Source organism: Mixophyes fleayi, chromosome 7, assembly GCF_038048845.1.
Source record: "Mixophyes fleayi isolate aMixFle1 chromosome 7, aMixFle1.hap1, whole genome shotgun sequence".
Lineage (NCBI taxonomy): Eukaryota > Metazoa > Chordata > Amphibia > Anura > Limnodynastidae > Mixophyes > Mixophyes fleayi.
In genome coordinates, this window is record NC_134408.1 from 111,035,405 (window position 1) to 111,179,583 (window position 144,179).

Below are 144,179 nucleotides of genomic sequence, written 5' to 3' on the forward strand. Positions count from 1 at the left end.
ATGCAGACCCCAGATTTGTGGTGATGACACAATGAAGACCCCAATAGTTTATTTACTGTTTGTGCTATCATGCACTGTCCCTCTAAAATGAGCACATTTTCTGTGCCTAGAAGATAACGTACTCACTAGATAGCTCTCAGAACTGTCTCCTGTTCTCATGGAGTCTGGGAGTTTGGGGGATAATATCTTGAGACTGAGAGTTAGGGGGTCAAATTTGTGAGACTCTTCATTTTTTATGAGTTACCAGCCCTGCACAAGTCTTAGCAAGCCCTGGCATCTAGGTAGCATGCTGGTGGACTTACCTTGTGGCAGCTCAACATTAGGCCCAGTGGACTCATATCAGAGCCAAACGGCATGAACAAAAGGAGGATACCGGAAAGTACCTCCAAGCCATCTTGTAAGCATTCTCTTACTAGCTATACTCAAACTTGAACTCTACAACTAATGCATTATCATAACTGTACCACCTCAATTTATTGTACAGTAGTGCCACCTTGTGGTAATAATGGGATATCTCTGCATACTTGTTGCACTACAAGCAGCATCGTGCAGTCCTGTAAAAAAAATAATTGGGCCACTAAGTTATAAAAAAAATAATTCCCCCCCGTAAGTTAACTAATAATATTTTTTGCTCCTCTAACCTAGTTATAAGGAGCACTCTCATAATTCATACTGTATTGTGCCTCCTGTTATGTTAAGAATCATCAAATATCATGCTGTTGGAGCCATCTAGCCACTCAGAAGCAGGTCTAAAAATGCAGCAGTACTTCTGCTGAATTTCTGGCGATTTTGTGGAGCGTTTGACTAAACTGCCGGTGGAATAAGTATTTAGAAACCGTCACACATCGTAGGAGATTGAATTTTGGACTCTCAAAATCGCAGGTTAATACATATGGTGTCTTGACACATAAGATCTCCGGCGAACTTGAGCAATCTGCAGCGATTTCAAATAGCTGAAAAACTTCGCACTTTGATACATTTACCCCTTGATGTTTTTGTTCCTTATTTACTATCTCTATATAATAAGTGTAAGGACTGCTAGTATGAGCACCATGGAGAGTTGTGGTAGTGAAACAGAATGTCTTTATTATGAACACAGAACACACAGATATTAAATATGTCTAGTTAATGGTTAACAGTATGCATAGACCATAGTAACAGTAGGTACCAGGCATAGCTTCCGAGTCTCCAGCCTCTGCCTCCTGTTCCGAGTCTTCAGCCTCTGCTTCTTTTTCCAAGTCTTCAGCTTCTGCCTCTTGTTTCGAGCATCCAGCCTCAGCCTCCGGTCTCGAGTCTCCAGCCTGTCTCCAGTTCCAAGCCTGCCAGCCTCTGTCTCCAGTTCCAAGCTGCCAGCCTCTGACTCTAGTTCCAAGCTGCCAGCTTGACTCTAGTTCTAAGCTGCCAGCCTCTGTCTCCAATCCTAAGTCGCTGGCTTCTGTCTCCATTCCCGATTCACCGGTTACTGTCTCTGTTCCAGAGACATTATCTACTTCTGAAGGGACATTGCCCATGCAGCCTGCTCCAGAGGGGGCACTGCCCATTTAGCTTTTTTTAAAGGAGGCTCTTCATCTACAGCCCGCTCCATCGAGGGCCCTGCCCTCCAGTCCGCTCCAGAACTGTTGTTGATGGTTCAGCCCGAGTTGCCGACTAGTCCCATTCAGCCCGAGTTGCCGACTAGTCCGGTTGAGCCTGAGTTGCCACTGAGTGCTGTCCGCTCTGAGGCTTCTCATTGTGCTGCCCAGTCCGGGCCTCCAGCCACGTCATCCGCCCAGCCCGGGCCCCCAGCCAACTCATCCGCCCTGTCCAGGCCTCCAGCCAACTCGTCCGCCCAGTCCAGGCCTCCTGTCAAGTTGTCCGCGCAGTCCGGGTATACACTAAACAAAGGTAAGGGCCAGTCAGCTGTTTGGGTAGGGGTTTGCTCTGTTTTGCCCCCACAGTCGCTGAGAGGCAGATCATGTTACCATCAGTGTTCTAGGTAAATAGTCCCTGTTGTTGGTGTTTATTTGTCTTTATTTGGTGTCTGTTCCCTACAGGGCATTGACGGTCAGCGGTCTCCGATAACTGGACTTGAGTACAGCAAGATGGTGATGAATCCCTACAAGGACAATTGGTACAAGTCTTCAAGGGTTATTGATACAACCTCACATGGAACCCTTTTGCAGATGCCCCAGTGGTTGCCTCGTGACCAGGTAAGATCTGTGCGTATTGTAATTTTCCGCCGTCTTTGGAACAATATTTAAGATCCTACAGCTCTGAATTACATGACAATTGGGTAGAATACCTGCCATGGGCGGAATTTGCCTACAATAATTCACCACACTCTTCCTCTGGTTATGCCCCATTTTTCTGAATTTATGAAAGACATCCCAAATCTGTTTCATTTTCCGATATCATCACATCCACCCACCCTGAGATCGGCACATTGCTCTTTCTCTGAAAAGAATATGGAAAAAAATAAACTTCTCATTGAAGCAAGCTGCATCTCGAGCCATTTTATTTAAGGATCACTTCAGACGTCCTTGTAAATTCAAGGAAGGGGACAGAGTATGGGTCTCCACTAAGAACATCAAGCTCTGTCAGCCTTCTTTTAAGTCCGGTCCCAGATTCATTGGTCCATTTAAAATCATCAAGAAAATTAATTCAGTTGCTTTTCAGTTGGAACTGCCCAACTCATTGAGTTGGGCATACATTTTTGAAGCCAGCTCATACATCCCGGATGTTTCCCAGGAAACAGCCAAGTAAACCTGCTCCAGTGATAGTGGATGGTCACACAGAATATGTGATCATGAAGATTCTTAAAGTCCAAAAGGGGTACAATGCCAACTCCACTACTTGGTCCACTGGAAAGGGTATGGTCCTGAACAAAGATCTTGGTCTTCTGCCGGGGACTTGCATGCCAATGACTTAAGGAAATCTTTTCATCAGAAGTTTCCTGATAAGCCTAAATTAAGGGGCTCCTTAACCCCTCGTCAAGGGGGGGGGGGGATGTTAGAAAAAGCAGATAATTGCTGTTTTCTGTCTGCTGCAGTGTTGTTTTCAGCCTGGGTGTGATAAATTGAACTCCTCTCACCTGCAGCTCAATCTGACACCTGCCCTGATTGGCTACTCCTTCTTTAAATATCTGTCAGTTTCACGGAACCTTTGCCGGTTATAGCATTCTGTTCCTGGTCGCTGATCTGCTCCTGTGTAGTGTGGTGATTCCAGGATTGATTTTCTGACTGTGTTTTATTGCTGGTGGCCCTGACCTTTTGCTTGTGACTGGGATATCCTTACTTTCTGCCATCCCTGACCCTTGCCTGAACCTTATCTCGCTGCCTGCTTCTGACCTCGGACCTCGACTTGTTCCTAACTACAGTTATCTCCTGTCATCACCTCCTATCCCACGCTGTGGTGATATTCATAAGCTTGCACTACGCTGAGTTTAAGACTTGGGGGCATCCGAGTACCTGTGAGTGCTATGAGCTCTACGGGAAAGGCGGCTGCTATAGGTGAAGACCTCTAGACCCTGTTCTGTAAGCTTATGATAATCAGCCGTTAGCCGTAACATTCAGCCGTTAGCCGCAACACTGGTGTTACATAATAACAATATCAAACTAAACAGCAAGTTCTTAGATAACAATCTTGACTAATGATACAAAATATAAACATAAAGACAGGATTCAGCACGGAACAGGATCGCGGAAATGCTTGCGTGTGAACGATGTAACAAGCAGGGTCTGAATGAAACAGGTTGCTATTTAAGGCAGCTGGCACCAGTGAGCAACAGGTAAAGACTAAATCCTAGATGACACATAAGGCATGTGACTGTAATCACTGCAAAAAACACAGCAGACTTATCTGCAGAACAGCAGCATTAAAAAAGAAACACCAAAAACACTACTTAGAAAAGCAGTTACCTGCTGTTCCTAATACAAAATATTACTTTCCCAGAAAACAAGAATAATGTTAAAAATATGAATAAGTGGTTATTGTTATTTAATCTTTTCACTTTACTAACTAGCACTTAACCCAAGACAGGCTTAGTTGGTGAATAGAGAATGGAAATTTCGCCAATTGACTGTTAGAAAAATTGTAGTGGTCAATAATTTCCAGCAGTAAGCAGTTCTGTATGAGTCGATTCTGGCTTTACCCTTGATACTATAACAAGTTCAGGTAGTGGGCAGTTGTATATTAATCTGTCTGAGATGCTCAAAGGACCAGACAAAATATAAATTCCTAGCTGCAAGAAGCAAGTTCTTGTTATGCACATTGAAAGGTTAAAAAAACATGCATGCAATAGTATTAGTATTTTTTTATTTATAAGGCACCACATGGCTTCCACAGCGCCGCACTAGTGGGTTAGAATATACCGCAAAATTACATAAGTATATCATACTTGACAACTCTCTGGGAATGTCCAGGAGACTCCCAAACTCTACGTAGGTCTCAGGCAATTCTCACGCATCCTGCCCACTTCCTGGTGAAGTGGGCAGGGTGTGAGCCTCAATGACGCGATTTGTGGAGATCCGCGTCATTTTGTCCCTGCCCCTCGTGACAAAATGTTGATTTCATCCGCCCTCCCACCACACACCCCTTCCAGGAGCTCCCGGAGATAAAAAAAAATAAAAGTTGGCAAGTATATAAGAACAATGTGCCTGAGTCATTAAGAAGAGCAAAGCAAAAAAAAGAGTAACTTTGCATAATAAACTAATTTGCACCCCTTGCATTGTAACATTGTTTGTCCAGTATCAAATGTACTCCTTTTTTGCCTTGCTCTCCTTAATGACTCAGGCCCAATGAGTATAGATAAGTAGAATAATAAATACATGGATGCAATTAACAGAAATCGCATACAATAAATGGTGTACAAAAAACAATTCAGCAGAAGACAAAACAGGGATAGGGAGGAGGACAGAGAGTGGGCAGACATGAGTCACAGAGTACAGACACTAAACATAGGGTAGTGGCACATACTATATTTTTAGATGTGTTTTTTTTATATTAAATGAGATTCTATAGAATCTATTTATTTTAAATAGACTGTTTATGGATTATTTTTTGAAGGGAAAGTTTCAGAGCGCTACATTTGTGTTGGTTTTGTCTTCTTTGAGTTTTAGGTGATCTATGACATATCACCGTATATGTGGCAGCCTTAGCTTTCCCTTTATTTATTGATATATTTATGTTTATTCATCTATACATGTATTACATCATATATACTTTGTATTCTCTCTATTCTTAGATAGATTTTTCTGCTTCTTTTTGAGCCTAGTGAATTTATTTTTTACATGTGTTTGCAATCACATAGGGGCTATTTTATGGTGTGGGGTGCCAAGTATTCTGACCAAGATACTATTTAGTCCTTCTCTGTTGGTGGAGTTTTGGATTTAATTTGTGTTATCCAAATGTGTTCTTATACAATGGTTTATTAGTTTTGCATGTAATTTGTAACCCATTTACTCTAACAATAATCTAAAAAAGTTTGGCACACAACGTATCAATAAATAATGTACCATTAGTATATTATTGCTTGTTATTTACTTTTTTCACATATATTTGGAGAGCAAAGATCACCAGAACCAAATACAGATACATTTTGGATTTATATTGCAGTACATTTTTCGTCTTTTGATTTTAGTAGATTTAGTACATGCACTGCTGGACTTCTGATACACCATGGGGTAAATGTATCAAGCTGAGAGTTTTCCGGCGAGTTTGAAAATCCAATCAGATTCTAGCTATGATTTATTTAGTACATTCTACAAAATGACAGGTAGAATCTGATTGGTTGCTATAGGCAACATCTCCACTTTTCAAACCCGCCGGAAAACTCTCAGCTTGATACATTTATCCCCATGTCTAACTCCATTCCTGGCCAATTTATGCCCCTGGTAGCTGTGTTTTTCTATGGGTGGTACACATCTATCACAGTTGGGTATATGATGAATAAACCTAACCTGTGGAGAAAAAGACAAGAAAGTAAAGACTCTAAAGTTCTCAGGGAATATGTGCCAGGGCCTAAGCGGAAGCCTCATCATGGTTTAGCCCATTCTTTTTTGTCTCTGGAGGTGATGGGAGAAGAAGATGGAGTTGGTTTGTTAACAATGATATGTTTTTGTAGACGGCCCAGTCTTTGTTATAGCGGATGATTTCTAAAGATTTAGGGGTTTATTTACTAAACTGCAAGTTTGGAAAAGTGGAGATGTGGCCTATAGCAACCAATCTAACCCTTCAAACTGGGGAAGTTAGGAGATATTCATATATTTCCAGGTCTCATATGTGTCTAAAGGTCAGTAAGATTCCAAGGATTCTGGAAAGTGGATCTGTTTGATATCAGTATATAAACTAACGATGAGCATTGGAACAGGGTGTTTCGCAGAGGTGCAAAGCTCCAGAGATATAGTATTCCTATTCTGCTTTATCTTTACCATTCTGCGGAATGGGCAATTTACTCCATATTTGTACATTTTACAGAATTCATAGTATAACTGAGTCATGATGACGATTATCAATTCATATTGCTGAGGGGTGGTTGGGGTACCTCTGGGAACAATTAAGGTAAAAAACTGCTTGCAAAACATGCAACATTTCTCAGTCAGTTGTAAAAATGTCACAATTTCTAGTATACACATATGTGTTTTATGTTGTCCTTCTTTACTGCTTTAAATGTCGTATGTTAAAATCCTGTTCCCCAGGGAAAAATCTGAACCATTATTCTCCTCACACTCTTCTACTCTCAGGGCTAGATTTACTAAACTGTGGGTTTGAAAAAGTGGAGATGTTGCCTATAGCAACCAATCAGATTCTAGCTGTCATCTTGTAGAATGTTCTAATGACAGCTAGAATCTGATTGGTTGCTATAGGCAACAGCTCCACTTTTTCAAACCTGCAGTTTAGTAAATATACTCCCACATCTCATTTTAAGGGTACATGTGATTGACCGTGGAAGATCTTGAGATTATAGTATAGCATAAAGTACATTTCAAAGTGCTGACATTATTTTTTAGTGTGAAAAAGTAACAGTACAATACCACCTCTCTTTGGAACAGAAAGGAGATTTGGTTAAGATAATATGTAAAGGATAGTCATGGTTGCCAACAGACTACTGTCTTAAGATTTCTACAATTACTAAATTATTTTTTAATATACCTTCCCATTCCTCTATCTCTCCTTTTTCCAGCCATGCCACACCACTAGCACAAAAATTCCAATTGCCAATGGCTATTTTAATAATGGTTTCTGATAATGCTTCTGCCATGCAGGAGGCACACACACTATCCCCACCAGCAGCTAAAATTTGTATTCTACTAGTTTACGTATCAATTGTTCCCCACACCATTCAGACTGTAAGGATAGCTTTACTTTTTGTTACGTCATTGTACATAATTTGTTTGTATAATTTATAGCTCTGCATAATATGTAAGCATTTTGTAAATGAAAGATAATAATAATAATTACAGAGAATATTAACATGTGAGTGCCCAGGAGCCTCCATAGGTGAAAATGTTTCCTCAAGATCAGGAGCATGAGGGTATTCAGCAGATTAGAAGAGTTGATATTATTATCTGAGCTTCTATATTCCTTTAAAAATAAATGTAGAAGCACTGAATGGCTAAGGTAAAATAGTTACTTAGAATTTGAAAGTCCAAGTGACCTCAGATGAGCCGAGATGCACTTTAATATGACAAAGCCTGTAGTTGTCATAACTTTGTGCATGTATTTTGTACACACAATACTGACATTGTTATAATTATCCCTATATACCTACCAGCCACATTAAAACCACCTCTCACCCATCGAGGTATGTACTCCACAAGACCTGTGGTATTTAGCACCAAGATGTTAGCAGCAGGTCCTTTAAGTCCTGTCAGTTGCAAGGTGGGACCTCCATGGACTCGCGTGCCCATTGTACGCGCTTTCGGTGGACAGGGGTCCGCATGAGCACTCTGACTGTTCTGCAACTATGCAGCCCCATACGAGCAAGCTGCAATGCATTGTGTGTTCTGACATGTTTCTATCATAGCCAGCATTAACTTTTTCAGCAACTTGTGCTTCTTTAGCTCTTCTGTGCGATTGGTCCAGACGGGATAGCCTTCACTCCCCACGGCCATCAATGAGCCTTGAGCGCCTATGACATTGTCGCCGGTTCACTGGTTGTCCTTCCTTGGACCACTTTTGGTAGGTACTAGTCACTGCATACTGGGAATACCCCACAAGACCTTAGATGCTCTTAACCAGTCCTCTAGCCATCACAATTTGACCCTTGTCAAAGTCGCTCAGTTCCTTATGCTTGTCCATTTTTCCTGCTTTCAACACATTAACTTCAAGAACTGACTGTTCACTTGCTGCCTAATATGTCCCTTGACAGATGTCATTGTAGCAAGATAATCAATGTTATTCACTTTACTTGTCAGTGGTTTTAATGTCGTGGCTATTCAGCCTATTATTTTAGTGAGAGCAATTATATTTTATGAATACATTCATCAAGAATACTACAGTATATTCACTAAGGAATTACACTGTTTCCTGAAAGGTTTATGTACAAGATCACATCTTTGTGTACTGGCAGGGCCATCTTAACAACATCATGGGCCCCCGGGCAAAGCAGGGCACCGGGGCCCCTAGATATAAATATAGATATATAGATGTATACAGATATAGATATAGAAAAAGATGTACTTGCTCAGTGACCCTTGTAGGTTTTTTTTGCAGGTTTTTTTCTTTTGCAGGATTATTTATTCTCATTAAGAGCCGTGCCTATGGGGCCCCCTTGCCCGTGGGGCCCCCGGGCAGCTGCCCATCGTGCCCAATGAAAAAGATGGCCCTGTGTACTGGACTTTGTGGTATAGTGAAGCACCAGAGCCAACACCTTTTTATTTGTTGTTTAGCTCCAGGATTCTGTATTGTGTGCGTTGGTTGTCAGGACCATTCCTGTCGGCAGAAGCTTAATCTGCTAGCTTTGGGGGCCCCGTTCCACTTTCGGGCCCTCCTGGTACTTCCAGGTCATGGTGCCCTGGGTGTTTTGCCCATCTGCTTATTTTCTAGAGATGGCTCGGTACTCTCCCGCCCATTTGGATTCGAAATCGAAGCAAAACGTCATTGTGACGTCGTCGGATCTCAGAGCTCGGTTCTCGCGATATTTCAAATGCATAAATAACCGCCTCCACAGCAATCCATTTGACAGAGGAAGAGAGCAGGGTCAGGTCACAGGCTGTATTAGAGTAGGGACAGAGCAATTATTGTATACCTTATTCTTTCAATTATTATTGAAATTCTGCTAGCAATTCTTTTAGCAATTGTTAGAGCAGGAAAAGAGGAGGATAGAGGAGGCATTTTTTTTAATATTTTGCACTACAAGTGCTTTGGGGTGTCTCATAATTCCCAGTGTGAAACAATAATTTTTCTGGCTGCAAAAAGTCATATTTGGCAGCACTATCTATTAAATATTTTGCACTACAAGTGCTTTGGGGTGTCCCATATTCCCCAGTTTGAAACAATATTTTTTCTGGCTGCAAAAAGTCTTATCTAGCAGCACTATCTATTGAATATTTTGCACTACAAGTGCTTTGGGGTGTCCCATATTCCCCAGTGTGAAACAATAATTTTTCTGGCTGCAAAAAGTCTTATCTAGCAGCACTATCTATTGAATATTTTGCACTACAAGTGCTTTGGGCTCATTAAAATGGATTCAAAGCAGTCCACATATGAGCAGGATCAGCAAGCAGGTGCTGGCACCAGTCCTGATGGTAGTGTTCCCAGTATGTCATCTGGTAAAGCCAATGTAAAAGTACATAGTCTTTTTAAATCAGGCCAAAAAACACACACAAAAAAAATAAGTATAAGTGTCGGGTGCAATCTACCCCCAAATAGGAAAGGGACTTGGGGCATTTCTACATCACGTACAGTCTTGAAAGGCTGCTGTTTTGTCAATTTCACGATAAGGGTAGGGTGTCGTACACAGACTGCCATCAAACTGCCTTTGTCCATTTCTATTTCTATTCTACAGTCTATAACGGCTGAATTTTTTCTATTTCAATAAAAGTGGAAGGGGGGTCTGATACAGACTGCCACCAAACTGCCTTTGTCCATTTATATTTATATTCTACAGTCTATAACGGCTGATTTTTTTCTATTTCAATAAAAGTGGAGGGGGGTCTGATACAGACAGAAACCAAACTGCCTTTGTCCATTTTTATTTTATATTGTTCAGTCTATGCAGGCTGCTTTTTTTCTATTTAACTACAAGTGGAGGGGAGGGGGGTCATAGACAGCCACCAAACTACCTTTGTCCATTTCATTTTATATTGTTCAGTCTATGCAGGCTGCTTTTTTTCTATTTAACTACAAGTGGAGGGGGGGCTCACAGACAGCCACCAAACTACTTATGTCCATTTCGTTTTATATTGTTCAGTCTATGCAGGCTGCTTTTTTCTATTTAACTACAGGTGGAGGGGGGCTCATAGACAGCCACCAAACTACCTTTGTCCATTTCAATTTATATTGTTCAGTCTATGCAGGCTGCTTTTTTTCTATTTAACTACAAGTGGAGGGAGGGGGGGGGTCATAGACAGCCACCAATCTACCTATGTCCATTTCGTTTTATATTGTTTAGTCTATGCAGGCTGCTTTTTTTCTATTTAACTACAGGTGGAGGAGGGGCTCATAGACTGCCACCAAACTACCTTTGTCCATTTCATTTAATATTGTTCAGTCTATGCAGGCTGCTTTTTTTCTATTTAACTACAAGTGGAGGGGGGGCTGATGCAGACAGAAACCAAACTGCCTTTGTCCATTTCTATTTATATTCTACAGTCTATAACGGCTGAATAGTTATCTATTTTACTAGTAGTGGAGAGGGGGTCTGATACAGACTGCCACCAAACTGCCTTTGTCCATTTCTATTTAACGTACAGTCAATGCAGGCTGATTTGTTTCTATTTAAGTACAAGTGGAGGCTGTAATATACACCCAAAGACGATGGCTACATTGCCAATAGTCAAAGATGGAAGGGAAGACAACCAGGTTTGTCTGTATAATTTGCAGGCAAGTGTTAGAATTAAGGACTGCCTACCAGGGATTAAACTGTTTTTTTATTAATGTATTAGCTTTAGAATTACCTCACTTATCCAAGAAACTTGTGGAGCACCAAATTAGGTTATTTTAGACCAAAAAAATGCTATTTTTTACAAAAATAGCAAAACAAAACCAAAACCAAAACACGCACGGGCGGTTTTGCCAAAACCAAAACACGAAGGTAATCCAGATCCAAAACCAAAACCAAAACAAGGGGGTCAGTGACCATCTCTATTATTTTCCACCGACCTTATATGTAGTGCCGAAGATCAATGGGAGTCTTGGTCCCAATCTCGGGCTTACTTCACTCCTGGCCAAGTGTGCTTTGTGTGGGCACATACCATAGAATATCCAACCTTTAGCTCTGCATTTAGCTACAGGGGCTAGCTCGAAACATCTGAGGTATGCGGTACATACCCTCATCCAGTGACCTAGCACCAAGCTCGGAACGCTGGAGCACACAAGCCAAAAGTCAAGGTTCCCTTTACTCGGAACCTGGTTTAAGCTGTGGAGTTTTTACTCTAGTCGTGGCCGAGGCAACCTTGCATCAGGCGCTTCTGGAACCCACGACAGCACACCTTGGTAACTAAAAAAAATTCTGGATAGTCTGTTTGAGAACCGTAAGTGAGGTGCTGAGATTGGTTCCAGCCATCCCATCTGTGCCTAGTAGAACATGCTGTTCCACTTGGCCCTGAAATGCAGCTTCAGGAATGGCTGTCCACTGCCTACATTTACACCATTACCACCTGAAACCTGCACCGACGTTGGAAGGTCTATCAGCTGATTCGTGACTGCTATGTAACGATCTATGCCTCTTAATTGTCCATATCTCTGCACCATCTAGATCTCCACTCCATCAAGGCCTCTGAACAATCCTGGCCTCTTGGCTTCCATCACCACTTCAACCCACCATCCTGCAACTTGGACTTCCTATCCTCCTGCAGCTTGAATTGTTCAGTCACCTTCTCCTCTGCTACCTGCCTGGCTCCCTAAAATTAATATCTTAATTGTCTCTCTTTATACACTCCCTCTAGAATATAAGTTTTCACAGACAGGGCCCTTTATCTTGTCACAGGATTCTCCACTCTCTGTCTTCCTCTTTTGTCTTTGTCATGTCTTATGCTGAATTTCTTCTGTATGCTACACAGTTTGTTCTGTTAATTGCATCCATGCATTTATTATTCTGCTAACTGTACCCTTGTACGTGTGGACAATCAGCCTCCATACACTTTATCTTCGAGAATCCTGGGTACTCAGCATCGGACGTTTGTTATTGAGTATACAGCAAGTATTGATAAATTACTATCTATTGAGTTTCTCACTACTGGTCTGATCGTAGCCTAGGACATGTGAAGGATTTTATCCATGGATCCATTCAACTGACTGTACTCCTGACCACATATGAACAGTTGTATTTTGCCATATATGTGACTCCTAACATCCCTCTACCTGGTTACTTGCAGTTTTATTACAATTGCTTATTTTCAGCTGGTACCTTGGATTACGGACTATTACCATCAAAGACACTTATCTGTGAGTTTCATAGTGACTGGGATTTCCTCTTTTATTTCTATTTTTTAGTGCATTTTTTTGACTAGGAAGGTTTTATTGCAACCCCCTTTTATTAGTGTACTTTATGGTCATTATGAACTTGGTTTCAATTGTATTATTATTATATATGTTTTTGTGTTGTGTATATCATCATTAAATATATTCTTATTTTATTTATTGTATGTCATAGACTTATGCCTAACTAAGTTCCACCATTATCTTGATATCATCATTATATCACACTAAGATGGTTCTAGCTTTTCAGCGTCTTCTTCATTATTATGGTTAGTGCACCAATTATATTAGCACTAGGTTCACTTCTGGTATGAGTGCAGTAATTTGTGTATTTATATCTGTACCCTTGTACCTGTTAATATGCATACTGTTTTCATGTTGTCTTATTTGTATTGATTAGGTCAGGCTCTACAGATTGGCGCGATACAATTAAACATTAATGATTTTGATGATGAGAATGAAGCTGTGTTTATGGTGGGGTAATCTTTTCATAATCACTTCAGGAAAGACATTACAGCAAGCCTGCCGTCAAAACACCCTATAAACAACAGTTTGCTCTCAGCTTGAATACAAATATAAATAAAGTGCCAGCAATCTCAGAAATTCATGGATGGAAATATTCACATATAATTGTGCAAATTGTAAAGAATACTGATGTCCCACAGCAAGGGCCGATGTCAAGATCACAAATCCCCTCTGGACGGAGCTGGCACATGCACCGATCCCCCATACTCGCACACCTGGGGGTAAATGTATCAAAGCTGAGAGTTTTCCGGCAGGATTGAAAAACCAATCAGATTCTCGCTATCATTTATTTAGTACATTCTACAAAATGATAGCTAGAATCTGATTGGTTGCTATAGGCAACATCTCCACTTTTCAAACCTGCCGGAAAACTCTCAGCTTGATACATTTACCCGCTGGTCTAATTCCAGCTTTGTTCACACAATATAAGGGGACATCAGGGGCAAACGCAGGATTTGTAGAGGGGGGTTTCCACACCACGCCGCCAGTGGGCGTGACCAACATGCATGGGGGAGTTGATATAATTTTAGACAGTGTTTGGCTCCTCTCCAACTCTTCCTATCCCTATAATATGCATGGGCAATGCTGCGTGCACTACTGTTAGCTGCACGCAGCTCTCCCTTTTTAAGCAGAGCTGCGTGAAGCAGGGGCAGGGTCCAGCCACCTCAATTATACAGTGCCCCAGGCTTGGAGGGGGGTTTACAGGTACTAGGAACCCCCCCCCCCCCCCCTCGGTTTGCCTATGGACATATTGCTGTGGTTAACGTGGTCCACCGCCCCAGCCTACAGCACATTTACTTATAAATACATGCACCTATTTCTTATATCTCAACTGTCCAGATTTAGGTGGGGAAGTCCCAACTCTAATGGACTGTCTTGCCACCAGAACTTGTGTATTTCTGGTGGCAAGGCAGCGGTGAATGAGTGCTGCTCTGTAAATCTGGGCTGATTTTAAGTAAGGAAGCCGCATGCTTATTTAAAAATTTAGACAATGGTGGTAAGCAGGGTGTTGGTAGCCCGGAAGACCCATCTGGCAGGGCTGTAACTAGGGCTATGCTACAGGGGCGACCGCCCAGGGCGCAACGCTGAAGGGGGGGGCGTGATTTAGGAATATTTTAGGTTCATTTGGTTAAAATTGAGGGCTAGAGGGGCAGCATTTGTCTTTCTCGCCCCAGGCGCTAGAATTCTAAGTTACGGCTTTGCCATCTGGTATTTGCCAGAACTACCAGTCCACCCCTGAGTATAGCAAGTTACAATGAGAATTGCATACAATATGCATTTAAAACAGTTTTGTCAGCAACATAAGTCTACAAAACCCATCGTTATACACACAACGTTCCTAGGACACATTCTCAAGCTCCAGGGTTATCTCTGTAAACAATGAACATATTTTTATTATCTGCTATGCGTCCTTGAACACATTTATCTCTAGCAGAATAAAATGTGCGTCACTCACGGACACAGCGAGACTCCATAACTAGTATCTGAAGAGAGCGCAGGCCATGGCCCCGCCCACAGCACAGATTGAGCCGAGCTGTCAGGGTCAGACCCACCCCTCGTTTGCTAACTCCGCCTTTCTGATATAAAACCTATACTAGCCCGTTCCCAATAGGTATCTCCTTCCGACAGTAGGCTCCGCCCGTTGGGTTAGTAGGACCTGTCTGATTCCCACCACGTGTTGGTGTTGTTCCCGTGTAAGCAGACATGGCAGAGATAGGTAAGATGCGTTACTTTCCCTATGGTCTTATCAAGGTTTCCGGCTCATTTTTCATCCATCAGTGCCTGTTATTCTGTTTTGGCTCCTCTTTCTGATCTGTTTCATGTTATTCCACTAGTCCGCTTCCTGCGACACAGTCCATCGCATTTCCTCTCCAAACTAGTCACATTCTATCAGCCTCTCGATATACACAATCTGCCCTCACTGCTTTCAGAGCCTACATTCCCCCATGTCTGCCTGTCGCGTGAAATCTCTTACTTGCTATAACTGTTTCTGCAATGTGCCTCTTCCCAGCCAGTGTTGCATGGGACAAAAGACGCCCTTAATTTAATAAAATGCATGTTTTATTACACTTATAGAGTAGGGGCGCATTGCATTGATGTGTACATGCAGTATGTATTGATTCTATTATGGCTTCCACATTTTGGTATTTCCTATTTTACTTTGCTTTAGCCTTTCTCTAAACTCTATATTATAACTATCTTCATAAGATCTCCAAATATACCTACAGAAAAAGCATTAATTTTTCTGCATTGGATCATATGAAGCTGTATATTTCCTCTTGTGACACTGCCCTGTCTATAGCATGTGCATGTTGAGTGTAAAATTGAGACCCATGACTTTTGGGTGCAAATTAATTATACTGTACCATGTGACCCTGCACAGATAGATCTTTGTGCTTTCACATGCTTCCTGGGCCTGGTTAAACATAATTCACAATAGTAATCATTCTTTATGCCATACAAAATTGTAGTGTTTCCTATGGGAGGTATAGGAGTCACTGGTATATGTAACACACTTATATTTTCTGAAAAGCTCTGTATAATATGTTGGTGTAATAAAATATAGTAATTGTTGCAAGTTAACCCTAAGATGCATTGTATATTATGAAGCTGAATCTGTGCATGGGCAAATAAACTCCCACCTGAAATTCATGAGGCTAAAATATAGGACTGTAATGTAGAAACACCTGAGGTAGGCTGGGTACTCTACAGAAAATTTCTCCTGATGTGATATAGTTAATGATTTTACCAATTACTAGGGGGGAATCAGCATGTCGATTGACCTTCAGATCTGTGCTCTTCATCTGTTACAACCATCAGTTGAAAAGATTGGCTGCACACCATAGAGATCTATGGACACTGCTGGTCCTTAGTGTATACACACTGCAGAATTGGAATCACAGTTCCATCCTTGAGGGAGATTTTTCGTTCGGTTTAAAAAGCAGAAGATACAATGTGCTTTGGAATGATAATTGCTCATTGTTGGAGCATATATACTAATGTGATATCAGTCTGAACAGTCATTTATCATGTGATTGGCTTGATAATCGGTTGAAAAACCTGTAGTGTGTACTCCTCCTAAGTCAGGGACAACAATCCTATAGAAAGCAACATCAATCACATAGGTGTGGCTTGTGTGTTAATTAAGATTACTCCAGCGCGTGGTCTGGGTATGATTGCATATAAAAATGTCTGACTGTTCTGGTTCGTATGGCAGCAAGAGGAGACCTCTGATTTTGAAAGAGGGGTGATTGTGCCATCTGTAAAGTAATCCTGAATATAGGCGTTAAATAAATACGAATTACGTGTAACCATCGAAGATGCTTATTGTGGCCCATTAGAAGCTAGTTATTGGATATTCAAATTTCAAATACATATGATCCACTTTCTGTATTTAGATCATCCAGAAATTAGACAAAATTACTGAATGATAGACCTTAAACGGGGGGGAGTGAAGTGTGATATATTGGCAATTATTGCATCTTTAAGACTTTGTTTTCCAGCTCTCTTCAGTGTTTCTGATAAGAGTGGACTTGTGGAGTTTGCCCAGCGGTTGAGTGCTCTCGGCCTTTCCTTGGTGGCCTCTGGTGGAACTGCAAAATGCCTACGTGATGCTGGACTCACTGTCAGGTATAGAGAAGTTCTAATAAGAGATGTATTTTTATTATCTAAGAAATTATCCCCTCTTTCTCCGCTAGAAGTATTCATACAATATAGCTACTGAGGAATGCACAATGCAATAAAAAAAAAAAAAATCACTTAACTGCCTGAAACTGTTAGTTAAAGGTGCTGATCCATCACTGTTAATATATTCCTCATCTGTGCATGTTGCTCCTGGTTGCCAGGAGAAACTGTAGACTGGGTTTGTGTACCCTAGTAGGACTGTCTCATTGTGAGCTTGGACTATCCATAAACTAATCCTGCTGTGATAAAGGGGCTGAACACAATTTAAACTACCTCTTTTCTGGTCTATGGCTGTTTCTGGCAGCGGAGAGTCATCCACTAATCCTGATAGATCAGCATCTGTTTCTGAATTTTTGCTCCATGCTGGTAATGGATTATCATTTTACTGTGTGCCCTATTCCATAACTAGATAGTAGGTTCTTAATATTACAGATGGACCAACACTTACTAATACACTGATCAGCTTGTTAAAGCTGTTGGGGTAACTGACTTCTCAAGGAGACCTGGGGGTAAATGTATCAAGCTGCGAGTTTTCGTTGGGTTTGAAAAGTGGAGATGTTGCCTATAGCAACCAGATAGTCGTCATTTATTTAGTACATTCTACAAAATGATAGCTAGAATCTCCTTGCTATAGGCAACATCTCCACTTTTCAAATCTGACCCCCTCCCCACTGGAGTAACAAGTCCCGGGGTTATCTCCCTGTGTGAGTATAGTTTTTATTTACAGGGTAGTTAGATTACTGCATTTCTCACGAAGTCCTTTCCCTCTGTTTTCTCATTTAGAGATGTGTCTGAGCTTACTGGCTTTCCAGAGATGCTGGGTGGACGTGTGAAAACCCTACACCCTGCTGTACATGCTGGTGAGCCCAGGGGTGGTTTTTTTTTTTTTTTTTTTGGGGGTGGCGGGTTACTCCTTATAGTGGGGGGGATTACGATTTTTTTTTTCTTTAGATCTTGGTTACTGTGTGCTTTGCATTAGGTAATGATCACTTATTAACCTCATTCATGTTTATATTATGGTATATTTCACCAATATATGTGGCTTAACAGAACTGTAAAAGTCCATCTGCACGCCCCCCTGCCTGATCAAATCCTGTACACAAAGTAGTACATTATACCACACTACCAACTATGTCACTGCTGGCCATGTGGTTTGTTCTGGTGAGCTCATGATAAGGCAGAGGGGCAGCACTCAGCCATCTGAATTTAGACACTTGTTCACGTTACGTTAGTTCTGTAGTTGGAGGAGCTAGGGGAGCGATCCACAGTGAATATTTACATACCTGCCTTGCTCACATTAACTCCAATGTACTTACTGATGACCCCACTCTCAAACTGTAAGTTGTCAACATTACAGAATTCAAGACTTCTCCCGAGCTGCCCCCCTGCACTGGAATGACCTCCCACGCTCCGTCCGTTTGTCCCCTAACCTGTGCTCTTTCAAACGGGCACTCAAAACTCATCTCTTCCTCAAAGCTTACCAGCCTTCCACCTAAACCTCTCTCCACCCTCACTCTCTTCACTTCGCTCCTCCTCAGTAGTGGGGAGCACTTGCTCCCCTCCTCCGACTCCCTTTGTGCCTGCCGTCTGTCTACCCTCCCTATAGGATGTAAGCTCGTATGAGCAGGGCCCTCCTCCCTCCTGTCTCGCTACCTTATCTTCTGCTCCACTTCAATATATTTGCCTTGCCTGGAGCCTCTGAAGTCTTGGTACTACTCGTTTATTGTTTTGTACTGTTATTCCCTGTACGGTCCATTGTTTGTACTGTGTACAGCGCTACAGAAACCTTGTGGCGCCTTATAAATAAACAATAATAATAAAACTAAAGAGTGCCTTCATTCAAATGCCATAGGAGCCTGTGGATATGATCCTTGGTTTCAGTCTAGAGTACTGAAAAGAGAATGATTTTTCTGTAAAGGCAAGTATCGCATAGACCACTAAACAAATTCTTAACTAATTTGTGGTGTTGGCTGGACTGCATTATATGTTGCCCCTTAAGTTATTTGTAATCAATAGTAATTTCATAGTCAGGAATATGTGGACAGGTTTTCTATACTTTTTATTTGGACACTTGGATACAACTGTGTGATGCAATTCTTCTTGCATGACTGGCTTCATGTTTGGCAGTTCACAAGAAGTTGCCTGGTGCTCCTCTATTTTATAACTGTGCATATAAGTACCAGGGCTCTTTACAATCGCTGTAGTAAATGTAATTTATTTTTATTTTTTATTTTTTTTATTGCATCTTTATTTTTCTTGCTGTTTGTTGCAGAACTTCTTACAGCAGAGTAAGTAAACTTGACTGTACTTGTTTCTGATCTGCTTTTCTCAGGTATCTTGGCACGGAGCACCCCTGAAGACAAAGCGGATCTTACTAAATTAGGTTTCAGCTATGTCAGGTATTCCAGGGATTTTAATATGGGGGGGGGGGGGGGTATAAATTGAGTGCGTACATTGTAGGAGTCTAAAGTGCATAAAAACCTGCATGACTGATTGCATTTGTTTTTGATAATGCTGCTGGCGTGATTGTACATTATTTGTAGTAATATACTTACTGTGACTTCTTACAGGGTGCTTGTCTGTAACCTGTATCCTTTTGTAAAGACCGTGTCTGCAGCTGGTGTCACAGTAGAGGAAGCTGTTGAGCAGATCGATATTGGTAAATGTCTCTTGTCTTTGGTGTGGAACCTCACTACCTGTTGTCTCTCCTGCACACTGCTTATTGTTTTGCAACTCTTGCATTTTCATTGTTTAATATGAGAACACATAACAGTATATGTTCATATCCTTTATGGGGGAACAGCAGGATACTTAAGAAGGTCTCATACTATCCTCATGCATTTGCTGGGCCTCCTAAATTACTTGGCTGTCTCACCGTTCAGGAGTTAATCCAACCCTTTTTTAGTGGGGAGAATATTAAATGGACATCTCAACATGCATATAAACATGTAGCATTTACTATGTGACATTTGTATAGGTTTTTAATCTATATTTCTGCACGTCTGCATAATATTTGCTATTTTCTAGGTGTATGTATATATTTTGAGTATTCGGGTGTGAACATTGATATCCTGTCAACTTTACTGCGATTAACTTTAAACTTTAGAATCCTTACAGTATAAACTGCATGGCTCCTAATTGGCTATAGATGATCACAGTAACTAAGCACACACACATGTTCTTAAGACAACAGTTTGGCTACAATCCTTTTCTCCTACTTACTGCTCCCTATAATCCACCTGCTCCTCACCAATTTCTCCAGTGCCTTTCATAGCTGATTTTTATATTTCTAATGTAGTTTTACAGTATGCACTGTGGCATGTTTTTGTTTTCTTTCCCTTCCATTTTCCTTCCCTGAATTCCTGCAAAGGCTGTCTAGATTAGGCTTTTCCATTCCAGGGTGCAGGCATACCAGGCTCTCAGAAATCCATATCCAGGACATGTAGTGCTAGGTCCCAAGCCTTGGTTGTTTATGGTCATATCTGTGCTGAAAGCCAGACTACATTATCTATGGGACAATTAAAATCTCCCTTCCGTGCTATCTGCTACGCTCCACAGTCCTGGATGTGGAGCGAGGAAATTCCTGAGTGGTCTCGTCCCCTGTGGTAGGCACACTTCCTGTCTACCTGTACTGTGCTCTTAACATTCTTCTTTTTTTTTTTTTCATATTCAATTGTGCACTTACTGTTACTACAGTAATAGTGCGCATATTTACCATTGGTATGGTAATCTATAATGCTGGTTTCTGCTCAGGAAGCCATGAGCAGAAATCTGGGTTAAAATTGCCATATAAGCAGTAATATAATTAACGCCTTTATTACCCATTCTCAAAAAAACAATCTTGCCCCACCTCACTTGCTATCTATCACCCCTTCTCTCTTCTCCCCTTTGCCCCTAAAATACTCGAGAGGATAGTCTGCAACCGCCTCACTAGGCACCTCTGGGACAGCTCCCTCCTTGACCCTCTCCAATGTGGGTTCTGCCCACTCCACTCCACTGTAACCGCCCTGGCCAAAGTTACTAATGACATCATCTTGGCTAAATCTAAGGGCTACTTCTCCCTGCTCATCCTTCTGTACCTCTCCTCTGCCTTCGAAACCGTCGACCACCCCCTTTCTTTCTATTCGCTTCTGTGGCTTGGTCCTTGTTTTTTTGGTGTACTTCCTACCTTGACAATCACTTTCTCTGTATCCATTTCTGGTTCATCTTGTGGTGCCCTATAAATAAAGACTAATAATAACGTTGCGTTGAATGTGGCTGAATTGAATTCCCTCCACAGAGATTGTGACCTGGACAGAAAGACAAGATGTCTTGGGAGGTTACTTGCACATAACATTAGGTCACGTGTATAACTTTGTTCTCTTGTTGTAATCCTGTTTTATTTGGGATCTTTCCTTTCCCTCTGCATCTGCTTGCTAATTATCTCCTGACAAGTTATGAAGTCTAGCTGCTGTTATGTGCAATGTTCAGTTATATCACAACTTGCCCATCTTGTGCTTCAGGCGGTGTAACACTACTGCGTGCAGCTGCCAAGAACCATGCCCGTGTCACTGTCCTCTGTGACCCCAGTGATTACAACAGTATTGCAGAAGAAATGGAAAAATGTGAACAGAAGGACACGACACTGGAAAGACGCTGCCAGCTGGCCCTGAAGGTGTGTAGATTTGGGGGGGGCTCAATGGGGAACATGACTGTATTGTACAAATCTTTAGAAGCATTTGTCTGTCAATCAAACACAATTACTGTTTGTGCTAATCTTCCACAGGCGTTTACACACACTGCACAATACGATGATGCCATCTCTGATTACTTCCGCAAGCAGTATAGTAAAGGGGGTTCCCAGCTTCCGTTGCGGTATGGAATAAATCCTCATCAGATTCCTGCTCAGATCTACACTCGTGGTGCACAGCTTCCTCTCACTGGTAGGGTAGTGTTTTCTCTTAAATGCTGTGTAATATCCTAACCAAGGGACAGGGATCAGTGTTTGATTATTGATCAACCTGTAGAGTTCCTTTCCAGAATGGTGTAATGAATGCAGAGAAAGGGATTAATACTCCCTAAGAAGAAATGGACTTTACACATACTGGAACATGCACACTGAAATTTTAGTAGTATTTTCACACCCTTTTTACCATTATACATTTTATGTTAAGACACCTCTGCATTTGCTGTGATTCCTAATGGGGATCAGTGATCCAGTTCTGAAAAAACAAACAAAATTATGGTTCGTAGCAATTAAAGTTGACCACACACATATTATTTTGTTTGTTTCTGAAAGCATCTTTGCATTTCCATTCAATTGCACCAAATATACATCGGATGCATATATTCAGATCCTAAAATTTCTTAATGGCTTTCTATATAATGTAATGCCTTTCTTCCTTGCTGCTCAAGCAGCAACGAAGGAAGCTATTAAACTTGAAGGATCAGTTTCCTCATATTTGACTTTCATGTGAAGTACAATCAATTTTATAACTGTCTCTTCAGCCTGAAATTGGTCTTCTAGATCTTCACAAAGATTATGGTCTACATGATGATGCTTCTTCCTCATCAGGGTTTAATGATTGTCTGTTACCTGGAGACCTTTGTGAAAGCCCATTTCAGTTCTTTTAACATTTCAAGCAGACCATCCGGACCTTGGCATTTCATGGCTGGATCATTAACACAAAGTTCTACCGAGTGCCATAGACTTCCATGGTGTTTCAGTGGGTACTCTTCGATATTGCGCGCCAGTGGGTGTTTCTTGCTAAGGCTAAGTTCTCTGTCCAAATTTCCGACCAATTCTCGCATTGCCATTTGGAACTGCATGAGTGGGATGGGGACTGTGGTCTCAAGAGGCAGTCCTTTTTATGTGCAGTTTCAAATGCACTCCATCCAAAAATACACTACTACATTTGGGGAATAGGATATTTATCTGGGTCTGAGCAACTGAACTTCTGTCTGGACCCTGAACCCCTTCTCAGGGGGTTCAGGGTCCAGACAGGCCATGTAGTGGCATAAATGTACCACCAATGAAGGGGCTTCCCGCAAATTTAATGCTGCTATGGAAGCTGTTTGGATTCTGCATTTGACATGGTACTTTCAGACCATCTCGACAATCTACATCCATGGAGTAGATCAGTAGACCATTAGGAGACTTTGGTTGTCGGCACATAGACTGTGACTATTAGTTTCTTCTTCCCGTGGTGTTGCTGCATCTCATTGACGGGCGAGTTAAGGGGCGGACTAACATAGGCTGTGTACAGTAAGGGCACCCGGTGGACACTCCAATGCTGCTGATTCAACTCCTGGGTTTCTCATAAGTACGCTTGGTTTCTGCCATATCATTTGCACCAGCAACAAAGCAGGTGTAGGTGATGACTGATGTGGCATAGTCAATGCTGAGAACACAGCAGGTATGTTTTTAATGTTCATCTGCTGAAGGAGGTGACATTGTTGCGTTTTAATATGTATATGGGGATACCCTTTTCCTACTATGCCATTGTGCTTAGAGTAAAATTATACTGAAATAAGAGTGGAGTCCAGACAAAAATGAATGTTAAAACTTCCATGTCATTAACAGAATATATTTGAAAAAGGAGAGGTTATGCCCAATGCAAAAAAGTATAATTCCTAATACTTTGCTTACAGTTAAATACCAACGTCTTCTGCAAAAATAGATCTATAAGTAAGGAGTACTAAACTATGCTGCTTATGAAGTGTAATTCGTACATAAGTTGACCAGAGGTTGGCACTGTTCACTAGGCACAATATTTTTTCATCTTCTCACAGTAGTACAGAGCTTTCTGTGTATATATGTATACTGGATCTATAATCTCGCTCACCACCTGACAAGCAGTGACAAAACAATATTGGGTAATAGAGGTGGCCCTGTGTGCCCAATTGTAAAGAACTATGGAATTTGCAGGCACTGTATAAATGATCAATATATATTTTCAAGAAAGTAGTTGTGTGCGCTAGTACTATTACTTTTAGCCATGTATTTTATTTCCAGAAAAATGTGAAATGCATTTTATGAATGTTTCCAGGTCTAGTTTATTTGCAATGTTAAATTATATTCTGTTTGGTAACCTAAACATCAGCATGACACATTGTCATTTGTATTGTCTTCTCTGCAGTGCTGAATGGATCCCCTGGGTTTATTAACCTGTGTGATGCATTGAACGCCTGGCAGCTGGTGAGGGAGCTGAAAAATGCACTAGGGCTCCCCGCAGCCACCTCCTTCAAGCATGTGAGCCCTGCAGGTAAAAGCATTAAAATCCATGGCCTAATTACTTTTATAGTTTCTTGTGTGCTTGGTTGTAGAGTCTCAACGTCAACTGCAACTTTTGATGCCAAATTAATTGGGGTGGGTTTTGTTTTTTTGTCCAATAGACCAATCAGAATTTCAAAATATCCAAAGTGCAAGAATCATGTAATAAATATTGTTCTTGCCCATATTTCTTGTTACTGACATTGTAACCTAATTTGCCACCACCAGGTGCTGCTGTGGGTGTTCCACTCTCAGAAGAAGAGGCTCAGGTGTGCATGGTGCGGGATCTTTACACAACACTCTCCCCGTTGGCAACGGCTTATGCCAGAGCTAGAGGTAATGCCTCTTTTCTGTGACTTTCTATAGAGCACAGCTTTAAAAATTCTCATGGTTTGGTAGTATGAGAACCTGTGTTCTTCCTAGGTGCTGACAGAATGTCGTCTTTTGGTGACTTCATTGCCATTTCTGACGTGTGTGATGTTCCCACAGCAAAAATAATATCTCGAGAGGTATGGGGAAATACCAGGGAGAGTAAGGTTTCTTAGATAAGTGGGGGGAGGGGGGGGGGGGGGTACTGAACTCATGGTCTATATAACTTATAATTGACCCATACCTTCTATACTCTGCTAGGTGTCTGATGGTATTGTGGCTCCAGGGTATGAGGAAGAGGCCCTTAAAATCCTGTCCAAGAAAAAGAATGGAGTTTATTGTGTCTTGCAGGTGATTTATAATTCTAGGTGCTTGAACAGTGTCTTACAACAGTCGTTTAATCCACATACACACCTAACACAAAGTGGAACCTCTCCTTTCGCAGCAAGGAAGATTCCTCCTTCAGTATTCTGAGACACACCTCTCCTAATAGGGTTAAGCTCCACCCACAAGCAGGAGAGCACTTGTAAGAAAGCTCTTCCTCTTCTGTCACTAGCTTGGCGCCAGTAGGGTTAGCTGTACAATATATATCTAAATGATCCTTTCCTTTATGCTATGATACATGATACCCCTTATGCAATCAGGCCTCTACAAAGTTTGCCCCAGCATGCACAATCTTTCAAGATTGTGGTTTTGTTTGGTTTGTTTTTTTTTTTTTTTTCCCCCGTCTCCCCTTAACTTGGCCTGTGTAGGCGCAGTACTAATTGCTGTGTACTTTCAGATGGACCCAACTTACGAGCCAGAAGGCAGTGAAATTCGGAGCATTTTTGGCCTATACCTGGAGCAGAAAAGAAATGATGCCGTTATAGATGGCGCTCTTTTCAACAACTTGGTGACTGCTAAGAAAGAGGTACACCCTTATTGCTTCTCAAATGTCCATTGTCAATGTTCAGCTCTGGAATAACAACTATGTATTGTCTCCTTTCCAGCTCCCTGAGTCTGCTGTCAGAGACTTGACCGTAGCCACCATTGCACTGAAGTATACCCAGTCTAATTCTGTGTGCTATGCTAAGGATGGACAGGTACATAAGCGGATGTGGGAATTCATATTGGGAGATTTTAAGATTACAGCTGCTAGTCTGTAAGCATAATGTACAGATCACCTTTTTATCTGATGACTGGGAAATGGGTGAGATCAAAGTGCGATCAGGAGAGCAGTATAATGGAACCTGTACCCTGCTGTTCTGTGCCAGGCTGCAAAATGTATTTCTTCAGCAGATGACAGATTATGTTGCACCCAAAATAAACAGGTCATTGAGGAAAAAAAACTAACCTCATTATATCCTCCATGCTCCCACACATAGCTTTTCTTGTCCTTACTTTTATTTTAGTCTCTTTTGGGGGTTCTTTTTGTACCACTTAGTGTAAAAACTACTTCCAGATCGCACAGTTTAAATGCAATGAGCACTTATAAGGCTGTTTTTGTTATTTTCTGGTGGAATGGACTGCCCCTAACTATTATTACGGGAAGTAAATGTAAGAGTGGATGGTAATCACATAATGGACCAATGATGCTAATATGCATAAACTCCAGTAATAGTCTGTATAATAGGATTCTGATGTCACTTCAGTGTTTTATTAGGAAAACCTGAGTATTATAAGGAATAAACCAACCCTCCTGTAAAGTATTGCAGATGTTATAGGTTACCTTGGTCATCTGTGACCTGTGGAAAAGCACTCTGAGGCCTAGTGCCTGTTATATGGTCACATTCTTCAGTGGTTTATAATATATCCCTGTCAAGTCCTGCTCACTCCTAGAATAAAGCATATATAGGCTGTTGCTTTAGCTTTATAAATTAGTTAACATGCAGTTTGTTTTTGGTTGTGTTTGTTTTTCTTCCCACAATTATATTTCATGTTTAGATGACAAAAAAAATCCAAGCAAAGCAGCATATTTGTTTTGGGGGTGTTTGTAATGTCTTGTACAAAAGAACCCCTTGGCAGGGTTTCCCAAACCCAGTCCTCAGGGCTCCCTAACAGTGCAGGTTTTCCATATCTCCTGGCTGGAGCACAGTTGTAGTCATTACTGACTGACACATTGTAACAGATCCACAGGTGGTCCTAATTATGTAACATGTGATCTGGAAAACCTGCACTGTTGGGGAGCGCTGAGAACTGAGTTTGGGAAACCCTGCCTTAAGGTAACTTTGTATATAGTAACATTTAAATTAACGTTCTTTGACAGGTGGTTGGAATAGGTGCTGGCCAGCAATCCCGCATACACTGCACTCGGCTGGCTGGCGACAAAGCTGATAATTGGTGGCTGCGGCACCACCCACGCGTTCTTGGCATGAAGTTTAAGGCTGGTATTAAGAGAGCGGAGATCTCAAATGCCATTGATCAATATGTGAGCGGCACCTTAGAAAAGGTATAAACGGCTGAATTATGTGAACAAAGCCTGTCTGTGCCAGAACATTTGAATATATTGTCTCACTTTCTGTAAAATCCATTTGTATAATTACAAGTTTTACTTTCTTCTGTGGCCTCAGGAGGAGCTAGCACAGTGGAAGTCACTGTTTGAGCAGCCCCCAGAACTTCTGACCCCTGAAGAGAAGCAAAAGTGGATCTCTACTCTTAGCGGTGTCTGTCTGAGCTCCGATGCCTTTTTCCCATTCAGAGATAACGTGGAGCGGGCACGTAAGGTGAGATCACTGGCAGGTGTGACTGGCCGTCTCGGGTTTATTAGTTCACTTAATAGTCCAATAAACCTAAGCTAGAAGTTGGCCTTTTATAAAGCGCAATGCTCATTTGCAAATGCTCAAATTGTGTTTTGTGATGACAGGCTTAATTATGCAGAAATACACAGGGGGGCTGTTAAGTTAGCAGCAAAAAATATGTGGGGGCATATTCAATTGACGGCGGCATCGCCGAAAATCCCGCGCTCAAAATATATTACCGTTAATACGGTAATATCTCGCTGGATTTCAGCTCGCAGCTCCCTGACGTAGCCAGGGATCAGAACCAAAAAGCAGACACAGGATAATGCAGCACAGGCACCAGCACACTACTCCTAGAAGCAACACACAATCACTTTCAAAAGAGGAGTGTTAGGGCAGGCTTTAAATAGTGCAGCCAACCACTCGGGATAATATGGGTAACGCCTGCAGTCACTTGTGTAATAAAGACCTGAATGAAGCTAAACACTTTTTCTTAAAAAAAAAAAAAAAAAAAAAAAAAAAAAAAATATGTATGTTTCCACCATAACCATTATGAGGTGAATCCACAGAACTAGGCGCTAGATTGACTTTCTTGGGTCTGTTTCAGGGATCCTGAAGATGAGCCTCTTTGAGGTGTGCTTTTGTGAACAGGTAGACACACTAGTAAGAGAATATGAGAAACGAACCAATAGAATGATTTTGCACTTCTCTTTATCAGGCAGGCAGAGTCTTTTGCGGTTGATCCGCAATTTTATACTTTTCCACACATTCTCTCCCCTTTATTTCGCTAGCTTTTTCTGGATTGGAGATACTCTATATTTTCATTCTGAAATAATAAAGGTTATACTTTTTTAATGATTTGTGACTCGCATCTCTTGAGTGCTCCCCTATACACTTCTCTCTGTTATCATATTCTCTGATAATTTAAGTGTGAGGGTGCACCTTAGGCAATAATATAAGTTGTATATTCCCTGAGTGGCAAGAAATTGGCCAAATATAGGGATGTCAAATGTGTTTGCTTGGTGTGGTGGTTCTTTGTCTAGATCCACTAGTAAGCCATGCAGGTGCACATGTGTTTGCAGTTCACAAATGGGACTTATGAATACTACAAATAAAAGTACAAGTTCTCATAACTTGCAATATTTGTGTACTTGCAGTTCATGCTACTGTCAGCCATTTTCTTGGAGCAAGGGGGAGGGTGTGTATGGCTCCTACTCATTGGATAATTAAGTTGACTTTAAAATAGTAGCCCTTTGATCATAATGAAGACCGTACTGTCATTATACTTAGACTTGAATGCTAACTGGACCTTGGGCACCAGGCTGCATTGATCTGCATAGTATTAGAACTTATTACTGTGAGTGCTGACCCAGAAGTCCTGGTAGTCCATAAGGTCACCACATTTTCCTGTGGGGAGGGATGTACCACAAGCTGTCAGTCTTTGTTGTGAGGTTGATTTTGGTGACAATTTTGTGCCTAATGGTCTTCATTTCTCGCTTACAGAGTGGGGTTCAGTTCATTGCTGCTCCGTCTGGGTCTACAGCTGACAAGATAGTGATTGAGGCATGTGACGAGCTGGACATTGTGTTGTCGCACACCAACCTGCGACTCTTCCACCACTAACATTCCAAGATCGTGTGGCGTCTACTAGAACTTTGTGCTGTTACAATAAAATTCTTTGTTGCATTTGAATTTTCCATTTGATTTATTTTAATCTGTTTATCTTAAACACTAAAAAAAAATATTATAAGGGCTACAATGGGTGTATAAAATTCATGCTTGCTTGCTTCACTGACAGTAATGTAAAAGAGGGTGTGATTTCTTTCACATCTGGTGTTGCATATGAGGACATAATGAACAATAGTGTAATCCTCAATTCCTAAAACTTTATAATCTGTCATTATTCAGCAAAAGAAGCCAATGAAGCAGTGTGTTGAAACATGGGTTTTTCCTTTATTAGCTTGTAAAAAAACAATTAACAGTAACGTTTACAGTTTGTTTTTTTTTTTGTTTTCTTTTGGAATTTCAGTTTTAAATTGTAAGGAGTGGAGCAAAATACCTCAAATACAACAAACACTGCTGCAGTTCACTGTTATTTGAGGACAGTTTATGCACAGCTGTTTACAAAAAAAATGTATCTTTATTTTCACACTTTGTTCAAGAGACAACAATGTAGAACATGAGCAATGAGTAATCATAGCTATTTTTAAATTGTAGGTTTGCTTGGGATCATTATCCTGTTGCATGAGCCAGATTTACTACAGATATACAATGGAGAAATGGAAGTGGCTCAATCCATGTCATTGGACTTAACTTTAAACAGTTAAAGTCCCTACCTATATTGAGTCTTGAACGCATGTATTTATATTGAGTGCTAATTTAGTATAAGGGCCAGCACTCCCTGTTGGCTACTGTTCCTATGCATGCCTCTCAAACTGAGCAACTTACATTTCTGTACAATCATTTTATTAGTTCACAAAATTCTACAATAAAGCCAAAGGAGGGGTAGTGCTAATGAGGTCAATTTATTAACTGCAGTGTGTACCACTTAAAAATAATTACATATGCAAAATAAACATTCTCAAATATAAACCTAAAGAAAACAATTAAATACCATATGTAAATATTTAATGTCTGCAGAATCTCAACCAATATAAGAGCATGTAAAATTATCATCTTGCAAAGGTTTAATAAATGAGCAACACAAAATATGCATCAAACAAAACCTAAACCCCTTCAGTAACTGTCTTTTCAAACCTACAGCTTAAAAAAACAAAAACAAATTCCATCTCCACTTTATACTACTATTCCATGATAAAATGTCTCAGCTTGACACAATGTAGTGGAGATAGGCAGTTGAAGATACTTCCAAGATAAATGAACACACTACAATTAGTCTATAAAAGGCATTAGTATATAAAACTCATGCAGTTTGAGGAACTACCACTAGATGGTAGCGGTGTTGGAGTCTGACCTATTGTCAGCTCAGTCTGGAAGTTTGCAGGGTGATACAGCCTGGTTGGTTACAAACACTGATTAGGGTAGTTATAGGGTGCAGGATCCAGGCTTAAGGAGATATATAATGGATTTAATTATTCTCTAAACCATTGGGAGCCCCTGAGATGTATATAGGGGGACAGTAAGGTAGCAGAATGGCAGTGAGAGAATGAAATGGAATGTTACTGCTCTTAAGACATCTGCGGACAGTGGCGGACTGGTCAGGGTGTCAGCTTGCCCAATGGCAAGTGGGCCCCCTTAAACATTAGACAATATGTTAAAAATGTTAATGACCTTTTAGTAGCTTGAAAATATAGTAGAAGTTCCAATATTACTGTATGCAACTAATATTTATGTTTTATTACTATTTTAATAAAATCATTTTTCAAGGATACTTTATATTTAAAAATATAATAAATAACGCTGAAAAAATAATTCCAATTCGAATTATGTGAGGCATACGTTATAGGCTCGTATCTTTCCTAATGCGACCGCGCAGTGAAGCTTAGCAGGAAATCCCAGCCTGGGATCGTGATGTGCAGCCGGAGTCAACTTTGTATCAAGTTATTGCAAAGACAGCAAATATTTTTCATTGCATCGCCCTCAGTTTGAGAGTGCTTTGTCAGGTCTTCACCTCGTGCTTGCTGTGTTTTGTGTGTTTTATAAAAGGTATGTATTTAATATTTTTTTTTATATACTGTGGCCCTATGCCCTTTAATTAAAATATAATGTATTTTCTTTCATTGTATAAAATTAGTACAAAAATACAAGGTAGTAAATATATTTAAGCTGCAGTCTCTAATAATATATACGCATAACACAAGTTCTATAAATAATTATACCTTTTATTTACTTTACCGTTAACATTACTGTGATAAAATTGTTAGTAATAGATGCATCTATAAAACATATTTCCATTGATGTGTTCTTGCGGTGAGGTCCATTATGTTTTTCTATTGTACGGTAGAAATTTGTTACAATACGCTACAACAGTTTACAAACAAAATGCAGACTTCAGCAACACACTAATAATTTATCAAATGCAAACGTACAAATAGCCAACTTATGGAAAATGCTGGATTCACCATTTAATTGTAGATGTTCAGTTTTCCCAACAAGGAGTATTTTTAATTAAGTTTTAATTTCCCTTACCAGCATGGAAAAGACCAAGCATGGTTGCAGTCTTGAGCGCTTTGGTAATCTGTGAATAGAAGGAAGGTCAGCGTGAGGTGGTTTGCAGTGAGTTTTTAATCTTGGATAAAAGATGTTGGAGAGCACTAAATACTTTTGTAGTGAAAGCATAATTTAATGGGGAAACAAGCGTGATCCCAGTAGGAGAAAGGCAGATAATGATCAAGAGGAGAGCGGATATTCTTGCAGCAGTTATTTTGAAAAGGTTGTAGGGGACAAAGATGTCATTGCAGAATGATAGAGGTTGCAGCAGCTTTCTTGGGAACTGATAATGGTATTTGATACCAACACAAAGCACAAATACAATTTGAAATAGATGCATTTGGTGAAACTGGTGAGGAATGAGCTCAGTGGGGATGCTAGGGAATAAATTGTCTGGAGTGGTCATGCAAAGCAACTGATGGTGGCCAGAGGGGTCTTGTGAGACAAAGAATGGTGAGGGGCGGCTGGATGGGGCATGCGAGGCAAAGGATGGTGGGTAGGGGGGATACAAGTCACCAGCTTTTCTCAAACATGCCTCCCCTTGCCCACTAGCTTTCTATCACATGCCAAACCGTGATAACTAGCCTGCCTATCATGCCACCCCATGCCCACCAACTTTGTGCTCAAATGCCCATCGGTTGCAAACAGTTTTTCTATCACATACCCCCTACTGCCCACAATTTTTTCCCCTTGCCCACCTGTTTTTTTTCTCCTATGCATCCTGCTGGCCAACAGCCTTTTCCTCGTGTCTCCTGCTGCCCTCCAGCATTTTTCATGCATGCCAACCCCTGTCCACAAGGTTTTCCCACACCATCCCCTCCTCATCAGATTATTCCCCACATGTCCCTCTTTTCACCAGTGTGACCCACATTAACCCTTCTTCTTAACAAACTCTCCTCCTGTACCTTTATCTACACACAAAGATTTCCAGTAGCTCAATTGCACTATATACTGTGTGAATGCAGCAGTCACATGACCTTGTGATGTCATCATGACTTCAGACTTTATCTGAAGGGGTGTGTTTGTTTTGTCCATGTTTGAGTGGGTTTCCCCCCACAGTCCAAAACATACTGGTAGGCAAACTATCTTCTAACGAATGTAACCCTAGTGTGGAATGTGGGTGTTCAGGTGATAGGGAATATAGAGATTGTAAACACAAAAGGGGTAGGGTCTGAAGTGAATGATTAAATATTTTCTGTAAAACTTAGTTGTGCTTAACTTTTACATGGTCCCACTGTCCAGCAATTAGAATTGTTTTGGATATAAAATGAATCGGCTGCAGGAGCTTTTCAGAGCGAGTTTCCATGTCAGCCAATTGCAGGGCACTAAAGGGAACCTTTTGGAGACTGAGCAGATGCAATAGCTTATATAATGAAATTGTCAATTTTGCACATAATGACAAATATTTTAACTCCTGTCATGGAAAGGGACATTTACTCCTAAAATGTGACATACGCTTTACAGGTTCCAGTATAAAAGGGAACAGTATGCACAAAATAATTTACCTGAAACTATAAAACAAAGACCCTTATGCTCATAATACTTACAGGGCTGAAGGGCATCTGCGAAATTGTGAAGATGATCACAACTCAAATTAAAATTTTTGTGATACAAATTCCATATGCCATTATAAAATAGAATTATAGTGTTTCACAACAAAGAAAAAAATATAATCCACTAGGCGCAGCGGTTCCCAAAGTGTGCGCCGCGGCGGTGCCGCGGGAAAGTCAGAAAAAAACCAAAACATAAACTCACCAACTATAGTGACAAGCTGCGTGAGAGAGAGGGAGAATGCTGGATCCCGGCGCCGCGCGGATTGGTGAGTTTATGTTTTGTTTTGTTTTTTTCTGACTTTCCCGCGGCAGAGGGGACAGAGTGAGAGGGAGTGTGGCAGATGGAGAGGATGGGGACAGAGGGCATAGAAGGGGGACAGCGTGACAGAGGGCAGAGGAGAGGGGGCAGCGTGACAGAGGGCAGAGGAGAGGGGGCAGTGTGACAGAGGGCAGAGGAGAGGGGGCAGTGTGACAGAGGGCAGAAGAGAGGGGACAGCGTGACAAAGGGCAGAGTGTCTGGATGTAGTGGGGGCATTTTTGCATACAACTAAATAAGTATTTCTGTCCTGACCTAAATACTTATTACATTTTTTGACCCAACTACTTCTAAAACAGGACTGCTCAGTAATTATTTTGGAGAGGTGCCTTGAAAAAATTATGGAGACTCTAAGGGTGCTGCGAACTGCAAAAGTTTGGGAACCACTGCACTAGGGTGTAAAAAAAATCCTTTTTTATATCTGATATTTTTGTACACATATTTAGAGTATGAAGCAAATCAGTCCTGCAAAAGTTCTGACCAAACCGGTTTAATTATACATGGCCAAAAGTATGTGAACCCCACTTTTAATTAGTATGTACAGCCACACCAATTGCTAAAAATCAACCATATAGCCATGCAATCTCCATAGTTAAACATTAGCAGTAGAATGTGTAGCACTGAAGAGCTGAGACTTTCAATCTGGCAGTTCCATTGGATGTCACCTTTATAACAAGTTAGTTCATCGAATTTCTGTCCTACTTCAACTGACCGCCAAGTGAAAATGCTGTTACTGCGAAGTGGAAACGTCAAGGTGCAACAACAGCTCAGATGCAAAGTAATAAGCCATATAAGCTCATAGACCTGAACTGCCGAGTGCAGAAGCGCGTAATATAGTCTTCTTGGCTGCAGCACTCACTACAAACTTCCAAACCGCCTCTGGAAGCAATGCCAGTATAAGAACTCAACTGCTTCATGGATTGTGGTGCCATGGTTGAGCAGTGGCACACAAGCCTCAGATCAGCATATGCAATGCCAAACGTCGACGAGAGTGGCGTAAAGCATACTGGAGCAGTGGAAACACAATCTCAGGTGTGATGAAACAGACATGCTTCACTGACACCCATCACAAATGGCTTTCTGCTAAAAGAAAAAAATTAGACAAATCCAAGCAGAAAATGTTCTTCAGCAAACATGCCCATTATGTGAAGCAGACACGTCTGGGAGTTTTTTGGCATACCTGGCATATATGCCAGGCCATATATACCTGGCAGGGCAGCACAGTGGCCTAGTGGTTAACACTTCTGCCTCACAGCGCTGGGGTCATGAGTTCAATTCCCGACCATGGCCTTATCTGTGTGGAGTTTGTATGTTCTCCCTGTGTTTGTGTGAGTTTCCTCCGGGTGCTCCGGTTTCCTCCCACACTCCAAAAACATACTGGTAGGTTAATTGGCTTCTATCAAAATTGACCCTAGTGTCTGTGTGTGAGTTTGTGTCTATATTAGGGAATTTAGACTGTAAGCTCCAATGGGGCAGGGACTGGTGTGAATGGGTTCTCTGTACAGCGCTGCGGAATTAGTGGCGCTATATAAATAAATATTGATGATATATGGAAGGTGCAAATACTGCTGTTCCTGTAATTTTAGGTCCCATCGGAGTGGAGCACTTCCTACTGCCTAATATTGCTGGGGTCATTCATGACTTCTACTGGGAGGTATATACATCTCGGGTACATTATACTGAGAGGGACCTGTCTCATTACTTAGACACAATCTATCTTCCTACTCTTATAGCTCACAGCAGATTGTTCTTGGATTCTGTTTATACTGGAAGAAGTTGCCTTAATTTCCTTTCTTAATGGAAAAGCCCTGGGTGTGGACAGCCTTCCCATTAGACTTTACAAATAAAATACTCTTTGTTATGGTCCTTAAGTTATTTGAAACCTTTAATGCTCTATTTGACTCTGGAGTTTTTTTTGTCCGACTCCATGGCTGAGGCACCGATCGTGGTCCTACTGAAACCTGGTAAGGACCCACTATATCCAGATTCGTATAGGCCTGTATCTCTCCTCTCCACTGATAAGATGTTAGATAAATTATTAGCATTTAGACTTAAAGTAATTTTGGACTTGATTAATCAGCTTAAAACTGACTTTATGTCTGTAAAGACCACATCTAAATTTATTTACTCTCATGCAGGTGACTGATTTGAGTGTACAGGAATCGGCGATAGTTACCCTTGATGTCGCTATGGCATTTGATTGTGTTGATTGGTCATATTTATGGGAGGTAATGAACAGATTTGGAATGGGTTGTGTCTATGTAAAGTGGGCTAAGCTCCTCTTTTATAACCCGGTTGCACAAGTGTCAATGGGTACGTGACCAGTCAGTTCAAAGTAGGAAGAGCCACTCAGCAAGGATGTCCTCTCTTCTTTACTTGCTTTGGTCATCGAGCCCCTTACATGTTTAATCCATAACACTCCCACCATTCGAGGGCCTAAGGACTACTATTAGGGAGGACAAAGTGGCCAATTTTATGGATTAATATGCTGCTTTTTCCATGTGACACAAGGTGCTCAAGTTGTGAATGTATTTGGCTCCTATTCAGGTTCAAAGATCAACTGGGACAAATAAATTATATTTCCATTAGGGTGTTCCTGCCCAAAATTTCCCTATAGTAGGTTCCCCCTGAAATGGACCTCCCGCTTGAAATATCTGGGTATATGGATCTCCAATGATGTATGGGATAATGTGCACCTGAACATTCAGCCTCAAATTGACTTTCTGAATTCTAAAATTCACATGTGGCAGAAACTACATCTTCCAGTGTTGGGGAGGATAAATCTTCTAAAAATGATCCTACAGCCCAGATTCCTTTATGTTTTGCAACAGGTGCCAGCTTTCCTGCCCGCCTCTCTGTTTTGCAAAATTGATCAGTTAATTTCCTCTGGTTTGGGGCGGAAGCAGGGAAAACTAAACTTGAGTGCTTAAGTCTAGGAACGCAGGTGGCTTTGCCTTTTAAAACCTTAGGTTGTATTGCTATGCCTCCCAAATAGCTCATTTAAAATTCTGAATATCAGACGCAGATTACTATGATTTCAATTGGGAATTGCTGAGGCAGGAAGCCAGCTGTCACACTCCTTTAGATTTTACCGTCTGGTGTTTGCCCTAACAAACGGCTCCCCTGCACTTACAAGCTGTAAAGATATGGAATGCTGCCCAGGTTGTGCGGGAGTGGATCCCGGTCCTCTCCTTTGAGGTCTTTCTAAATTTGCTAAACTGAAATCTTTGACTAGTCATATCTTGACTACGAACGTCCAGTCTGCTATAGGACAAATATGTTGCTAGGGTCCTCAAATCATTTGTCCAACTTACAGCAGAATTTGCAATTCAACACTATGTTTTACTGTTATTTACAATGTTAACATGCCTTAATGGCTCAATTTAAGCGAGCAATCCCTTTCCTTTAGGAAGCCCCTGTGGAATCCCTGCTCCAGCTCTTAGGTTACACAAAGCTCACTTCCTTTACCCATTTGTATTTACCAAGTGACTATGCTACTAATCACCTTGTACAATTATGTAACAAGTGGGAGTTGGATCTCAACCCTCTCCTCAACCTAAACTGCCAATTTGATGTTCCAGATCTATATTTTGCACAGAGCATACCTTACTTCTTGTAGATTGGCTAAACTACAAAGTGATCAGACAACTCACCTGCCAAAATGCTGTGACCTATGTGCCAATTTCTGGAATCTCATGGCAGTGCCCAGTAGTTGAAGTGGAAATTTAGAAGTGGCAGTATGAAAAATGTAATGGGGCTGTAAGTGAATGGAGATTTATAGGATTACAATGAAGGCAGCAGGAGAAGCGGCGGTACCACCGTATACACCCTTACTTCAACCACTGGCTGGTGGTGCCCTTGAATTAAGCACTTTTGGTCCAGAGTTATAAACAAGACTGATGTACGGGTACAGTTATTCTCACCTGGCAGCTGCCTTTTTTTGTTTGCGGTTGGATGATGTTAACATGAATACATTTATTGAATATTGTCTCTTTAACTAAGTTCTGTATAGCTAGAGTGATGTTGGCCTCTGCTAGCGCTCATGTTCAGGATTGTATTACTGTACATGGTGGGTTATGAAAGATTTGTCTATACTTTTAGGACCTGCTCCTTGAAGTATGAACGCATATGAGGCTGAGGGCTGGTCTCCTCTTTTATCTTACCCTCTGTGACTAATCCTTCTCTACTGGATTAGATCCGTGGGCACCCTTACTCCTGTTTTTGTTTCTTCTTGCTTGCATTATCTCCTTGACATGGTTTACATTTCCTGCTTTTTATTATTACATATGTTTCTTTTATTAGTATACTGTATACATGAATGTACTCGTGTTGTATTTGCTTGATACCTTTGAAACAAAGATCTCCTACAACTGTATTCTGCATAAAATGTGATGCTTGTTTCCAGCAGTTGCTGTTTTAACCGATTTTGTTATAAAACAAAAACAAACCAATCCCTTTACAATCCAGTGGGATGTTTTTGGTTTCTTTTTACGAGCTTTACTTTTCTTGTTCCTTACTGGCAGAATCAGGCTTTGTTCTTCAATTGTACAACACTGGATCATTAATATATGCCAATAATCAGTAATCATTGCTGTTATTTACATTAATATATTCACAGTTGTGTAACTGGATGCATATGAATTTTATGTTCTATATAATGTTTAATTAATGTATTTTACCAAGCCATGTTTGTGACGTTTCGGCAGGATAGGCAACGGTACTTTAGAGTTTCTAGGACTGAGTCAGAATACATTTAAATATCAGACACGTGCACCTATATTTAAGATCTTTTTATTAAAAGAGTTATCTTTCCACAGTAGTAAAAGCTTTGGCACATACAGTAAAAAAAAAACTAAACAAAAACCAACCATAATTACATCAGATTCAACTGCCATCACTTTCTAGATTTAAGAATTATTTTCCATAGTAAAGTAGAAGGAATCCACTGAAGATGCAGCGGACATTGATAAATAACAATGAAGGAAGGTCAGGTATTAGTAAGGATTGTGCGGGGGAAAGGAATTAAAATTGTGCATATGGTAAAAAGACATCAGTGTCGGAAGCAGCAAGTTTGGCGCTGCGCTGGTAACATAAAAGCAGTATTGGTCCCATCGGCTTGTGGCGTCCTTAACCCGCTGATGCCAAAGTCCCCTGCAGTTTATCAACTACTGCAATACACTGCAATACACTGCAAGATTCCCTAGACTCAGAAGGGCACTTTCACACAGGATTGTTTACCTTTAAGGATATAAAAAGGCAACATACTGCCTAGTATTAAAAACAAATTAAAATAAAACTAATTTCCCTTTTGTTTCCCAGATCAATTTAAGCAAAAAACAAAAAAAACATTACAATCATTGAATACTGAATGGCATGAAGTACTTCAGATGAGTTTCGAAGCGGTTTGTATTATCTGCCAGTCAGAGGTGGCATCCATGCTCCTCCTATCCCAATTTGCTGCTCCACTAGTGCAGCTTAATGCACACTTTGCCTGTGTGACAAGACTAATTAGCTGTTGATCCTTTTAGAATGTTCTGCATCTGCTTGAAGGCCCAGTGGAAGGAAGCACTCAATGGGACATTTCACATTCTAGATAGGAAGAGATTTTTTTTTTAAGCAAATATCTAACCATATGCTTGAAAATCAGTGCATAGTGTACATTGAGGTTTTAAAGGAACCTCTTATTAAGTGGAGCTTGGAAGTCATCAGAAATGAATGCAAGAACATATATACTGGATAATTTGTAAAATATAGTCAGTCAGTTACATAAGCACAATGCTAGATAGAGAGCTCAGTGTGTGTTTGACAAACATATAGGTTACAGTATAGTACAATCTCCCATCTGCTGTAAAATTGCTAACCAGTCTCTAGGTACTAGTGTACAGAAAAAGGAGACTGCAAATTAGCAAGTACGAAGTCACCTTACTGCAATCTGCTATTTATGGAATAGAAGGCATGCCTCAAAATTAAGCAGGGACACAATTTGAGTTGAAGTGAAGTGGACAGTAACTGAAAATAAAAGTAAAGGAGGAGGGGATAGGTACATTTATACTCTGAAAGTCATACTTGTCATCTGCATTTAAAATTTGTATAAACTTTTTTTTTTGTGTTTTTTTAAATCCACTCTTACTCAGTGGAGTTCGTTGGCAATGCCATCTTGCGTTGCCCTAATAAAGTAGTTTTGCCAGTGTATAGCAAGACCTTATCAATAGACCCAATGGTCTTATGGAAAGACTTCCAATACAAAAAAACACTGATTATTAAGGTCTATACTACTCCAGCAATACTTACGTAGTTTGAATGGAATGTTTTTGTGATCTCTGACACTGTGTGCCCGGCAGCATCAGGAGTAACTGCAGCACCTGGTCTTCGGCAGTTGTCGCAACGCCATCCCTGTCAGAACAAGCAAAAAAAATAAGTGTATTTTTAAAAGAATTGTGAATCATCCCTTTTCTAGCAGGTTCTCCTTATGACAAGTCAAGATGAGTCGCTTGCGGCTTATTTACAATGTTGGCCACCATACGATTCTCATAACAGAAAAAAAAAACAAAAAAAAAACTTTACTTCCATTTAAACACCCCGAGGCCCAATGTGAACATTAGGTTTCAATCTTAGTCATGCTGGCATACTCGAGCCTGTATCTTGGCCAACTGGCCCTATTTTACACCCTTTGCTGGATAGAAAATATTAATGCCGCATTTTAATATTTGTTGAAAGGCAAATCACTCACCTGTTGTCCTCCATAGCAGGTACATGAGCAGATAGCCCCCAGGTATTCCTTCTGCCACTGCTCCCCAACATTATACATTTTCCCTTCATCGTAGCAAGTAGCTTCATCTGTAAAAGTGATATGTACTTTAAGATATTAAGTAATCCTGCTACAAAAAGGAGTCGCTAATCTGACAGTCTACACCCCAGATGAACTCATAGAACACAGCTATTTTTATTGCACCCCTCTTAACTGGGCACAGAAGATCTCAAATACACTTACGAGGTTCACATGTTGACTTTCCACTGCCATGGCAGGTACAGCTCATCATCTGTCCATTATCTCCCTGGCGGTCCCATTTATCACCAATCCTGTGGTTAACTCCTTTGTCAAAGCACCATTCTATATAAACCAATGGGAGCAGATTAAGATATAATGTGGCTAACAAATCATGTTTCATCAGCCAGATGGTAAAGATAGATCTGACAGAATACAGTTACAGAGTAGATACATATACTTGGGTGTATGAAATCAACCCTCTCTAAAAGGCACCTCTACGTTAAGATTATATATGCATTATTAGATATAGAATCCTCTAACAAACTAGTAATTTGCAGGGAGTCCACACAGAGGAATCCGCACTTAAGACAAAAAAAAAAAAAAAAAAGTTTGCACTGTAAGCTTGGTTAAGCCACATCTCTATGATCTCCGATTTTCACAGCAGGAAGACTAAATTTACACCTCTGTAAATGGCTACTTGAAGCTAAATAATCACAGTGCTATGTACATTACTGCATGGTATTATGAAAGAAGAAAAAGAAAAAAGGAGGAAGGTTCATACTCACTTGATGAGTCACATTTAAAGTGTCCACTTCCATACCCCAGACACTTGCACAAAAGTTTAAGTCCAGACTCTGACATACGTTCCCACTCCTGACCGATTGTGTAATATGCCCCAATGAATGGGTCATAACACGCATCCTCAACAGGTTGTAGCACTCCATCAGGGACACCTGATCAAGAAAAGAACATTCAGTCAGCAGGAGACAATCTAGCTAATTAACATTTGTGATCTAACAAATTCTTATTAAAAACAAAACAAAAAGCAATTAATACCCCCCCTCAATTTAAGAATCATTAATCTCTTACCAGCATTGCCAACTGTCACCAATTCCTCCAAGATCTTGTGCCTATTTAGTCCTTTCAGTGCCTCCACAATAATATTATATGTTGCTCCACGGGTGAGACCATTCAGTGTGGCACTGGTAGAGGTACCAGGAACCTTAAACTGCAAATACATGTGAAACATTTACAGGTATGTCAAAGGGTCACATGAGAACTTGCCGTTGAATATGATATCAAAGTATGAATTGTGAATGTTGACCTAGGCAGCTAATTCAGTCATGAGAAGTCTATGGTTTAATCTGCCACTTGGACTGGACTGGGCTGTAGAAGCAGCGTTGCATCAACACTACCAATATTTCTTGGAGATATAATATTTTACAAAAATAACCTATGACCTAACTCCTAATTAGGGCTGTGAAAAAAATAAAATAAAAAGACCACCAATTATGAGAAAGGAGGATTCTTCAAATTTTTAGTGCCCAATTCCTAGGGGGTGGAGTTTTATCCAGTGTCCCCTATTCACTGAAGGCGAAGAAATTTGATTCAGAAAATCTCTCCTGGTCATGTAGGTCCACAAGTAAAAGATTTTTCCATGCCCAGTATTGGTTTATGTAGCATTAGTGACCAACAGCAACACAGAAAGTAACAGATCAGGACTATTTACTCTAAAAAGTGCATTTCAATAACCAACAGCAAATCAATTATGTTACATACAAACATAAGAACTTTACCTCTAGAGGGGCTTCATCATGACCCACAGGATGGCATGAGATAACGTATTCAGTGGTCTCCAGTAAGGGTCTCCAGGAAATTGTAGTTTGTGATGCCACCTCCTGTATTATAGTATCATTCTGTTGAGGACCAAAGCTATGAGGGTGATGTCCATTAAAGTCTTCTCTGTGCACCGGGCGTCTTGCATCTACCACTACTGGTCTTCTTGGCACAGGAGTGGTGGACACAATAGGACTTCTAGAGCCATATTCCTCAATGATTTGCCATTCTTGGTCAGTACTGGTTTGTCCTACAGAGCCTGGAAGTTTGATACCATTACCATTGTCTAACGTTGTCTGTGAGATGAAGGGTGGTTTCTCTATCTCGGAGGGTACATCAAGAATTTCGGGGCCTTGGTCAGGGTGAGGGAGGGTTACCAGAAGGGGAACCTCATCTGGCCAAAGTGTTAGGAGCGATAAAAGCAAAGCATTAGTTAAAGCAGGCAGCAGCAGTGATTCGTTGTATGCAAACAGTAGGTACTCTGGGCTTTCAAAAAAATAAAAAAAAATAAAAAATTCCCCTGGGAAAATCCATGTGTAAAGTTGAAGCTTTTAGTTATATTTATTGTAAAGTCATTGAAGCAAGGCTGATGGAGTCACAGCTGGTCATGTATTCTGTATTTCACAACTTTACACATGGATATTTTAACGATCAGGACAAAATTGTATAATATCAAACATTTTTTTTTCCAGGTGAGACATCAGCTCAGCCATAAAACGTACCCAAAGTGAAGGTAGACAGAACGAATATCAAAGCACTTCGAGGCTCTAGTGACTTCACTATGGCACAGGCTGCAAACTCATTAATAGTGATGCAGCCCATGAGTATAGGCAATAATTTCATACTTTGAATATGTAAGCCCATAATGGTTTTCAACACTAAACTTAAAAGTGAAAATCATAGTCAAAATGTAAGTTGCTTCATTATAAAAGTATTTTAGTATTCAGCAATGTGTTTCATTTCAAATAATTGGATACAAATTAACTTTTTTTTAAATCATGTGATTTCTGTTTTGTTGGAAGGAAATTCTTCATGAGATGTGTACAGGTAGTTCGTAGTACAATACATTCATGCTGAGATCGCAGAGTGCAATTTCCTTTCTTGCCGATTTTGAAACAAACATTTATGTTTATATTTTTAAAGCTATACCAAGTTATATAAACATTCACAAGTATAGCAAAAGCTACTCCTGTTGAAGCAAAATATTTTAACTGTACTTTTTCCTTTAAGTATAGATAAGCCATAATTATGTCAAATTAAGTGTCAGGACACAACACAGATTAGGTGTTTTACAATCAAATCGGATCAGCCCATCAGTTACGAAATTAATCATAAGCTGCAGTTAGGAGATGCGTTGCAGTACTTCAAAAGATATTGGTCAAAACTGCTGCTTTATAAAGTGATGACAGCAAAACATTTTCTTGTTTTAAATAAAGTAAATACACACACAAAAAAAATCCTGGCCTCTGACCATATAACTTAATACCTGTCCTTTTCCGTCCAATCAGAGGCTCACTCTTCTGGTTATTCCTCACAGCAATCACGTGAATTATGTACTCTACACCTGGCTCCAGATCTGTGATGAGGGGAAAAAACAAACAAAAAACACCTCAGTTATTGTAAGCATGTGGCATGTTGGGGAATGGGGGAGCAAGAAAAATGCTGCACTGACCAGGGAGTGATCAGCATGCTAGTGCCAACTGGCTGGATCCCTCCCAGGCAAATGAGTAGTAGGGTGAAATGGTCCAAGTTAAAAATGTATTCCATCCTTTAGACACCTAGAGAATGGTCAGTATCAATGTCCCCCATTTTACAGTTCACAATATGAACAGGAGTAAATTGCGTTGTGCTCCTTTTATTTTTCTGGGGATTCACCAGACCTTTACTGCTAAAGAGGTGTCAAAAATGAATTGGAATTTTCATTGCACACAATGGACCAGCAATGTTATATATAGCCAGCTGGAAATAAATGGCTTCCAATAAGGACCTCAGGGAAGTCGTAACAATGGCTGCACTTCAGTCCCATGCAGGGAGAAGCATAACATTGCTTGAAGGTCTATGCAATGTGTGTTCGCTAGCAATCATACAGCAGACACACTCACTAGTGATAGTGGCTTCAGTGGTCCCTGCTGGAAGGCGAATCAAAGGTTCTTTAGGTACTCCTCCAACTCTCTCATACTTAATGATGTATCCTGTAATACGGGAGCGAGGAGGCTGCCAGGAGAAGAGCAGGGAGTTGGGTGTACTGGTCAGGAAACGCAGGTTAGAAGGACTGTCCACAGCTGGAAAAGGAGACACAAAAACATACCGGATTCACATTTTAAACAAGCAAAGATAAAATTAATGAGCCCAATTAACAAAGCATATCCACCTTCATGTAGATGTCAGTAGAACCCATGCTCATGATATATTTACCTGTGGATACATCAACAGAAATAGGAGAGCTGCGCGAGTTGTCATTGATAGTGTACAGAGACACCTTGTAGTCTGTTCCAGGCTGAAGCCCTAAAAACACAATACAGAGAACTGTAGGCAAAGGAGGGACTATAGTAGACCCTGTAATACATTTCTAAGCACATCGCGGATTAATAGATGCAGCATAACTTTCATTCAAGCGTACAATTCTACCTGTGATTGTGAAAACTCTCAAATCGGGTTTAATCACTCTCTGGATGGGAGTCTGACCCCCAGTGGGAACAGCTTCAATTAGGAAGCCAGTGATTGTTTCAGTTTTTGTACGCCAGGTAATAGTAACGGTGGTTTCTGTAACATCTGTAACACGTGGACGGCGAGGGGGACTAACATCTAGGAACAGATAAAAGATGCTAGTTAGTCAATCATTGAATCAATTATGAAAATAAATAAATATAAAAAGATGGAAGTCCTTTTGATACAGTGCCATTTGAAGGCTCTTCCCAGTCACGTCAGATCTTGCTACTGGTCTGTTACTTACTCTCCTGGGTAGAAATAATGCCATACAGTGGTAGACTTGTCAGGCCATCCTTCACAGCATACACATTCACTTCATACTTGGTGGCAACCTGTTAAAAGGAATCAGATATTGCATTGTGAAATATATTTTTATTTGGCTGACCTAGATCAAATGTACCCACAACTGCTACATCTATATATATATGTAGGAGCAGAGTACTGCCCATGTTAAAGTGGCTGATCAAAGAATACTACAGAGACCATGGAAAGGGGCAGATTTCTTACCAGAACTAGAAGAGGGGACATGAAAAAAGGGATTCACGGGTTCCACTAGTGTGGGAGCCATGCACATGTAAGAATAGGAATTCTTACTTTTAGAAGAAAAAGTCTGTCAAATTGTTCAGTATACAGAATTGCTGAACAGTCTCCAAAGAGCCATGTCCAAGTATAAGTTGCCTGTTTTCCTGAGCAATATGTTTTTTGGCTTGACAAAGTTTTTATTAAGTTATTTAAAACCAGAGCACCAAGACTGGCATTGAGCAAGAAATTTGTATGCCTACTCGGATTATTATAATGAAAAATGTGACATCCCTGATTAATGCTGTTTTGTATAGAATGGCTGGAGGAGCAGATCATGGATTTCCAACTGCATTGATGGGGAAGTATAAGAGGGTAAGGATCCATGTTAGCCTGCACAATGCCAAGTCTTCAGAAACGTACCAAACTACTTCACTGAATGCTTTTTCCGTATTAGTTACCAGTAATTCAGCCTTGACATGTTCATCATTGATGTGAAAAATGTGATCCCTTTTCTATTCCCCAGTGTATGTTAAATATAGTGGTTGTTCAAAAGGTGTTAATTGGTTCGGTTTTGCAGCCGTGATGGGGTTGGTGGATATGTAGCCTACAGCACACACGCACTTGTACCCCTTTTAGAATAAGGAAATGACATAAAAGAATGACCATGGCAAAATATTGTAAAGCTTTTTCTGTTAAAAAAAAAAAAAAAAAAGACTTAAAAAGCAAAACAGGTTCTCTTCAAAACAATTTGCATACAGTGTTCGGTTGATTTAAAAAAGTTATAACTATACTTCCTGCTCACAGCTAGTACTCACCATCAGTCCAGTAATGGTGGTGGCAGTCATACCAGGTGGTAGATCGATCTCTTTCATGGGCCCAGTATTCTCCTTGGGGTTCACACGCACGCGGTACCCAGTGAGTTGGACATTAGGTGCATGCCAGCTTAGTGTAAGTCCACTTGGAGTCACTTGTGAGATCTGAAGATTTGTTGGAGCAGGAATTGCTGCAAGATTCAAAACCCATGCATTAAACATAGAATGCAGAGCTAAAAAGACAAAACTATTCTAAATGTGGAACTTGGGGACATGCATTACAGAAAAATAACATGCAGTGCAATTCTAAGTGTAACAGAACTCACATTACTAAAAGGGATTTATTATAAAACATTTGTCCTGTGCCAAAACAAAAAATGGGGATGACTATAGGGCACCACTAGTGAAAGGCATTTTATGTACACTTTCCACAGATGGTTAAAAGAAGAACAGACACACAGAACGTGCCATGCGCCCCAGATACCTGTACTGTGGACTCCAATCAGGGGCTTGCTCTCCATGTCATCGTGCAATGCCACAATGCTCACAGTGTACTCTGTGCCCGGCCTGAGGCCATGCAATTCTGCATTGTCATCATCTCCCTCTGGGGCAGGAAACAACTCTCTGATTCCATCCTCAGGGCTTGAGTAGGTCACTCTGTAACCAGTAACCTGCCCCTCTGGGATGTCCCAAGCCAGTCTAATTGAATCAACACCCACATCTGGGAATGTCAGTCCTTTGGGTCGGTCAATGTCTGTTAGGCAAATTAACCATGAAAGCAGTTAGCAGCAAAGACAAGCAGCAGAGAAGGCAGCAGGGGAGTCAAACGTGTAACACGTTCACTAACAGGAGTCGTGTGCAGTGCTTTGCTCACCCTCCTAACAGTGAACAGGTTATCCCTTGCTTAGGCATCTTAAAAGCAGCAGTTAGAGCAAAACAGCAAACCGCAAAAATTGCATTTATCCCCTCCAATTCTGACCCCACAGCACAAGACTATATCAGTCTTCTATACTTTCTGCTGTAAAGGAGATGGAAGACATCAAGAAAAGGAAGGGTTAAACATAATTTGAGTGCCACCAAATCAAATCAAAAGGCTGTTTAAATCAAGCAAACTAAACGTTAGAAACAATGGCTAAATATTTGTTGCAAGCGCCCTAGAAGAACAGGCTTGAACTTTCCAAACTGGATGAGGATCTTTGAGCATCATTAAAGATGTGATTCAGCAACAGATTTCTTGGTCAGCAATATCCAGTTGATTAAATACAGAGCAGCAAACTGCACCCATTACATGAATACATTATAGTTAATTTGTTCATTGCTGCTGTAATATTGATGCAATTAGATGTCATATTCAATGAAGCACACAGACAATTAGTTTGTAAAAAAGCAATAGCTACTACTAAGCCGAGCTTGGACTACAGTATTACAAATTTAGATATTAGCACAGTGACAGTTTAGAAGGACGCTCAATGTATTGAGACTTGGTACTGTACACAAGCTGTCATGGCTGTAGAACCATAAGCATTAGCAAGGGCATTGTTCTATTGATTAAGGCAAGCTTAAAATATATACCACAAGACTGTAAGCATCCCTAGCTGAGGGAGGAGTGGCGATGCATATTTCAGAAGACTGCTTTATTAAGCCCTGTAAGAGACTCTGTCATTTATGCCAACTGAATTGAGATATTTGGAGGTAGAGTTCTCATCCTAAAGGACTTAAAGAAAAAAAACCAAAAAAAAAAACACAGCCCCAGCAGGGAATACGTACTGGTGACAGCAGTTTCAACAAGTGGCTTGCTCTCTCCATTTGCACCCTGTGCATACACGCTCACCACATACTCAATGGTTGGTTGAAGCCCCACAATGGTCATCTCTGTTTGGTCTGTGAAAGAACAGAGCAAGTCAGTATTAGGACTCATAAAACAGTGGTACACTATAGTATTTCTTGTTTTTAAAGAGCATTGTAAGCATAAAATGCAAAAAATAACTTGTTTCAGAAACACTACTGGATGACAAAAAAATAAAAAAACAAAATACAAAAATAAACACCAACACCCCACCAAAAATGACAGTGGGTATGCCAGCACTGGAAAACGGTTATACATTTATAAATTAAGAGTGCATGCAAGTTTTTGCAGACATTAAAAAACTTACCTGAAGGTACAACATTGGAAATGGTTTCTCCATAACCACTTTTGGGCACACTGGTGACCCTATAGCCAGTGACATGGCCTGGAGATGGAGTCCACTTGACATGGATGCTTTGATCCTGGACATCGGTCACTTTCATCTCAGTAGGTTGGAGTACACCTGTAGAATAAGTGCAGCCACATTTAGAACATAGCAGCCAGGATGATGCTCAAGTTCTCCAAGGTAAATGTTTAATTGCATTGTACATTGAACTGGGGTTCACTTAGTCTACCTGTGGCATAAATGATAGAGACTGGTTTGCTGGTGGCAGGACTGTCTCCACGGCTAGTGACCGCATATACAGTAATGGTGTAGTTAATGCCTGGTTTTAGGTCCTTGATAGTTGCAGTGTTGTAACCCCCACCGACTGTAAACTCTTCAACTGGACCGTTGCCTTCTGCATAGATGACAGATGAACAGGAGTTTGAGATATAGAAATTATATATAATATATATATATATATATATATATATATATATATATATATATATATATATATATATATATATATATATATATATATATATATATATATATATATATATATATACATACATACACACACACACACACACACACACACACATACACACACACATATATATACATATACATACACACACACCAAATGTTTATTTTGCTTTAATTTATTTCATTTATTTTTTTTTTAAGACCTAATGTTAGCCTACCAGTCTCAGTAGAAGTGATTCTATAGTAGCGCACGTTGACTGCAGGTGCATCCCAGGTAATTGTAATTGAAGTTGGTGATGTAGATGATGCATGTAGATCAGTTGGTACATCAGACACTAAAATACAAAAATAATTACATTTATGGAATGTTAGAGGGGAGTGGAGAAAGCAGCAAAACAAGCCTCAACAAAAGTATATTAGGTCATGCCTACCTGTAGCTTGCTGGCCTACAAGTGGTAAGCTCTCCTGAGGACCACTGACAGCAATGATGTGCACGACATATTCAGAGCCAGGAGTGAGGTTAGTAAGGGTGATAGAGTTTCGCGATGGGGGAATTTTCTCCTCTCTGGGTCGTCCAGCTCCACTCTCCAGCTGGTACCGAACTTTATAACCAGTGATGGTTGCACGGGGTGCAATCCAGTGTACAGTGAAGGAGTTAGCTGTGATTTCAGAAAAGTCAATTCCAGTTGGGGAGTCCAAGCCTATTTTAGGAGTAGAGATACCACACACAGTTGTTTATTTGGTTATTATAATAAAGCATAACACCACATCAACAGTATCAGTATGCTCCCATTGGGAATGAGATACATTATCTTTGAAAGCAATACTGATGGTTTAATGCTCCAGTTCACATGCAACCATTGATACAGGTAATGGTTTAGTGTTCGCTGATCTTCTGGATAACTATGCAAGCAAATGTGCTTCAGGAGCTTGTAAAATAACAGGCTCCCTGGTTGTGAACTTTATGAAACACCCAAGAATTACTTAGTGTCAAGACAAAATGGGTACAGAGAAACATTGCATTTGTGGATTTAAAGAATAGAAAGAAACCTTTGTATAAAGTCAGATTGTATAGTAATTTTTGTTCCTTAGTAAAGGTTGAAGACTATAAATAGTGAAACATTCTGGGCAGAAAAATAAACCAAGTAGTATCTAAAGAAATTCAGACGATAACGCACATTGCGATCATTTTAGGAAAATGGTTATGCAATACACTGGAATGTTTGTCCAGATTCAAGTAAACACCAACAACCTGGAACCTTTTTATTTCTATAAACAAATAAAATATAGATCGGGGCTTAAACTAACTAGACTTCTGGTTGAAATGCAGGAATCTACCGCTCCCGGGAATAAAACTCCCGGTTAGGAGCCAACATCAGTTACATGTGCTTTCTACTGTTCAAAGGAGGTCGACCGGCCAACTAGATCAGTGCATATTTCAAACAGAGGCCGTAGTTACCACATCAAAGCAATTCCTAGGGCATGTGGGCAGATTAACCCTGGATACAAATTCTAAACCCAGAAAATTCCTTTAACATCCTGCTGAAATGTTTCAGTCTTTCAAATAAAACATCCATTTTTAGAATTCAGTTTCCATTTAGGGCTCCAATGTGCATTTACTTATAGCTTAAAAGAGGGACATGGAGGGATATTGATATTACATTATTTTAGTAATTATTGGATTTGGTGTTCTACTACTGAGTGTTCATCTAGGAATTAGCATATGTTTTGACAATTTAATGATTCAGAACATAAATGGTATTTTTGTTCCAATAACCTCCACATAAAAAAAAAAAAAAAAAAAAAAAAGTATAAAGAAAAAAAATTAAACTGACCACTCTAAAATCCTTTATTTTAAACATTGGCCCTGCTACAAAAACTTTACAGCAAAATTATCATCCATATTTTGTCCAGAAACAGGAATTGCCTAATGCAAGAAGATCAGAATACTCACTAGTTCTTTGTACATCGGTAAGTTCAGCGCTCTCCCTTTCTTCATAAACAGAGTAAACATTAACCCGATACGCCGTAAATGGCAAAAGATCTACAAACAGAAAGGGATAGGTTTACATGCATCAATATTAACATTTAGAATGAACAGCACTGGAGAGGGACTGTAAACACCACTTCAGGCAGGAACTGATGTGATTGCACATTCTAGTTCCTCTACCACACACATACTATGGTTCATTTCATCAGAAGTCAATTATCCAGCCAGTCATTTTTGACCAGTGGGAGGATGGTGCCTTGGTCAAAGCAGACCCCATGGCCACAGCACTGAGGCAGCAATTTCAAGATTAACTTGAAACTAATGATACACATTGGTAAATCTGAGGTGGTTTCAAGATTAGGGGTGGGGGCGAAAAAAACAAGCGCACTAGTATTGAAAGTGTAGAGGCAATTAAACAGGTTTGTTTTTTTTGCCCTGCCTCTACTTGTCAACCCCATATATTGTAATGACAGGATTGGCCACAGATTTTAAACTTGCTAAATATAAAAAGGTTAACGCAAGAAATTATAAATTAAATAAACCCAGTAACTTTCAGTTGCAATCTTACTTGTTAGGACAACCATGTTGTCTGTTGGAGAGATTGTTAGTTCAGTAACATCATCTGGCTTCTTCACGGGGAAATAGCGCACAAGGAAGCTGGACAGTTCCATAGACGTTGGGGGAGCCCAAGTGACGCGCATGCTGTCTGGACCAACATTGGTGAATCTCAAGTTTGTTGGGGGTGGAACAGCTAGAACAGGCAGCATTGAAATATAAGGTTATGCAATAAGTTAATATTCCAGACAATATCCATGCACAGGACAATACATGCTTTTACAGTAATCCCAGTAGTCAAATACTGACACAGCAGTTGGAAAGTGGAAAACAGTGCTACATAAAGTCATTACATTGGCGTGCAAACATTTTTGTTCGATTAAATATTAAACGATAACTTGAATTTGGATTGCCGAGAAGGAGGCCAACAGAGGGTGAACTATTCTGTGGCACCCTACTTTTTTGAGCACATCTAATCTCTTAATGAGTATTTAATGGTTTAATTATTGTACAACCACTTTTTCAACCAGCATTCATAAATCTATTGAAAAATAAGGAGGTGAAAGTGGTTTTGTGATGCTGGACTAAATGCACAAAGTATTCAGTCTATAAATATAATCCTGCATGGCGCTTTGGGCTGTAGATATAGAACGACTATAAACATTACTCTAAGAAATGGAGCAATGGGATCTCATTATTGAACTCACAGTTAACAGACTGAGAAGCCCTTAGGTGTTGCAATGTGAGGATAAAAATGCATCAGCCAAGCAGAGATTTACAACTCATTCCCATACTAATTGTAAGTCCTGTTTCTCTTAAATGATTTACATTTCAATTAAAAAACAGGAAATGCAATTTCAAAAGACTGTTAAAACTTAAAGTTCAATTTTTATTTTTTTTAAATAAACTGCATATCATGGAGTTTGCATGTAGAGTAAAATATCCAATTAAAATACATTTTCCAGCAGATTGATATCCATCCAATATATGTTGCAGATCGCATTATTCCAAAGAGTCGCATGCACTGCAGAGGACGGACTGCACTGCAAATGCTTCACCAGCAGTAAATAGACAATAATGCAATATAGAAATATGACTAATTTGTAGAACATCTGGATTAGATAGCAGCCAACTAGTTTTCAAAATAAGGGCTCTGGCATTCATTTTAGAACATTAATCTGATCCAATTATTTTATTTTATTGCTTAGATATACATGTGCAATACTTTTACAGTGTAAAAGCATCCTTAAACTAGTAGTACAATAAAACAGCTTGTGCAGTCATTTACTTACAAGCTAATTTGCAATACTATGCTCTGCTTGCTATAGTGAAAGCTAATCTTCTACAGAGTCCCATGACACGCAAGGCTGCGCCCCACATCGGAGTCTACCCAGCTGGTGAACACATACAGCAGAGTCCTGCCTCTACGAAGGGTCAAGGATTGTACAATCACCCGTCTGTTGCACGATTGTAGTCGGGGCGCTCTCTCCGCCGTTAATGAGCGTTATCACGCTGATCTCATAGTCAATGCCGGGCTCCAGTCCAGAGACCCTGTAATACCCCTGTGAGGGGTGCACAAACTCCTCGTAGACGGGGACAGACTCTCCTGCAGCCACCACCGTGATTCGGTAGCCAATAATAGTGGAGGAATTAAGGGGTGTCCACCTCAGATCAATGCTTGAATCGGTTACATCGACAAACTTTAGGTCAGTGAGCTGGGGGATCTCTGGCAGGGCGACGCAGGGAAGCAAAAAAGGGTTGAGGCAGGGGAGGAAGCAAAGCATGTCAGTCAAAGTTTGCATAAATTACAGGTAATTACTAGAAAGCAACACAAATTAAAAGCATTTGATACTCAAAGTGTGTCTGATTGAATTAACACAAGAGTGGAATTGATGCTTTACTGCCTAAAGATTTGCAAAGCCTGTTCATTATCTCCATGCAATGAACATATGAAACCAATATGCAATGTAAGCAATTGGTTTTGCAGTGTTTATTCTATATGAACAACGTGCTGCAATTAGACAAGAGTCAGTTTGGCAGGACAGAAGGCTTCTAATGCTAGTTTAAAGTGTGACCATCCCCTACACAGTGAAAGCAGCCTTGTTGTGAAATAAACCAATATTCAGCCTATCCATTAGGAACTAATGATCTAACTGAGGTTTAGATCCTCATCAATACTGGTTCAGTCAACAAAATGCCCAAATCCACTGCAAGTAGGTGGGTGCCAATTTTTTTCAATTGGCAAAAAGATTGCTGAATTTACTAATCCTCTATAAAAGTCTGGTGGGGGTCCCTCTGCTACACACCCTTCTACAGTACTGTGAGGACCCTGGATGAAAATGACCTCTACAAAAGCATGAACCATCCGCTGTACAAGCCACAGAATAGTTGTGAGTCTTAACCACAGCTGCTGCAATGCTTTTGCACTGTGATCACACGATACATAAAATCCCAAGATCAATAGTAACCCCACCAGGACATACAAGTCAAAGACTGTCAGTCATAAAAGGCAGTAGCCTACACAGAGGCTAAAATTCTCCTTTACAGACGTCTCCACAACAGAGGAAGAGTTTAAAGGGGAAATATTCCCAACTGAATAGAGAGTTATAGAAAACTGCAGCTCTGTTTAAAACATCATTGTGGCAAAATTCAAATACCTGTTATGGTGATGTGGTATATGTACCGAAAGGGATTTAAAAGACCATAAATAAAATTTAACATTTCTGCTCACTTAGGAACTCCATGCAACACTTGCAGGTGGATAGAGATTATATATTATAGTATATATCTATCTCTGATTATTCACCTTGTTGAACAGTGACTGTCAAAAGCTGTTCTGCATCTGCCAAGCAAGCTGTGTAGACAACTGATGCAGCAGGTGAAATGCTTTAATATATCAACTAAAGAGTGATTGTTACAAAAATGTCCAGACACACGTTGGCACATTTCAGTTTAGAGAAGTGCAGCAGCAATAAGGCACTTTCGGCAAAGATTAGTAAGGTATAAATCAACCGTTAAAAGGACAATGCTACCTGAACAAACACCCCCCCCTTTCCACGTCTCACCAGCATTCTAATGTTTCTTGATACCCACATTGACCACTGTGGGAAGGGGAGGCCCACACAACACTAGTCAGTTTGCCACTCCTCTACAGAGGCTCAAACAATAGGTTGCATCTACATCTATAACAAGTCAAATGTGTGAAACTATAGTAATTGAATAAAAAAATTGCACCTCCCAATACCCTGGTTCCTACACCCTTCCTCCTACTGTTGTAAAGCTGGTGACACAATCACTACTACAGTCTACAAATACAAAAAAGATTTACAATCACATTTTTATGTCTGATAAGGAGGGCACATTTGCAAAGCTGCTGGTCTCAGAAAGACAACATTTTGTTATGAGAATTTGCTACCGTATCAGTCTTGTATCACTTTGAAAGTGCCAATATATTTGTGGCCAGTTGCAAAGATACAACACATATTAAGCAAACTGACAAAGCATTGGGCAAAAAGCAATTGATGAAATGAAAAAAGCAGCACAAGGAGTTTGTTAATATCTGCAGTGACAGACGAATCAAGACTGAGGCGTTTCTTGTTAGGAGCTGCAGTAAACAAATCCCATCAATCCCAAGGGCTATTTTCTAAGTAAATACAAAAATAAAGTAATTCAGGGCAGTGCATCATTACCTTGAGTAATTATTTTGGATAGAGGTACACTCTCCTCATCTCCTTTAACTGCATACACGCTGATATTATATTCCACACCAGGATTCAGAGTCTCAAAAATGAAGGAAGTCTGACTTGCGTCAACGTCTTCCTCGCCGGGCAATGCGGCCAGTCTGTCTGTGGGTGTGGATGTTATTCTGTAGCCTGTAACACCTGTGGGGGGGGGGGGGGGGGGAAGAGAGAGAAGGGTAAAGACATTTCACACATCAAGTCTCAAACATAAAAATGCAACCTCTAACAGTTACATAACTTGGAGTAATATTTAGCAACAGACTGCCGTCACCAATTAATATTTCCATTTCTATTCCATAGGTCCACAAAAAAAACCCCACAAGTTTCAGGAAAGAATCAATTTATGGAGGCACCACACAGATTCTACAGTGCAGTGCTGACAATATAGAAAAATAGATGCGTACCAGATACATCATACACACTACATATACACACACGAGAACAATTGCATCAGTAGGGATATGATAAAATAGTAACGGCCAGAAGACATTGCAGAATACACCTTTCCCTGGGACAGGAGACAGAAGGAAGAGGGCAGGGACCAAAAAGATAGGATGGGTGATGGGAAACAAGTGGATGGGTCAGGTGGAGCATGAGGGGTTAACTTAGGATGAGCCTGGGTAAGAAAACTGGAAGAGGAGAGTTTTAAGTGAGCACTTGAATGATTGGAGGTTGGTCAGGCAGGGCATGGCGTACTAAAGATGAGGATCAGCGCAGAGGGAGTATAGGGTAGTGACGAGGCGATGTACAAGGTCCTCATTATTTTCAAATACTAATCTGCTATTATAAAATGTGTGTAAATAGAACAGAAGAGCACTTCATAGCCAAAACTAAACCCATTACCTGGAGATGTACTTCTGTCCCAAAAGATTTTCAGAGTGACAGAATCTGGCCTTGTGATCAAGCGCAGGTTGGTTGGAGGGGAGAGAGCTGTAACAAATTAGCAAGATTGTTAAGTCTTTAAAGTGTCAGTATTTGAAGAGATTGTAGAGCAAAGTGCAATAAAGCAAGCAGTGAAAACCAACTTGGAGCAATATGACCAAACATGAAACCAGACCACCAACATGGCCATTTTTCCTTTATTTTGTATGTATAGGTCACCATGAGTAAAACCTGCTTTTTGGCATGTCTAGCAGACTATGGCGAGACAGCCTTAATTGTTACACTATGCAATCAGCCTTACTTTAGCTTCTCAGCCAGGAGCAGTTAACGGTTGTAATTCCCTGTAATAAAGTGTAAGGATGTGGAGGGAACGGTAGAAAAGAACACGCTCATCTATGAAAGCAAACAAAACAAACCACAGTACTAAGCAGAAAGCAGTTCAGGTTTTTACAGGGAATTGTACAGTGTTTACAATACAATTTCCCATCCACAGGCATATATAGACATGGGAAGAGCGTCACAAGCCAATAAACCCTACCAATGTGTTTTTTGGACCATGAGAAGAAACCCTCACATACGCATATAACATACCAACTCCACAGATTGAAATCAAACCCGGGGTTCCAGCACTGGGAGGCAGCAATGCTGACCATTGTGCCACCCTAATCCATGCATTCGTAGCTCAAAACAAAAAGTGAATTAAGGAGCTGGACTGCTAAATATTTTTAGCTTATATTGCCTATTCATGGATTGAACTATGCATGTATTTCTTTTGTATATATTTTTAATTGATGCATTATCTTTAACACCAATAACATTTATGATTTAACAAGTCACTGAAGCTGGCAAGGTCATATACACATTTTTAACCCAATAAGTTATCCTTTTGTGGCTATGCAAGAAGTATGTCAACACTGTTGCTACAGCATTATGCATAACGGGACCAGGTTTCTGACATTTGACATTTGATAGACTGCAAAAGATGTTCTGTCTTAGAGTAGACCAGTGTCCAAAAAATGTCTGGCTACACCCGCTGTACAGCTTAAGCTAAAAAATTTAAATAAAAATAATTAAATATCATTCTTACGTGTTGTAACAGTCTTTGTGATGGGAGTTTCGCTCTCTTCACCATCTTTAATTACAGAGATGCTGTAAGAATACTCCACTCCTGGGGTGAGGCCAGAGATCACAATGCTACCAGATTCAGAGATCACTTCTCTGGGTGCTTCTCCACCTTGACTTGGACGCACATCCAGCTGGGGGGGGGGGGGGGGGGAATAAAAATAAATTAAAAACACTTTTAAACATTAAAGGAATTTTCCTTTACACCTACGATTTTGAAGATAGAACGCAATACTCACCACCCTCCTGGACCAGAAAGCATGAATACAAGAAGCATTGTGTAAGTATTGCAAAGAGCTTACAATAGGTAACATTATGACATTCCAAAATTACTTTTTATGTATGTATATATGGGCTTACAGTAAACTTACGATATTGGTTTCAGAAATACTACACTTTATTTCAGTATACAAGATGTTTAGACACAAGGCACAAACACTTTTTGGGAATCCCTCTTATTGCAGATCTTTACACTTTATAGTGAGCTAGCTCGCATGACATTAGACAGTTAAGCCTTAAACCACCTATCCTGGGCCTCATATGCAGCTTATGAACTTGGACCGGCTCCAAAATGCTATAGAAACATCATAACCTATTTCAAGCAAACACATTATTTACCTTGAATCCAATTCTTGGCACAGGAGTCCATGTTATGACTATGGTGGTCTCTGTAACCTCTGTGTTATAGGGAGGAATTGATCCAACAGGTTCCACTAAAAGAAATATTACATTACATTACATTAATACATATATAAATTGGGCATACAATATGTACGTGAAAAAAAAATAAAAATGAAAATTTTTATATAAATATATATATATATATATATATATATATATATATATATATATATATATATATATATATATATATATATATATATAATTTTTTATTACACACACACACACACACACACACACACACACACACACACTACAAACAGCAATTATTTGCAGCCCTCAATATCTACAGACCGCAAATATTTATGCAATAAACTGTTCTTCTTGCTACAAGAAGGCCAAAACATAAACATCTGTCTGTAAAGACCCTGTATGAAGCACACTGCAGTTTAAGCCAGGATAACTCTAGACTATTTATTACAGCCTGTCCTCAGAAACTTGTTCCAGGAGTATCTGCTCAGAACCGCTCACAGGAGGTTAGTTCAAAAAGACAGCATTTGCCTGAACATACATCCTGCAGACTGCTTGAAGTGGTTATGCAGCCATCGCCAAGTTCACAAAATATTCTGCTATGGTTTTTGCATCCAACAGACCTTGCAACTATGTAACCTGCAAAGCTATTTGAAGTAGTAAAGTGGTGTTTAAATATATACACTCGATCCTTCCAGCTACAAATTAACAAATTAAAGCTGAATAAAGTGTGATGTGTGTTTCTGGTGAGATGACAAGAAAGGACTGGAGAATTCCTAGCTGGACAGTGATACATTCCTAGAATACTGAATGGCTTAACCTATTCAGGGACAATCTAAAATAGCAGTGGTAAGAGATAGGAGGCAAGTAAGCAATTCATAAACTGGGCACTGGCGATGCTGTGTGGTTGCCCTGAAAGATTTTTCTGATTAATGCATACACAGAAAGAATGTGTGAACAAAACATTCCAGTTTCGTTTATGAAGTGTTGTTTGGCTCTTGTGAGTGAACATCATACATTTTCCTGGAACGTTATTGCCATGTCTACAGACTGAAATATACACTTAGAAAAAAACAAATTTGTACAAAATTATTCTGCTTGACCAAAAGAACCACCATTGGTTAGACATGTTCTTCTCTGGTAGGAAAGAGGAAAATTTAAGATCTTTACGTACAGGTTGAAAACACTCCTGTAGATGGGATACTCTGCTGGCCCCCTTTGACGGCCACCAAAGAAACAGTGTATTCGGTGCCAGGCTGTAGGCTCTGAAGTTTATAACTTCTGACAGTGGGACCCACTTGAAACTGGCTAGGCTGCCCTCCACGGGTCTGACCCACAGAGAGAAGATAGCTGTCAATGCGAGAACGGGGAGGAGTCCAGACAATGAGGACTGAAGATTCCGTCAAGTCCTTGAACTTCATGCTAGTTGGAGTGTCCAATTCTAGATGGAGGAAAAAAAAAAAAAAAAAAAAAAAAGTTACACATTTACAGTGTAATATTTTGTCAGGGAGCAAAAAGAAATACTGCATCAAGAACACACTGTTTGAAACAAGTTACAAGGAGCCTAAATGTCTGGAGGCTCAAACACAAATTGTAAATATTCATTCAGAAGAATACACCCTGCTGATAAGAGGAGCAGACATGTTGGGTTTGCAGAGAATCAGTGGTAGAGACTGCAGGCCAGGATGACTGGTTGTGATCAAATACACAGCTCCTGGTTCTCCCAATCAGCCAGGAACTTTACACGGTATCGGAAAAGTCTGTTGGTATTTGTTGTGCAATATTGTGTATAATAGGTTGATGTTTAGGATGTAAATAATATTTTGCACATGTACATTTTGTGCAATGCAGGAAACTGCAAAAAAAAGTAATTTGACAGCTTTTGGTCCTGGTTCCAACAGAAATTTGCCCAGCACCAACTTAGAGAGCTACCAGAGTGGAATTACTGAGAATTGAACTTACTAGTTGGGAACTCGCCCACTAGAGGCTGGCTCTCTTGCCCACGGTTGACTGCAAAGACTTCAAATCTGTAGGTGGTTCCAGGTTGCAGATTAATGACCTCTGCAAAGGTGCTTCTGCTCACTGGCAAATTCTGAACTTCACGGCCTGAAGGTTTCACTGGCGTCACCACAACGCGGTACCCAGAAACCTCACTTGGGGGAGCATTCCACGAGATAGTGATTTTTACATCAGATACCTCAAGCAACTGCAGATCAGTGGGTGATGAAACAGTCACTGCAACAGAAAGAAACACATTAAAATACTTATTACATATATTATACACATCCATACACACACTCATTGTACCTACAATAAAAATGGAAAAATAGGAAGGCTTGTAATCTTGCATTTTGTGCATGCAGGCACCTCAACCCATCAGCATGTTGCAATAGAAGTTCAATCTTAAAATATATTTACAGAACACTGTCTAAACTTATGGGAACTAAAATAGGAAAAAAAAAAAACCTACATTTTTAGACAAGTTAATTAGTCAGTATAATAATCTTTCCATAGCAATAATCCAACCTCTGTTGTCAGCCTCATTGCCAGTTACAAGATCTTTAGTTCTAAACAGTGAGCCAAGACTCAGACAAGCACTCATCTCTTTCCCCCTCGCCAAGAACTAAGATAACCATTCATTTTACAAGGATTTTCCCTCCATTTCACTACAAACTCATATTAAAGTGCAAAAAGTTCTTGCATTTCTCAGCCACCACAAACACATACAGGGACAGGAAGCCAAGGAGAGTTGGGGGCAGGTAGCCAAATGTAATAAGGAATTGAGGTTTCTACGGAGCTGCGCTTCCAGAGTCTGCGTCAGACATTTGAGGAAATTTACACAATAAATGCAGAGACATTCAAATGTAGTGTGCCAGGAAAAACAACCAATCCTTTGTGGGCAAACACCAGTGGGTGGAATATTCTATCCATGGAGGCTACTATCTGTGCATTCAGGATTTAACATTAGACATGAGGAACTCCCTGGTCTTTTACCGGTTTGTGGAGTTCCAGTGGTTTCCTTCTGGATGATAATAGGTGTACTCTCTTGGCTGTCTTCTACGGCATAGATGGTTATGTTATATTCAACACCTGGGTAAAGGTCAGTGAGAGTCACTGAAGTAGCAGTATTTGGCAGGATCAGTTCCGTGCTAGCTCCTTCCACCGTAGGGGAATAAACAATTCTGTAGCCTGTGGAAGATTAAACACAGTCAAAGCTATTCAAAATATTTGTTTCAGAAGAGCAGATGCTTCACTAAAAACATTAAATACACAAGATTATTCTATGACTAGGTTTCCAATTGCCTCACCTGTGATGGGAGCTCGAGGTTTGGTCCAGCTAATCAAAAGGGATGTGTCATCAACGTTTTCTATATTATATTCTGGAGGGGTATCTGGTGCTAGAGAACAAAACAAAAATGAAGTATTAAAAACAGACATTATAGACCCCCCAGCTTCACTTTTGATGCGACAGATTCTGTCTACTAATTAGAACGGTTTTAAAAAGTATTAATCCATGATCCCATCAATTCTCGATCCCTCAGCTATCAGGTAAGCTCTTACATGTACGGTTTTAGCACATAGTAGCCAGCACTATTTGTCACACTTACCAGTTGTCTGAGATGTGGACAATATCAGGCTCTGTTCTCCCTCCTGAGTGATCTCGTATACGTTGATATTGTATTTACGGCCTGGTAGAAGGTCTGGAATGCTGACTGATGTGGCAGTATTGGGAAGTTCTGAACAGGAGAGAAAGTTTGAGTAGACAGTCACAAGAAACCTAATACAAGAAATTAAGATTCCTTGGGTTTTTTTCTTGTAACATCTGACCAGCTTTCACACAAAGAACGTCCTTAACAAAGTCAAGACATGGTATACCAAGATCAAATTAAAAAATAAATAAAAATATAATGATGGATCAAAAACCCCACAGCCAGGTAAAACACTCTGGTTCAATATAAATTCTAAAAATTATAGCAAAGATGTTAGACTTTGACAAGATGTGAATGTATCATTAAACAAAGCCCTTCTGTAAGGCAAATGGAAAGGAGAAAGAACAATGTTAGTACACCTTTACATCTCTCCCACAACTATGAGATTAGCTCTACCAACCAACAGCTATTCACATTATTGGTCTAGCTGCAATACTTGGTCAATACTTGCAAGCACTCACCCAAGTAGCGCTTCTCATCTCCCTCCTCACTAAGCTCATATTCCACACGGAATCCAGAAACTGTGTCAGATGCGGAGACCCAAGACACCACAAAACTGCTAGAGGTGATCTCAGTCACAGACTCTGAAGTGGCCACCAATGGTGGAAGACGAGTAGTCTCTCCAGTCTCTGTGTGAGCTGTAAAAAATAAAATAAAAAAAGTTTGAACAGGAGCTATATGACACACAACCCATGTGAATGTAGTTTGTATTATACATCTATATCAATCATATATTGACACATTACTTAACTGCACCAATATTTATTTATTTTTAGTTGGGAAGAGTGTTCAATATGGAAGCTCTAAGGATAAATAACTCCCTTTACTAGAGCTTACAGTCTAAAAAGTGTGTGTGTGTATGGATGGAACAGTGCAAATGATAAATGTCCATTTGAAAAACCTGGATACCTATAGTCAGCTGTCATTTGCCTTATACAGTGGACTTTAGAAATCGTCTGTGTTGCTATTATTTGGGGTTCCTGTTTGATTCAACTACCCAGTGGCCTTATACATAGGAATAAGATAACTTTACATATAACAAGTGGTTCATGGCTGCCCAAGATCTGTACTTGGATAACTGCAACTAAGAGGCAACATATGAAGTAGTCCATAAAACATAAATCTCTTACCATCATTTGGAAATTGGGGAATTAATAGAATAGCAACTGAAGAGGTTAACTGAATTATTTCACCCACATAACAGCTTCTCTCCAGCCATTCACTAACAGTATTTTTTTTCTTTAAGCTGGCTTAGCCCATTATCTACAAAGCAAACATTTAGACAGACCCTATCTGTGACAGATTTAATGGACCAAAATTCCTTTCCTAAAGCTATAAAATTACTCAACTCTTTGATGGTTGCTTTATGTAGCCAAGTGTCACATAAAATCAGTCTTCAACCCAAGTAACTTCTCACTGACCTACAGACAAAGTTATATCTGTACGCTCTTCAATAAAAAGAGGAGAGCATAAAGATGGCCATACATGCTGTGACTGGATCACTTTAAATAAATTTATATTATAAGTTATTTATAAGGAAATAGCGCAGCTCACTTATTTATAGAATTGCAAATGTACTTATTTTTGATATTGTGGGTATGTTGGTAAAATATCTTATATCTTTTCTAGAGGAAATGCATGATTCCAGAGGTATATATATCTGATACAATAAACCTTTGTGGAGGAAGTCTTGTGTATCGTGATGTGGGGAAATGACTTGTTTTTTTATTTTGTACCTTTCTTTGGGAATGTGTATTCTACAACTGTCTGAAGAAAGGACCTATGTTAATCTCATGTTAATTAGACCTTTTGATGTGTGAGGGTCTAGCACCTGAAGGCACACAAGGTTTAATTAGACTGCTATTAGATTTACAGTGATCCAAAATAAGATGCAGGAAATCACAGCAAGTTATAGGATATAACAGATAAATGTAAATATTGTTAGCTTTGCATTGCATGTAAATCCATATTGGGTAAACAAATTGCATCCAGAGTCTAAAAATAGCTCAGACCTCAGTGGGCAGGCTTACCCTTAGAGGCGGTGTTAAAATCTGTATAAAAAGCACTGTCTTGTATTGACATTGTCCTTGTTCCATCTGACCTGCTCCCTGGTACCTTCAACCAGGATGAGCAAACATTACTTGCTTCAAAGACCTGCTTGGAAAACTGCTCTATCCCTGTGACCTACATATTAGACCCAAAATCTAATCTGTTCCTGGCTGTCTGAGGTTTGGACCCAGCATTCAGTACCACCGCTCTGCCCGCTACCCAGCAGCTCTGGCCCGTGTGATAGGCCAGGAAGGGGGGGGATCCATCCACAGCAACGCTGATCCATAGGAAGAGGTCAGGAGTACCAGCCCAAGTACACCAGTGACGGGGTACACCTGCAGCGTCAGTTACCCAGTAGAAACCCGGTTCTGGATGTTGCTAAGGAGTCCAGTGGTGGCAGCATTTGTAAGCCCCTTCTACTGCCGTGAGAGGGCGCATTTGGGAAAACGAAAGGGAACGGTGGCAAAGTAAGACAAACTGGTTCACAGCAGCAACAGACAGAGTGGCATAGGTAGTCCATCCTGTCACACATGCTCCATGCTCTTAATTCACAGTATGTACGGCCCCAAAATGACACTGAAGTCAAAACAGACAGGATCACTTTTGGGCATGGTGACATATGCAATTGGAAAATGGTTGGCCTGGATTTGATTATTATCTGACAGCACTAATACCACCCCCCACCCCCTCCCCAAAGTTATCTGGAAGAGATACTGCTGCATGGCCCAAGTGCCTACTGGCCAGCTATCATTTTGACCAGTTGCTATATGCATATTTGGTTAGGATAGGAATCCTGTCGCTCAGGTCAAGCTGTCTGTGTGGCACGTTTAAACCATGCAACAAGCAAGATTTGAGAAATTTGCCTGGGGGTTCCATGCAGGTCACATGCATATTGAGGGCTACTACTTAGACATCAATGCCCTATGGTTAACCTACTGTTTCAGTGAGTTTCCAGCCTCCATACTGTAGTCTTACAAAATAAAACACACATACAAGATATAGCATACAGTACTCACTTCCCAATGTGGTGGAGGTAGTAGTAAAATCAAATCGTGTGACCTCCTTTCCACCGTACTGCAGAATGCTGATAAGTTGTCCCTCATAAACCACTCCAGGCTTTAAACCTGAGATTGTATATGAATTCAGGTGCCCTGGAACAGTTGCTTGTTTCCAGTTAACTTGTTTGTTTTTCTGAAGGAATAAAAATAAAAAATAATTAAAAATCTATATAATGTTACAATGGTAAAATAAAACCAACTACATCAGGGTTGTCCAAGAAAAAAAAAAAAAAAACCCTAAAAAAAAAAAACATTTCCAATCCATCCCTTCTTCCAGTGCATCAGCAGAACAGTGCAGACTGATGACTAATTGGGATAGAATGGTAAGAAATAAATATTCAGTATGAGTAGATACCCATTATTTTTCAAGATTTGTTGGTGTTTGTACCAGAACTGCCATTACATTAGATATTAAACTGATATTTAGTAAAGCTTATCCGATATGGGATTGATCATGAGGAAGGCATTCCCCTATGTACATCAGACTTCCCATCATGGAGCCAATTAAAAGGACACATTTGGAAGCCTTTAAATCAGATCTGCCAATATGCATTATTATCTCCAGAACCACACAGAAAACCCACCTCCCCCCTCCATGTCAAAACTAACAGGGACCATTAAAGAGGCCGTGCTGCATAAATTATGGCCAGTTGCCTAGGATATCTGAGGAAAGAGGTCATCTTTTTTGAAGGCTATGATTGGCCTTCCATTGTTGCCTTTTTGCCCTATCAATAATGCTAGCACTATATATATATATATATATATATATATATATATATATATAATATGACTTCAAAAGGAAAAGTACCATAAACATGTAATGTTGTGACAGCAAGATATGCACATATGCCTTTTTTATTTATTACATCAATTTATCTGGCAAGCACATTCCAGGGTCTTTAAAACTGGAGGGGGGGGGGGGAGAGGGGAAGCCCCACACACACACCTTTCTCTGGCACTATAGTGGACATGGTCCACAACACTTTTGGGTGATCTTTACTATAAGTGGATTGTCTGAATTTGTATTTTTAGTGACCTTTAAATACTGGTATAAGATCACTAAAAATGGACGATTACTAACCACTGGCAACACTGGTTGAGAAATAAACGTCTGGCCTAAACAAGCTTTTAAGTAAAGAGTCGCCATGTAATGAGGATATCTTAATCAGTATTATCTACAAATAACATAAGTTAAATGGAATAGGTTAAGATTTCTAAAATTCCTAATGCATGTGCACCTCCTGTTCATGGAAACAAGACCATGTTTATGCAACAGGATTATTAGCACAAAGAAAATGAATACAGAACAAGGACAAGGGACTTACAGGCTTCCAGAGCAAGATGTACTGCTTGATGTGCGATTGCTGAGGAGCAGTCCATTGAATAGGATGAGAGTTTGGATGTTTGGCATTCTCTGTGATAATCACCTGAACAGGTCCAGTTCCAGCTGTTAAAAGAATAAGTCCCCATGAGTTCTTATAAAGATACATTATGTTGTCATATTTACTTGAACTCAAACAGGTTTGTACAACTCTGCCAGCCACGTACTTTATGCTGATTCCATGTCAGAGATACTTATGTTTGGAGTAATGTCAACGCAAATATTCAAGAACTTTTCTGTGACAATTGTCATACAATTAAATATGTAGACGCTACAAATCAAAACGCTTTGTAGGATAATGGCGGTTGTTATAATCTAGGAACATATAGATACCACCTATAAGATAGTTTTTACTGCATCGATGCAGTATCAGCAGTTGCTTTGTACCAAAGTACAATGTAGACAGCTGCCTGATAAGAAGGCTTTGGGAAAAACAAGGAGGCTGGCAGGTTCCACACATACTTAAGACATTGTACTCACTCAAACTGGCCTGAATGGTTTAACAAGTGGACAAGAGTCCCAGGGGTATATTTACTAAACGGCAAGTTTGAAAGAGTGGAGATCAGATTCTAGCTGTCATTTTGTAGAATGCACTAAATAAATGATGCCTATAGCAACCAGATTCTAGTTATCATTTATTTAGTACCTTTTAAAAAATGACAGCTAGAATCTTATTGGTTGCTATAAGCAACATCTTCACTTTTTCAAACCCACAGTTGAGAAAATATACCCCTACCCCCCCCCAGTGTCTTTTAGATGTACAGGGCTGGACCAAGAATGAGCAGAATGACAGATCATTCATAAAATGTCACATCTAGATTACATTACTATCTTACACAACATTCTGTGTTAAAGGTTCCTCAACACATCTCACTCAAATCTGTTTAATAAAGTCATTGAGACGGTCCAGAACACACAGGTTCTGTAATATGGATTATAGGGCAGGAATGCCTAGATACTACATATACAGTAGTTTCTGCTATTCTACCAGATAATTCCCCACCACCATTACATAGCTGTAAGCGGAGTATTAAGCCATGTATGGATACTCTTCAATAACATTCAGCTACATTTGCAGTATATTTGATGAATCTCTACAATATTAAATGATCACTAAATCTTATGTACCCCTGTATTATAAACATACAATTTACTCTAACTGAGTTCATGAGTTTTATATAGGGTTTTAATTGAAAGACTTATAAAAGCAGTATTTCATAAGATAAAATTTACTGCTATTTGATTCTTTTTTTGTTCCTTTTAACCCACCCTCCCTCTAACCTTACTGACTGATGAAAGAACTAATGGATGACTTATTGTATCAGTTGATAAAAAGCACAGCAAACAAGGTGGGCAGCTGTGGTTTGCAAGTTCCTGGAAGCACTGATGATTGCAAAGTTGGTCAATGTGGGACATTAACTTGAGCTTTGCCCTTTAGTTGTAGCATCATATGCAGTTTTAGTTTTGAGTGTTAACTATAGTTCCAGTTTTACGGACTCGTTACACAGAATGAGAAGTCATTTAATAGTATTAAGAGCAGACTATTCTCTTGTAAAAAAAGTATATGAAAATAATATTGCCCCTAGAGAATATTTACCTGGGTAGGACTGAGGCTGGCAGTGCCATTCACCAATTCCTTTGCCATAGCAATAACACTGGTAGCTTACACCATTGGCAGTTTTCTCCCAAGATTCACCAATCTGGTAGAATTTTCTAGATTCGGTCTCTTGGCACTGATCTGAAATATTATAAAAAAGTTAGGCAATTTTTGCAGTTATGTGCATTTTTGTAGCGGATCAGATATTTAGCCTCCATACAGTGAAAGATTCTGAGTCATTACAGAATTTGCCTTAAGCTGTATGCGCAAATAGTGGATTCACATGTTGTACATTAAGATTGGGCTGCATTTAGCCACTTGCTGGCCAGTGCTCAGATCCGACAAGATTTTACAAATAGGGCTAATTGTCCTCCATGAAGAATGCATTATGAGCACTGAGACACTCAGATGCACGAAAGTGGGGGGGGGATGTCCCTTATCATAGTGAACAATTTCCTCTTTTCAACATTAAGGGGTATATTTACTAAACTGGGAGTTTGAAGACATGGAGATGTTACCTATAACAACCAATCAGAATCTAGCTATCATTTATTTAGTACATTCTACAAAATGATAGCTAGCATCTGATTGGTTGCTATAGGCAACATCTCCACTTCTTCAAACCGGCAGTTTAGTAAATAGACCCCAAATCTGTAGATCAAGCCTAGCAAAAGCAAATGCTGAAGCACCATCATGTGTACCTAGCATTAGGATGACATATTAGGTTGTTCGGTTTTGGGATTCATATTACTTACCCCTAAACCATAGCAAAATTACTGTTTGTTATTAGAACTATGGCTCTGTGTCTTGCCTTCTATCTATACTTATGCTAGTTGTTTGCATGTCTCCATGATGTATGGAGACCTAATTGGTGCGAGTTTAACCCTGAAACTTGTAGTTGGATTTCTAAATGCCAATTTACTTGCTGGAAGCAGGCAAATACTTCCTCTACTTCAGAAGATTCCTCTATATGGTCTAGCAGAGCAGATAACAAGCAGCAGTATTTAGTGTTGCTGGTCATTGAGTAGGACTTAAATTGGAATTACAGAACACTTTACAGAAGTCTTAGTGTAGATTGTACATATGCATTGCAGTACAAATCCCACAGATACTGTCTCTAAAGATTGTTTGACTCCACTACAGATCTATACATTTATCTGACAATCAGACATAAAAAGGGTAAATATGATAATTTTCCAGTCAATTGACAATGTGCAGTATTTCTTTAGAAACATAAAAACCTTCATGGACACAGTTTTAGCTGTCTCTTTGTTCTGTGTATGGAGAGACATCAACTCATTGAATGCTAGCCAAGCAAAACAGATTGACATTGACAAGGTTTAGCAAGCTCTGATTGAATAAACAGATCAGACCTTATCACAGTTTACCCTCCATCCACCCCCACAAGAGGGAGACGCCACCAAAATGATTGATCTCCTGACTTTTAGTCAGAATGAAAGCCTATTGTAATTATGCCTCCTGCAGAACGAGACACAGTTTATTAAGTGCCATATATGTATTACAAGAGTGAGCAATAGTTACTTAAAGGCAAAACCAGATTTGATAGCATATATAGAGTTCTGGCAGCCGATAACAGATAAGATACAACTTGTTTTAAACCGAGATGTACCCATGAAATCAGTTTTGTCCATCAAGTTTGACACATGACCTATACTGTCCCAGCTCTGAATGTATATTACATTGGGAAAATTATCCCTTTAAGTTGGAAACTGTCAGCAACCACATGTGCTCTGCTTCTAATGTACGGGGCTCACAACAACTTTGAGAAGATCTGAGAAAGGTGGTATACTGCCACCTGGAATACTGCTTTAACTGTAAAACTAAAATATATATTTTAACACATACATTCCCCACCCCCAATTCATTGAACAAAGGTCACAGGACTTTTAAATTTAATATTTAAAAATAAACAAAAAACCTTAACCCTTTTATAAAGATCCATTAAAGATAGATGTCATTATTGTGCATAACAAACACAATAGAATATCCTCTGTAGAGATTCTGATTAGTGATTTAAAATGCAGATGACAGTTATTAGTTGTCATCCAGCAGAGAAGGATCTGGCACATGACCATGACATGGTCAGGAAGCATTAGAAAACCTGCACAACACTTTACGTACCCACAGCATCGCACTTCCATCTGCCACGCCCCTGGCCAAAACATGTGCAGTTCATCAAGTGTCCTTCCTCATGATATTTGTTGAAAGATTGATTAACATCATAGGTGATGCCATCCACAATGCACTGATCTGTTAGAGAGCGAGGGGGGAAAAAAAAAACCAAAAAACTACATTATATATACACACAGAGGAGGTGGAACTAGCGAGCTGTGGGCCCCACTGCAAGGAGGAGGGAACCAGGGCCTCAGACCCTCTGCTTCTGCCATGTAGTGAGCCCCATTATCTCCATGGGTCCCAATGCACCACACCTGCTGCACCAATGGTAGTTCAAAACTGCACACACCTTCTGCAGTTTAATCCATATCCCCCAACCAAATATTTGCATTTATTTTATTTTTTTTATATTTTTAAGTGGAGCGGAGTAGGAAGAAAATTTCAAAATGTATCATCATCATCTATTTATTTATAAAGCGCCACTAATGCCGCAGCACTGTACAGAGCATTCACTTACATCAGAAGTGCTAACCACTAAGCCACCATGAAGCCCACCTGCCAAGTTCCTTGCAGACCTAGCTAATCACAATATAGATATCAGACACAACAATTTAATAAATTCTAGTTCAGCACATGTCCAGAGTCCTATGACTACATATATCGCTCTACATAAAGACTGGCAGCATTTTGCATAAACAAAGTTTCTAACAGGAGTAAAGTTTAAACAGTCCCTGCCAAACGTTTCAAGTTATTTGAATCTGGAGAGCCAAGATATTCCTCATTCCATTTTGTCAAAGTGTACAAGATGGCCAGGGGAGGGTTGGCACATCTTCGCCTGGGGGGCAAAATTCAACTCAGCAGCCTATTAGGAACATAAAAAAAAACCCCATAAAAACAGGCAGCCCAGTGACTCAGCCCAAGGTAGCCACTGTGGGACCGCCCCCCCCGTCCAGCCCAGCCTGCCCCTGAAGATGGCTGACTCTAGATTCAACATGTTAAGTAGTTACATATGCATCACCAGCAAAGAACTAGGGTTTGTTTTCTCTTTTTTTGAATAATCCGAATATACATGAATTCTCATGACTATTTCAAAACTCACACCCAGAAGGAGACAGTCGACTTCCATTCCCACGGCTTTAGAAAACCCTGCATATGTTCCTATTGAATGCACATCTCAGAACTCATATCTGCCGACAACAGATGCAAAAACCACACAAGTCAGGTCAGTTAAGGAAGCAAACTACAATCTCTGATCCAAATTCTCTTGCACATATTTTTCTCCTTATCAGAATGATCGCTCTGTGGTATGTATATTTATAGTGGCAGTCAACTTGCAATTTCAACAATCCTGCAGGAAACAAACTGGACTGATAGCAAATTCAGCTTACTGAACTGCTGCCCACAGAACTTCAAAGACCAAATAAAGTAAATGTAAACTAAAGCCTTGAACTTTGAACATAAAAAGCACAATATTAAGCCAATATGAAAAAAACAACCCAAAAAAACCTTTACCTTTGAGTTGAGAATAAGCAATGCAGTTCCATTCCCCACGCCCATTGCCAACACAAGTACACCTCATCATGTGACCCTGGTCATGCATTTTGTCCCACTGATCACCAATACGGTACATGACACCCTCATTAGTTGTGCAGATTTCTTCATGAGCTATAGTTGGGGAGTGGGGAAAAAAAAATGGTTTAGGCTACTGGCATATTGGTAGTTAGATACCAGTTAACTGAACTGGAAATATCAGTTATGTGCTATAATCATTTTACTAAATTATAACTGAGATTCAAGTCTGCTACTTCATGTAGAATCCTCTAACATTAAGATAATTGAGAATCATGTAGGAGCACTGTGCACAATAGCCAACATTGGCTCTAAAAGATCACATATGAGTTACAAAATCTTTAGGTCATACTGCAACCAGTTTAAATAAAGGATTGTTATGGCAGTTAGTGCAAGAGTGAAGGAGGAGCACAGCATTAAATTCAAAATTTCTCAAGAGAAGGTTTCAATAGCTTTGCATCAGAAACATGTTGCTTTACAAGTGTTCCTCACCTGCCATGGGGCAGAAGCCAAATTTCTGATCCGCATCATAATTTAAAGTAGTTCCACACCACTTCATGTTGTCACGGCGCCCCTCTGATGTGCAGTCTGTGTAATTTCGGTTATTATACAAAAATGGAAAGTGGCAGAGTGCTCCATTGGAATTACCACCTCTTGTCTGAACCAGGGCTTAATAAGAAAAATAAAAATAATAATTATAAATATAAATATACATACATACACACTAAAGCTCATTGAAAACAGAGGCGTATTATTTGTACAAGCATGGTCCTGCACTTCCAGAAGTGAAGTTGTGGAATTGCCATGGTAAACTGCAAATTAATGCCCCAATTATTAGTCTCTAGTTGTCATAATTGGTTTTCGTGAGCAGCAACTTACCACGCTGTTCTGTGCAGAAAGAATATTTCTTGTCCTGATCATAGTTAGATGTGGTTGCACACCAGAGCTTTCCATCCTGACGACCCTCTGTTGTGCAGGAATAATAAGTCCTTCCATCATGTATGAATGGGATAGCACAGGGTTCTCCATTAGAATTACCTCCATACATTACAATGGCAACTATTTTAAAAAACACGAGAAAAAAAAAAGCAAGAAATTAAGTCCAAATAACAAAGAGCTATATGTAAAGAAATATAAATTATTTATAAGAGAAGCTGTATTTACCACTTTCTTCACAACTGACACCATTGCCAAGACATGTGCAAAGCATCTGCTGATTTCCTTGAGTCTTGAGCCATTTCATGCCCACATAATATAGAGTACCACTGTCAGTGACACAGTGCTCGATATCAGACACAGCTGGGTAGATTTGTATCTGTGCACCAACTTCAATAGACAAGAAAAAACAGATATGATTTAGATTACACATTTTAAGGAGGGCAGGTATACTTTGGATTCAGCAATTAAACTCAAAAGTATATCAAATAAAAAAACAAACAAAAAAAAACCACCACCCATTTTGTGCACTACTATTAAGACAGATATGAAAGAGTGCGGGGCCTCACATAACTCACCTGTACCAGATGCTACTACAGAAGAATGTCTCTCACACTTCCACTCTCCACGACCATTGCCTGTACAAATACACTGCAACAAGTTCCCCCTTGCATCAGTCTTGCTCCAAGTATCTCCAATTCTGTAGGAGGTTCTGGTGTCCTGGTCATTACACCTGTCTGTATGTGAATATAGGACAGAAGTTACCCCATGTCTTGCCAGAAAACTGTCTGCAAACAATGCTACAAGAATGTTTCGGAGCATTCATAGATGATAAAGGTTTGAAAAAAAAACAAAACCAAAAACCACAAAAACAAAAAAAAAAAAAAAAAACACACAAAAGAATTGCTTAAAACGACACTTTTATATGGCAAGATCAGTGGTACCTGCAACGGTCAACACATTCTCCCAACCAATATAACACAAGAATTTCAGTAATAAATATTTTACAAAACGTCTTTAAAGGCAAGCTATACACAGACAACAATAAAAAGGAAAATGGCTTTAATATTGTAGACAGCATTGAAAACTCATATGGCTTATGAGAGGCGCACTTACATCATAGAAAATGTGTCAAGGACGGAAGATATGTCAAGTCTGTGCCGTATAGCAGACATAAATTAACATTTAACGTTTGCCTTGACAGTAATCAGGATGAACGTAATAAGCAGCTGTAGCAAGTATTTACAGTACTGCCAAGGCGGTTTGTTCTACAACATTGGAAAATACTTAGTGCTCATACTAAGGCAGATAAGTCCCTTATGACCATACAGAAGCAGCAGACAGAAGTATACACTAGATTAGAAGGTCAGTTAAATTCAAAATACAGCATTGGCTGGATAAGTTTCTCAATTCAATTTTTGGATTACACTCTGGGGTGCAGGAACGAAAATTTTCATGGGGATGGGGGCAAAAGACCAAGGGCTTGGAGCCCCTTTTTCTTGCATTTGGTATCTAGCTTTATGACAGTTGTAACAGGGACTGTAGCTATACAAAGACTCCCAATCCTATGTTAATTTTTAACAGTGTTTCAGGTGTTGGCCAAAACTTTATTTATGCATTAAATAATATGAATTACCAATTCATACACTAACAGTTAGACAGATAGATAAATTCAATTGTTCATCTTAAACATTTATTTTTCATAGTCATTAACCTAGTTTTTATTCAGATTTTGTTGACAGCCTAATCTCATTTGATTGGGAATATTCTTAAATCTATAGTCACCGCCTCACTGGTTACGGTATGTGCTATAAATTTAAATTGCTATATCTCATGTTTGTTACTGTATTGCACGAAATTCAGGAAAACAGTGAATAGTTGTTCATCATCAATACAGATTATTCATTAAATGCTTATGAATTGCAACAGAGATTTTTAAATAAACAACTCTATCTGTATTAAATCTATACTGAGCAATCTATATAAAATAGATGATAGTTATACTAAGACAATCTATCCTTTAAAAAAAAAAAAAAAAAAAAAGGTTCTTACACCCCCCCGATTACAGTATATATTTTAGGTTGGTTAAAAATGCCATCAAAAGAGCTCCCTCCATTAAAAGTACTTACTTCTAGAAGAGCATGTAATGCGTCCACTGCCTTCTCCCAAACACGTGCAGTCCACCATCATCCACCCCTGGTATGGCTTTTCCCACGTTTGTCCCACCACATAGGAAGTACCAGCTGTATTATCGTAGCATCTCTCCGCTAACCAGATGGAAACAATTTAGAGTTTAATTAATTCTTTCAGTTACATGGGAAGAAATGTTCCTACATAGAGTATCTGAAGCCATTATTACTTTAGTTTGTCTCTGGCTCAATAGTTTTCACTTTTCAGTGTGCTGGAAACAGCTGGTAGGTGTATGATCACCAGTTGGCTGAAAGTGTTGTCAGGAGCCCAAGCTGGTGAACGGTGTTAATTCAATAAACAAAGATGACTAAGAGGTACCTAGATGTTGCATCAGATGGCAAGATTTGTATCCTTATTAAAGGCAACTACCCTATATTTAAAACAGGTTTTCATTAGAAAATCCTTTGAGGTATTCATCTTAAGTTACAAAAATAGGGTAATAAACGGGCAATGTGAAGTGTGTTACAAGATCATGCAGAATGCCAACAGACAGTAGCCACAATATTACAATTGCAAAATGTAAAAATGCTCTCTCCCCCAGTTAGTAGCACCCTATTTGTGTCGCCCCCTTCCCTTTAGGATGTTAGCTCATGAGCAGGGCCCTCTTTCTTTGTGTGCTCCTACTACTGTTCCTTTACCCTCTGTACCTCTTGGCCTGCTTCTCTAGCCCTTTTTTCCCTGTCTTTTTAAGCTGTGCCCTTCTCGCTGATTTCTACCATCCCTTTCACTATCTGTCCCAGATATAATCTGATTTGCTTTACCCTGTCACCTGGGTTTGTATACATTTTTGTATCATGTTGCGTCTTGGTTTTGTTTTCTGTATATGTAATATACGGCGCTGCGGACCCTTTGTGACGCCTTACAAGATAATAAATATTATTATTATTAATAAGAAGGTTTCACAATTATGCTACACTTAAAGGCACACCAAAACTAAGAATCTGTAAAAGCATTGGGAAAAGCAGTTGTAAGTAAAGGTTTACAAGCTATAATCAATCATTTGACAATTGATTTAGACCAGGCATGTTTAACAGTTTTGATGATTGCAATCAACGCTCCCTGCTTCTGACTCTCAGCCACTTTTATCAATACGAGTTAAACTCACTCCAACCATTCTACATTACATTGAAAATACACTTCCTTACATCATTCTGCAGTTAGAATTCTGATAATAGTTGCATGATAAATATTTATTTACAAGAAGCATTTGAAATGTAACAAACTACAAATGCATAATTAAGCAGCGAGTTTTACTCATTGCCAAAGTAACGGAACACTCCTTCAAATGGCATACGAGGCGCTCCTTACACCAAATATGGAGCTAGTGTGCAAGCTACTCAATACAAAACAAGGTGACATTTGGTTTTGACATGCCAGACCTATGCTTAGAGACACAGGGTGAAAGAAAGATACTCTTGGTCAAAAGCAGAAATCCATCTGCCCTTTAAAAAACACTTACCTACAGGCTTACACGTCCACTCTCCTTTACCATTACCAAGGCAAACACATTCCAACATATAGCCACCGGTTTCATGGGGCCTACGCCAAGTGTCTCCAATCTTGTAGGATTGTCCTCCTTCATGACAGCGATCTGTAATGGAGATAAAGTAAGACAAGCACTCCTTGGAAGCTTCCCAATTCTAGTGGGTTCAGACACTATAGCTCTGGTCTTATTTATAAACACTAGGGAGTCTATGCATCATTACAATGTGGTGCCACTAAATATGCATCGCAGCGATATTTAAGCACTGCAGGAACGCATCATGCTGTGGCTACTCTGGGAGTCCCGGCGAAGTGACCCTTCCTCTGCAATCTCATTTTCCCATTTACCAGCCTAGCACTGCTGGTGAAAGGGGGAAGTGCTGTAACAGATTCTTCAAAATGCCTGTGTGTAGAAACCTTTACAGAGTTGTCCAAGCCACCACCCTATATCAGCCCCCTAATTACACAAGACTATCATAGCTTGTACTCAGGCCCGGCACTCCCATTAGGCAAGGTTAGGCACTTGCCTAGGGCACCTGACTCTGGAGGGCGCCACAGATTAAAATTTTCTTTAAAACTTTGCGGCGACCGCTGACCATACCTTTCACGGCCGCCGCACAGCTTCAGATACATCCAGAGGGAGGGGGAGAGGGACTATTGATCATCACCACCGCCGCCTCTCTGCTACGTCTCCTCACCTCCACTCCCTGACATCATCATCACGGCCCGACATTGTCAGTGAGTGGAGGGGAGCAGACGGAGCAGAGAGGAGGCAAGTTAAGCTAAGAAAAGACGGGGGGGGGGGGGGGGGGGGGGTGGCGCGAATTTTGAAAATGTGCCTAGGGCGCCAAGGACCCTAGCACCGGCCCTGCTTGTACTGCAAATTTATTTCGTTTTCTTTATACCATCACAGAGCCAGCTATAAAGAATTGGAACAGCTTTACAGTGGCTGGCTAGCTGGGATTTACTGCAAAGTGAGCCAGTTCTAATCTCATTCAAGTCAACAGTCAGCTAATCTTAATGCAGTTTAAAAACAATTAGTGAGAGTCAGGCCCTAAACAATCCCCATGCAAATTAATGTATGTGTGTATAAACACAGTAACTGAATCTCTAATCAAGCCTGATTTAAAAGGCAAATGGCTACGATTAAACAGCTGTCGGCTGGGGAGTTGCTCTAATTAAACCTATAGCTTGCACCATAGTTAATACATTTTTTTTTTACAAATTGCAAGAGAAAAGTTCCATGAATTGGGCACCAGCAATTTAGGATACAAATGGTCACAATAAAAAAAAAGTGTATTTTATTATACAAAAATAAAGGGTAACTTTTGGATTTTATTTGTAGAAATCTCTCCTCGTTCTTTTTCTTCACACCTCTATGACATGCGGAGATTTCAGGCTGGGCATCACCATGATTCTCATTATACAAGGTTCTGGTGGCACTTTCCTTTGGATTGAATCTCCCCCATAAGTCTTCTGAAATTTTAGTCTAGCAAGTAGTGGTGTTTAAAACCTCTTTACATTGTGGGAGATCATAGATTGTCACGATCAGATTCATTTTTAAGAGAAGTTTAAGACCCAAGTTTCATGGGGACTAAGAGAAAAGTACCCTGTTCATGATATATTTACCTGATAGTGGAATGATTATTCATGAACAGATTACTCCAAGTCTAGATCTGTCAATTCAACAGAGAACCCACCCTCTGCAGACAGGAACATCTGGTTTCACCCCCCTCGAATTGGCACATTTACGCTTTTATGCTCTTGGCTATACAATAGGACCTGATTTACATGCGACACAGGAATGCCTTGATATGCAGTCAGAGGAACAAATGGCCAAATACAGCAAACACATACAATATGAAAATGATTCTGCATAAGCAATCAATGCAGAATATTAGGGGGTCATTACTTGCAATCGTGCAGCTAATCCGTCCTCTTCCAGCTCCAATGCAGGTACAGTCCCAGATCATGCTGTCTTTAGGTCGCTCATAAGTTTCCCCAACACGATATGTGGAGCCAGTGTATTTGTCAAAACAAGTTTCTTCAGCTGTTTAGGAATGAAACGGTCTGTCATTTATGGATGTAAAAATGAAGTGTGTATATCACTTAATGTTTTCAGACGAGGACTAATGCTCAACTCCCTGCCAATGAAGGAACATTCCATTTTGTTAGTGGAAGTACTTACTAGACAGATTCATGATGTCTGTAAAGTATTCAATTTTCATCTAGCATCAATGCCACAATATGGTTCATAAGTACTTTGACAAATTCCTGATATTTGTTGACTATAAAAGGTACATATATATTCTAGATAAGAGCACACAAACCTCTGAGTCCCACCCCCCATTTCAGAACGACTATAAAATACCAGGGGGTAAATGTATCAAGCTGAGAGTTTTCCGGCAGGTTTGAAGAGTGGAGATGTTGCCTATAGCAACCAATCAGATTCTAGCTATAATTTTGAAGAATGTACTAAATAAATGATAGCTAGATTCTGATTGGTTTTTCAAACCCGCCGGAATACTCTCAGCTTGATACATTTACCCCCAGGTATCTCACTAGATAGGGAGGGATTGAATCGACCAGTATATCAGTGTAGTGGACATTCTTTGAATAGTCACCAGGTCTGACATTGTAATAAAAAGGGGCCTCTTTCTGAAAGACTATAAACTCCAGAGAGAACACACGTCCCTGGAAAAATACCCACCTTCTGGTTTACTTTCACAATTGAAGCCTCTACCGCCTCCATAGCAGGTACACACCAATGTGTTGCCCAGGTAAGTCCGTTCCCATTGCTGCCCAATACTGTAAGCCTTTCCATTATCAAAGCAACCTCCTGTTTAAAGCAAATTGTTACATGTGAAAATCAAATAGGATTTCAGTACAATGTCTAAAGGAGCAGCTCAGAAGATCATATCATGTAAGAAACATCATATTGAATACCAATTTATAATTCCAGTGGCATAGCAAAAGAAAGCCTAGGTGTATTATACAGCCTTAGGAGTTCAGCAAGGCAAAATATTATTAAACCTGGTGAAATTTACCATTCATAGACCATGACATTACAGTTGATAAGAAAAATCAGCAGGCCGATCATATTGATAGTCTACACCATTAGCTCACTGACAAATTCTGGGGCACTCAATAAATTGATTTTGACAGGTGATATATTTATTATTAGGAGCACACTGGATTTTCCCATGTGCGATAATATGGAACAGTTATGCTTCTTGGTTTCTCTAATAAAGAACATTTCAGTAGACCCTATTCCTTGGGCCCCAGATGTTAGCAAGATGAATGACTGGGATGTTAACAGAGCTACAATGAATCTTTTTAGACATAGGTATTTACTCTGGCAGTGTATATGTCCCATAACTAGAGCACATCACCTGCATCCAGTTAGCAGACTGAGAACACTTTACAAAAATATTTCAGTGATCTAACAATTATGAAGCTCCAGTGACCAGGTGACCACTAATCATAATCCTGCAAATTATCCAAAACCTTTATCAAGTATCAGCAATGTAATACTTTATCAACACCATTCAAATCAAAGCGTTAAAACGTAGTTTCTGACAGACACAACCAAATTGTGCATGTCTATGGTAAAACCAAAGGAGAGGACCCAAACATTTATTTGGGATAACAGTGCAGTTTACAGTTGGCATTCTATACAGTTGTGTTGACTGTCTTTAAAATCACACTAACCATCACAAATATTAAGTATAAGAAAGCTATTGAAGTATATACACATTGCGCAAGAATTCCACTTTCTAGTGGAAAAGTGTAATATGGCCATACAGACTGTTGTGTGCAGAAGAGCAGTAAGAAGAGGACTGCAGATGGCCCCCCATCAACCTGTGCATGTGGTCATCTTACAAATATCTAAACAAGCCCTAGTGATGCTGAAATGCAGACGTCTTGGCCCAAGGGGTTAAACATACAGATCGCAATCAATTTAGCAACCTATGTGTGTGGCCAAATTGGACCAGATAACAGGATTAATGTCGGACACCAGGGGGTATATTCACTAATCTGTGGGTTTAAAAAGTGGAGATGCTGCCTATAGCAACCAATCAGATTCTAGCTGTCATTTTGCAGAATGTACTAAACAAAAGGATATAGAATCTGAATGGTTGCTATAGGCAACATCTCCACTTTTTCAAACCCGCAGTTTAGTAAATATACCCCCAGGTATATTGAGGATGTCTGACAGCCACTCAACCTTCAGTTTAATCCTCATGGAGATTTACAAACATTACTCAAAAAGCTGCAAATTTAAACTAAAACCAAACAAAGAAGTACATATGCGATTTATTTTTTTTAGCTTTTACTAGACAGATGAAAGCCAATTGTTGATCTGGTTTAGTACATATTTGCACCTTTTGAGCAATGCTAGTAGACAACCTTTACACTTAACATGTAATGTAACATTTAAAAAAAAAAAAAAAACACACAACTTTTCACTAGTACTTATGTGTTGAAACCACCACTGTAAGACTACACTAAAAGATGGGGTCATCATTAGCAACTTTGTGTATAGATAAAAGATTTGGGACACATTCCCATAAGAGTACTGAACAGTATTTGTATTTCCCCAAATCAAATATAGATTGGTACTTTGCACTTTAGTTGCTTATTACTTCAAACACATTAAGAGACTGCTTTGGTGAGGGGGAAGGGAGAACAAAGGGTTTTCTTTGAATTGTAGTGCTTACTTTGTAATTGCATTTAAACCTGGTGTGTAGAGTGACAAAAGGTGCAATAAGTAGCAGACTTTAGCTAGCCTAAGGCTACATGGAGCAAATTGACAAGAGGCTGGACAAAGCAGTTTATGAGGTTTACTGCTGTTGGCATCCACTCATCCTTTGTTAAGTATTACTACCATAAGCAGAACAGAGAAAGGATTTCTAGGCTGTTTTTTTTTTTTCTTACAGCTTTCTGTGAACATTGTTCCCTCTGGAAGCAAATTTCATTCTCGAGGAAACGCATTAGGAGACTGCTAGTTTTACGAGAAAAGGAAGTAAAATGCAAAGTCTATAATTTACACATTTGGCATACCATTAAATATTTCAGAATATATAATCTAGTTTGCCATACGACATGGTTTACGATCAAACATCTTAAATATCTAATGTCTGCCAGAGTATCACATTAGTGCCTGTTATGACAAGAAAACCAGATGGGATGCAACAATAGTTCTGTGTTGGAAAGATAAAAGCTATACATTGGTAGTTAAGGTCTATATATAACCCATAATATTCAGAAGTGACAGAACAAAGACATTTCATAAAGATAACTGTGGTTGGACTAAAAGTAGTAGTTGGCCAATTTACAGAGCATTACCTCCTCCCTTACACATTTACTAAAAGCCCAACAAAATTGATGCAAGATTCCACTAAGGTAGGTGTGAAAACAGCAAAACATTTGTAAATTCCTTAACAGAAACAAATTAATTAAGGAATAAATTATCTGGTTGAGGGATAACCAGTCACAAAGAAGTCACTAAAGTTGGTACTTAACATTCATAAAATCCATGCCAATTAATGTTTGAATGATAACAGCATTAGTCTTACACAGCCCAACATGCAGACTTATGATTTTATATGGACAGGTTAATATTAACAACACATTATTAATACCAGTGTGTTAAAAAGCCTTAACAAACAGATAAGAACCTAGAACAATAGTCTCAAACACACTCAGGGAACATTAAAATAAAATGCACAATAGGTTTCTTTGGAAGTGTGTTTTTTAGTTCAGTACTAAAACATCTGTCCTTACTATAGTTTTGTCTGGAGCAGAGGAAATAATCTTTAGCCGATCAAGAGCCAAACAATGACTAATAAGACCAATGTGTTCCAAACAAAAAAAAAAGTTAATTGGTGATATAATATTAGGACAATAATGGAAGATATTGTACAGACTATATTTTTGTAACCAGGGCACATAGAGAGCCCGGATACACAAATTCCCACCCAGGGGTTATTTACCTATTCAGTGCTGGACAAAACAAAATTACATAGTTAGCGTCAAAGTAGGGAACATCCTATTTGGCATTTCTAGCTCTTAATAACCAGAGGTGCAATGTTACAAGCTTTCATCCCAGAACATGGTTAGAAAAGTCATTAATGCTCAATAGCATAATTTAGAAAACAGGGAGCTCTCATAGGGCACGGCCATTTACAGCAGTCCTACCTTGTTAAGGAGCGGAGATACTGTAAAAAAAAATTGGGATCTAGAAACTCACTGAAAGAGTTTCATGATTCACACAATCCCCCCAATACAGACAAAAGCAGAGATTTCATCCTTACTCTGAGTGGTGTCCGCAGCTGTAATGGGCTGCAGCCCCTCACTGTAACTTTTGGTCTTCTCAGATGGGTCAGCTTGCACCGCTGCGCTCAAGCACAGAGCCAGGAGCAGCCCTGTCAGGGGCCCCCGGGGCATCTTGGCAGAGCTGGGGGGCAGATAATCAATGAATAGAAGCTTCAATATGTTAGCAGCCCCAATTACTGGCGCATTTCCCGAGTAAGTCTGAGTAGCAAAGGTAGAGATGCCAGCGATGGTCCCCAATAGCCAGAGAGGGCGCAGTAAAGCGAATGAAGCGTATAAGACCGCAGCTCCGTGCTGTGCAGTGGATAGAGAGCTCAGTGCGGGCGCGCAGTATATATATACACACACTCAGAAGAGGCTCTTGGGGGCAATATGATTGGCTGTTGCCTGTTCGTGACGTCACGGCAAGGAGGATTTCTCCTCTCCTATATAAGAAGAGGGAGGTGCATAGTGTTTAGTGTCAGGGACACAAGACTAGGGAATGAGTGTGATTAAGCTGTTTGGAGGAACTGTGCGGAGCATCTTCACGCCGTGATTGCTTTACCAGCATTAGGTTTGCAGCGGTTTTAAAAGACAACGTTGATATAGGTCCAGAGAGTTTTGGTAATGTTAGGTAGTTACTTTGTGGAGTTTCTGCATTCCGCATATATCTCATTGCTATTGTATTACCCCCGTATGAGGACTGTCAGCATTATCACTTGGCACTCTCCAGTCTTTCCACATGTGTTTTTCTTCTAAATACTGTCTCTTCTTGAAAGAAAAGTATATACTAAAGGACAGCTGTTACCAACGCACTAGTGCTAACCTTTTGCCCAAATTGAAAGTAGTACTATCATTAAGAGAATGGCGATCAGATGTTTCTTATTAAGAAACCTAATGCAGCTTGAGGCTCGTTTTGTTTGTGTTAGTTTAATGTGCAGTACAGTTGCTTCAAAAGAATGGGGGATTTTGCATACCTAATTTTTACTTGTGTGGGTGAAAACTTGATTAGTGATTATTCAGTGAATATAAATTTAGAAACCATGGGATAGGTAAAGGCTTACCACAACGGTTATGCATGACTCCAAGGTATGTGGGCTCTGCAATAATATTGTTTAATTAAACTAAATCTTTTAGAAGAGACTATATCAATATTTTTTTCAATGGATGCTTATTGTAGCCTGCAGCAATATGTTTCTGATATTTCTGAGGTAGCACCTCAATTTAACAAACCCATCTTTCTCTACATCTTATCACTCAGTGCATACAGGGATTATTGTTCTGTTTGTCATGAATAATTGGGTGTGGTGCTAAAACATGTGCATGTGCCCTTAGCAGTACTCAGGCCATGGATGCCCACTGCAATTAAGCCCCAAAATCAATATAATTGCAATAAATAGCAAGTTGGCTCGCATATACCCCCAAACTCATTATGTCAACATAATTTCATCACTTGTCAAGTTGTTTGTGCTTGAACCATTGAGTTTGAATGGGACAGGTCCATGTCCCCTTCCTGTCCTGTACCTGAACCTTCAGAAGGCCCTTATCATAATCTGGCACTGAGTGGGTAGCTGCATTTCCAATGAAGTTTGCTATCTGTCTAATGTGCCTTAGAAGCTCCAGCTAATATATGTTGAATGTGTTTCAAAATAAAATGCAGATGCTCTAAGAGTTGGGGCAGCATGGTGGCTCAGTGGTAGCACTTCTGCCTCACAGCACTGGGGTCATTAGTTCAATTCCTGACCAGGAGTTTGTATGTTCTCCCCGTGTCTGCGTGGGTTTCCTCCGGGTGCTCCGTTTTCCTTCCACACTCCAAAAACATACTGGTAGGTTAATTGTCTGCTATCAAAATTAACCCCAGTCTCTCTCTGTATGTGTGTATGTTAGGGAATTTAGACTGTAAGCTCCAATGGGGCAGGGATTGATGTGAATGAGTTCTCTATACAGCACTGCAGAATCAGTGGCGCTATATAAATAAATGATGATGATGATGTAGATGTAGAGTATTCCTGCACTGGGACCCTCATGTCTTCTACAGGCAGTGACTTAGTGCTATTTACAGTATCACACATACAAGTCTGGAAAAACACTTTATAAGCACAAAAGTCCTGCCTACAAGAACTGGTACACAGAGGTGCTTTTTATGTTCTTGTAATCTTGTGCAGTGCTAAGATATAAAAATGGCGACCAATGATCCTTATGAATGAAAATTGCATGCCCTCTAGAATATCTTGGACATGAAAACTGCATGCAATTGTGAATGGTTAAGTATTTGTGGAAAGCGCTGCCTAATATATTGGTACTATATATAAATAAAACATAAGTGTTTTGGAATGTAGTTATATGGGTGTCTAACTTGTGTTTGCTTTTTTTTTGTTTTACTATATATTTTCCACATTTTTTTTCCTGGGTAGCTCATGGAGCTCACAACCATCTATAAAAATGTGTAGTGGTATATAAATCAAATTATTTGCCCCTATTAGCTAATATTCAATAAGACTTATCCAAATGGGAACCCTAGTACATCTCCTAGTAGGCAGAATTCAGGTAATCAAGATGAACATTCTTCCCCGCTTACTTTATTTCAGACACTCCTAGTACCAATCCCTCGTAAAACTTTAATAACTCTTCAGTCGATTTGCAACCGCTTTGTATGGCAGGGAAAGAAACCCAGATCAGGGAAGATCTTGTTGGCTAAGCCTAAAGAGGCAGGAGGTCTTGGCTTCCCGTTAATACAAGAATATTATCAGGCCATGCAGTTGAGTAATGTTCTCTCAAGGCACCTCTATCCCAGCCTTAAAGTGGGTGGACATCGAAAATGCTCTGTCTCCAACTGCTCCCGTGCATCACCTGCCATGGCTTCCTAGATCATGCAGACGTGCCTCGTCATACTCCTGCCCCTCTATATCTCTCACACTAAATACATGGGACCTGGCCAACAAAAAAACAGTCTAACTACAAGCTGGGACTTGTAGTTCACAAACATCTGGAGGGCCGCAGGTTGGACAGGCCTTACCCATCTACCCTGACACCTATCTGGACTCATTCACTTTTTCAACCAGGGAGGTCAGCAGCGGTAGCCGTCTGGTGGAGAAGGCACAAAATTGAGCGTTTTTTGCATATTGTGGGGGAAAACGCCCCAGCCTCATACGATGAAATTCAGAATAAATGCCACCCATCCACCTTGGCACATTTTCAATATATACAAATTTGGAACTTCATACAATCACAAGCCAGATCCACCCAACTGCTTAAATTATCCCCATTTGAACGGCATTGTATATACTCTGCTGGACTCACAGGCAACATTTCAGTTATGTACCGAATGCTTACAGCCCTACTAGACCAAACTCCCGAGCCACACGAGGAGGCTTGGCAATGCGACCTGGGGGTTTTGTTGGACAGGGAGGAGTGGTCCATTATATGTACGAGAACAGTGAAGGTTTCCATTAATGCAGGGATACAAGGAAATTGTTATAAAATGTATTCACTTATTCATTCTAGTCCCAGAAAAGTTGCATTGTATGTATCCATCAGTATCTAATCGTTGCTGGTGCTCTGTGGGCCAAGGGTACCTTTTTGCATATTTGGTGGGACTGCTCTGTTATTCAAACCTTTTGGAACCTTACTTTGGCAGTGGTACGCAAGGTAACTGGTATCAGTCTCCAAGGTGCCAGCTCAGATTTTACTGAATCAACCCATCCCTGACATAAGACAGAAAACTGTCTAATTGCACATATCTATCAGGCTTCCAAGCTTCTCATTGCAAGAGCATGGAAGTAACCTTTCGCCCCTTACAAAACAGAGCTGTTTAACTGCATTTGGTTTATCTCTTCTATGGAACATATCTCAGCCCTACTGAATGACAAGGTACCCAAATTTTGAGGTATGGACACCTTGGTTAAATTGGAAACATTCGCCTGTTCCTGGAAATAGTTGATTGAGAAATGTAATCTTCCACCCTCTCCCCCTTCTCCCCCTCTCCCCTCCCTTAAAAAATGACGACAAACTTCTTCTCTATAACTGTTTTTCAAACTTACTTACTTTACTTTTCATTTGGTGTAGTGCTGTTGTAGCAGGTTGTCATAACTGTTATTTGGATTGTCTGTAATAACAGCTACTTGTTACTTACTAGCCTGTAAGTATGTACTCTCATCTGTTTATGTGGTTTCAAAATAAAAAAAAATGCGTAGCGGTAAAGTTCACAATACAAAATTAGAATATTACTGTCTTATTCATCAGCCATGCTTTGAATATGATTTGTTAGTCACATCAGTTGCTGATCTTGATGATGTACACTAGTGTCATAGCATGTCCTACATTTATGACAGTACTACTACATTTCCAGGATACAGTGTGACAGGTGTATAGGAAGGCTCTGTACGTTTCCTTTCACAGATGCAGCTATGAATCTCATTAGTCTTTGCCACGCTGAGTCATAAGCAACATAAAGCTTTCCTGTAAAGAATAATATGGCCATGGAAAGTTTTAGAGTAAAAGCAAATGGGCAGCTGCACAAAATTTACAGGGAAACTTTCTACTCAGAAGAAGCACCAACAACTTTTCAAGAGGAGCAGAACAAAGCATAAATATCATCAACAGTGTAATTTTACAAGAATTACAGTAAAATATGAAAGCGGATCCAGGTAAGAGGTCTCTCTTCATACCCAGACCTAGGACTTGTGCTATGATGTGACTAATGGTCATACATATGGGGGTTTATTTATCAGCACGTGTAGAGCTCTATTGCCTGCAAATGGGTGTTTTCATTTTGGACTCCCTGGCGGAGTATTTTTTTTTTTTTCTTTCTTATCCAGCTGAGTAGGGCAGAGTGTAGTGTAGGTCAGTGTAATGGTGTTTTTTTTTTTTTATACATTATCTGCATACCTGGGCTTGGAGACCGGAACTTGGGGTCGCACAGCAGTTAGGTTGCTACCCAGGGCAGGGGTTAGCTCCCTCTGGCATCTCCCTTTCCCCAGTTGATCAGGGCAGCGGGGCCATGTCTTCCTTCTTTGTTAAAGACCTGTCTGGTGTATCATAGCAGGGGCGCACAGAGGATTTTTCAGGGGGGGTTTCCTCCACCCCTGGAAAAAAAACAAACCCTAGAGAGCTGCCGCGCATACGCGGCAGCTCCGTTTCGGCTGCAGTGTAGTATACAACAGCCACAACGCTGTCAAAGAAGCATCCGCGGCGGTGCTGTATACAATACAGCATCCGCGGCGGTGCTGTATACAATACAGCACCGCCGCGGACGCTTCTTAGACAGCGCCGCGGCTGCTGTATACTACAGTGCCAATATGCAGGGCACTTTTTTAGTTGAGGTGGTGGGGGGGTTTCTGGAGACCCAGAAACCCCCCCTGCGTACGCCACTGCATAGAGAGACGTAAACCTCTGGATTTTACACTGGTGTTAAAGGCACCAAATTTAAATTGCAACTAGATGATCAGGGGCTGAGTTTTTAAAGAGAATGGACCCAGAGCCATGTACAAGTCCGTTCGGCAGAGACAGGCAGGGACAGTGTCCCGCCTGCTGCTCTGATTGTGTTTAAAACACAATCGGAGAAGCCGGGCAGCACACTCTCTGTCTGTCTCTGCCGAACAGACCTGCACATAGTGTGCAGCCGTCGGCAGCAAGCCCCTGCTAGGGGGTGCGATCGCCCCCACCCCCCCCTGGTTCCGCCACTGCTCTGTCTCATGTCTACCAACTCTCAGTCCCTGTTTTGATTTATGCTGTATTGTTTTTGTATGCCATGCAATTTATTCTGCTGCATTGTTCTTATCTGTATATTCGTTTTCTACTATCATTTTGTTGTAACTGAGGCGCGCTCCTGAATGTAGGGGGTGTCCTAGTTCCCAGAAACCTCTGTCCTGTCTGTGGTGCCGTATTCTTACAGTGGCTGGCCCCTCTCCTGGGACCAGCCACTCCTGCTTATAGCTGCTGACAGGGTTGCCAACTCTGAAATGAAAAACAAGCCCAAACAATCCTATAAAGAGCCCAAAAAAATAATTATTTTTTTATTTATGATGCAAATATCAAGATATTAATAGTATTGGGATCTGCAGCAGTTTCTGCACTTATAGTAACTAAAGATGAAGACTCAGGAGTTATAGCTGCACTTTAGGGGTTTGTTTTCTCTGTACACTACAATAAATCCCTAGCTTTACACTATAATTACACACATCATGTTCTGTCTGGTCGCATATATACTCTCAATATCTACTGCATACAACACAGACAGGCTCCCCCAAGAGGAGCCAACGCTGAAGTTTACCTACCAACACCTGAGGTCACGCCCACGTAAGGGACCAGCAGCGTCCTTACACTGACTAAAGCGTTATTATACACAAGACAATAAAGTTTGTTGAAAAAAAAAAAAAAAAATGTTGTGAAGCCCAAAAACCGGTAACCCGCGACCACCAGCAAAACCCTGCAACTCTGGGAAAAAAAACAAGCCCAATTCCGCTTGTTATAAGCGGAATTGGCAACTATGGACAGCTCTCCGCCTTGCAGTGTGGCCCCGCCCCTTCCTTCCACATGGACAGCATGTGTGTGATGCAGGAGAGAACAGGCAGCATCCGAAGACGGTGAGAGAGCGAGTGTGAGTGTGTTTTCATGAAAGTGTACCGGACAATGTCATCATGTATTGTTTAATTATTGGAATAAATTACTGTATATGATGGTTCTGGTACATCTTGGTTTTGTTCCTCAGCTTCAACAACTTGTCACTTAATTATGCTGAAATTGGTTCCATTATCGCAGTATACCTGCATACACAGCAACTCCAAATAAGTACAACTGAGAGAAAAACTTGAGCGTTTTACATTTTTTACACGGATGTAGAACCTACATATAATTTAAAATTACCAAAGTTGCACAATTTTCAGAACTAAGATAACTTCAAACTGGCTATTAAGCCAAACTTTGACCCCCGGTCTGAATTGGCTGGATATATGCAGCTGTCTCTTTCCATTGGGGAGGTTCTATGTCATCAAGTGTGTGATTGTTTAAGTTATACATTTTATTTGGCCACTCCCACAATGGCCAAGCTCCGTGAGACTGTACTTTAAGTGGATTGGAGATAGCTTTGTGAAAATGTTAATATTTTTTTTTTTCTTGAAAAAATATATGGCAATAGGGAATTTTAAAATCAACTGTGTAAATGGTTTTGCTGTGCTATAGATCTTTGATTTTCAGTTTTTCAGGAAGATAAGTAAAGTATTGTGTAAAGAGGGGGAACAGAGGTGTGATGAGGGGGACATGTGTATATGGGTGTGTGTGTGTGCATATATATATGTGAGATTGGTCTACAATCCAAACTTTAACAAAACCTTATATGCCGGATGTGACATCTGTAAATGAAGCTCAGTTTGGAATAAGGACTCGCTATCAATAAATATTTTTTGTGCTGTCAAATGGTTTCACTGACTGGGTACATCCAAATGTTCCGGGCTGTCAGGGACTACAAAGAGGGAATAAACAAATTGTTACCTGTTAATTTTGTTTCCTTGAAGGACTCCATGGCAGCCCTAATATTCGCACGCTTGTTGTGCATTATATTTTTCAGACCAAGCTTGGAAAGTTATTCCAAGAATATGAGGAAGACGAGAATCTCATTCTATAGGCTCAGGCATTTTATTTTGTTGTCTGTGCTCAGCTGAGTGGGGAATTAACCCATTTCTCGCAGGGCTGCCATTGAGTTGTTTGGGAAAATGAAATTAACAGGTAACATAATTTGTTTATTTTCGCCAGTGATAGGGCTTGTTATTACATCACCCATTATTTGAAAAGGGGATACCACCAGTGATGACAATGCCCTCTTCAGGATGGGTTTTGTTCCCAGCACTCCACAGTCAATGCACTAAGGGGGTCAATGATTTTGATATCTGCTAAATCTAAAAGCTAATACTAACTTCATTGACCATCATGACAGTTGTTTCTTGGTTTACTTCCTATCTATCGAATGGCTCAATGAGAGTTTCTACTTCTGGAACATCCTCGCCTCCGCTTCCACTATCTGTTGGGACCCATAAAGCTCTGCTCTTGGCACTTTACTTTTCTCACTGTACACCTATTGGGGAACTAAGTTTCTCATTCGGCCTCCAGTACCAAATCTATATCTCTTACCCTGACCATTTTGTACAAACGCTATATTCCCTAGTTCTTCAAGACACTGTCATGCCTTAGTTCTAATACTACTGTTCAAAAATGCTGCTTCAGTGTTTGGTTCTTTAGTTCCATTTCCTCTTTGCTCGTTCTATCAGTTGAAATACTGCAAGGCTCTGTTTTAGGGTCACCTCTTTTTCATAACAAAAAGACAGTTGTCGGCGCTTATCCTTAACACTGCATATCTGTGTGTATCTAGCAAAATGAAAACATGAGGTATTAGTTCATATTTTGATCAAAACATTTAAGCCTGCATCCCAACATCAAGGGCACCTCATATGCAGATCCTACACTGACCTATATGCTTTAAACACCATTAAAATGCAGTTAAAATCAGATGCACTCACCTCCCAGGTATAGGGGTTTACATCTAGCAAGGGATTGCTTGTGAGCCACACCCAAATGTGCCTTAAATAGGCTTGAAGGACAGCTGCTATGACAATAAGGCAATATTTTGAAACAAAACCAGAGAAAAAACAAGCCTGCGCTCGGTATATCCCACATTATATATGGTACCAGCTGCATGGCAATAAGCCCGCGCTTGATATATCCCATATTGTCTGTGGTACCAGCTGCATGGCAATAAGCCCATGCTTGGTATATCCCATATTGTATAAGGTACCAGCTGCATGGCAATATAAACGCCCATATATGTATACAAAACAAAAATTCAGTTGTCAGCTCTTATCCTTTACACTGCATATCTGTGTGTATCTAGCAAAATGAAAACATGAGGTATTAGTTCATATTTTGATCAAAAAATTCAAGCCTGCATCCCAGCGTCAAGGGCACCTAATTATATCCTACACTGACCTATACCACTTCTCTTGGAAAAGCTAAAAATTAAAATTTTGGATTTCAATACTACCTCTATGCGAATGATACCCATATACATCTATCCTTTAAGTCAGTGTTTCCTAAACCCAGTCCTCAAGTACCCCTAACAGTGCTAGTTTTCCATATCTCTTTGGAGCACGCATGTACTCATTACTGACTGAAATATTTTGAAAGATCCACAGATAGTGCTAATTATTTCACTTGGGACCGCTAACGGCTCACGTCACCGAATGTCTTTCTGCAATTTCATCTTGGATGTTCAGTCAGCGCTCAAACTCAAGTTCTGAGTTAGTAATCTTCCCACTAGTCAACACAAGCTATCTACCTGACATTGCAATTTCTGTTGACGACACAACAAAAAAACCATATCCCTCGTGCTCACTTCCTATTTGTCCCCCTTGACTCGGAACTGTCCTTTGTCCACAACATCCAATCTGTATTCGTGGGCAAAGAGCCCTATTGCTGGAAAAATGTGTGTTTTCGCCGGCGATAGGATTCATTATCATATTGCCCAATATATGAGAAGGGTGTTTCAGGGATAACATTGTTATCACCAGTGATAATCCTGATATGGGTAAGGTTAGCCGGCCATACAGGAAAAAAAAAAACCTCAGACTCCCAATAATGTCCCCTTAATCTTGGTTTAAAACATCAAATATCCTAAAGATATATAGAGGGATGGGTTATAAAAAGGTACACACTGTACTGTACTGTACAGGATGTAACCTGTGAATAAACATGTTGTCTTCCAACATAGATACAGTTTGAAGTGATCCATTACACTCTCCTGCAGAAGGTTCTGCTGTAGAGTAATGTGATTGATTCTCTGTGACCTACCATTCATAGGCATGCTGAAGAGGAGAGAATTTGCTTGAAATAAAGAATATGCATGTAGAAGTGGAACCAGATGAGGCAGAAGACAAGTATGCACATTCATATAGCTAAACAATGTCAGAAATGTTAGAATCGATTTAAAGTTTTGTTCAGTCAGTTGTGTTTGAAATAATCATGGGTAAACATTTGATGAGTCCTAAAAATAATTGTATGTTTTGGTTAGTCTATAATGCATATCAATGTATATGGCAGAAAAGAGTGCCCAGCACTCTAGCACAGACATACTTTGCAGTATACATTTATGTGGATGGGGTGTTGACAGTTAACTGATTAAATTTTAGAATAAGGTAATTCAGGAACATTCTTGAAACTGGTGCAGAGGTAACAGCAATCAAGGAGATTTGTCATTAGTGCAGTTTATAAAATGAGCAAACCACATTTCCTTTTGCACCAATTGCCACAAATGTCTTGAAGAAAACATTTTTCATATATGGTAGTACCCCTAAGTGTTGTCAACCTGTAGAATAGAACAGGTTGATAGCAGTTCTGAGATGCAGGCAGAGTGAAGAGGTAACACAAGTACACAAGCCTATAGGAAAGAGTCTGTTTTATACTCTAGTCACCTAAAAGATACTTGCTTTGAATACTAGTCATCAAAAAAAAGGTAGACTTTGCACACCGGGAACATGTCTGTTTTGTCCTCTAGCTACAAGGAAAGTATCTATTTTAACCAATAGGGAAATGTTAGCTTTAAAAACTAGCCACAATGAAGAAGTCTGATTGTACACTAGCCACCAGGAATGGCTCTGTATGGCATGCTGATAATGATACTAGCCACTATAAATGGGGTCTGTACTGTATACTATCCACATTTAAATGAATCTGAGTTTTATACCAACAACCATGTAAAGGTGTGTTTTGTACACTAACCACATGATACTGGTAACATGAATGAGCTGTATATTGTATGTATTGTGTAGATCACTGTGCTGGTATTATCCAGTATTGTTTTATTAATGTTTGTTCCCAATTGTAAAGCGCTACGGAATTTGCTGGCGCTATATAAATGATGATGATGATGGCACTTTGTGAAGTCACTGTGGGTCACTTAAGGTGTAAAGTTGTAATGGTAATGTAGGGCATACAGTCATGGTAAATGGATCATGGCAGGTGTATTTGCTGTATCTTCACCTTGTACATCAAAACACCTTTTCTCATGTCCAGTTTGTTACAGAAAATCCCAACTCAATTTGAAAAATCTGCTAACATTCTATCTGACAGGTGCAAACTCATGAGCCAAGTGATTTAAACGATCTAAAAGAAATATTACATTTTTAAGTAATTGTAAGTACATTGCTAGTAGTCCCTTGGAATATTCGCTACGTTCTGAAGCTAATGCATCTGCATGAAACCAGTCCTGGCATTATCTGATTGCCTGTAATAGTCTAGAAATACTAATGAGTCATTAAGGAGAACAAAGCAAAAACAAGGGAGTAAGTGTGTTCCTGGACAAACCATGTTGTAATTAGGGATGTGCACCGGCGACTTTTGGTGTCTCGTGTTTTGTGTTTTGGATTCGGATTTTCTTGAGGTTTTGGGTTCGGATTTGCTTCGTAAAACACCTGCCGAAAGGTTTTGGTTCGGATTTAAGGTTTTGGATTCGGATTTTTTTTTAAAAAGCATAAAAAGTTCAAAAATCAAGTTTTTGGGCTTATTTTCACTCCTACGCTATTATTAACCTCAATAACATTCAATAACAATCATTTCCACTAATTTACAGTGTATTCTGAACACCTCACAATATTGTTATTAGTCCAAAACGTTGCAACACGGTATTTTTCTGGACTGCGTAGTGGAGTGGTCCTCACAATATAATAAAAAAACCATCAACTGGTCTGAATCGCACCGAATAATGTACCTGGACTGCATAGAGGAGTGGTCCCCACAATATAATAAGAAAACCATCAACTGGTCTTAATCGCACCAAAAAATGTACCTGGACTGCGTAGAGGAGTGGTCACCACAATATAATTTAAAAACCCTGAACTGGTCTGAATCGCACCAAATAATGTACCTGGACTGCGTAGAGGAGAGGTCACCACAATATAATTTAAAAACCCTGAACTGGTCTGAATCGCACCAAAAAATGTACCTGGACTGCGTAGAGGAGTGGTCACCACAATATAATAAGAAAACCATCAACTGGTCTGAATCGCACCAAAAAATGTACCTGGACTGCGTAGAGGAGTGGTCACCACAATATAATTTAAAAACCCTGAACTGGTATGAATCGCGCCAAAAAATGTACCTGGACTGCGTAGAGGAGTGGTCACCACAATATAATTTAAAAACCCTGAACTGGTCTGAATCGCACCAAAAAATGTACCTGGACTGCGTAGAGGAGTGGTCACCACAATATAATAAGAAAACCATCAACTGGTCTGAATCGCACCAAAAAATGTACCTGGACTGCGTAGAGGAGTGGCCACCACAATATAATTTAAAAACCCTGAACTTGTCTGAATCGCACCAAAAAATGTACCTGGACTGCATAGATGAGTGGTCACCACAATATAATAAGAAAACCATCAACTGGTCTGAATCGCACCAAAAAATGTACCTGGACTGCGTAGTGGAGTGGTCACCACAATATAATAAGAAAACCATCAACTGGTCTGAATCGCACCAAAAAATGTACCTGCACTGCGTAGAGGAGTGGTCACCACAATATAATTTAAAAACCCTGAACTGGTCTGAATCGCACCAAAAAAAGGACCTGGACTGCGTAGATGAGTGGTCACCACAATATAATAAGAAAACCATCAACTGGTCTGAATCGCACCAAAAAATGTACCTGGACTGCGTAGTGGAGTGGTCACCACAATATAATAAGAAAACCATCAACTGGTCTGAATCGCACCAAAAAATGTACCTGCACTGCGTAGAGGAGTGGTCACCACAATATAATTTAAAAACCCTGAACTGGTCTGAATCGCACCAAAAAAAGGACCTGGACTGCGTAGAGGAGTGGTCACAACAATATAATTTAAAAACCCTGAACTGGTATGAATCGCACCAAAAAATGTACCTGGACTGCGTAGAGGAGTGGTCACCACAATATAATTTAAAAACCCTGAACTGGTCTGAATCGCACCAAAAAATGTACCTGGACTGCGTAGAGGAGTGGTCACCACAATATAATAAGAAAACCATCAACTGGTCTGAATCGCACCAAAAAATGTACCTGGACTGCGTAGAGGAGTGGTCACCACAATATAATTTAAAAACCCTGAACTGGTATGAATCGCACCAAAAAATGTACCTGGACTGCGTAGAGGAGTGGTCACCACAATATAATTTAAAAACTCTGAACTGGTCTGAAACGCACCAAAAAATGTACCTGGACTGCGTAGAGGAGTGGTCACCACAATATAATTTAAAAACCATCAACTGGTCTGAATCGCACCAAAAAATGTACCTGGACTGCGTAGTGGAGTGGTCACCACAATATAATAAGAAAACCATCAACTGGTCTGAATCGCACCAAAAAATGTACCTGCACTGCGTAGAGGAGTGGTCACCACAATATAATTTTAAAACCCTGAACTGGTCTGAATCGCACCAAAAAAAGGACCTGGACTGCGTAGAGGAGTGGTCACAACAATATAATTTAAAAACCCTGAACTGGTATGAATCGCACCAAAAAATGTACATGGACTGCGTAGAGGAGTGGTCACCACAATATAATTTAAAAACTCTGAACTGGTCTGAAACGCACCAAAAAATGTACCTGGACTGCGTAGAGGAGTGGTCACCACAATATAATTTAAAAACCCTGAACTGGTCTGAATCGCACCAAAAAATGTACCTGGACTGCGTAGAGGAGTGGTCACCACAATATAATAAGAAAACCATCAACTGGTCTGAATCGCACCAAAAAATGTACCTGGACTGCGTAGAGGAGTGGCCACCACAATATAATTTAAAAACCCTGAACTTGTCTGAATCGCACCAAAAAATGTACCTGGACTGCATAGATGAGTGGTCACCACAATATAATAAGAAAACCATCAACTGGTCTGAATCGCACCAAAAAATGTACCTGGACTGCGTAGTGGAGTGGTCACCACAATATAATAAGAAAACCATCAACTGGTCTGAATCGCACCAAAAAATGTACCTGCACTGCGTAGAGGAGTGGTCACCACAATATAATTTAAAAACCCTGAACTGGTCTGAATCGCACCAAAAAAAGGACCTGGACTGCGTAGAGGAGTGGTCACAACAATATAATTTAAAAACCCTGAACTGGTATGAATCGCACCGAAAAATGTACCTGGACTGCGTAGAGGAGTGGTCACCACAATATAATTTAAAAACCCTGAACTGGTCTGAATCGCACCAAAAAATGTACCTGGACTGCGTAGAGGAGTGGTCACCACAATATAATAAGAAAACCATCAACTGGTCTGAATCGCACCAAAAAATGTACCTGGACTGCGTAGAGGAGTGGTCACCACAATATAATTTAAAAACCCTGAACTGGTATGAATCGCACCAAAAAATGTACCTGGACTGCGTAGAGGAGTGGTCACCACAATATAATTTAAAAACTCTGAACTGGTCTGAAACGCACCAAAAAATGTACCTGGACTGCGTAGAGGAGTGGTCACCACAATATAATTTAAAAACCCTGAACTGGTCTGAATCGCACCAAAAAATGTACCTGGACTGCGTAGAGGAGTGGTCACCACAATATAATTTAAAAACCCTGAACTGGTATGAATCGCACCAAAAAATGTACCTGGACTGCGTAGAAGAGTGGTCACCACAATATAATTTAAAAACCCTGAACTGGTCTGAATCGCACCAAAAAATGTACCTGGACTGCGTAGAGGAGTGGTCACCACAATATAATTTAAAAACCCTGAACTGGTATGAATCGCACCAAAAATTGTACCTGGACTGCGTAGAGGAGTGGTCACCACAATATAATTTAAAAACCCTGAACTGGTCTGAATCGCACCAAAATATGTACCTGGACTGCGTAGAGGAGTGGTCACCACAATATAATAAGAAAACCATCAACTGGTCTGAATCGCACCAAAAAATGTACCTGGACTGCGTAGAGGAGTGGTCACCACAATATAATAAGAAAACCATCAACTGGTCTGAATTGCAGCAAATAATGTACCTGGACTGCGTAGAGGAGTGGTCACCACAATATAATAAGAAAACCATCAACTGGTCTGAATCGCACCAAAAAATGTACCTGGACTGCGTAGAGGAGTGGTCACCACAATATAATTTAAAAACCCTGAACTGGTCTGAATCGCACCAAAAAATGTACCTGGACTGCGTAGAGGAGTGGTCACCACAATATAATAAGAAAACCATCAACTGGTCTGAATCGCACCAAAATATGTACCTGGACTGCGTAGAGGAGTGGTCACCACAATATAATAAGAAAACCATCAACTAGTCTGAATCGCACCAAAAAATGTACCTGGACTGCGTAGAGGAGTGGTCACCACAATATAATTAAAAAACCCTCAACGGATCTGAATTCCTAAAAAAAAGTTTCTTGACTGCGAAATGGGGTGGCCCCGGTACACAATTTTTTACCGGGGCCACAATATAATTAAAAAACCCTCCACGGGTCTGAATTCCACCAAAAAAGTTTATGGACTGCGTAGTGTAGTGTTCCCCACAATATTATTTAAAAATTTTGCAGCAACAGTCAACGTTGTTTAATATCTGATACACCTCTATCTGGACTGCATAGTGGAGTGGCCCCGGTACTTAATTTGGTACCGGGGCCACAATACCTCCTCCAACTTCCAAGTGTACTGTTTATAACATATTAACACTACACTAATTCTAGCACGTCAATACCTCTTGTTTTAAATAATGACAGGGCATTTTACTTTTGGTTTAATTTTTGGAATTTGTTGACATTTTGTTTTACTTTTTGAACATGGCAAACGACTGTTGAATGGTCACATAATGCCAAAAAAAGAGTTGCAAGATGGAATTGTCCTTGGGCCCTCCCACCCACCCTAATGTTGTTGAAATAGGACATGCACACTTTAACAAACCAATCATTTCAGCGACTGGGCCTACCAAACAACTGTGGCTGAAATGATTGGTTTGCTTGGGCCCCCACACCAAAAAAACAATTCATCTCTCCCTGTACAAACTAAACAGGCTCTACTGAGGAAAGATGTCGTCCTCATCCTCAACCTCTGATTCCTCTCCCCCTACAGTGTGTACTTCCTCCTCCTCACACATTATCAATTCGTCCCCGCTGGACTCCAGAACCACAGGTCCCTCTGTACTATCTGGAGGGCAGTGCTGCAGTTCATTGAGGAATTGATTATTCATTTTTATAAACATCATTTTTTCAACGTTGTGAGGAAGCAACCTCCTTCGCCGCTCACTGACCAGGTTCCCCGCTGCACTAAAAACTCTTTCCGAGTACAGACTGGAGGGGTGACAACTCAGGTAAAATAGAGCTAGTTTGTACAGGGGCTTCCAAACTGCCTTTTTTTCCTGCCAGTAACAATATGGACTGTCTGACATGTCTATTTGGATGGTGTCAGCAAAATAATCCTCCACCATTTTTTCAATTGTGACAGCATCCAATGCAGCGACAGTAGACATGTCTGCAATGGTTGCCAGGTCCTTCAGTCCGGACCAGATGTTATCAGCATCCCCGCCAGCGCCTCTTTTAGGAAAACTGAGCTTTTTCCTCGCAGCCATAGATGTGGAAGAAAATGAGGGTGGAGCTGTTGGCATGTCACGGTCCTCTTCAGAGGACAATCTCCTGACCAGCAGGTCTTTGCACCGCTGTAGACTTGTGTCCGCTGGAAACAGAGACACAACATATGCTTTAAACCGAGGATCGAGCACGGTGGCCAGAATGTATTCCTCTGACTTTAAAAGAGTGACCACCCTCGGATCCTGGCAAAGCGTACGAAGGGCTACATCCACAAGAGCTACATGCTTGGTGTAATCGCAATGGTTTACCAGCTCCTCCCTCACTTTCTCCAGCTGCTTCTGCAACAGCCTGATCAGGAGAATCACCTGACTCAAGCTGGCAGTGTCGGAACTGACTTCTCGTGTGGCAAGTTTAAACGGCTGGAGAACCTTGCACAACACGGAAATCAGTCTCCACTGCGCTTGACTGAGGCGCATCCCCACTCCTTTGCCTATGTCGTAGGTGGCTGTGTAGGCCTGAATGGCCTTTTGCTGCTCCTCCATCCTCTGCAGCATATAGAGGGTGGAGTTCCAGCGCGTCACAACCTCTTGTTTGAGGTGATGGCACGGCAGGATCATGGTTTTTTTGATGTGCCTCTAGTCTGCGGTAGGCACTGGCTGAATGCCGAAAGTGTCCAGCAGTTTTGCGCGCCACCGCAAGCATCTCCTGCAGACCCCTGTCACTCTTGAGGTAATGCTGCACCACCAAATTAATGGTGTGGGCAAAACATGGGACGTGCTGGAAATTGCCCATATTTAATGCCCGCACAATGTTACTGGCATTGTCTGACACCACAAATCCCCATGAGAGTCTAAGTGGGGTAAGCCACTGGGAGATAATTTCCCTCAGTTTCTCTAATATGTTGTCAGCGTTGTGCCTCTTATTAAAGCCTGTAATACACAATGTTGCCTGCCTTTGCACTAGCAGCCATTTTGTAGATGCTGCTACTGATGCAGCTGTTGCTGCGGAAGGGGATGCATCTACCCAGTGGGCTGTCACAGTCATATAGTCCTTCGTTTGCCCAGAACCACTTGTCCACATGTCAGTGGTTAAGTGGACAGTGGGTACAACCGCATTTTTTAGAGCACTGAGGACACTTGATCGTACTTCTCTGTACATCTTTGGTATCGCCTGCCTAGTAAAGTGGAATCTCGACGGGATTTGGTACTGGGGACACAATACCTCCATCAACCCTCTAAATCCCACTCCACTGATGGCGTACACCGGGCGCACGTCTAACACCAACATTGCAGTTACAGCCGCAGTTATACGCTTTGCAATAGGGTGACTACTATCGTATTTTGTGGTCATGGCAAACGACTGTTGGACGGTCAATTGTTTTGTGAAAGACTTAGCGGTCTTACGACTTCCCCTCTGGGAAGATGACCGACTAACAGCAGCAGTGGCAGTAGTAGGCGTACCGCTGCAGGATTCCTCAGATGAATCCCGCATTGAAGAGGACTCAGTCTGGCTGCTGACTTGGGCTGCAGGACTGAATCTGATGGAGATTGTGGAGGAAGTTGACGAGGAGGGTGTTGCTGGTGTATATCCAACTGGACCACGGGATTTAGGTGTCCCTGTACCGATGACGGTCCTAGCCCCAGTTCCTGAACTAACCACTGAACTATGAAGGTTATTCAGGTGACGTATAAGGGAGGATGTCCCTAGGTGGGCAAGATCCTTACCCCTGCTTATTTGAGCTTTACATAAGCTACATATGGCCATACATTGGTTGTCCGGATTTGGATAAAAATAACTCCAGACCGAAGAGGTGCATTTTTTGGTCTTCTGACCAGGCATGACGATGGGCATTTTCATCCCATGGACATCAGCTGTTTCCCCCCCTGGTGCCTCATTTACAATAACCACATCACCATCCTCATCATCAAGTTCCTCCACAGCGCCAGCTACATTATCAATAGCCTCCTCCCGAGCCACCTCTTCCCGTACAGTGATGGGAAGTTCAGGCTTGACAACCACCAACACCCTTGGACTCGCCTTGGGGATTTGTGATAATTTCTCTTTAGAAGGCAGAGTTGTTTGCTGTTTTGTTGCTGACAGCATAACTCTCTTCAATTTTTTGTAGGGGGGGGGGAGGAGGAGGAGGGCTAAGATCCTTGGGTGAAGCTGAACCACTAGTCATGAACACGGGCCAGGGCTTAAGCCGTTCTTTGCCACTCCGTGTCGTAAATGGCATATTGGCAACTTTACGTTTCTCCGCAGATGATTTTAAGTTTCTCTTTTTGCTACTTTTACTTAACTTGGGCTTTTTGGATTTTACATGCCCTGTACTAGGAGATTGGGCATCGGGCTTGGAAGACGACGTGGATGGCATTTCATCGTCTATGTCATGACTAGTGGCAGCAGCTTCAGCATTAGGAGGAAGTGGGTCTTGATCTTTCCCTACTTTATCCTCCAAATTTTTGGTCTCCATTATATGTAGCACAAGATACTGCAGAATGTGTGAACTTGGTAATATTGCAGTACCAATGGACTTATACTGCTGGATTGGTTTTGCAAATTTTGTTATAATTACTTTTTTTTTTAGTTTTTTTTTATAACTTTTTTTTTTATTTTTTAAAAACTTGGGAAAAATGGGGAAATAATAACTATGCCCTTAGAAGCACAGAGCACAAGACACAGCACAGGACCCAGCAGCACCACTGAACTAAAAATTGACAGAGCACAGCACACAGCACCACTGGACTGATACTGCAGAACACAGCACAGCACAGCACAGCACAGAACTAAACAGCACAGCACGAGATCTACCAGGACAGAGGACCACCTAACACACCCTCCCTCTACCCTGATCAATGCCCGAGTGAAGATGGCGGCGACTAGCAGGGAATTTATAGGATCCGAGTATCGCGAGATCTGACAGCGGGATTATGACTCAGAGCCTCGGTTTCAAGTTTTCATTTGGCGCCAATACCCGGATCTGTCTCGGATCCGACTCGGAACGGAAACGTTCGGGTGGGCTCGGATTCACGAAATTCGAGTGCGCTCATCTCTAGTTGTAATGCAAGAGGTGCAAATTAGTTTATTGTTTTGTACATAAGTTAATAACTGGCTGTTTTATCATGTAGCACACAAATATGTAATAGCTTTATTTTTACACTGAAATTTAAAGATTATCTTGAACATGCCCTATTCCAACTATAAATCTGTCCCCACATTTTAAATTTACCTCTCCCTCCAATGCAAAATAGTTTTACCCAGGTGCAAAGTTACTCCATTTTATGCTTTACTCTTCTTAATGACTCAGGCCTTATGGGTCCTGGATGTGAGTTATAATTGACTTTCCTGTGTACCCAGAGCCGTAATGAGGGCGGTGCGGCCAGTTAGACCGCCCAGGGCGCAACGCCAAGGGGGCGCCACGGCTGCACGCCATTTGCCCAAACCTTAACCCCCCCCAGGTACCCAGGCGGTGCCACAGGCAGCTGTGCACCTGTTGCACACGTAGAAGCAGCACCTGGTTCCAGACCGCAATACAGGAAGTAAAACAATCACTTCCTGTAGGCTGCAACTCAGCTATGCAGCAGGACCCGCGTTACTGGCAGGGAGGTGTACACTGTACACTGAGAGCGTGCAGGAGGAACAGAGCTACAGCAGAAAACATGGGTACAGTAAGTTCTATAACTGAACTTAATGTATAATAATACTCCAAACTATTAAATCAATTGAAGTTTTTATATCAAGAGTATAGATGTATGTATGTATGTATGCATAACCATTCTTTTTATGTATATTTTATGTTGGGGGTATAGTTAGAGCTCCAAACTCATGTTTTTTTGGTATATGCTTATTTTTGTATAAGTGGTACTCTTGTGTTTTTTGTTTTTTTTTACATAATTTGTATATGTATTTATTGAATAAAATATTTTATTTATTTGATACATATGTGCAGCTTCTGGTTCTGTCCTCTGTATTGAATGAATTGTTTTTAGTTATTATAATTGCTTGATCGGTCTTTAGAGCACTGCCTGTATCTATGCGCATAAATGACACATAATATATATATTAACCTTGCACACTGGCAATGCGATATGTGCCACCGTCAAGGGTGCAAGGTTGGGGTGGCATGCCAGCTCCAGTGTGGGATTAATTTTCTTTGAAAGTTGCTGGTTCTGGTTAATAGGGGCCAGCACTTGCTATGGAGATGTATTCATGGTGGTCTTGTCCGGAACAGCTACCATATTGTACTGGTGTGGTAGTGTCTGATACAGCTGGTGGTTGCTCTGGAGTCCGCTCTCCACCCTCACTTGCACTGTCGCACAGCTGCAAATAGTAATTTTGGTGTTTTCTTTATTCATCACATTATGGAGAAGGTATTTCAGTGGGTGATATATGGTGTCAAGGAGTGGTAGTGGGTGAGGTATGGTGCCAAGGAGTGGTTGGGAGCATATTAGTGGGTAAGGTGTGGTAGCAGGGAGTGCTGGTGAACAAGGGCTATTTCAGTGAGTGAGGGGGGTATGTGTGTGTAAAGCTGCTGGGCAGAGGGTGGTATGTGTCTGTAAAGCTACTGGGCAGGGGGGGTATGTGTGTGTAAAGCTACTGGGCAGGGGGGGGTATGTGAGTGTAAAGCATTTTGGCACAGGGGCACATGTAACTAAAGCTCCTGGGCATTTCTGTAATGACAGTGCTGCAGGGCTCCGTCTCTAGACTACGGGAGCCCTGTAGCACCGAATGATTGTATCCTCTAATGAGGATATATTAAAGTATTCTTTGCCTTGTGCTTTTCACCTCCTAGGCACGCCCCCAATGGCACGCAGCCACACCTCCAATGGTATGGCCACACTCCTTTGGCTGTGCACTGCCGGCACGTGGATTTCCCTTCTAGTCGACTATAGTGGGGCCCCATGAAGATGCTGTACCGAAATTTCTCTTGGCGGTCCTGGCTGCCAGTAACCCAGTGAGTCTCTTTATCCCCCTGTTGCGTGCCCCCACTCTTGCCTATTTCTTGCTTATGTCAAGACTGAACAGGAGCATCCGGCTTCTGCATCACATGGCCTATTTTACACGACACAGGGAGGTCGACCTGCACATATAATCAGAGGGGGAGGAGGAGGGAGTGCAGACTACTCTACACCATGTAGACTCCTTCCTTCCTCTGTGGGTTATGGCCTGGTTTGAAGGTAAGAAATATTTAAGATGCCATTATTCAAATGTATGTAAATTAATAATTTAATTAGTCTAAATAATTTACTAGATTAGATCTGGGTGGCCCTTGTACTCCAAGTGAGTGTGGCAGGTGTAGAGGTATGAGTGGCATACTGGGTTAAGCATTTTAGAGTACATGTGGCCATCAGGGGGGTACAGCCGGTACAGCTGTGAGGGGCCCGGAAAGAGCCCTCCATCTGTTCAGGCCATGTGGTATATCCAGGCCCCTTAGTCTGACGGCCTGTCCCCTCCGCAATGCTCTGTTCACTGATGGGCTGGGAGCTTATGCGCGGCGACGTCATCACTTCACACCGCACTTCTTTTTTATCAGTGAATGGGAGCAGCCGCATCGAATGAACAACAGTTAAATGAATTAGGCATTTATTATGATTTGGAGGTGATTGAGCGGAGCATTTATTCTGAGAGGTCAGAGTGGAGCATTTATTCTGATAGAGGGGGGTAGCAGAGCATTTATTGTAATGAGGGGGGGCATTTACTGTGATGGTGGAGCAGAGTATTTACTGTGTTGAGGGGGGGGGGGGAGTGGAGCACTTACTGTGTTGAGGGGGGGGGGAGTGGAGCACTTACTGTGTTGAGGGGATGGAGAGTGGAGCATTTACTGTGTTGGGGGGAGTGGAGCATTTACTGTGTTGGGGGGGAGTGGAGCACTTACTGTGTTGAGGGGGGGGAGTGGAGCACTTACTGTGTTGAGGGGGGGGAGTGGAGCATTTGCTGTGTTGAGGGGAGGGAGTGGAGCATTTACTGTGTTGAGGGGATGGAGAGTGGAGCATTTACTGTGTTGAGGGGGGGAGTGGAGCATTTACTGTGTTGGAGGGGGGGAAGTGGAGCATTTACTGTGTTGGAGGGGGGGGAGTGGAGCATTTACTGTGTTGAGGGGATGGAGAGTGGAGCATTTACTGTGTTGAGGGGATGGAGAGTGGAGCATTTACTGTGTTGAGGGGGGGGGTGGAGCATTTACTGTGTTGAGGGGGGGGGAGTGGAGCATTTACTGTGAAGATGGAGGGTGGGGGGAGGCATATACTGTGATAATGAAGGGCAGCAATTTCTGTGATGAGGGGGGGAGGGGATGGGGCACAGTTTCTGATGTCAGACCTGCATGTGGGATCTAAGGGTATGTGACGGTCTGAAGCCACCTGATGGTGGTAAGGTAGTTTTGGAGCTGCTTTTATTACTGAAATTAGTACTGTTGGGTCTATATGCTGCCCTTGATGTGTAATTGGTTGCCCATCAGGTACTTAGACTGTACCACATGTAACGTGTGCATGAACCTTCCCACTAGTACAATGTCCCTGGTAATAATTTGCACACTTTGCTAAATATTGTTCTAACAGTAACAGTTTTTGCTTTGAAACCCACTATGAATGCCATATAGAAATTAACTTGATAAAAATGCTGAAAATGTCATAATGAAGGTGTAATAATCTAACAACTGGTATGTACCAGGGGCTGGCTGGCAAATATTAGCCCCTGAGGGCTGAGCCTCGACCTAGCAGCATATTAAGAACATTTTAAAGGAAAAAAATAAATAAAAATAGCCCAATGACTAAGCCCAAGATAGCCACTTTGGGACTGGCCCTGGAGGAGATACCCTCTTACCCCCCAGTCCAATCAGCCCCTGGTCTTTACAGTCATAATATCACTCTACATTGATCACATACTAAATCCATCCTGAATACGAAGGTGTCCCCTATTCATCGCTGCCCCCTTACCCCTTCAGAAAAGACAGTCACATGAATATTTAATATTTTGTTGATTTGATGGCAAATGTATTTGATAAACTCCTCCTCCCCACTCCCTTTCCCTATATTTCTCTATTGTCTTTCATTTATCCTTGGCCTACCACTGATTAAGTTCAGCTTGTTTCATCTTTATTTTATGAGAATACTCTCAGGTTAGCTTTTGCGTCTTGTCTCATTAACAGACCAAGGGGTATATTTACTAAATTGCGGATTTGAAAAAGTGGAGATGTTGCCTATGACATTTAATCAGATTCTAGTTATCATTTATTTACTTTGTTCTACAAAATGACAGCTAGAATCTGATTGGCTGCTATAGGCAACATCTCCACTTTTACAAACCCGCAGTTCAGTAAATATACCCCAAGATATAAAAACTTGCATGTTTTTTTTAGAGTGACTAATTTCATATCCTTCACAAGCCTATTGCACTCTTTTAATGTAAGGATTAATAGATGCATTGTTGTATTATAATACACTAAGAACAAAATGTATAACTTTCTTTCTCATTTCACTTTACAGTTTGTTATTTTCTGTACAATAAAAAGACAAATAAAAAACCAACAATCAATGCTGTGGTAAAAATCTAAAATTGTTATTTGATCATTATAACTGGTATTTATATGAAATAATATTAGATCAGTCCTAAAGTATTAGTTATGGTTAATTGGTAGTCTCTATAATGACGATCAGTCATCGTCTATAACTATTACATCATTATTGGATATAGAGTCTTCATCGTCTATTACTATGACTTCATTATTTACTGTGCAGTCTCTGGATTGTGTAGACTTAGGAAATTCTTTTGTTTTTCTGGTGCCAGTAGTACTGTTGGTTACCTCCATTAGTTTTATGTAAGGAATCAATGTTATATTATGACCATGAATTGCAATTGTCTCTGTTTTCTGTTTTTTTCTTTGGCGTAATGGTATGATTGGACGGATCCTTAGCTCTTCTTTGATGTTAAGGAAAGGTTGTCTCTTTCTGCCTGCAGTGTTGCTGATGATCTTATTTGATTTTAGTTTTACTGTGTCAAAACTTGTACAGGGTCTCTTAGGATGACCAGAGCTGGTGTTTAAATTCATTTGGTAGTTTTGATGATCTAAATTAGGTTCCCACAAACCGACTGCCTCGGACTTCGTATTACTGCATTTAATGTTTCCTCTGCCAGGACTTTGGGGGAGAATATTTTTTTGAGATGATGGGGTTGATTGACTTTTCCTTGTTGGCTTCATAGTTGATGTAGCTCCCTCTGACAGCTCATTTAGTTCTCTTGAATATGTCCTCTTTCTTGTTCTTCTCTTTTTTTCAGCCTTCTCATTTTTTCTTCTGTTGCTCTTTCCCATCAGTCCTCTGTCCTTGAGATTGGGGGATAGGGGTACACTCTGTAAGTCCGCGTTATCGTCCTGTTGATTCTTCTGTTGGTGTTTCTCTGCTGACAACACAATTGGTCTATATGATTCAGATTGGTGTTCTCTCGTCTCAATGGGCTGAGGATATACAGAGAGTAGAAAACCATTATTGATTTTGAATGATGTTGATAATGTCAAACTTGGAAATAACTATTTAAGGCATAAATAAATATGTGGTTCTCCAAATGATGCAGAATTACATGTGTCAGAATGCTGGCAGGTATACATCTACAACACTCAGAGAACCATGAGTTACCCGAGCCCGCTGTAAGGAATAAACTGTTATAAGTTAAAAGCATTTTTTTGTCCTTTCCTCACCTCCAATGGTAACACGTTCTCATCTCGTTCCAGTTCATCAATGAGCGTTTGGAAATCTATATCTCTATTTGGGGACAGAATTGCATCTAAGAATGCTGGTTGGATGATGTCTTCAACCTAGGAACAGATTCATAATCACATTGTAAATGTCAGGATTTAGTAAAATACCGTTCTGATGTCATGCACCTTTGATTGCACCTACTTATACATGTTCTCCTAGGGATTGGGAATACTAGATGGTGGTGACTGCAGGGATGTAAAACTGTGCTCCTTCTGATAGGAGGAGCTGGGGGATTAGGGGTTTCATTTTTCAATATGGACTGGGCATAAGACAGAGCTTAGATCTGCTCACATGCAAAGCAAGATATTTTAACACAGAATAAGATATTTAAAATATGAATAATAAAGAACCAATGCTTCCTTACTGTTATCTCATTTTACTAAGATAGAAATGGGTCTTCAAGGAGATAAACATTGTAAAAGTTGTTCATAGTTACGGATCCAGAAAGGATGGTAGGCAGGACTTCCAGAGTGACATTTATGTATTTCCAGCGTCTGATTTCCCATTAGTGACTGCGATCCTGCAAACAGTAATGTAGAGCGAAGGACCCTTCCCAGAGCGAAGGTGGGCGTGCTCCTTACACACCCCACTGCCAAATAGCCAGATTTCTGCAAACTTAAATTCCTGGATAATATGTGATTAGTACATGAAATTTAGTATGTTTATAAAAGATTATGTATTTTACCAAGAGAAATTAAATACTGATGATCAAGCATATGAAACTACACAATACAGATCAGGTGCCATTAGTGATCTGTATAACAAGTATTTTACCTGTGACAGAAACTCCGGCTGATCACACAGAGTCTCTATGTAATGTAGAAGTTCTGTTTCAGGTGAGTCCTCTGATGCATTGTTCTCTTGGTAGGTGTCCAGTTGTTCTGCAGCTTCAGACTTGGAATTGGTCTCTTCATATATGCCTGCTTCCAATGACTCCACTGTCTCCATATTGATGTCAGTTGGCAGAACAGTCACACTGGCAGAGGAAACAACACAAACTGGCCATAGAACCTCATTGCCCCAAATTTTTGTGGGTGGAACATTAGGGTTAGGAACATTGGAAAACTGTGAGATGATCTTCTGTTTATTGAAGAAAGTCATAGTGACCTTGAAAATAACAATAATTGTGAGTTATTATTTACATCAATATTCATTATAACATAGAAAAAACATTGTTTTTCATACAATATCAGCAATATATACAGTGTCTTTCAAATAAGTTATGGTACAGTCTTTTATCTTTAAACCAACGCATCAAAATGTATTTCCTTAAATTATGGTAGAGACTTTTGGGCATCTTAGTAAAATGCTATGATACAATTTAATTACTCAAAGTATAACATATCTATTGACAACCACCTGTTTTTGTCACTGGTACAATTGAATATGTGGGTTTAGGTACTAATTTGTTTTTTGTTTTCACGACCATGGCCTTATCTGTGAGGAGTTTGTATGTTCTCCCAGTGTTTGCGTGAGTCTCCTCCGGGTGCTCCGGTTTTTTCCCACACTCCAAAAACATACTGGTAGGTTATTTGGCTGATAACAAATTGAACCTAGTCTTTGTGTCTGTTTGTCTGTGTGTGTGTTAGGGAATTTAGACCGTAAGCCCCAATGCGGCATGGACCGATTTGAGTGAGTTCTCTGTACAATGCTGTGGAATTAGTGGCACTATATAAATAAATGGTGATGATGATTGACACCCATCTGTTTTTGTCAGTGTGTTCTGATACTAATTTGTTTTCCAACTTGTCTAATTCTATTATATGTAAACCCAGTTGGCTTGAGCAGTGGATCATATGTGTCTGATTAGTGATTATGGATAAGGTTACAGACAGTGTCTGTGTGTCTGGTCACCTGCATGAAGCTCAGCAGATATGAGGCAGTGTGAATATCACAGGTGGGATGATGTGTTATATTCTGCAGCTCATGTGAAAATAAACAGCCTCAGCTACTGGCATGTGCTGAGACCAGTACATCATTTACTGGTTTATTCCATGGGGGCTTACCTTGCCTATACCAGTGGTTCATTCACGTTTGGTTAATACATTTATAGATCATAGCCTTTTTCACACCAGTAGGAGATCTTTTCTATAGGTCTTATATGTCATATGGGTATGGCAATAAGAGTTAGCATATAGTTATAGGAAGGATTTGGCATGATGAAAATGTGAAGGACATTATTATTATTATTATTATAGACTTATAACTCTGTATATTACTGGTCTGATTGTACAAGCAAAGATGGGAAGACTATTTGTGAGGAAATTATATAGCGCTTATTTATGTATACCTGCAGTCCAGGAAGAGACTTAACCAGAGTAGGATTAAGTATTAAATAAATGAATAAATTATTTATTGGTCCTTTAAGAACACACATAATAAGAATGATTGTGCTAAATGGGGTTACATCAAAAACACCAGAATACTGTAGTTATGGGGGAAAGAATAGAGCAAAAAGTAGTAGACACTATAAAAAAAAAATACTAAAATTAATATTATCAATAATATTAATAATTAGACTTTACATAAACACTTTACCAATGCACCTTATAATGTAGGTTAACCAGAGTTGTACATACAGTACCAGCATTATATGTGTATATTTCAACACAATTTTTGCTCATGTTATTTTTTTTAAAACCAATCCAGTAACCTACCTTTGCTTAAATTATTATAAATATTTTTATTATTTCTCAAATGACCATGTAGTTTAAACTCACAAATCTTAAAATACCTATTAAAACTTACCTGTATTTACACGGATACAAAGGAATCTGTATAAGTATCTACTGGTGTTGTATATTCTGTGTATAAATCAAGTAGGACTGAGCTGTGGACCAAAAATCTGATTACAGATAAGGAGCTGATGTCTCTGCGTCTGATCACTTCCACGATGCTCAACAGCTCTGAGGCAGTTTGAATATCTCAGGTGGGATGATGCGTTATGTTCTACAACACAATTCAAAAATAAACAGCCTCAGCTACTGGCATGTGCCGAGACCAGTACATCAGTTACTGGTCTATTTCCATAGGGTGTTCACTTGCTTATAATATTGAATTATCACAGCCCATAATTTAGATTATAATATTATAAAGCAAAAATTAGGCTTAATAAATATATGAAGGGCATTTGACTTATAACTCGTATTACTAGTCTAATTTTATTTATTTGGCGTAAAAGTAAGACCAACTAAGGCTCTAATTTCTTTCAATTTTCCTGTGTAAATTTGGAACTTCAATACACAGGAAATATTAGCTGCATTGTGAATGTAACACAAAACATATTAATATTATCTATAATACTGAAGGGACATTAACAAATGTAGTAACATCTGTGTATTAATGCTCTATGATTTCATATTTTATTTAATTGAAGGATCAGTAAATATTTTATTCTAATTTTTCCAACCACTGTTCAGATGATAAACTTGAATCGCGTCATTTTAGGTCTGCAAATGCGGGATGCGGGAGACTTGCCAGCTTTCCCGGGAGTCCGTCCCGAATTTTGGGAGTCTCCCGGACATTCCAGGAGAGTTATCACGTATAACTAACGTAAGGCCCTGGTGCTCCATGTTTGGAACAGAGCTACACTATACTGTATGTAATACATAGGTTATACAATAATGGAGCAGAGCTGACCTCCGCCACCTCAAAGGTGATGAAAGATTTTGGTGCAAGGAGATGGGGAGTGAGCAGCACAACACAATGTATATTAATGATTAATCACATACTATGTGGTCACTGCCTACTCTGTCTTTCTCCTCTTGTGGACACGCTCCTGACGGATGGCCATGTAAAGCGATGGCAAATGTGGAAGACAGAGATGAGATGCCATGCACTTTCCTCCATACTTATCTTGTTATGTGACCCTAAAGTGTAGTGTGCACCGCCCATTATACTACATCAGAGGTGTCCTGCAGCTCACTCCTCACTGTCCTCTACTCTGGTCTGTGGTGTGTAGCGCAGAAGAGGGACAGACAATTAGCACTGACATCATGCTCACATGGAGCTACGGCCAAATATGAGAAAATCTATATTAGAGGAGACTATAGAGCTCCTGTAATGCCATTGTGGGAGGGGTATGAGTAGGGGAGGTTTATAACTAAGGCCCATTTGAGTAAGAACACACATAGTAAGAATGATTTTGCTGCAAGAGGTAACAACAAAATACTTTCACATTGTCTCATTTCCCCTAAGAGTTGTGATAGGAACTGTAAGGCAAAAGCAAAATAGTGGATACCATAAAATTTATAAAATATATAAATTACAAATAATACTAATAATGAATTACAGTTTGCATCAAAATTTTACCAATTTATGAGCTTATATATTTCCACTATTATACTGTATTTTTCAATACAATTTCTGAGCATGTAACCTGTCCTTGTTATTATTATACATACTTTAGTGATTTTCAAAGGGACCATAAAGACTGAATTACCGACTGAGACCTGTGTTTATCCTGGTATAATGGGATATGAATAATCATATAATGATTGGCATTCTAACAGGTGATGTTTAGTTTGATTTGTAAACTCAGTTGAATTTTGCTGTGGAAGATTCTATTTTTCTGTTTGTAGACAGGGAGACAGTGTGAGTTTGTATGATTGTGGTGCCCCAAAATCTGAGTACCCTGGGGTGTATCTATATGTTTTTAATTTGTTAATTTAATTTGTTAATTGTTAAAAGTGTTTATAAAGATTTAAAAAAAAAATAAAAAAAAATATTTTCCTGAGGGAGAAGTGACAGTTGGGAGTGGTTGGTGGTTGCTGGGGGTGACAGGAAGGAGGAGTGTGTGGCATAGCAACAAGTCCACTAACTTTGGTAATAACTGTGACTTCCCAGAAGGCAGTGGGAAGAGGAAAGTTCTAGACTTCTGAGGAAGAGAGATCCCTGTGTCTGCATAGACTGAGAGAGAGAAAAATAGGGACAGAATGAAAATTGGACAAAGTGATCTATAAGCAGTATAGAGATCTGTGACATCACACTAAACAGACTGAGCTATGTACTGAGAACAGTGTGAGAGGAGAGAAAATAGAGAGGTTTGTGAATACACACAAAAGAGACTGTGCAATACAAAAGATCATCAGCTTATTTGGCGTGAAAAAGTAATTTATGGGCCCCAACCACGTGCAGCACTTCTACTAAATTCCTGTGCACAGTTCAACCCAGGACTGAGTGTAAATATGGTAACGTTACCAAATGTTTTAGTGGAATATTAATGTTAAGTGATTTACCTGAAAATTGATTTATTATTATTATATGTTAAATGCTATTGTGCTCTATGTTGATCAAATTAGATTTTGTCATTACCATTGAGTTGAAGGGGTCAGTGGCGCGGTGGCCAAATAACCAAATAACCAAAATTATCTTTACCGCATTGTTATTAAACCCAAGTTATTTGACCAATCCTTGTCCCTCTCATTGAAGTATTTATCTCCTGACCACCGGATATCCGAATAAAAAAGAACCTGACTTGTGTCTGGAGGACAAGATAGGCTGCGGGAAGGAAGTCCCATCAAGTACTCGGCCACCACATAACCACCTCCACAAAGCTCAACAGTTTAATAACTAGAAGATCCAGCCTCTGCCTTGTCCATAATACTTTCTCCACCCATTGTTTGTCTTTATAAAAGTTAAATGATGTTCTAGAACAGTGTGAAGAATAAACAGCCGCGTCTGCGGACATGTGCTGAGAGTATTGCATAAATTGGTTTGGATGATAAATCTCATGCAAGATGTATAACTTCCCATACTAGTGTATTGTTCACAAGTATTTCATTATTATGATCTCCACATTGAAGTTCTCAATATTTTTGCAGTTCTTTCTCATCTACATGATCTACCCATGTACATTTATGTTATGTGTATGTATATCTATACATGTATGGAATATATTGTCTCTGGAAAGAAGAGAATATTTTATTCTATATTTATTAAACTTGTTTACAAGGTTTTGTAAGTTAATTTATTAAGTTATAGTTTATTTTACATTTGAAAATGTTATTTATTTTAACTTTTTTAGTTGTGCAAACATAGTCACATATGGATCTTTCCATGTAATTGATTTTAAGGCATGACACACAGACGAGCGAGGGCAGCCGCTATTTGTCAACTGAAGTTTTTGGACACACAAGCAGAGGTGGGCAGATGTAGTGTTGGAGCTCATCCTTGTCACCTAAGCTCTGGGGGCCCGCTGGAGTTGCAGCTTTGACTTAAGGATCCTTTACATCTGGAGAGTAAAAAAAAATATATATATATATTACACACACACACTCACACAATTTGAAAAATATACAAAACCCTTAATTAATATGCAGCACCCCAAAACCTTGTTCACCGCTTTATTAAATATAAAATAATTTCTTCTTTATTGATCCGTCAGGGTCACACCTGCCCCTTTTTTTATTTATTGACCTTTAATTGCACAGTGGACTGCATGTGGGAAGTGTTTTGTCTCATGGCCTTTATAATTTGTTTGGATTTTGATTGGTTATGGGCAGGGGAGGGCTGGCACATTTTAGCCCAGGATGCAAAACTTGACCAAGCAGCCTATTAGGGACATTTTAAAGGAAAAATATGCAGGTGACCCAGCCCAAGATAGCCCACTATGGGACCAGCCTGGGGGGCAGATGCCTCCCTGCCCCCCTGCTCCCCAGCCTAGCCTGCCCCTGGTTATGGGATATGTGAACATAAGATAACATGATTGTAAGGATGATGCTGCCAGCTATACAGAAAATACGTGAGTATACACAAACAGAACTGACATCCCTCCACCAGATAAACCAGTGTGTTAAAAAAAAAGGGCGACAAAATTGATAAAGGGTATGGAGTCATTAAGTTATGAGGAAAGGTTAGCCAGTTTAGGCATGTTTACTTTAGAAAAGAGACGTCTAAGGGGAGATATGATTACTATGTACAAATACATTAGGGGTCAATACAGAGAGCTTTCATGGGAACTTTTTAGCCCAAGGACCATACACAGGACACGTGGTCATCCCCTAAGGTTAGAGGAGAGGAAATTTCACAACCAGCAAAGGAAGGGGTTCTTTACAGTAAGGGCAGTCAAGATATGGAATTCATTGCCAGGGAAGGCTGTGATGGCAGATTCAATAGATATGTTTAAGAAAGGGTTAGACAAATTTTTAGCGGAAAGGTGTATGCAGGGATACGACCGTTAATTTAAAATGAAGGATAGTAGTGGATATAGGGTAAAAATAGGACTGCAATATTGAGTCTGGGGGTATTTTCACAATTGAAACAGATTGGTGGTTGCTTACTCTGGATTAATTTCAAATATAAGTGCAGGATCGCAGGTGTCACTCACCGGAGTGTGAGTGCCTCCACTCTGGTACGTGGTTCTCCATCTTTCCCGCTTACACCTGTGTTGAACCGCAGCCGTCCGCCATCCTGTCGCACTGCGCATGCGCAGGTCCCTTTAACAACTACACCTGACCACTAATGTGATTGATGGATCAATCACCCCTCCCTACTTAAGGCACCTGCAGCCTTAGGTAGTTGCCTGATCTTGAAGTCTCACTCCCAGTGAACTTCTATAGGTGTGCAGTTTCCAAACTGCTTCCAGCTCTACTCCTGTGTGCAGTTTCCAAACTGCTTCCAGCTCTACTCCTGTGTGCAGTTTCCAAACTGCTTCCAGCTCTACTCCTGTGTGCAGTTTCCAAACTGCTTCCAGCTCTACTCCTGTGTGCAGTTTCCAAACTGCTTCCAGCTCTACTCCTGTGTGCAGTTTCCAAACTGCTTCCAGCTCTACTCCTGTGTGCAGTTTCCAAACTGCTTCCAGCTCTACTCCTGTGTGCAGTTTCCAAACTGCTTCCAGCTCTACTCGTGTGTGAAGTTTCCAAACTGCTTCCAGCTCTACTTGTGTGTACAGTTTCCAAACTGCTTCCAGCTATACTCGTGCTTCAGCTTCCACGCTGCTCCCTGCTCAACTCAGCGGCGGTTCCCATACCGCTTCAACGCTTCACTTCTCATCTGATTCCGGATCTACACAACTGGGTATGCTCTACTGACTATTGACTATTGCCTATTGCTCGCATACCAGTTGTATCCATTGTTGTTTGCTGCACAGGGTACAAATACCATATAGACTGTGTTACTGCATTGCTTCATTTAGGACAAGCTTTCACTCAAGCTACGATATCTCCTCACGCTACTACTTAGCGTTATTGTGCATATCTGCTGTGACCAGCTTCTCCTCACTGCAAGGCATCTATTCCATACAGACTATTCATTGTGCCTTCCATCTCTGCCTCACAAGACATTGCTCTACTCGCGCTGTTTCCATACAGCCACAGTTTGCCTTTCAACTTCACTCTCCTGCACCTGGACAAGTCCTCATTCCTTCACACAGCAGTGGTACAACTTGCTGCATGCAGACCACTGACTTCCCTGCTACCTACCCGCACCTGGACAAGTCCTCCTATCACAGCGGTGGTACAACTTGCTATACTCAGACCACTGACTCTCCTATTACCTACCTACACCTGGACCAGACTTCTCACCATAGCGGTGGTACAACTTGCTGAACGCAGACCACCGACTACCCTGCTACCTACCTGCACCAGTACTATTCTTCCCATCACAACAGTGGTACAACTTGCTGTACGCAGACCACTGACTCCTCCTCTACCTACCATCACCTATTCACGTCCACTCCTCGTGTCTACATTATCTTCAGTCTCCAGTTTACAGCTCCAAGTCGCTGACTTTTCCTCCAACCATTGCTGCAAGTCGCTGACTTTCTCAGACCATCTCTACTCTCCTGCTGTTGTGTCGCTCCAATCATTCACCTGCCTGCTTTGAGGTGCGTTCCATAACCCCGCCTCTCTAGCAGAGTTCCATCTGGTGAAACTCGGGTAGCAACTCCTAGTGCCCGTGACAGCAGGAGATCAGAAATGGGTTGAACTTGATGGACTGGTGTCTTTTTTCAACCTCATCAACTATGTTACTATGTTACTATGTAAAAACAATTTAGCTAACCATTGGTTTGTCAAAAGAATTGGTGAGATATAGACCAGAGGTAAAATTTATTAGTACTGTATGGTTTGTACTGAAGTGCAAAGTTATGAAAACACAAAAGAAACTACAAGTATTATAGGCCCAAAAGGAGGCCAACAGTTCACTGTAGTGGTGAGTTCTGTAGATTGTTCTATGCTCTCTATACTCCATCTAGAACTGAACAACAAACTGCATTTGAGGCAACTAAGAAGACCCACCTGAAAATCCAGTACTAAGGACCTGCAAAGCCTGAAGCTCATTTTCAAATGGATACTATGGGAAATGACAATGTGGTTTCCTGGAATTTGTGGCAGCCTAATGAGGTTAAAAAAACTTGTAAGTATAGGACGTGCTCATGCACAATATATCTACTAAGTCAGGGACAGCAGCTGATCAATAGGTGATCCGCTATTTGAGCCAATAAAAAGTATATAATCACAACGATCAATCTCTGAGGGTAAATATATCTAATTATATGATCTCCTATTGGAATATATTTATTTAACTATGTAAACAGGTGTCTGTCTTCATAATGACAATATGCAAATATTGTTATGACATGTGTGAATATCAATATATTTGTTCCAGGTTGAATGTGGTTCTTTCGGTTTCGAAGAGTTAATGACTCATGAATGCAAGATTTATTGTGAAGTTTACCTTTATTTTTACAATGAACATAATATACAAATGAAAGTCAATGAAATACTTAGCTTCTAATGTTGAGTCTCATATGTTCAAGTAACAGTCAATTTACAGGACCCCTCTTTCAAACGAAAGCTGGAAAAACAATGTGTGGAGATGTCTCGGCCCAGCTTTTGATCAGATAAGCATTTTACAATACACACAGAAAAGTATGAATACAACAAAATGGAGCTCAGTGGCCATTTTGATAGGCCTGTCACAATAGTCCAAGTCAAAAGTTCCTTAACTCCGAAAATGTCCTGTGTATAATGTGGTCATAAAGTGCCTTTTAGACAGGTAATTATTTTTATCTTGTGCCTTTAGATGTAGTATCCGCACCCATATGTAAATAAACACAAATGTTTACAGAGGAATTAGGCAAAATCATTTATGGACATGTAGCAGTCAAGAGTAGTATAATACATATGTTGACACATAATGTTTTTATATGTGCTGCTAATCTCCTATATGAAAGCTGGGATTTACCTAGACGGTGGTGAGAGGAATAAGCCAATACATTTTGTAGAAAGTACTAAATGAAAGCTAGAATCTGATTGGTTGCTATAGGCAACATCCCCACTTTTTCAAACCCGCAGCTTAGTAAATATACCCCTAAGACTTCACCAATTTAACAGTGAGCATTTTTGGAGAGGTCTTTATATACACAGAGCATTCAGTACAGATACAGTTGCAGGAAGCCAACAAGTTCAAGTAGGAGAAAAACTTATAATCCACACACAAAAATAAATGGCAGGTAGTTTGAAGAAATGTAGGAAACACAACTACAAGCATTTCCTATACATATTTATTTAGTGATAGGAAGAGTTCTGGAAGATAAAGGGCAGGTAATAGTGTCTGCAATTATACCAAGGAGGAGAATGGCTTTGTTATTAATTTCTAAGGACTCTATAAAGTGGTCATTTTAATTTTTGGTACCAATGTTATTTTCTGAAGATTATTATGAAGTCATTTTGGATGACATGCCCAGAGTTTCCCCCCAGATTCCAATACTGATCAGTCATGCTTCTTTAGAAAAATAAGGTGGCATGTTCAGCAGTCATATAATGACCTGTCAATGTATGTCATCCTAGCAAAAAAGTTTGTTCAAGGGATCATTCAGATTCAGACAGTAAGACTACACCAGTATCTACCAAGCCCAGAGGGAAAGCCACAAGCCACTAGACCAGCCAGTTTCCCTAGTGGAATCTTTACTGTATTCTAGCAATGCAGTGTAATTAGTTTCAAGCCAGCCTGATGCTGTAGGATTGCCAAATGATGCTCATGCCCTAACAACTACAAGTCTAACCACCACAACCACCTAGTGACTTACACCTTCTGGACAGACCCTTTTATTCCTAACTTGATGAACTTCTTATTAATGTTCTGACCAAACAGAGCGTGAAGACCACAGATGGTTGTTCCAGCAAATTAAAGTTCTCTGATCTATCTCTTTAATGCAGGAGGCTCCAGTCGTTCAGGGATGAATGTGGGGAATGTGACCTGGCAAAAGGGACTTATATACAGAGAGGTAAAGCAGGTAGAAGGGATAGGTCTTTCAAGCAACTATTACAGCTGTTGGTTCCATAAGTTTGTCTTGTGCAATTATAGTCAGTTGGCCAAGAAATCACTGCGGGAGATAACAACCATATGAGGAAATGCCTGACACAGAACTTCATCTTGACAGAAAAGAAAGGGATTCTATCGCACTAGTTTATCATCTGAAAATGTAACCCCAATAGATACGTTATCGTATATAAATATCAACCTGGGGGTGCCACCTTAACTTTATATGCTAATATTTTTAGAAGACGAAAGAAAGAAAGTTATATTGTAGGTGCACTGACACTTACTGATGATCGTATAAGATTATAAATGTAAGATATAACTTTTATTAAATATTGGTTAAAATTAAGCGAAATATAGGTTAAAATGAATAAAAATGCTCGCTATCTGTATATATAATCTCTTTTAATATTAGGACTTATGCTGGTAGGAATTATAGTAGCGCTGTGGTAATTATTTTTGCAGATATACCTATTGCTCGTAACCACATCTAGCTAACATATCCCCTAGTATTAAATTAGGCTGTAGTGTTGCCAATCAGTACCGATTTTTTTGATTAATAGGTATGATCTATTAGCCTTTAAAGTAATGAATTACTAGGTAATACGGGGAGTGAATTGCTAACTACCTAAAGAATACCACCGAACTGACTCTGGGTATATCGGGGTATTATAGCAGCTGCCAGAATGAGAGATATCAAGTAGACAGACTGCGAGGACGGCGACGCGCGTTTCGCTAAGGTCTGCTTTTTCCAAGGCAAAAGTGGAAAAAGCTAATAGATCATACCTATTAATCAAAAATTTCGGTACTGATTGGCAACACTACAGCCTAATTTAATACTAGGGGATATGTTAGCTAGATGTGGTTACGAGCAATAGGTATATCTGCAAAAATAATTACAACAGCGCTACTATAATTCCTACCAGCATAAGTCCTAATATTAAAAGAGATTATATATACAGATAGCGAGCATTTTTATTCATTTTAACCTATATTTCGCTTAATTTTAACCAATACTTAATAAAAGTTATATCTTACATTTATAATCTTATACGATCATCAGTAAGTGTCAGTGCACCTACAATATAACTTTCTTTCTTTCTTCTTCTAAAAACAGAACTTCATCTTGCCTGCAGTGTTAGATGGCATCACTAGCTATTCTAAGTCCTGTGATCCTTCACAGCAGCTTTGATTTCTCTCTGTCACATATCACTGGGATGAGGTGGCAGGCACCTACCAGCAGTTGGCGCTGCTGAGCTAGGAGGCGCAGAGTCCAAGCAATCTCTTGGTTTTCACCAGGGACTCCCGCAAAGTATGGGCTCAGCTGCAATGAGCATTCAGGTCGCGGCCTGTCAGTTGCTGGTTAGGTGGGAGCTGAAGAGAGCAGTGAACAACCGGGTCAGTAACAGGTATCAATCAGGATCCAAATCAGCAGGCAAAGGATAGTGAACAAGCCAGGTCGGTAAGAAACTCAGGAACTAAGGAATAGTCAAGCCAAGAAGGAGTCAGGAACCAGGAGACAGGTAAGTATACAGGTGCTGGAGCAGGTAATGGCCTAATATTCTGTCAGCTACATGCTGCTAGATTGATCCTTAAATAGAGGCGAAAGGGGCGGTCTGTGACGTCACTGACCGCTGAAATGCTGGGCAGAAGCATGTCCCGTTGCCTAGCAACAGGCACGCATGTGCACAGGAGCCACCCGGTTGGCAGAATGGGACTGAGACGCAGTTCCCTTCCGCCGGCCAGGTGGCTCTCGGGCAACGAAGTGCAATCATGCAAGGCAGAGGAAGGCGCCCATCCCTGCTGAGAGATAGGCAAGAGAGAACGGTGCCTGACAGTACCCTCTCCTTTCCCTTTAGTCAGGGTTTGTGATGGAAGTCCTCTCTCTTTTTTGAACTTGGCTAACAGGTTGGGAGCATAAATTTTCTTGAGGGCTGACCCAACACCTCTCTTCAGCACCGTAGCCTTTCCAATCAGTCAGATATTGATGATGGCCCTTGAAGATTCGAAAATCCACAATTCGTTTAATCTCATATCACTATTCCCTGTCGGTCTTAACCAGTGCTGGTTTGGATGACTCCATAAAAAACTTGTTCGGGACTAGGGGTTTTAGAAAAGAAACATGAAAAACATTATGAACCATGAGAGAAGAAGGGAGACGTAATTTAAAGGGGACTGGGTTAAATTTTTTGAATGATGGAAAAAATCCCTATGAAGCAGGAAGACAATTTCATTGTCGGGATCCGAAGCCTTAAATTTCGAGTGGATAGCCACACTCTGTTGCCAACTTGTTGCAGGGGAGAAAGTCTGCGGTTGCGATCTGCATTCCTTTTGTATCGTTGAGACGATTCAATCATTTTGCTACTCCCTTGAGACCATACTTGTGAAAAGTCCTGAACTAATGTTTGAACAGCGGGTGAATTCTGCCCAACAGAGGTAGCGACTCCATTTGGATCGGTTGTCAGAGGAGTAACTTCTAAGCAAAAAGCAAACGCTCCAGGTCCTGGTTTATTCCCTTTGGTCTGAGGGTGGTTACCTGAAGTAAATTGGAGAGAAGTACCCAACTCCTTACAGAAGGCTCTCCAGAATTTGGAAATAAATAGAACTCCCCGGTCTGAAATAATGTCACGTGGACAACCATGGAGGCGAAATACTTCTTTGATAAAAATATTGGCTAGAACAGGAGCAGATGGCAGACCATTGAGAGAAATAAAGTATGCCAGTTTGGAAAACCTGTCCACCACTATACAAATGCTGTTAAACCCATGACTGTAAGGTAACACAGAAATAAAATACATGGAGATACTAGTCCATGGTATTTCAGAAACCGGGAGTGGAAGTAGGTGACCTGAAGGCAGTTGTCTGGGAACCTTGTGATGGGAGCAGGTCTCACAGGCTGAGACGTATTGATACACATCACAACGAATGGATGGCCACCAATGTTGTTTGGACAATAGTGTTTCATTGCCTGGCATCGAGACGCGATCATGCAGGGTAGAGGAAGGCATCCGTCCCCGCTGAGAGGTAGGCAAGCGAGGACGATGCCTGACACTCTCAGGTTCTTGCCAGTAGTTGATGAACCTTTCAGCAGGTGGCTGTGGACATAGCCGGTTCAGTGCATGCTTCCAATAAATGAGAGAAGATGCACATTCTCACTGTGGTGAATTATTCCAACCAGTATTCTGAGGCTGTAGCTCTGTCTGAAATCAATGAGGAAAAGTTAGCAGACATCCTATTAGGAGTATGTATATTGGTAGGATTCCTTGCAGATATCCTAACCATTCAAGCAAAACAAAGCATAAAAAAGGAGTAAAATTTACACCTGGGCAAAACCTTGTTGCATTGGAGGGGGAGGTAAATTTAAAATGTGGGGACAGATTTATAGTTGGGGTAGGACATGTCCAAGATCATCTTTAAATTTCAGTGTAATTATAAAGCTAGCAAGTATTTGTGTGCTAGATGAAAAAACAGCCAGTATTTAACTTATGTACAAAATAATAAACTAATTTGCACCCCTTGAATTGTAGCATGGTTTGTCCCAGAGAACATTTACTCCTTTTTTGTCTTAATGACTCAGGCCCGCTATGTGCATTTGTAACTTTGGAGGTGGGAGACTGCGTGCACTACATCCCACACTTGCTGTTTGCCTATCAGTAGCAATCTAATAGTGTCTCTTTTTTTCTATTACTATAAGGTCACAGAGTCTGGGAAGTGTTCCAGGCGTTTGGGAAGGACAGATGGCTATACTGGATGCTTTCATGGTGCATGCAGAGGTTAACCATCAAAAAAGTGCAGACCAAGCAGAAGGCTTGGTATGATCAGTGTGCATCTACAATTTTTGAGGAAGGGAGGGTTTTGATGCTGGTTTTGGTGTCTATACAGTACAAACTCCAGGCTGCCTGGACCGGACAATATATAGTCTTAGTGGCATTCAGGTTGTTCATGTATTGTTATCTGACAACAATGATAGGTGGCAATGTACCATACCGAAGGTATATGAGATCTGTGATGACTTAGTAGCAGTGGTTTGCTGGAGAAGTCATGTGTTGAGGGCAAACAGCTTGGTGCCAGGCAGAGGAAAGATTTAGAATCAGTGCTGTGGTCCTCTGAGGAGATCTTCATTAGATAATCAGAACTTTCTTTGCGTTTTATCATGTATACATCAATGAGGATACGCCAATGAGGCAGCCCACTTACCAGGTATCACCAAAGGGAAGTGTCACATGGCGCTCATTTGGCTTCCATAATCGAAGACTAAGACACTCACCAGTGCCTCATTAACAGACCTCAAACCCTTAGTGTTGATCTGCACATGTGCAGACTGAGTACCTGTCTGTTTCTGGCAAGATTCCTATTGGTTCCTGGTTTTGGCTCTAAACTTGAAAAGGCACTTCCTAACTTTGGTCTGGGCCTGTTGATCAAGTTACCTTTCTGATTAGGTTCCTACCTATTCCGTGAGCCTCCTCCTGGATCGTCGGTGCCTCCGCTGTGATGCTGTTCCACGGGCTATACTGCTCAAGCTGCACCTGTCTCCGCTGTGTTGCTGTTCCAAGGGCTATACACCCCAAGCTGCACCTGTCTCCGCTGTGTTGCTGTTCCACGGGCTATACTGCTCAAGCTGCACCTGTCTTCACTGTGTTGCTGTTCCACGGGCCATGCTGCTCAAGCTGCACCTGTCTCCGCTGTGTTGCTGTTCCACGGGCTATATTGCTCAAGCTGCACCTGTCTCTGCTGTGTGCTGTTCCATGGGCTACACTACTCAAGCTGCACCTGCCTCTGTTGTATTGCCGTTCCACCGGCTGGATCGCTTAAGCTACACTTGTCTTCATTGTGCTGCTACTACACGGGCCGTGGTGCTCAAGTTAAATCTGACCCTACTGTGTTACCGCTCCACGGACTGCACCACTCAAGTTCATCTACTCCGCATTTGTCTCTGTGGCTCAGTGGCATTACAGGTCGTATCATCTAAGCTGCTTGTTCTTACCTACTCCTGCTGGCTGTACTGTTCCTATTCCATCTATGCATATAATGGCATAACAGGGTATTCCACTCTGGCTGCATCTACTGTGATTACCTTATTGGCTGGACTGTTACTTGTACCTCCTATATTGTGCTGCCTTATTGTGGTCTCATATACCTGCTGCATTACCATCTCTACTTTGTTGCTGGACTGTTCATGCTATTGTTATATTTGAAAACACCGATTATACCCCTTATTGTATTCATTGATATTATATTGGCGGTGGCACTGCTCACCATGTTTCTACGTTTCTTGTATCTATATACCAAGACTGTTCTATTGATCATCCAGTCATCATTAAATCGCTGATTGTACTTTTATCCTGCATCTGTTTTCTATCCGCTGTCTGGGTGTAGAACTCATAACATCACCAGTGTGCCTACGTTACACCAGTCACTATCACTCCCCTGGGACCCTGCCCAACACCCCTAGTAGGGACCGCGACCCGCGGGCGAACGCTGCTAAATCCAAGTCACCTTGCGGTGACTGCTGGCGAAGACCATTCGCCCGTTAGACTCCGCGCCCTGCTAGGGGTAACATCTGTTGGGCGGATCCAAGAGTCCAGTATACCAAACCGTGACAGGAAGTATAAACAAGGAGTTATTAAACATGTTGAAACTAGATGTTATTCAGGCAATTTACGGTCCATAGATAGCCTCTGCTGTGTCCCCACGAAAGACAAATCAATCAAAATTTTTTTCGTTGACTACATGGGAGTGTGCCTTCTAACCCAAATCCAGAAAGAGCAAAACAAGTTTTTATTTTAGGGTTAAAAAGGTGGTGATCTAGAGTTTGAGAAGTATTTTAATTTACTAAACTATTTTAAAATTGTGTGTTTCTATTTGTTTTAGACTTTTTGTATATTTGGCAGGGATATATGGATCTATGTTCATTATACTAGGCTCATTGTGGTGACAAGTTGCCACTCAGGGGTCCCGATATTAGTAATTATCCAGTCCTCACAGATCAGTGGGGACATATAGATTACCAGCATCTTTCAGTTCTGGGCTGACAGACTCTGGCAGAGCTCACTGATTTTTGAGGCTGCCCTTAGACATATTTTCTTTTCATTTACAGGAATCCCCTCATATCTCCCCTATAAAGTGACTCTTCTGCTCTGCAAATAATAATTGTGAACTATCATAGTGGTCTATCAGACATAAATTAGGTTAAACAGAGGATGCCACTTCCTGTTCAGATAAGGCAAAGAAGGGAGAAACGTTGCTGTTATTGAAACAGCGCTTATCCTCATCATGATGATTCTCATCCCAAGAACTGTTGTCTCTCACTACTGGATAAGAACCGCTTCTATACGAGACGGGTTTCCCCCGTTCAGCCACACCGCCATAAGCACTGCACCACGGAAACTTCCAATAAACTAGGTTAATGACATCTCTTTCTTTCTAAGGCATCAATTTATATATTCTTTTAATTCTCGTAATATATTTGCATTGTACACAATACCTAGTTATCATTCTCAAACCTGCCTTCTGTAATTCACTTTTTGTATACAGTCATGGCCAAAAGATTTCAGAATGATACAAATATTATTTTTCACAAAGTCTGCTGCCTCAGTTTTTATGATGGCAATTTGCATATACTCCACAATGTCATGAAGAGTGATCAGATGAATGCAATTAATTTCAAAGTCCCCCTTTGCCATGACAATGATCCCAAAAACAATATTTCCACTGCATTTCAGTCCTGTCACAAAAAGACCAGCTGAGATCAGGTCAGTGATTCTCTTGTTAACACAGGTGAGAGGGTTGACTAGGACAAGGCTGGAGATCACTCTGTCATGCTGATTAAGTTAGAATAACAGACTGGAAGCTTTAAAAGGAGGGTGGTGCTTGAAATCATTGTTCTTCCTCTGTTAACCATGGTTACCTGCAAGGAAACACGTGCAGTCATCATTGCTTTGGAAAAAAAAGGCTTCACAGACAAGAATATTGTGGCTAGTAAGATTGCACCTAAATCAACCATTTATTGGATCATCAAGAACTTCATGGAAAGAGGTTCAATAGTTGTGAAGAAGGTTTCAGGGCGCCTGAGTACGTCCAGGAAGCGCCAGGACCGTCTGCACGATCGGAGCACCACCAGTGCAGAGCTTGGTCAGGAATGGCAACAGACAGGTGTGAGTGCATCTGCATGCACAGTGAGGTGAAGACTTTTGGAGGATGTCCTGGTGTCAAGAAGGACAGCACAGAAGCCAGTTCTCTTCAGGAAAACACCAGGGACAGACTTATATTCGGCAAAAGGTACAGGGATTGGACTACTGAGGAATGGGGTAGAGTCATTTTCTCTGATGAATCCCCTTTCAGATTGTTGAGGGCATCTGGAAAAACGCTTGTCCGGAGAAGGAAAGGTGAGTGCTACCATCAGTCCTGTGTCATGCCAACAGTAAAGCACCCTGAGACCATTCATGTTTGGGGTTGCTTCTCAGCCAATGGAGTGGGTTCGCTCACAATTTTGCTTAAGAACACAGCCATGAATAAAGAATGGTACCAAAACATCCTCCAAGAGCAACTTCTCCCAACCATCTAAGAACAGTTTAGTGACGAACAATGCCATTTCCAGCATGACGGACCTTGCCATAATACAAAAGTGATATCTAAGTGGTTTCGGGGAACAGCACATCAGAATTTTGGGTCCATGGCCAGGAAACTCCCCAGACCTTAATCCAATTGTGAATCTTCAAAAGGCTGGTGGACAAACAAAAACCTACGAATTCTGACAAACTCCAAGCATTGATTACGCAAGAATGGGCGGCCATCAGTCAGTATGTGGCCCAGAAGTTGATTGACAGCATGCCAGGGCAAATTGCAGAGGTCTTCAAAAAGAGGGTCAACACTGCAAATACTGACTCTTTGTATAAACTTAATGTAATTGTCAATAAAAACCTTTGACACTTATGAAATGCATGTAATTTTATTTCAGTATACCATAGCAACCTCTGAAGAAAGGGTCTAAAAGCACTGAAGCAACAAACTTTGTGAAAACCAATACTTGTGTCATGCTCAAAACTTTTGGCCATGACTATACATGAAAGGTAAGAAATATAAAGACAAACTAAATTCAACTGTCCCCTTCTCATAATAAATAATTGAGAATAATGAATGGAATACATGTAAAATTGCAATATGTTTAAGTAGGGATCTAATAAAATAAATAAGTCCTCTCTGTTCATGAATAAGATAAAATCTGAATTACAACAATATATTTCCTACAATTCCAGATATGCAGTTTATTTGTTAATCTGCCCTTTTTGCATACATTATTTGGGTACTACAATTAAAGAGTTGAAACAATGGATTTATGAGCATCAGATATTAATTAATCTAAAGTCTAACACGCATACCGTATTTAAACATTTCTTAGACTGCAGACTGTTATAGTTTTTATGCAGACAGCAGGAGGAGGTGCCTAGGAGCTGTTTCCTCCTTCTAAACCACAGAACTGTCAAGTATAGGGGGATTCTGGGCAACTGGAGGAGAGAAAGGGAGAATGTATGAGGTGAAGGAGATGGGGAGACTTTCTGAGGCAGAGATGAGGCAAAGAGGCAGCCAACAAGAGAGACATGGTGTCACGGGCACTAGGAGTCTTTACCCAGGGATCACCAGGTGATAGGCTTACCAGAGCAGTATAGGTGGTAATATGGTACTCTGGTAGCAGGGTGATCACGGAACAGGAAATAGCAGATGATGAGATGCTCAGGAAAGTCTATGACTAGCAGCACTGGCAATATGGAAGTAGTAATACACGAGGAACTGTATGGACAAAGGACACGTGAAGGTAGTCAGTGGTCTGCGGTAGCAAGTTGTACCACTGCTGTAGTGAGGAGGAATGTCCAACAGAAACGAGGAGGTGATGAGAGTCAGCGGTCTGCGGATAGCAAGTTGTACCGCTGTCTGAGTGAAGGAATGGAATCCAAGTGGAAGTATCCGGGGAGTCAGTGGTCTGCGTTAGCAAGTTGTACCACTGCTATGTGAGAGGATACTGGAACGGGTGAAACTGTAAACAGGAGTCAGTGGTCTGCCACTAGCAAGTTGTACCACTGAATATATATGTGAGGAGGTGCACGGGGAGAGACTGCAACACAATATATACACGGGCACCTTGACTTTGATCCACAGTAATATGCACAATATAAATGTATAAATGACTGAACAACACTGCCAATATAGAAAGTCTCTTGAAGTAATCCAGCATGAGATAACACAGTCAATGATGGCAATAGAGTCAGCAGATAGTACACTCCAGAGGAGAACCAACACAGTCCAGCAAGGTATGCAATACACAGCACAGTCAATGGGAAGTATGCATACCGTGGGTCAGGAGAAGGCAGTCAGACAGGAGTGCAGAGATACCTGAAGGGCAGGAAGCCGGCAGGATCCAAAGTCCCTGGATGGGTGAAGCGGTGGTCTAGCAGGTGCAGAGCACAGGTAGGTAGACCAGCAGGGAACACAGGAAGGCGTGGAGAGCGGATCAGCAGTAGATGGATGAGTAGCGCTGAGATGTAACAGCAGCGGGTCTCTGCGGGAACACGGAGGTAGCCAATAGCAACCAGCAGGTGCAGTAACGATGGGACACCGGAGCAGAGTTGAACTGGAACAGTTGGTCACGGAGAGTAGCGGGTAGCAATAGTGGCAGCAGACTCAAGGAAACACGGGAGAGTTGACAAGGGCTGAAGACTGAAGCGCACAGGGGCAGCGGATAGGAATCAGCCAAACAGTCACGATGAAACACAGACGGGTTGCAGGTTGAAGACTGTAGTGCACGGAGGCAGCGGATAGGAATCAGCTAGCAGTCACGATGATGAAACACAGACGAGTTGCAGGTTGAAGACTGTAGTGCACGGAGGCAGCGGATAGGAATCAGCCAAACAGTCACGATGATGAAACACAGACGAGTTGCAGGTTGAAGCCTGTAGTGCACGGAGGCAGCGGATAGGAATCAGCTGGCAGTCACAATCATGAACAGGTGAGTGGATGTGAATGAAAGACTGTAGTGCACGGAGGCAGCGGATAGGCATCAGCTAACAGTCCCAATGATGCATGGTAGAGTTGAAGTGATTAGAAGACTGTAGTGCACGGAGGCAGCGGATAGGAATCAGCTCACAGTCACGATGATACAGTAGATGGTAGAAGTGGTATGGGAACCACAGTAGTAGAAGTGGTTTGGAAACCACAGAGGTAGAAGTGGTTTGGAAACCACAGGAATCAGCTGGGCTGAATAAACGAGGAAACACAGGAACACCTTCAGAGACTCATGGGGAATGAGACTCCAAGATCAGGCCACGTGGTGTTGACCACAGGTGCTTAATATAGGGAGGTTGCCTGATCTGCCAATTTAGTTAAAGGAACATACACTGGAGGTATGGAAAGGGCTGCGCATGCGCAGTCCCTCAGGATGGAGGACGGCCACGGTTCCTAAATGTCCGGGAAGAAGCACTCACAGTCCGGTGAGTGACAGTACCCCCCCTTTTAAAGGTGGGCACAGAACGCCTGGAACCGGGCTTGTCCGGATTTTTGGAATAAAACTTCTTCAGAAGGGCAGGAGCATTAAGATCTTCAGCTTTGATCCATGAACGCTCTTCAGGACCAAAGCCCTTCCAATGAACGAGGAAACGGAGGACTCCTCGCGAAATTTTTGCATCCAATACCTCAGTAATCTCAAAATCCTCCTCCTGATGAACTTGAACTGGCTGCGGTGCTGAGGGAGGAGTCGAGAAACGATTGATGATGAGAGGTTTGAGCAAGGACACATGGAAGGCATTGGAGATCCGAAGATTCTTAGGAAGAAGAAGTTTAACACATACTGGATTGATAACTTGAATGATCCTATATGGACCAATAAAACGAGGGGCGAATTTCATAGATGGAACCTTCAAACGAATATTTTTGGTAGATAACCAGACACGATCTCCAATTTTTAGTGGTGGAATAGCCCGCCTCTTCTTAACTGCGAAAGACTTATATTTGTTAGATGTCTTCTTTAAACAGGTTTTGACCTGAGACCAGATATTTTTGAAGGTCTGACAAGCAGTCTCCACAGCAGGAACTTGGGTGGGCGGGAGGGCAGGAAATTCCGGAAAAGACGGATGGTGACCGTAGACCACAAAGAATGGAGTTTTGGATGATGACTCATGGTACATGTTGTTATGGGCGAATTCAGCCCAAGGGAGCAATTCTACCCAGTTGTCTTGGTTGGCTGAAGAGAACATCCTAATAAAGGTCTCAAGATCTTGATTGACTCGTTCCGTTTGTCCGTTAGATTGCGGATGGTAAGAAGATGAGAGTGCTAATCGTATGCCCAAGGTTTTACAAAGGGCCCGCCAGAATCTGGAAACGAATTGTACTCCTCTATCCGACACAATCTCAGACGGACATCCATGGATGCGGAAGATTTCTTTAATGAAATGTTCAGCCAGAGTAGACGAGGAAGGTAAACCGGACAGAGGGACGAAATGGGCTATCTTCGAAAATCTGTCTACCACTACCCAAATAGTATTGTGATTCTTACTTGGTGGCAAATCAGTAACGAAATCCATACTAATATGGGTCCAAGGCTTGGACGGAATGGGTAGTGGTCGCAGCAACCCTGCTGGAGTTCTGCGGGAGGATTTGAACTGAGAACATAAATCACAGGAAGCAACAAACTCTTTGACGTCTCTCCTCATTGAAGGCCACCAGTAACTACGAGAGAGAATCTCAAAGGTCTTGTGTTCACCGGCGTGTCCAGAAAAACGAGAGGCATGGAACCACGAAAGGATTTTCCTCCTCAGAGTAGGAGGCACAAGGGTCTTCCCAAATGGTAGCATTTTGGTGGATGAAGCAGCCAGAGAAATACATTTGGGGTCTAGAATAGCATGGTTGGGAACCTCTTCTACATCAGAGGACGTCACAAAAGCTCGAGATAGAGCGTCAGCTTTCTTGTTCTTAGCGGCTGGTTTGAAGGTTATAATTAATTCAAAACGGGAAAAGAAAAGAGACCATCTTGCTTGACGAGGGTTCAAGCATTGAGCAGATTGCAAATATGACAAGTTCTTATGATCCGTGAAGATCGTCACCGGATGGCGAGCTCCTTCCAACAAGTATCTCCATTCCTCTAATGCAGCTTTGATGGCCAGCAACTCCTTGTCCCCGATAGTATAATTTTTCTCTGCGGGCAGAAGACCCCGAGAGTAGAAGGCACAAGGATGTAATTTTTGTTGCTCCGAGCGTTGGGAGAGAATAGCTCCTAAGCCCACATTAGAGGCATCTACTTCTAGGAAGAAGGGGAGTGTCACATCAGGCTGTCGCAGAATGGGAGCAGACGAGAAGGACTCTTTGAGGATTTGAAAGGCTTGGAGAGCCTCAGATGACCATTGCTTAGTATTAGCCCCTTTCCGAGTTAGGGCCACAATGGGAGATGCAATGGATGAAAAGTCTTGAATGAAGCGTCTATAGTAATTGGCAAAACCTAAAAAACGCTGGATGGCACGAAGAGTAGTTGGCTGAGGCCAATGTAGTACAGCATTTACTTTGTCTGGATCCATCTTCAGGCCAACTCCGGAAACTATATACCCCAAGAATGGAATCTGGGGTAACTCGAATGAACATTTCTCCAATTTACAGAACAACGAGTTTTTCCGTAGTCTGGAGAGGACCTCTGCCACATGTTGGTGATGAGAAGGCAGGTCCTGTGAGAAGATCAATATGTCGTCCAAGTAGACAACGACACATACATATAATAAGTCCCGAAAGATCTCATTGATGAAACCCTGGAAAACCGCGGGGGCATTACACAGCCCGAAGGGCATTACTAAATATTCGTAATGCCCATCTCTGGTGTTAAACGCGGTCTTCCATTCGTCACCGGAACGGATTCTAATTAAATTGTAGGCACCACGAAGATCCAACTTAGTAAATATCCGAGCTCCCTTGATGCGATCAAATAGCTCAGTGATCAGCGGAATGGGATACCGATTCTTGATAGTAATGGCATTGAGTCCACGAAAATCTATACAAGGGCGTAATGATCCATCCTTCTTTTTGACGAAGAAGAACCCAGCTCCAGCGGGAGAGGTGGAAGGTCGAATGAACCCACGCTGGAGATTCTCCTGTATGTACTCAGATGTGGCTTGAGTTTCAGGTAACGAGAGAGGATAGACCCGACCCCTGGGAGGAGTCTTGCCAGGTAGAAGGTCGATCGGACAATCCCAAGAACGATGAGGAGGAAGACGTTCAGACTGAGCTTTATCAAACACATCGGCATATGAAGCATACTGAGGAGGGAGTCCCGGGGAGGAAGATGAGATGGAAGATTGCTGTACTTTAAGAGGAATAACTTGAGAGAGGCAACGATGGTGACATTCAGACCCCCAAGACGTAACTTGAGGGGTGCGCCAGTCAATCTGGGGAGAGTGACACTGAAGCCATGGAAGGCCTAAGACAATCGGACTTGTCGTAACATCGAAAGCGCAGACTTTAGATTTCATAGACAATGGAGAGGACTCCAGGGACCCTAACTTCACCTCTCCAGAACTAGTTAGGGCCTGGCATTTCCCGATCTCTTAGGGCAAGAGCTGAGCATATGCGTGGAATCAGCACAATAGATACAGAGTCTATTCTTTACTCTTCGTTTCCTCTCCTCTGAAGATAATTTGGAACGTCCTATCTCCATGGGAATCGCAGAGGATGGAGCTGGACGAAATTGAGGGTTAGAACGAAGAGGTGCTTTGACAGCCGTTGTTTTCTCAGACTCTCTTTCACGAAATCTCATATCTACACGATGGCAAAGAGAGATCAAATCTTCTAGTGACGAAGGAAGTTCTTGGGTAGTCAGTACATCCTTAATTTTATCGGAAAGCCCCTGCCAGAAGGCGGCAACTAATGCTTCAGAGTTCCACTGAAGTTCAGAGGCTAAGATCCTAAATTGAATGACATACTGTCCTACTGTATGGGAGCCTTGTCGCAAACGAAGAATGCTGGAAGCAGCGGAGGTCACACGACCTGGTTCATCGAACACACTTCGGAACGTGGAAATGAATTTGGCACTATCTTGTAGAATTGGATCGTTTCTCTCCCACAGAGGGGAGGCCCAAGCCAGGGCTTGTCCAGAAAACAATGAGATAAGATAGGCCACTCTGGAACGATGGGTAGAAAAATTTTGAGGTTGAAGTTCAAAATGGACTGAACATTGGTTAAGGAAACCTCTACAAGTTTTGGGGTCCCCGTCATATTTTGACGGAGTAGGCAGGTGAAGCGTAGGAACTGTAGACACCTGGGATGGCACTGGGGAAACGGAGGAAAGCACAGGAGCTTCAACCTTAGCTGTAACAGTCTGTCCAGATGTTCCTTGGGAGGTTAAAGATTGGTAACATTGAAGTAACAGCTGTTGGCGAGCATCCTGTTGCTCCACACGGTTGACCAGATGCTGCAGCATCTCTTTAGCGGTAGGTTCCGTATCTGGGTCTGTCGTGGCCTGATCTTACTGTCACGGGCACTAGGAGTCTTTACCCAGGGATCACCAGGTGATAGGCTTACCAGAGCAGTATAGGTGGTAATATGGTACTCTGGTAGCAGGGTGATCACGGAACAGGAAATAGCAGATGATGAGATGCTCAGGAAAGTCTATGACTAGCAGCACTGGCAATATGGAAGTAGTAATACACGAGGAACTGTATGGACAAAGGACACGTGAAGGTAGTCAGTGGTCTGCGGTAGCAAGTTGTACCACTGCTGTAGTGAGGAGGAATGTCCAACAGAAACGAGGAGGTGATGAGAGTCAGCGGTCTGCGGATAGCAAGTTGTACCGCTGTCTGAGTGAAGGAATGGAATCCAAGTGGAAGTATCCGGGGAGTCAGTGGTCTGCGTTAGCAAGTTGTACCACTGCTATGTGAGAGGATACTGGAACGGGTGAAACTGTAAACAGGAGTCAGTGGTCTGCCACTAGCAAGTTGTACCACTGAATATATATGTGAGGAGGTGCACGGGGAGAGACTGCAACACAATATATACACGGGCACCTTGACTTTGATCCACAGTAATATGCACAATATAAATGTATAAATGACTGAACAACACTGCCAATATAGAAAGTCTCTTGAAGTAATCCAGCATGAGATAACACAGTCAATGATGGCAATAGAGTCAGCAGATAGTACACTCCAGAGGAGAACCAACACAGTCCAGCAAGGTATGCAATACACAGCACAGTCAATGGGAAGTATGCATACCGTGGGTCAGGAGAAGGCAGTCAGACAGGAGTGCAGAGATACCTGAAGGGCAGGAAGCCGGCAGGATCCAAAGTCCCTGGATGGGTGAAGCGGTGGTCTAGCAGGTGCAGAGCACAGGTAGGTAGACCAGCAGGGAACACAGGAAGGTGTGGAGAGCGGATCAGCAGTAGATGGATGAGTAGCGCTGAGATGTAACAGCAGCGGGTCTCTGCGGGAACACGGAGGTAGCCAATAGCAACCAGCAGGTGCAGTAACGATGGGACACCGGAGCAGAGTTGAACTGGAACAGTTGGTCACGGAGAGTAGCGGGTAGCAATAGTGGCAGCAGACTCAAGGAAACACGGGAGAGTTGACAAGGGCTGAAGACTGAAGCGCACAGGGGCAGCGGATAGGAATCAGCCAAACAGTCACGATGAAACACAGACGGGTTGCAGGTTGAAGACTGTAGTGCACGGAGGCAGCGGATAGGAATCAGCTAGCAGTCACGATGATGAAACACAGACGAGTTGCAGGTTGAAGACTGTAGTGCACGGAGGCAGCGGATAGGAATCAGCCAAACAGTCACGATGATGAAACACAGACGAGTTGCAGGTTGAAGCCTGTAGTGCACGGAGGCAGCGGATAGGAATCAGCTGGCAGTCACAATCATGAACAGGTGAGTGGATGTGAATGAAAGACTGTAGTGCACGGAGGCAGCGGATAGGCATCAGCTAACAGTCCCAATGATGCATGGTAGAGTTGAAGTGATTAGAAGACTGTAGTGCACGGAGGCAGCGGATAGGAATCAGCTCACAGTCACGATGATACAGTAGATGGTAGAAGTGGTATGGGAACCACAGTAGTAGAAGTGGTTTGGAAACCACAGAGGTAGAAGTGGTTTGGAAACCACAGGAATCAGCTGGGCTGAATAAACGAGGAAACACAAGAACACCTTCAGAGACTCATGGGGAATGAGACTCCAAGATCAGGCCACGTGGTGTTGACCACAGGTGCTTAATATAGGGAGGTTGCCTGATCTGCCAATTTAGTTAAAGGAACATACACTGGAGGTATGGAAAGGGCTGCGCATGCGCAGTCCCTCAGGATGGAGGACGGCCACGGTTCCTAAATGTCCGGGAAGAAGCACTCACAGTCCGGTGAGTGACACATGGTGGAGAATGGGGAAGAAATTTAAGGACACAGATGAAGTAAATGGTTTGGGGGTGAAACTTAGTGAAAACACAATGTAAACCACAATGCTGGAAGTGAGACCAACACTTTGTAAATGACAAAATAGCTGAAATCCAGGTATGTTTTATGTGTGTAAATTCAGTGTTTAGTCTGTGGTGTTTATATGTGTGTGGGTGCAGTGCTGCCATCAGGGAGGTACGGTGTAAGGGGCCCAGACTGACAGGGGTGCCCGCTGTGACCTTCCTGCTGTGCTCCGTCAATGTTAACTTTTTAAAACTTATTATTAGTAGAGATGAGCGCACTCGGATTTCGTGAATCCGAGCCCACCCGAACGTTTCCGATCCGAGTCGGATCCGAGACAGATCCGGGTATTGGCACCAAATGAAAACTTGAAACCGAGGCTCGGAGTCATACAAATTGGGTACCGGGGCCACCCCACTACGCAGTCCAGATACTTGTTTGGTGGAATTATGACCAGTTGAGGGTGTATTTATTTTATTGTGGCCCCGGTATCAAATTATGTACCGGGGCCACCCCACTACGCAGTCTAGATACTTGTTTGGTGGAATTCTGACCAGTTGAGGGTGTATTTATTTTATTGTAGCCCCGGTATCAAATTGGGTACCGGGGCCACCCCACTACGCAGTCCAGACTCCAGATACTTGTTTAGTGGAATTCTGACCAGTTGAGGGTGTATTTATTTTATTGTGGCTCCGATATCAAATTGGGTACCGGGGCCACTCCTCTACGCAGTCCAGATACATTATTCGGTGTGATTCAGACCAGTTGATGGTTTTCTTATTATATTGTGGTGACCACTCCTCTACGCAGTCCAGATACATTTATTGGTGCGAATCATACAAGTTTAGGGTTTTTAATTTATATTGTGGTGACCACTCCTCTACGCAGTCCAGGTACATTATTCGGTGTGATTCAGACCAGTTGATGGTTTTCTTATTATATTGGGGTGACCACTCCTCTACGCAGTCCAGATACATTTATTGGTGCGAATCATACAAGTTTAGGGTTTTTAATTTATATTGTGGTGACCACTCCTCTACGCAGTCCAGGTACATTTTTTGGTGCGATTAAGACCAGTTGATGGTTTTCTTATTATATTGTGGGGACAACTCCACTACGCAGTCCAGAAAGATACCTCGTTGCAACGTTTTGGACTAATAACTATATTGTGAGGTGTTCAGAATACACTGTAAATTAGTGGAAATGATTGTTATTGAATGTTATTGAGGTTAATAATAGCGTAGGAGTTAAAATAGCCCAAAAACTTGATTTTTGAACTTTTTATGCTTTTTTTAAAAAAAAATCCGAATCCAAAACCTTAAATCCGAACCAAAACCTTTCGGCAGGTGTTTTGCGAAAAACAAATCCGAACCCAAAACATGGCGAAAATCCGGATCCAAAACACAAAACACGAGACACCAAAAGTCGCCGGTGCACATCCCTACATGTAACGTGTGCATGAACCTTCCCACTAGTACAATGTCCCTGGTAATAATTTGCACACTTTGCTGAATATTGTTCTAACAGTAACAGTTTTTGCTTTGAAACCCACTATGAATGCCATATAGAAATTCACTTGATAAAAATGCTGAAAATGTCATAATGAAGGTGTAATAATCTAACGACTGGTATGTACCAGGGGCTGGCTGGCAAATATTAGCCCCTGTGGGCTGAGCCTCGACCTAGCAGCATATTAAGAACATTTTAAAGGAAAAAAATAAATAAAAATAACCCAATGACTAAGCCCAAGATAGCCACTTTGGGACTGGCCCTGGAGGAGATACCCCCTTACCCCCCAGTCCAATCAGCCCCTGGTCTTTACAGTCATAATATCACTCTACATTGATCACATGCTAAATCCATCCTGAATACGAAGGTGTCCTCTATTCATCGCTGCCCCCTTACCCCTTCAGAAAAGACAGTCACATGAATATTTAATATTTTGTTGATTTGATGGCAAATGTATTTGATAAACTCCTCCTCTCCTCTCCCTTTCCCTATATTTCTCTATTGTCCTTCATTTATCCTTGGCCTATCACTGATTAAGTTCAGCTTGTTTCATCTTTATTTTATGAGAATACTCTCAGGTTAGCTTTTGCGTCTTGTCTTATTAACAGACCAAGGGGTATATTTACTAAATTGCGGATTTGAAAAAGTGGAGATGTTGCCTATGACATTTAATCAGATTCTAGTTATCATTTATCGCGCCGGAACGGCCGCGAATCTAATCCGCGGTACCGCATTAACGTGGATTTTCGTTCGCAGCCCATAGGGCTGCGTACGAAAATCCGCGTTAATGCGGTACCGTATTGACGGCCGTACTGCGCATTTTCCGCGGTAACGCCGTTACCGTGGATCGGATCGTAATTGAATATGCCCCTTAGAATCTGATTGGCTGCTATAGGCAACATCTCCACTTTTACAAACCCGCAGTTCAGTAAATATACCCCAAGATATAAAAACTTGCATGTTTTTTTTAGAGTGACTAATTTCATATCCTTCACAAGCCTATTGCACTCTTTTAATGTAAGGATTAATAGATGCATTGTTGTATTATAATACACTAAGAACAAAATGTATAACTTTCTTTCTCATTTCACTTTACAGTTTGTTATTTTCTGTACAATAAAAAGACAAATAAAAAACCAACAATCAATGCTGTGGTAAAAATCTAAAATTGTTATTTGATCATTATAACTGGTATTTATATGAAATAATATTAGATCAGTCCTAAAGTATTAGTTATGGTTAATTGGTAGTCTCTATAATGACGATCAGTCATCGTCTATAACTATTACATCATTATTGGATATAGAGTCTTCATCGTCTATTACTATGACTTCATTATTTACTGTGCAGTCTCTGGATTGTGTAGACTTAGGAAATTCTTTTGTTTTCCTGGTGCCAGTAGTACTGTTGGTTACCTCCATTAGTTTTATGTAAGGAATCAATGTTATATTATGACCATGAATTGCAATTGTCTCTGTTTTCTGTTTTTTTCTTTGGCGTAATGGTATGATTGGACGGATCCTTAGCTCTTCTTTGATGTTAAGGAAAGGTTGTCTCTTTCTGCCTGCAGTGTTGCTGATGATCTTATTTGATTTTAGTTTTACTGTGTCAAAACTTGTACAGGGTCTCTTAGGATGACCAGAGCTGGTGTTTAAATTCATTTGGTAGTTTTGATGATCTAAATTAGGTTCCCACAAACCGACTGCCTCGGACTTCGTATTACTGCATTTAATGTTTCCTCTGCCAGGACTTTGGGGGAGAATATTTTTTTGAGATGATGGGGTTGATTGACTTTTCCTTGTTGGCTTCATAGTTGATGTAGCTCCCTCTGACAGCTCATTTAGTTCTCTTGAATATGTCCTCTTTCTTGTTCTTCTCTTTTTTTCAGCCTTCTCATTTTTTCTTCTGTTGCTCTTTCCCATCAGTCCTCTGTCCTTGAGATTGGGGGATAGGGGTACACTCTGTAAGTCCGCGTTATCGTCCTGTTGATTCTTCTGTTGGTGTTTCTCTGCTGACAACACAATTGGTCTATATGATTCAGATTGGTGTTCTCTCGTCTCAATGGGCTGAGGATATACAGAGAGTAGAAAACCATTATTGATTTTGAATGATGTTGATAATGTCAAACTTGGAAATAACTATTTAAGGCATAAATAAATATGTGGTTCTCCAAATGATGCAGAATTACATGTGTCAGAATGCTGGCAGGTATACATCTACAACACTTAGAGAACCATGAGTTACCCGAGCCCGCTGTAAGGAATAAACTGTTATAAGTTAAAAGCATTTTTTTGTCCTTTCCTCACCTCCAATGGTAACACGTTCTCATCTCGTTCCAGTTCATCAATGAGCGTTTGGAAATCTATATCTCTATTTGGGGACAGAATTGCATCTAAGAATGCTGGCTGGATGATGTCTTCAACCTAGGAACAGATTCATAATCACATTGTAAATGTCAGGATTTAGTAAAATACCGTTCTGATGTCATGCACCTATGATTGCACCTACTTATACATGTTCTCCTAGGGATTGGGAATACTAGATGGTGGTGACTGCAGGGATGTAAAACTGTGCTCCTTCTGATAGGAGGAGCTGGGGGATTAGGGGTTTCATTTTTCAATATGGACTGGGCATAAGACAGAGCTTAGATCTGCTCACATGCAAAGCAAGATATTTTAACACAGAATAAGATATTTAAAATATGAATAATAAAGAACCAATGCTTCCTTACTGTTATCTCATTTTACTAAGATAGAAATGGGTCTTCAAGGAGATAAACATTGTAAAAGTTGTTCATAGTTACGGATCCAGAAAGGATGGTAGGCAGGACTTCCAGAGTGACATTTATGTATTTCCAGCGTCTGATTTCCCATTAGTGACTGCGATCCTGCAAACAGTAATGTAGAGCGAAGGACCCTTCCCAGAGCGAAGGTGGGCGTGCTCCTTACACACCCCACTGCCAAATAGCCAGATTTCTGCAAACTTAAATTCCTGGATAATATGTGATTAGTACATGAAATTTAGTATGTTTATAAAAGATTATGTATTTTACCAAGAGAAATGAAATACTGATGATCAAGCATATGAAACTACACAATACAGATCAGGTGCCATTAGTGATCTGTATAACAAGTATTTTACCTGTGACAGAAACTCCGGCTGATCACACAGAGTCTCTATGTAATGTAGAAGTTCTGTTTCAGGTGAGTCCTCTGATGCATTGTTCTCTTGGTAGGTGTCCAGTTGTGCTGCAGCTTCAGACTTGGAATTGGTCTCTTCATATATGCCTGCTTCCAATGACCCCACTGTCTCCATATTGATGTCAGTTGGCAGAACAGTCACACTGGCAGAGGAAACAACACAAACTGGCCATAGAACCTCATTGCCCCAAATTTTTGTGGGTGGAACATTAGGGTTAGGAATATTGGAAAACTGTGAGATGATCTTCTGTTTATTGAAGAAAGTCATAGTGACCTTGAAAATAACAATAATTGTGAGTTATTATTTACATCAATATTCATTATAACATAGAAAAAACATTGTTTTTCATACAATATCAGCAATATATACAGCGTCTTTCAAATAAGTTATGGTACAGTCTTTTATCTTTAAACCAAAGCATCAAAATGTATTTCCTTAAATTATGGTAGAAACTTTTGGGCATCTTAGTAAAATGCTATGATACAATTTAATTACTCAAAGTATAACATATCTATTGACAACCACCTGTTTTTGTCACTGGTACAATTGAATATGTGGGTTTAGGTACTAATTTGTTTTTTGTTTTCACGACCATGGCCTTATCTGTGAGGAGTTTGTATGTTCTCCCAGTGTTTGCGTGAGTCTCCTCCGGGTGCTCCGGTTTTTTCCCACACTCCAAAAACATACTGGTAGGTTATTTGGCTGATAACAAATTGAACCTAGTCTTTGTGTCTGTTTGTCTGTGTGTGTGTTAGGGAATTTAGACTGTAAGCCCCAATGCGGCATGGACCGATTTGAGTGAGTTCTCTGTACAATGCTGCGGAATTAGTGGCGCTATATAAATAAATGGTGATGATGATTGACACCCATCTGTTTTTGTCAGTGTGTTCTGATACTAATTTGTTTTCCAACTTGTCTAATTCTATTCTATGTAAACCCAGTTGGCTTGAGCAGTGGATCATATGTGTCTGATTAGTGATTATGGATAAGGTTTCAGACAGTGTCTGTGTGTCTGGTCACCTGCACGAAGCTCAGCAGATATGAGGCAGTGTGAATATCACAGGTGGGATGATGTGTTATATTCTGCAGCTCATGTGAAAATAAACAGCCTCAGCTACTGGCATGTGCTGAGACCAGTACATCATTTAGTGGTTTATTCCATGGGGGCTTACCTTGCCTATACCAGTGGTTCATTCACGTTTGGTTAATACATTTATAGATCATAGCCTTTTTCACACCAGTAGGAGATCTTTTCTATAGATCTTATATGTCATATGGGTATGGCAATAAGAGTTAGCATATAGTTATAGGAAGGATTTGGCATGAGGAAAATGTGAAGGACTTTTGACTTATAACTCTGTATATTACTGGTCTGATTGTACAAGCAAAGATGGGAAGACTATTTGTGAGGAAATTATATAGCGCTTATTTATGTATACCTGCAGTCCAGGAAGAGACTTAACCAGAGTAGGATTAAGTATTAAATAAATGAATAAATTATTTATTGGTCCTTTAAGAACACACATAATAAGAATGATTGTGCTAAATGGGGTTACATCAAAAACACCAGAATACTGTAGTTATGGGGGAAAGAATAGAGCAAAAAGTAGTAGACACTATAAAAAAAAAATACTAAAATTAATATTATCAATAATATTAATAATTAATGAGACTTTACATAAACACTTTACCAATGCACCTTATAAAGTAGGTTAACCAGAGTTGTACATACAGTACCAGCATTATATGTGTATATTTCAACACAATTTTTGCTCATGTTATTTTTTTTAAAACCAATCCAGTAACCTACCTTTGCTTAAATTATTATAAATATTTTTATTATTTCTCAAATGACCATGTAGTTTAAACTCACAAATCTTAAAATACCTATTAAAACTTACCTGTATTTGCACGGATACAAAGGAATCTGTATAAGTATCTACTGGTGTTGTATATTCTGTGTATAAATCAAGTAGGACTAAGCTGTGGACCAAAAATCTGATTACAGATAAGGAGCTGATGTCTCTGCGTCTGATCACTTCCACGATGCTCAACAGCTCTGAGGCAGTTTGAATATCTCAGGTGGGATGATGCGTTATGTTCTACAACACAATTCAAAAATAAACAGCCTCAGCTACTGGCATGTGCCGAGACCAGTACAGAAGTTACTGGTCTATTTCCATAGGGTGTTCACTTGCTTATAATATTGAATTATCACAGCCCATAATTTAGATTATGATATTATAAAGCAAAAATTAGGCTTAATAAATATATGAAGGGCATTTGACTTATAACTCGTATTACTAGTCTAATTTTATTTATTTGGCGTAAAAGTAGGACCAACTAAGGCTCTAATTTCTTTCAATTTTTCCTGTGTAAATTTGGAACTTCAATACACAGGAAATATTAGCTGCATTGTGAATGTAACACAAAACATATTAATATTATCTATAATACTGAAGGGACATTAACAAATGTAGTAACATCTGTGTATTAATGCTCTATGATTTCATATTTTATTTAATTGAAGGATCAGTAAATATTTTATTCTAATTTTTCCAACCACTGTTCAGATGATAAACTTGAATCGCGTCATTTTAGGCCTGCAAATGCGGGATGCGGGATAGGTCTTTCAAGCAACTATTACAGCTGTTGGTTCCATAAGTTTGTCTTGTGCAATTATAGTCAGTTGGCCAAGAAATCACTGCGGGAGATAACAACCATATGAGGAAATGCTTGACACAGAACTTCATCTTGACAGAAAAGAAAGGGATTCTATCGCACTAGTTTATCATCTGAAAATGTAACCCCAATAGATACGTTATCGTATATAAATATCAACCTGGGGGTGCCACCTTAACTTTATATGCTAATATTTTTAGAAGAAGAAAGAAAGAAAGTTATATTGTAGGTCCACTGACACTTACTGATGATCGTATAAGATTATAAATGTAAGATATAATTTTTATTAAGTTTTGGTTAAAATTAAGCGAAATATAGGTTAAAATGAATAAAAATGCTCGCTATCTGTATATATAATCTCTTTTAATATTAGGACTTATGCTGGTAGGAATTATAGTAGCGCTGTGGTAATTATTTTTGCAGATATACCTATTGCTCGTAACCACATCTAGCTAACATATCCCCTAGTATTAAATTAGGCTGTAGTGTTGCCAATCAGTACCGAATTTTTTGATTAATAGGTATGATCGTCGGTGCCTCCGCTGTGATGCTGTTCCACGGGCGATACTGCTCAAGCTGCACCTGTCTCCGCTGTGTTGCTGTTCCAAGGGCTATACACCCCAAGCTGCACCTGTCTCCGCTGTGTTGCTGTTCCAAGGGCTATACACCCCAAGCTGCACCTGTCTCCGCTGTGTTGCTGTTCCACGGGCTATACTGCTCAAGCTGCACCTGTCTTCGCTGTCTTGCTGTTCAACGGGCCATACTGCTCAAGCTGCACCTGTCTCCGCTGTGTTGCTGTTCCACGGGCTATACTGCTCAAGCTGCACCTGTCTCTGCTGTGTGCTGTTCCATGGGCTACACTACTCAAGCTGCACCTGCCTCTGTTGTATTGCAAAACAAGTTTTTATTTTAGGGTTAAAAAGGTGGTGATCTAGAGTTTGAGAAGTATTTTAATTTACTAAACTATTTTAAAATTGTGTGTTTCTATTTGTTTTAGACTTTTTGTATATTTGGCAGGGATATATGGATCTATGTTCATTATACTAGGCTCATTGTGACAAGTTGCCACTTAGGGGTCCCGATATTAGTAATTATCCAGTCCTCACAGATCAGTGGGGACATATAGAGTACCAGCATCTTTCAATTCTGGGCTGACAGACTCTGGCAGAGCTCACTGATTTTTGAGGCTGCCCTTAGACATATTTTCTTTTCATTTACAGGAATCCCCTCATATCTCCCCTATAAAGTGACTCTTCTGCTCTGCAAATAATAATTGTGAACTATCATAGTGGTCTATCAGACATAAATTAGGTTAAACAGAGGATGCCACTTCCTGTTCAGATAAGGCAAAGAAGGGAGAAACGTTGCTGTTATTGAAACAGCGCGTATCCTCATCATGATGATTCTCATCCCAAGAACTGTTGTCTCTCACTACTGGATAAGAACCGCTTCTATACGAGACGGGTTTCCCCCGTTCAGCCACACCGCCATAAGCACTGCACCACAGAAACTTCCAATAAACTAGGTTAATGACATCTCTTTCTTTCTAAGGCATCAATTTATATATTCTTTTAATTCTCGTAATATATTTGCATTGTACACAATACCTAGTTATCATTCTCAAACCTGCCTTCTGTAATTCACTTTTTGTATACAGTCATGGCCAAAAGATTTCAGAATGATACAAATATTATTTTTCACAAAGTCTGCTGCCTCAGTTTTTATGATGGCAATTTGCATATACTCCACAATGTCATGAAGAGTGATCAGATGAATGCAATTAATTTCAAAGTCCCCCTTTGCCATGACAATGATCCCAAAAACAATATTTCCACTGCATTTCAGTCCTGTCACAAAAAGACCAGCTGAGATCAGGTCAGTGATTCTCTCGTTAACACAGGTGAGAGGGTTGACT

The 144,179-nt window shown here is 40.8% G+C and overlaps 2 protein-coding genes across 7 annotated transcripts; one reads left to right on the plus strand and one right to left on the minus strand.

Moving 5' to 3' along the window:
* The first annotated feature begins 14,750 nt into the window (after positions 1-14,750).
* ATIC (5-aminoimidazole-4-carboxamide ribonucleotide formyltransferase/IMP cyclohydrolase) lies at positions 14,751-28,857 on the plus strand. Its single transcript, XM_075180332.1, has 16 exons — positions 14,751-14,860; positions 16,647-16,773; positions 17,611-17,687; positions 19,160-19,226; positions 19,398-19,486; positions 21,330-21,481; positions 21,593-21,749; positions 23,946-24,071; positions 24,308-24,415; positions 24,503-24,588; positions 24,710-24,799; positions 25,230-25,358; positions 25,438-25,530; positions 26,694-26,876; positions 26,998-27,150; positions 28,669-28,857. The coding sequence occupies exons 1-16, from the start codon at positions 14,848-14,850 to the stop codon at positions 28,786-28,788; spliced, it is 1,770 nt and encodes a 589-aa protein (XP_075036433.1). The 5' UTR covers positions 14,751-14,847; the 3' UTR covers positions 28,789-28,857.
* A 9,122-nt stretch (positions 28,858-37,979) lies between these two features.
* Positions 37,980-82,207, minus strand: FN1 (fibronectin 1). Of its 6 annotated transcripts, none has more exons than XM_075180333.1 (46): positions 81,878-82,207; positions 78,271-78,399; positions 77,473-77,610; positions 75,538-75,669; positions 74,018-74,155; positions 72,467-72,625; positions 72,117-72,278; positions 71,832-72,011; positions 71,445-71,621; positions 70,896-71,048; positions 69,390-69,518; positions 67,248-67,388; positions 65,595-65,716; positions 64,228-64,402; positions 61,624-61,800; positions 61,061-61,189; positions 60,761-60,850; positions 60,447-60,641; positions 59,415-59,687; positions 58,627-58,893; positions 57,420-57,514; positions 56,767-56,935; positions 55,641-55,727; positions 54,747-54,938; positions 52,511-52,783; positions 51,071-51,253; positions 50,467-50,556; positions 48,944-49,213; positions 48,731-48,847; positions 48,274-48,438; positions 48,006-48,161; positions 47,620-47,733; positions 46,337-46,606; positions 45,856-46,043; positions 44,763-44,850; positions 44,438-44,614; positions 44,225-44,314; positions 43,912-44,091; positions 43,296-43,385; positions 41,770-42,203; positions 41,063-41,201; positions 40,759-40,926; positions 40,196-40,315; positions 39,935-40,041; positions 39,496-39,597; positions 37,980-38,793 (listed from the first exon to the last, which is right to left on the minus strand). In XM_075180333.1, exons 1-46 carry the CDS (start codon positions 82,008-82,010, stop codon positions 38,713-38,715), a joined length of 7,344 nt encoding a protein of 2,447 aa, XP_075036434.1. In that variant the 5' UTR covers positions 82,011-82,207; the 3' UTR covers positions 37,980-38,712. The 6 variants fall into 6 exon arrangements, with proteins under 6 accessions (XP_075036434.1, XP_075036435.1, XP_075036439.1 ...); XM_075180334.1 differs by having other exon boundaries at positions 41,770-42,068; positions 81,878-82,206; XM_075180338.1 differs by lacking the exon at positions 44,438-44,614 and having other exon boundaries at positions 41,770-42,068.
* Positions 82,208-144,179: the final 61,972 nt, after the last annotated feature.

Excerpts from the sequence above, each read along its gene's own strand:
- FN1 (XM_075180333.1), bottom strand. The coding sequence starts at position 82,010 with ATGCCCCGGGGGCCCCTGACAGGGCTGCTCCTGGCTCTGTGCTTGAGC. Across the intron at positions 54,939-55,640 it reads GGACAGAAGTACATCTCCAG|GTGTTACAGGCTACAGAATA; the intron begins GTAATGGGTTTA and ends CCCCCCCCACAG. Across the intron at positions 40,042-40,195 it reads AAAGTCAACATGTGAACCTC|ATGAAGCTACTTGCTACGAT; the intron begins GTAAGTGTATTT and ends TCACTTTTACAG.
- ATIC (XM_075180332.1), top strand. Across the intron at positions 16,774-17,610 it reads GATGCTGGACTCACTGTCAG|AGATGTGTCTGAGCTTACTG; the intron begins GTATAGAGAAGT and ends TTTCTCATTTAG. Across the intron at positions 26,877-26,997 it reads TGAGCGGCACCTTAGAAAAG|GAGGAGCTAGCACAGTGGAA; the intron begins GTATAAACGGCT and ends CTGTGGCCTCAG.